Raw genomic sequence first — 144179 nt, 5'->3', positions numbered from 1 at the left:
AAAATACTTTAAGGAGAGTCTACAAGTCACATATTCTTACACTATACACAGACACCTCATCTCTCTTTGAAGGTTCAAAAGAAATTCACCGCCTTGATGAACTGTTACCTACTTTTCCTTGATGAAAGTGCCATCTTCTTCCTTATGGCTTCCTAACTTCATTCTCACCATTTTTATCTCCCTGACCACATTCTGACTTATATTATAGTTAATTATCTCAAAAACACCAATCCACACTCTTTTAATTCAGTTGCTCTGGGGCTACATTGATATGCCAACTGCCCTGATAATACTTTTAATTGAGTATCAAACATGGCAGAAAATGGCCAGCCATTTGTTCTTTCTAGGTAAATATCATAATTAAAATCAAATAGCCAGCCTCTGGTATTTGGGATAAACTGAAAACTGGACAAAATCTTAACTGCTATTCCTATAAAGACCAATAAATTATACTAACACATATATTTGAAATTTAGAAAGATGGTAATGATAACCGTATATGCAAAAGAGGAAAAGAGACACAGATGTACAGAACAGACTTTTAGACTCTGTGGGAAAAGACGAGGGTGGGATGTTTCCAGAGAACAGCATCGAAACATGTATATTATCTAGGGTGAAACAGATAATCGGCCCAGGTTGGATGCAGGAGACAAGTGCTCAGGCCTGGTGCACTGGGAAGACCCAGAGGGATCGGGTGGAGAGGGAGGTGGGAGGGCAGATCAGGATGGAGAACACATGTAACTCCATGGCTGATTCATGTCAGTGTATGACAAAAACCACTACAATATTGTAAAGTAATTAGCCTCCAACTAATAAAAATAAATGGAAAAAAAAAAAAGAAAAACAAAACAAATAGTCAGCCTCTGGTATTTTGGATACATTGACAACTAGACAAATTTTAATTGCTATTCCTATAATTAAAAACAAATACCCAGCCTCTGGTATTTTGGATAAACTGACAACTGGACAAAATCTTAACTGCTATTCCAGATAAAAGTTCCCTTTGTGTTAATGTCTTTCTTTTAGAGAGAACTTCCATTTTACATAGTGTTAAGTTAAATAGAAATGGGACTTATATGTTGGCTTGAAAAAAAAAAATAAACAAAAAAACCACTGTTGCAGGAAACAAAAGTAGACCAATCACTCATCTTCTGTATACTTCAAGACCCATTTTATTAGGAGCTGGCAGCTCAGACCGTGAAGAGTCCGCCTGCAGTACAGGAGACCTGGGCTCCATCCATGGTCAGGAAGATCCCTGGAAAAGGGCATGTCAAACCACTCCAGTGTTCTTACTTAGAGAATCCCCATGGACAGAGGAGCCTGGTGGGCTGCAGTCCAAGGTGTCATCAGTCCATGGGGTTGTAAAGTGTTGGACACCGTGGAGCAACTACACACAGCAAACTTCTCAAGATGACATACTGACATTTAGAAACAGTTTCTCTCACTAGTGTGCTTAACTACAACTCCTGCTTTTCAATGGAAGATCAAAGATAAAAGTAATATTTCATAAAAGTCAAGTAATTATTTCTATCAATAATTTGTTCTTAAAACAAAGCTAGAGAAATACATTGTGAGATAGAACAGATAATGAGAAGTATAAGAGATCCAAACAGGGAAGTTGCTAAACCAATAGATAATTTTCTTTTAGGAAAGAAGAACAAACCTCTGTTTGGAATCATGTTTTATACAAAGATTTGCATGATCTTTGGAAATGTAAAGGATTTTCTACTCTAATTTTCCTTTTCCAGTTGAGAAAACCAAGCCTTAGGGAAGTGAAGATATTTTTTCCAAGTCAAAGAGCAGTTATACTAGGAATCTGATGACAGCCCGGTGACAGGCCTTAGGGTCCAGTTGCTTCATCTTTAGGCTGACAGGCTGGAGATTGGGGTACCAGTAATGATGCCGTCTTCAGGTTGAATTGCTTTTATTTTGAGAAACTTATTTCTCTGCTCTTAAAGCCCTCAACTGATCACATACAATCCACAATCGATAGGTTTAAATGTTAATTACCTCTGAGAAAATATGTTCCCAGGTGAGCATGTCAAAGAACTACAATTTTTATTTGTTTATTTATTTTTTATTTTTTCCATTTATTTTTATTATTCGGAGGCTAATTACTTTGCAATATTGTAGTGGCTTTTGCCATACATTGACATGAATCAGCCAAAAAAGCTACAATTTTAAAGAAATGTGCAATTCTACGGAATATGTTACAATGTGCTACTTTATTTGGAACTGAATATCTATGCTACCTGTTCCACATTCATGACCTTGGGAGGGATAAACAAGATTGACATTTTTTTCCCCATTTAATCATGTCCAGTGTTTTAGTGCATGGAGTCTGCTGTTAAAAAATACCAGAGGCTGGGTGGTTTATAAACCACGTTATTTATCACTGTTCTGGAGGCTAGAACATCAAGATGAGGGTGCCAGCATGACTGAGTGAGTGAGGGCCTCTTTCAGGATATATCCCTAAAGAGACGGGATGACCAAGTATTTCAGGCCTCTTTCACAAGAGCCCTGATCCCATTCATGTGGGCTCTGCCCTCATGACCTAATCATTTCCCAATGTTTCCACCTCCAGAAATCATCACTTTGGGGATTAGGTTTTCAACATATGAATTTTGTAAGAACACAAGCTTTTAGACCATGGCACCCAACGAGGAGACTGGCTTGTCTAAGGTAACCCAATGCCTCATGCCTGCTGAATGCACTGTGGCGCTGATAGGAAGCCAAGGACTAAGGAAGTTGAATGAGGACCAGCAGCCCCAGGTGGAGGGTCTGAGATGGCAAACTCCTTGATGGACTTCACAATGATATGTGAGTGTCTCCAGTGTCTTCCTTGGTTAACAGTCTTTGAGGAATCTCCCCCTCCTATACATGTTCCTATTTGAAATATGAGTTAATTACTGAGTTCCTAGAGAAAGTACCATTTGACCAACATGATAATATGATGACTATGCATATGAAGAAAAAGGCCTTTGACAGATACAAATTTCAGAGTGGAAAGTCCTTAAGACTTTATTCACTTCAGATAGCGATTACAAGTTTGGGGATCTCCCAAGAGCTTTCTTGGGTTCCATAATCAGCTAGGATTCTAAGAGCTCACTGAAAGCTGTTATAGATGTGGTTATGGTTTATTTCAGGTCTTTGATTTATTTTTAATTCATTTTTTATTTTTAGTGAAGTATAATTGATTTACAATGCTATAACTTGTGTATATATATACATATATCACTCTTGTTTAGATTGTTTTCTCATGGAGCGACAGGTTCCAAAAAGGAAAAAGAGTATGTCAAGGTTGTATATTGTCACCCTGCTTATTTAACTTATATACAGAGTACATCATGAGAAACGCTGGGCTGGATGAAGCACAAGATGGAATCAAGATTGTCGGGAGAAATATCAATAACCTCAGATATGCAGGTGACATCACCATTATGGCAGAAAGTGAAGAAGAAATAAAGAGCCTATTGATGAAAGTGAAACAGGAGAGCAAAAAACTTGGCTTAAAGCTCAACACTCAGAAAAGAAAGATCATGGCATACCGTCCCATCACTTCATGGTAAGTAGATGGGGAAACTGGACAATGGCTGACTTTATTTTTTGAGTCAAAATCACTGCAGATGGTGATTGCAGGCATGACATTAAAAGACACTTACTCCTTGGAAGGAAAATTATGAACAACTTAGACAGCATATTAAGAAGCAGAGACATTATTTTGTCAACAAAGATCCATCTAGTCAAGGCAATGTTTTTTACAGTAGTCATGTGTGGATATGACAGTTGGCCTATAAAGAAAGCTGAGCTTGAAGAACTGATGCTTTTGAACTGCGGTGTTGGACTGTTGGACTGCAAGGAGATGCAACCAGTCCATCCTAAAGGAGATCAGTCCTGGGTGTTCATTGAAGGACTGATGTTGAAGCTGAAACTCCAATATTTTGGCCACCTGATGAGAAGAGCTGACTCATTTGAACAGACCCTGATGTTGGGAAAGATTGAAGGCAGGAGAAGAAAGGGATTACAGAGGGTGAAACGGTTAGGTGGCATCACCGACTCAATGGACATGAGTTTGGGCAGACTCTGGGAGTTGGTGATGGACAGGGAGGCCTGGTGTGCTGCAGTTCATGGGGTCGCAAAGAGTCAGACTCTACTGAGCGACTGAACTGAACTGAACACAAGTAGGTGTTTACAGACAGTTGAGTAGAGTTTCCTATTCTATACAGTAGGTTCTTATTAGTTATCTATCTTATATATATTAGTGTGTACATGTCAATCCCAATGTCACAATTCATCCCTCCCTTCTTCCCCTGGAACCATAAGATAATTTTCTACATTGTGAGTCTCTTCCTGTTTGTAAATAAGTTCATTTGTATCATTTTTTAATATTCCACATATAAGTGATATCATATGCATTTGTCTTTGTCTGACTTACTTCACTTGGTATGACAATATCAAGGTCCATCCATATTGCTTCTGATAGCATTATTTTGTTCCTTCTTATGGCTGAGTAACATTACGTTCCATATCTGCACTACATCTTCTTTGCTCATCTCTGTTGATGGACATTTAGGTTGCTTCCATGTTCTGGCTATTGTAAACGGTGATGCAATGAACACCGCTATGCTTAGTAACTTAATCATGCCCGACACTTTGCGACCCCATGGATTATAGCCTGCCAGGCACCTCTGTCCATGGGGGTAGTCCCAGTGGACAATAATAGGCAAGAAGATTGGAGTGGATTGCCATCCCCTCCTCCAGGGGATCTTCCCCACCCAGGGATCGAACCCAGGTCTCCCACCCTGCAGGCAGATTCTTTACCATCTGAGCCACCAGGGAAGCCCTGATGAAGCAAGGAACACTGAGGTGCCTGTATCTTTACAATGTATGATTCTCTCTTGGTATACATCCAGGGGAATGCAGCTTTTTAAAAGATACAGATAAAAAACTGCCCAGGAAATGGCATATAGGACAGAGTCAACGGAAATTTGAAACATGGAACTTTGGTTTCTTCTTCCCAGGGTGTCATGGGCAGCTTTGTGTTCCCATCACCTATATGCCAAGCAGTGAGCACTTGCAGTGACGGGAGCTCACTCCAGGCTCCGTGTCCAGAGTTTTTACTGGGGCTCCATTGCCAAGGAATGACTGAGGCTCCATACAGCTGATCTCAGGCTCAAACCTCTCTAGAGGTGCAGCTGATACTGCATGACTAAAACCCTCATCATGATTCACATCATTCTTGTGGCCCAAAGTTTCTACTCTACATCACACTGTTGACATCTTATCAGGCTGGCCCAAGACCCTCACATAAATAATAGCATTTTTCTCAGTGTCAGCCTTTGACAATTTTAATCACTCTTTATCAGATGAATCAACCTAAGGGTTTAGAGAGGAGCTCCTGGGAAACAAGGGCAAAGCCCAGAGTTCCCTTTGGATGAGGATGAATCCTTCACTATACGGCCCAGTGGCTGGTTTTGCTTGACAAGGCTCCCTTGTTGTAACTTCACAATAAGAAAATGTGAAGTGACAAACATTTGTCAAGCATTTATCTTCTTCTCGTCTTTCTCTGAAAAAAAATTATTTTTTGCATTATCTTCATTAATTCTTATGCAACACCATGAGGTAGACACTAGTTTGAATGGCATTACGGAGAGAAGTGAAATAAGGCTTGCCTAAAGGTTCGGGGCTAGTGACGGTAGAGTGGGAGTATGTAAAAGGGCTGGCTACATGACTCCAAGGTTCATACTTAAGCCACTTGTTTGAAAGATACCAATAATTCTTTTCTAAGCCTTTTAATTTTTTTGGTTGCATTGCTGAGGGGATATTTTTTAGCAATTCATTTTTTTGGTTGCGAGGCTGAGCATCTATTTGTCCAGTGATAACTACTTAATTATAAATCCTTTTGCTTAAGTGATATTTAAGCATCAAAAAAGTCTCCATTTTGCCTTTCTCAGTAGACACTTGAAAGTTTTTTTTTTTTTTTCCTATGTAGACACCAACATATTTAAATCAAATGTCAGGCATAGTGACTAGCAAGCAGTATTGTTTGAGACAGAATTGGCAAATAAAACTGCAAGATATTTAAAGTATATAACATGAGAATTTGATAGATGTATATATTATTTTTTTAATTTACTTTTAATTTCTTTAAAATGCGTTGTGCAGTGCTGTCAATCAGGCTGAAGTGCACATATACCCCTCCCTCTTGAGTCCCCCACTTGCACCCAGTCCCGCTTCTCCGGGTGGTCACGCAGCACGGGGTGAGCTTCCTGTATCATACAGCATCTTTCCACCAGCTGTCTGTTAACATTTTACAGATGGTAATGTACTGTGTTTCAATGCGACTCTCTCAACTCAACTTACCCTGTCCTCCCATGTTGTGTCCACAAACATGTTCTCTGTCTGTGTCTCTCTTCCTGCCCTGAAAATAGGTTAACCAGTGCCACTTTTCTGGATTCCATATATACATTAACATACAATATTTAGTTTTCTCTTTGTGACTTACTTCACTCTACATAACAGGCTGTAGATTCATCCACCTCAGCTCAAGTGACCCAAATTCGCTTCTCTGTGAGGCAAATTAAAATTCCCATGTATAGATGTACCACAACTTTATCCATTCCTCTCTCAATACACATCTAGGTTGCTTCTATGTATGTCCTGGCTATAGTAAACACTTTTGCAATGAATTTTGGGGTACATGTGTCTGTTTGAATTATGATTTTCTCAGGGTATATGCCCAATAGTAGAATTTCTAAATCATATGGTAGTTTTGTTAGGACTTCCCTGATGGCTCAGCAGCTAAGGAATCTGCCTGCAATGCAGGAGACACAGGAGATGGTTCAATCCCTGGGTCGGGAAGTGTCTCTGGAGGAGAAAATGGCAACCCACTACAGTATACTTGCCATTTCCATCTACCCCTCTGCCATAGTGCTGACCCTCATTTACACATATATTAGAAAAGACTTTCCCTTTCTATTAACTTAAGTAACATAGCTATCATCTGACATGTTTACCTTTTATTTTTTGAAGGAACACAGGTAAGTTCCACTCTCTTAGACATCACCAATTATACAACACAATTTTATCAGTTATTGCCATCATGCTACACATTAGATCCTCAGACCTTATAATTTTTGTATGTTAAAATGTATAAACTTTTACAATTTGTTCCTATTTCCTCCACTCTAAAGCCCTGGTAATCACTTTCCTTCGCCATTTTAATTTCCACCTTTTTTTTTTTTTTTTGTTGTTGTTGTTTTTTAAGATTTATTCCTATTGAGATCATACAGTATCTGTCTTTCTCTAACTTATTTCACTTAGCATAAGGCCCTCCAATTTCATCCATGCTACCACATATGGAAGAATTTCTGTCTTTTTTAATGGCTAAATAAAATTCATAGATATATAAATAAACATCACATTGTTTTAATCTCTTCACCTTCTGAGAGATACTTAGATTGTTCCTATAATACATTGTTTCTAGGCTACTGTGATGGAGAAGGAAATGGCAACCCACTCCAGTACTCTTGCCTGGAAAATACATGGACGGAGGAGCCTGGTAGGCTGAAGTTCATGGGGTCATTAAAAGTCGGACATGACATCACTTCACTTTTCACTTTCATGCATCAGAGAAGGAAATGGCAACCCACTCTAGTGTTCTTGCCTGGAGAATCCCAGGGACTGGGGAGCCTGGTGGTCTGCCGTCTATGGGGTTGCACAGAGTCGGACACGACTGAAGCTACTTAGCAGCAGCAGCAGGCTACTGTCAATATTGATGCAGTGAATATGGGAGTACACATTTCTCTTTGAGATAATTATTTCATTTCCTTTGAATATATATTCAGAAATGAATATATATCCAGAAGTGTGAAATTTCATGAGAAACTTCCTGAAGGTATTCCATGGGAGTTGCACCAATATACATTCCTACCAATAACCATTAAGATATCCATTGTCTACACATCCTCATCACACTTATTTCTTACATTTTGGTAAAAGCCATTTAAACAGGAGTGAGATGGCATGTGTTGTACATCTGATTTCCACTTCCCTCATAGTGATGTTGAGCATCTTGTCATATACTTCTTGGGCATTTCGTATGTCTTATTTGGGGGGAAAATTGTCTATTCTCTAAAAAATAGCATGCATTTTGTATACTGTATTTGAATATATAAAACTCAGGTACATACCCATACACCAAAAGAAATTATAGAAATAAGAATAATTCCATTTATAACTGCATCAAAAAATTAAAATACTTAGAAATAAATTTAAGCAAGGTGTTGAAAGATCTATGTATGAAAATATTCAAGACACTCACGAAAGAAATGTAAAACACACAAAAGAAAACATGTTTCATATTTATTGACTGGCACGAAAACAGACACATAGATCAACAGAGTGGAAAGACAAAGCCAGAAAGAACCGCACACCCATATATTGTTGGTTAGCTTATGAAAAAGGATCGAAGAATATCCAGTGGGAAAAGGAGAAGGTTTTCAAAAATGGCACTGGGCAAACTGGATAGTGCTATGAAAAATTGAAGCTGTGCCCCTGCCTTTTAGCATACACAGAAATCAACTGAAAAGGGATTAAAAAGATGATCATAAGACTTGAAGCGATTAAACTGCTAGAAGAAAACATTGAGGTAATCTTCTTGCCATCAACCTTTGCAATGAGTTTTTGGGTTTCACACTAAAAGAAAAGCAACAACTGCAGAAACAAACATGTGGGACCACAACAAACTCCAAAGATAGGAACATCAACAAAATCAAATGGCAATTTACACATTGACAGAAAATATTTCCAAACCATATATTTCATAGGGCTTAATATCCAAAAATACCTGAGACATACAACTCAAGGGCAAAAACACCAAATAATCCAAATTTTTAATGGAGCATAAGAAAAGTAAGAGTTTCAATAAATCTGAAGATTAGACTGTAGATGAGAGACACAAGGTTTTCCTGCTAGAACAACAAAAGCCTGTGCCTTCCTAACATTACTTTCTTCATCTCCACTCACTTGTTTGACAATTATAGTTCACACTGTACTTTCTTCAGTCAATAGAAATCACCCCACAGTGAGTTATAATATGTACTAAGAACAGACTCACAGGGGAAAAAACAACAAAACTAATATTTGCATACTTACTAATGAGGCATATCAAACGGAAGGTAATTTCCAGAGTTTACCCCTCCATTGTTTTCTATATTTCAATCAAAAATGAGCCACCTAGTAAGGATATTGAGTTAAGAGACCTCACTAATTTATTGATAGAATATCGGTTTCCCATGGGAGCATTAATGGATTATAATTTGGGGGTAATTTATTACTAGTGTTGAAACTGGAGTCCTTTTGATTCTCTACTGCATCGGGTTAATAATTTATTATAAATATTAATAGCAACATAGAGACACATACTACTAAAGTTATAGTGAATAGAGAAAGACATAGAATATGGTAGGCAAGAAGTGAAAGTATGGGAAGTCAGCAATGGTGGTAAAGTAAAGGGCAGTATTGCCTTGAGAGGAAGGAAGGTTCTCAAGGTTTCTTGAAATACCAAGAATGAGCCAGATGTGAAGAATTAGCTTAATTTGTAAACCAGAAACTCTACCAGAAGAAATTTAAGTTCCTAAAAATATTATGATGCTAAAACCCACAATTTAGACAGAGAATAGGGTAGGGTAGGGTATATAGACATTCAAAACTCATCATTGTTTTCTGCATCATGCACTCAAGGACCACCCTCACTGAAGTCTTTCTCTATAGTTCAACCTACAGGTACCAGCATGGAGAAAGAGATAGCTCTACCCCACAGGCGGTTGAACCCTACTTTTATGGCCTCATGGCTTTCCTTAAGAAGCATTCAATGCAGCAGATTTCCTCCATTCCATCCCATCCAGCTGACTCCCCACAGTAAACAGGAGTCGTCACCCTGGGATCATTCTGCAGTCCCCATGGCTTCAGCTCCCAGCTTCCGTGGACACCAGTGGATTTACAACCCTGTCCTAGGTATGAAAGGCTGCAGCATGTCTTGTCTATGTGGTTCTCACTCCATTCAGACGGTCACAGGTTAGTTCGTTCACTCCCCAACAGCGTCAAATGACTCCCTCATTCCAGTGGACGGCCATAGAGACGGGGATCTCTTCCCTGCACTTCAGCTCCCTCAGCCCCAGGTGCAGGTTGGTCCCACGTGCTCTCCTCCTTCTTTCCCCTTCCTCCTTGTCCCTTCTTTCCTTTCTCCAACCGAGTTCTGTGTGGATCCGGATATTCCTTCTCAGTAGTCATGGAGTCCTGCCAGTATTCACCTGGTCTTCTGTGAGAACTGCTGTGTCTTTAGACGTTCTTGATGCATCGGTGGAGAGAGGTGTACCCCACTTCCAACTACCCAATCGTCATCTTGTCAACCCCCACTTGTGTATGTATTAGAAATGAGTTTCCCTTTCTATTAAGTAACATTGCAATCACCACACCTGTTTAACTTTTGCTTCTTGAGGAGAACACCGGTAAGTTCCACTCTCTTCACTTGAGTCGGTCATTCTGTCGTGTGCGACTGTTTGTGACACCATGGACTGCGGCACACCAGGTTTCCCTGTCTATTTGAGACACCCAGAGCTTACTCAAACTCATGTCCATTGAGTTGGTATGCCAGTTGATGATGTCCACTCTCTGAGAGATTATTTTTTTGAGATTCCTTATAATTGAGATCATATTGTGTTATTCTTTCTCTGGCTTAGTTCATGTAATGTAATTCCCTCCAGCTTCTTCCATGTTGCAATAATTGGAAGGATTTCTTTCTTTCACTAATGGCTATATAATATTTACCTATATATGTCACATCACATTGTTTTAATCCATTCACCTGGTGAAAGATACCTAGGTTGTTCCTATACCAAGGCTACTGTGAATAATGCTGCAATGAACATGGGAATACAGATCTCTCGAGACAATGATTTAATTTCCTTTGACTATATATCCAGAAGTGGGATAATGTATCACATAACTGTATTTTTCCATGGGAGTTGTACCGGTATACATCCCTACCGACAGTGCATAAGCACTCCTCTTTCTCCACATCCTCAACAAGATTTGTCATTTGTTACATTTTTGGTACTAGCCATTCAAATAGGTATGAGCTGATATCTTTGTACTTTTGATCTGCATTACCTTTGTTTACTAGCGATGCTGAGCATCTTGTCACATACCTCTTGACCATCTATATGTCTTATTTGTGGAAAAATGTCTATTCTTTAAAGATGTAGCATACATTAAGTTTACTATATTCCAATATACAAAACTTTGTTGTCTACCTATATATCCACAAGGAACTATCAGAAATTTGAATAAAGAAAACAAGCCCATTTCTATTGCATCACAAAAAGAAAACACTTAGAAATAAACTTAAGCAAGGTGTTAAAAGATTTTACAGAAAACCTTTAAGACATTGATCTGGTGAAGGAATTGGCAACTCACTCCAGTATTCTTGCCTAGAAAATCCCATGGACGGAGGAGGCTAGTGTCCATGGTCGCATAGAGTCACAAAGATCACAAAGAGTCGGGCATGACTGCGCGACTTCCCTTCCCTAAGACACTGGTAAGAGTAATTTAAAAAGAGCTAAAGATATGTAAAATTAGGTTGTCTATTCAATGTGATTCTTGAAGTAGGATTTGTATTACTATAAACTTCCCTCTTAGAACTGCTCTTGTTGCATAATATAGGTTTTAGATCATCATGTTTTCATTGTTCTCTGTTTCTAGGAATGTTTTGATTTCCCTTATTTCTTTGGTAATCTGTTTATTATTTAGAAATGTGCTGCTGAATCTCCTTGTGTTTTTGTTCTTTAAAGTTGTTTTTTTTTCTGTCATCTATATCTAGTCTCATAGTGTTGTTGTCAGAGAAAATGCTTGATATAATTTCAATTTCCTTAAATTTACTGTGGTTTGATTTGCACCCAAGAAGAGGAAAATGTTGCATGTGCACTTGAGAAGAAAGTGTACTCTGCATTTGGATGGAATGTGGTGAAAATATCAATTAGGTCTGCCTGCTCTAATATTTCCTTTTAGGCTTATTTTCCTTATTAATTTTCTGTTTTATTGATCTGCCCATTGGTACAGGTGCGGTGTTAACATGCCCTACCTTTATTGTGTTATTGGCGAGGGTGGGCTGACTTGGGAGAATGGCATTGAAAGATGTGTATTATCACATGTGACACAAATCGCCAGTCCAGGTTCGATGAATGATCCAGGGTGCTCGGGGCTGGTGCACTGGGATGATCCAGAAGTATGGGATGGGGAGAGAGGTGGGAAGACATTTCAGGATCAGGAACACATGTATACCCATGGCAGATTCCCATCAATATATGGCAAAATCAAAACAATATTGTAAAGTAATTAGCCTCCAATTAAAATTAACAAGATAAAATAAAATAGTAATACCAACAGAAAAACGCATAGCACTCAAGTTACAGTAGATTGAGAAAGAGAAAACTTATGAGGCAGGAAGTGAAACAACAGAAAATTAGCAATAGTATCAAATGAAGGGGCAGTATTGAAAAGAAGCGGCAGAAGGAAAGCATAGTTCTGTAATTTTTTGGAGACAACGCGGAAAAGCCAGATGGGAGCCAACCAGCTTAAGCTGTATTCTAGAAACCTCACCAGAAGGAAAATGAAGTTCATAAAAATATGCTGATGCTCAACGCCAAAATCAAGACAGTAAGCGAATAGGGTAGGGTATATGTAGATGCTGAGAACTACTCAGATTTAGACATGGAAGCAAATACACTAATGAGCATCAGAAAAATGAAAGCTCAAATGGGTCTGAAAAGTACATTGTAAAGAGACTTGGTAGTCTGATCAAAAAAATAAGAGAATCAAATTAGACACCAAAATAGAAAGACTTGTGCACATGATAGAACCAGAGAATGCTCAGGAGAGAAAGTTTCAGACCTAGTGGACCAGCGAACAGAAGCCTCCAGCATCAGGAACAGAAACCCTGGGCAGGACTCATGACTGTGGGCTTCTGGGAACGGCCTCAGTTTCAAAGTTTGGGTGCTATACTGCCTAAAGGCGAACGCAGACAAGGATTATAGCTTGCTGTGACACTGAATCACAGACAATAGTGTTTGTTAGCTTACTTTTCTCATTCAACTATAAAGTTAATGAATCACTAACCAATGATAATTGACACCATCAGTTTGCAGTCAGATCCCCTTTAGTCATAGAATGGACATCTGAACCTGTTATATGATCCCCAATAACAGTTTTAATAATTAGATTTATTGATGTTTAATTGAAGGCTAATTGCTTTACAATACTGTACTGCTTTCAGCCAAACATCAGCATGAATCAGCCATAGTTTTACCTATGTCCCCTCGCTCTTGAACCTCCTTCCCACCTTCCTTCCCATCGCAGCCCTTGAAGCTGTTAGAGAAAAATATGGAAGGCTTGACAAATTTGTGTGTCATCCTTGGGCAGGGGCCATGCTAATCTTCTCAATATTATTCCAATTTTTTAACATATGTGCTACCAAAGCAAACACAGAAATAACACTTTAACAGAAAAAAAATCATATAGTTAGTCATCTATCAACAAATGATCAATTACATTAGGAATTAGGGTATTCTGTTATATTTACTGCCACTTATAAAATTGAACTGTATAAGGTCCAAAGTTCCATGTAGGAATTAAGCATCTATTTATTCATAACATATGTATACATGCACAGAATATATACACACAAATACGTCTATGTTATACAAGCTATTATTCTCCTTGCCTGTCACAATAAGCTCTTTAGTTGATGAGGGAGATAGTCCCAAATTTCTCCAACTTATATGTCTTCTTTTTGAGAACCACTTCTTTGATTTTCATCACCTAATTTTAAATAACCATTTTATTCTTAGATACCATGCCCCTTTAAAGTAAGTAAGAGCAGAGAAAACCTAGTAAATGCTGATATCTTATCCTTCATTAAATTACCACTCTTCTGGTAAACTGGAAAAATAATTATGTTCAGATCTCATTGCTGCTTAGTCACTTCAGTTGTGTCCGACTCTGTGCGACCCCATCCCTGAGATTCCCCAGGCACGAACACTGGAGTGGGTTGCCATTTCCTTCAGATCTCATTAGGAGGATAAAATTCCTGTTTTATCAGTTCTCCTTCAGATCTCATTAGGAGGATAAAATTCCTGTTTTATCAGTTCTCTTGTCAAAACTCAATTCTTGCTAACTTCAGTCTTAAATTCTGCTTACTTACAAAGGACGGACAGGAAAAAAAAAATATTAAAATCACACTTGCAAGAATCTATAATTTTATGCTTCCATTGGCTAAAAGTAGAGCCAGAAATAATTTCTGAAATATTGCAATACATCATGGAAGCCTGAAGGTCTAGTTCTCCTATCAAAGAGGAGATGTTTGGAGATGGTTCAAAAACTAAGCCCCATGGGTTGTCAGGATATGCTCCCAACCAGACAGATGAATTTTCTCGTTAAAACGTCAAAGCCAGGAAAGGCAGACCTTGTTCGCAGAGCCAGTGACGGGGTCCTGGGTGCTGACCAGGTAATATTCTTGGATTACCATGTGGAGATTTACCTGCCATTGTCTCAAAGAAACAAATGCAATGAGAAGATTAAAGGTGCATAAAGGTAGAAGAGCTGTCAAGGTGCCTAGAATCAAGGATAGCCAGGAAAACCACACCCCATACTGATAATTGTCAGACTTTAACGATGAGTGTTTTATAGATAGAGCAGAACAAGTGGATAAAACCAGTGTTCTAGGGTCACACCTGCTTTGCAGTCAAAGACAAAATATTTTTCGCTTTAGGCAGAATCATCACAGCTCCTGATGTGGTCCTGGTTACACACACATAGACCGGGAGCCCACAGGCATGTGTGATGTGACATCAAGAAGTGAACAGATGACTGTATTGGTGCCCAGTCACCTCCATCTGTTAATAATGGGACTTGGGGAAAATTATTTGCCCTCTCCAAGTCATTGCATCTTCATTAACATAACTTGATGATCATAGTGACGATGAAGGCTATCTCACCAGGTTACTGTGAAACACAACTTTTAAGATGTTTTAAAGCTTTGGGGAAAGTATCAAAGACATGCATGGGGTTACAAAGCTGAGTTCGCAGATCTAAGGTACAGTACCTTTTTCTCTTACTATTCTCTCTGTTCTCAATAGTAGCAATCAGTCAGTCATGTGTTTACTCTTACCCCAGCATGATGGTAAACCACACAGATCAACTGGACACTTCTTGTCATTTCAGTGTCTAAAATTCAAGCACTAGTCAGTGTAGAGTGAAAAAATTACAAACTCCTAGATGGCCTCGCTGCTCAGAGTTGCAGAGTCCCAACATTAAACTGTCTTAAAAGAATGGCCTAAACACTCTGGCTCAGAATTAAGTTCCAAATGTTTGCAGAGCGCAGAAGTACTTCAGGGAGCAATACACAAATGTAAGGAGTAACCTACTTCTCCAACTATCTATCTGTGCAAATATCATCATCCATCTAAATTCACACAGAAGGCACTCCTTCTTCCCCACCCCAGCACTACAGCTCCAATTCCTGCTCAGAGCAACAGGGAAAGAAAACGCTTCCCTCCACAGGATGGATTTGATAACCTCAGATGACTAGATCTTCTGCAAATGGCTCAATTTTTTATTTTAGCAGGGTCTTGCCTGCTCCTGCTGCTGGTCATGTCAAATCTGCTCCTGTGCCAAGGCAATGTATGCCCATCCTGCGGTCCTGATGTGTTTGGCGTCCCCCTGAAGTTCCTTAGAAAAACGTTTAGCCGTACCTCCAGGCTGTCCCACGACATGCATAACCTTTCCACAATAATGTTCAATGAGTTTGTAAGTACTGTGGTGGTGGTGGTTTAGTTGCTAAGTCGTGTCCGAGTCTTGCGACCCCATGGACTGTAGCCTGCCAGGCTCCCAGAAGGGACCTTAGTGTAAGTGACTGGGCCATACCATCCTTTAAACAAGAGAGCTGCACCAGCCAAAGTTCAAATAACACACTCTCTAGGTTAAAGATGCTGTCAGCTCATAAGATGTAGAAATAGAAGAAAGGACCAGTGTTGTGAAATCTGAAAGATTCCTAAGAAGTGCAATAACTTTTTCAGTTTCCTTTCATTCATTTTCTTTCTTTAAATTTCCAAAATAAATGATTTTGTATTTGTCAGCTAGGAATGCCATAAAAGAATACAATAGACTCAGTGGAATAAACACGAGAAATTTATTTCATCCCAGTTCTGGGAGCTAGAAGTCCCAGATCAGGGCATCAGAAGGTGAGGCTCTGCTAACTCTTTCTTCCCAGGATGGCTTCTCCATGCGTCCTCACACAGGGTAGGGAGTGGGGTAGACACACAGAGGAAAGGACACACAGACACAGAGACAGAAGAGTGTTTCTCTGGTGTTTCGCTTCATGGAGACACTAAACCTATTGGATGAGTGTTGCACCCTAAGAGCTCATTTAACCTTAACAGGCTTTGCTGGTGGCTCAGGTGGTAAAAAGACATGGGTTCTATCCCTGGCTCTGTAAGATTCCCTGGAGAAGGGAACAGCAAGCCACTCCAGTATTCTTGCCTGAGAAATCCCATGGACAGAGGAGTCTGGTGGGCTATAGACCATGGCGTGCCAAAAAGTCGGAACCCTTTTCAAAACACAGTACTTTAGCAGTTCGGGCTCTAAGACATGAATTTGAAGAACACACATTCAGTCCATAATACTACCTGGCATAAAGTAGTTTTAGATGGGACTGGGGAAAAGGAGCATGTTGACTTTCTGGTCCTTTAGTGTCTCTCTGGGTTTTCTTCTCCAGGCTCAGAGTAAATAGCCAATAAGTGAGAACTGCTCTGCAGTGAACTGGGTGGATGGAAGATGTTAAACAAAGCTGAATCCCGGTCACAAAAACGAATACTGGTAGTTTTTTTAATGCTACATATTATTGTTTTAAGATTTGCAGTGAATAGGTTTCGAGCTACAATAGAAGGGGAGTTTACAATTGGAAACAATTATTCTCTTTCTGGTGAAGGTATTTAAAAGCTGTATGTTAATTCTTTTAGGTCAATCAAGGAGCACACAGTAGAGCAGACAGCTAATAAAAGGCGGTGCTAAAGGTTTCTATTAAATTCATTTAGTTCTTTTTAAACAATAGTTTTGGTTTTATCCTCCATTTTTGACTATCCATTCTTTTCCAACTCTTCCTAGTAATCTCTTTAAATGTTCATAACTTCTGCTAAATATTAGTTTTTCTCTATCAATATGCTAGCTAGATTTCTCTACTCTTATTATTCTCAGTCCATTGTTTAGTATTTCCTATAACTTTATGCTATATTTTTCTGATGTACAACTTTGTCACCATAAACAACATTGTATTCTGTACCTGGGATGAACACTACGCTTTTTGGTGAGCGGGTTCAGAGATAAGTCAGAGTCATTACTGTATTACTCCTTATAAGGGAATATATTGGCTCCTACCCACAGTAAGCTTGAGATTAAATATAGGTGCATGCATGCATTCTAAGTCACATCTAAGAGTTGGACCCGACTCTTTGCAACCGTACTGACTGTAGCCCAACAGGCTCCTCTGTCCATAGGATTTGCCAGGTGAGAGTCCAGGAGTGTGGTGCTGTACCCTCTTGCAAGGGATGCTCCTCACCTAGGAATCAAACCTGAGTCTTCTTATATCTCCTGCATTGGCAGGAATGTTGTTTACCACTACTGTCACCTGGGAAGCACCAAGTATTGGTACAAAAGTACTATATTTGGTTCAATTACTAAAAAATTTTTAAGAAAAGATAGTGATCAAATACAGAAGGGAAAAGTTTGGACTTAGAAAAGTTAGATGTAAAATCATCTTTGTAGAGACAATATATAGAAAACGTAGGAAAAGAATGACTTTCAAATTTTTTGATGCCCCCCGTTAAAAAATTACACAAATAAGAAGCATGTTAATGTTCTGGTAACGGGTCCATCTACTGAATGCCCAACAACCCTAACTAATTGCCTGATCACTTTCAGGATGAAAAGTATTCCCAGAGTAAACCTGAGTATATCAATGCCACCAATGACTGCCACACAAATCCCCTCCATGCGCCTGAAGAAAGAGAAAAAGCCCAACAGATGAACGTGAGTCTTTCACCTGGGTTTTTCACTGATTCAAATGAGACAGTATGTAGCTTAACAGGCTTCAGATTATTAGAGGTAATGGTAACTGTACATGCAGAAAACAGTGGAGGAATTGTAAGCAGTTGAAGAGAAATTATATTATGTAGTTGATGAAACATGAGCGAAATCAAAGGATGACTAAAGAGTTGTAGTAGCAAAACAAATAACAAATTTACAAATTGTCCATGTAGACATGTTTAGTTCAAGCAATGCATTAGACACAGGATTACAGCTGTTATTCTGTACAAAAACAAGAAATGAGTGGGAACTTCCAGGTTTAAAACATAAGATTGCAAGATTCATGAATGTGTAAGAAACACACCCCAGGTTTGAGTACTCCCTGTTACTAGTGACTTGTACCTGGGAGTCCTATACTGCACCCCCAAGCCAGTGCAACTGCCTTTCAATGCTCTCCTGATTCTGCTTCTATTTCTCTGATACCTCCTTCATTCGTCATTCTCAATGACTCCTCTGTCACCTTTTTTTTTTTAGTTTGTAAGTTTCCCCCACAATGGCCTATAAAATATTGCTTTGCTTCTCATGGCCACAACAATTGGCTCTGTTCTGAGGACAACACAGTTTATATATCAAGCCTCAATCATTTCTGGCAGCTCCAAATTGTCACCATTATAATCTCTCCTTTCTGATTTCCTGCATTGTCCTTCATCCTAACATTATTTAAAATATTTTGACATGCATCCCGCCTTAAAATTCTATCTTTTCTCTCTACAACTTTCTTAATGATATCAGCATTCTTTTCCTCTGTTAAGCTCATTAATAATGAGGATGATCAAGTAAAGGAAAAGGCCAAAGAGCAGGAGGAGGAGGGATTTTTCAATAAGCTTGAATTTAAAGTTTATTGAGAGTTACTACATGGCCATATATTTTACTAAGCACTTTATGTGCATTACTATATTTAATCCTACTCAGTTCTCTGTTCTTTTCCACTAAAACAGTTCATGGTTGTAAACAAATCAAGCATATTAACTAGAGATATTCAGACCCCAGGATTTTCATGCTGAATTCTAATACTAGTAGTGAACTTGGGGGGAAAACCCTCCATTTTAAATCCCAATGATGCTGTTACTAAAGACAACGCTGGGCCATTTTCTGCCCGGACACGTGTCAACAAGACAGACTCTTCAGATACCAGCATGGGGGCTGGTGTTGGGATCAACTGAGGAAAGAAAGCCTGTTTAGGAATGCCATGTCTTCTTGTCTCTTTGTTGTAATATCATAAAACAAATTACCAATCGAAAATCAATATGAATGACTCATCTGATTAATTAATACGAAAGAATCACTGGGTGACAATGATGTGGGCACAGGTAGATTGCCTCTTTCCTGGGTCAGGTACTGCAGGCACACACTGACTTGTCATAAAACACTTAGATTTCTCTCACACAAATATAAATCATCAAAGAAGTCACTGAGTGGTTGGTAGAATTTCAGAGGAAAAAGAAAATTCATGTTATAAATTAGAACTCATCAGAAGAATTAATTCCTAAAATAACCCAGATTTTTAATAATTCAGTGAAGTGTGAACTAAGAGCTTACCTTTTATAATTTTGCAACTTTTACTACCTTCAAAAATCTGTGCATACACATAGGAATAACCAAACGTCTTTTCGGTCATCTGCTCTGAGCAAAGATCACATGTTACCCAAACCACTGAATTATGATTATTTTAATGTGACTGTTTCTTATGTTTGCTTAGAATGAAGACCTTACTAAGTGGATACTCATGTTACAGTACCTCTGGATTGCTCCTTTGTTTGATCTAGCCCATGAGCTGCGGATTGAGAAAGACCTCACAGATACTATCATATCAAGTGCCTTAGAGAATACTAAAAAATCATACCAACTTCAAGCAATCTTAGAGAGGCGATTCAGAGAGGTGAGCATCCTGCAGAGGGCTTTCTTGCTTTGTTCATGAATGAAAGAGTTGACCTCTGTAATGCATAAGGAGTTTTGAAATATCTCATTTTGTCAGAAAAAGATTCATGAATTCTATATGCTAGACTGCTACTACATAAAGCGGGAGCCTAGTCATTCATAGTGATAGATTCTATTGTAAAGGATTCAGAATTTCACTGCAATTATTGACATGTGCAGCCTTTCCTGTATTGCACACGATTCCACCAAAAGCTTGCCTCTTCCTGGGCACAGATGGTTGAAATATTTTAAGAGTAAGAGAACTAGAGAACAGAATTTCCAAGCTCAGCATTTTCCTCAAAGTATCCCAGGACATCTGCTATTGAAGTTCCACTTGTCTTCTTTCTCTGTTCTCCTCAAATCAAAGGATGAGAGTGGGAAGGAAGAAAAGAGAAAGTTAAAACTAAACTTGAGTTATGTTTCTACTTTTTAGATTCCTAATTGTATTCTCATAGGCTAGCTCCAAAATGCATATCTAGAGAGTTTTATATTCGTATGTCTTCCCCAAATCTTAATTTGAGAATTACAAGGGACAAAGATAAGGAAATTCTAATAAAACACATAAGAAGTCATTATCTTTTGGGTATTCAGATGATTCTTCCAATCTGGCGGAACTTTTCTGTGGATCACATGTACTGGTCAGGATACCAATCCCTGTTGTCCAGCGATGAAGATGTACGTCATTCTACACTTTATAACCTGTTCATGTGCCGGAGAAGGGATTCACGTAAGGTTGACATGTACAGCAAGATCCTGGCGTGCCGAATCAGCGACGAGTGCTAAATCACATCCATCCCATCCAGCTCTGAGATGGTGCTAATGATCTATACCTTAGCAAGCTTCTTTGAAATTTACAACTTTTTCATGCATGCTCTGTGAAATGGGTCTCCTCTTAAAAAAATAAACACAGACTCTGTAGAGATGTCAAAATCTAAGAGGGTAGTTTGTTAAAGTTTCTATTTTCATTTAATCAAAAATCAAAAGAAAATCCACCCGTACATTTTAGAGAATGAAGCTCCTTTTAAAATTAGTCACAAATAGCAGAAGCTGGCATTACAAAGACCATTAAGAGATAACGTAAGAATCACAGAAAACTATTCTGGGTCAAGTTATTATTATCAAAGTATTAGACAATTGTTCATGGTTCTGGTCATGCTACCAAGAAGACTGAATCCTCAGGATTCTTTATGAAAGCCAGCCATGAACGGTCAGCCCACTGTCACAGTGTTACACCAGACAGGATCACTGCTTCGAACCTTTGTACAAATAGCATGAGGTTTACGGAACTGTCTGAAGATTGTTAGGATGCTGTCTTAGTCCTTCTGCATTGCTATAAAAATATCACAGAATTATAAAACAGTGGAAATGGATTTCTACAGTGTGGTCATGCAGGGTCCTTTCTGGTCACACACTTCTTATTGTATCCTCACACGGGGGAAGGGCTCAGGAGCTCTGTGTGTCTCTTATACATAAAAGAACTCATCTCATTGAAGTGGCTCCATACTTATAACTCCATCACCTCACAAAGGCACCCTCTATGGATACTATAACCATGGGAATCAGGATTTCATCATGTGAAATTTCTGGGGGACACAAAGTTGAGACCATAGGGATACAAACGTGAACTGGTTCCATCCTCCTCCAGTGGCTGTCTTCACCCACACCCCACTGCATCCTCATTTTCTGCATCACCTTGCAAGCATTCCATATATTCTATCACTCTGGGTTTCACAAGGCCAGATCAGTCAAGTGTCAACTCCATCTCATATTCAGCCTATTCAATGTTTCCCTCTCCCCTGCTGAGGCCCAGGAGACCTACCAGGAAGCTTCAATGTGTCCATTTCTGCAAGGTTCCTTCTCTTTCCCTCTCTGGATCTTCATTCCTTGGGCCATGTTGGAACAGGGTAGATGGTAATGAGGTGGGAAAGTTCTGACATCACTGACTTACATGGTGCTCTTGTAGCCTTCTCTTGGTCCAGACGGGCTGATCTGAAATTCCCCCTGACTGACAAGTGTTTCTCTTGTGGGTGATCCTTGTTATTATCCCGGACTTTCACAAGTTGGGGATCCCCAATGCCATAGTTTCCTTTTTAATCAGGGGAAATGTTCTGGTCCCCACGGCTCACCACCCGCAGTCGTCAGCACAGCCTCTCTGTCTCCCTCACTCTGCAAGCACCATCTGGAGAAGATTCAGTAGCCCATAGTCAGCTGCCTACTAGCTGACCCACAGGAAACCCATGTATCATAAACACTCTGAACAACTGAATGCAGAAATACTGGTGTGCATCTGTCCCCACCTGGGGCCTCAGGACAATTGTCCAACTGGTCATATAGATACCGTGTAGGTCAGAAAGCTGGATTTAAAAACACATATCTGAGAAGTGAGATACCATTCTCTCTTCCTTTTAGAGTAACAATCCTAGGCAGTAATTATTTGGCCTTACAAACATGCCCTAGTATGTCCCTGAATTATAAAATCCTCCAAATAAACTGAGTCTCTACTGAGACTGGAGCAGTGTGACTGGATTAGGCTTGCTCAGCTTGTTCCATAGCCTCCAGACAACCTGGGATGAGGGCCAATCTCTTGACCGGCTCTCCTAAGAAGTCAGTGATGTTGCTGGGCTGGTTGTGCAGCATCTTTAGGGCTTTACGAGTAATTTCTATTAAACAGAAAGTGGGAAATCAACAGGTAGATGGGAAAGGGAGATAAATAAGAGAGAAGGAAGAGAAAGACAGAAGGAAGGAAGAGCAGCAAAAGGAAAGTGAGTCAAGGACTTGGATAGTGAAGGATGAAAAGATGTTAGAACACTGCATTTTTAAGGACCCAAATACACACACACACACAGACACACACAGACATATATATATATAATAAGAGCAAATATCTCATATTTCCTTTTATTTCCATTTTCTCTTCTCTCCTCTTTTTCCTGAAATTGTCCTTTATATTAGGAGAATTCCTTTGTTGTTACTAAAGTTCATAGTTCTGTAAATGAACAAAGCCTGGCAAGTCTTCAGGACAGAATCCAGCCAAATTATGTTCTTTCAGGCATAGACACATTTCATTCGCATACAGGAACACTGTCCAGCAAAACCAACCTCTTCCCTCATAGCCAGGGTTATTCTTGCCTGAGTTCTGCTCCTGTGTCTACCTGGGATGAACCAAACCTTCCAGAACATGACAGAATACTCTGCCCCAAAGGAATGTATCAAACCTTCCTTTGGGAGAATATATATGCCAATTTTCATTAGGGAGAATCATATATGCCAATTTGGATAGTTTGTCTTTATTCTACAAACAATAGGAAACCAAGAACATTTAGTCCAAGAGAGCAGAATGTCCAGAATTAGAAAAGAGAAACTTTAATGTGCATTGAGGAGTTGTGGCTGTTAGAACTCGTAGAGAATAAGAAAGAGAGCAGAAAGTGCTGGGAATATTATGACAATAAAAATCAAAGAGGGTTCTGCCAAGTCAAAAGAAACAAAGGATGTCAGAGATAGAGGAAAGGAAATAGACCTTGACTACATGCAAGGAATGAGGCAGACATATGAGTCAGAAAAGGCATCCATCAATATGGGACGAGTTTAGTCAGTCAGTGAAAAGTAAGAGAGAAGGGAGGAGATAAATTAAGGTTTTATCCAAAAGCATCTGAGCTCTATTTTCCTGTTATTTCATCAACTTAGTACCAGAAATCACCAAAAAAGTAAGGTTCTGCAGCAAAAGATAGAAATAAATACTATACGGAGCCTGTGCTAGACCCTCTGGAATACCAGAAGCAAAGCACGACTACCCAGTGATAACAAGCAGTAAGTCTCTAGTCACTTTCAACACTTCAGTAAGACATACATTGTAAAGCATAGAGGATGGATGGAAATAAAATGGAAACAACCCATACCTTTATAGCACCAGCCTAAACAAAACCTAAAACCAAACCAAAATAGAGGTAATGGTCCTGTTAATCATGTGTCCACTTTCTCCAAGAGTTCCTCATTCCTTTTGCCTGAATCCTCCCTTGTTTGCTAACCCTTCCTTGCCTTATTCTCAGCAGACAGTCATGTAATTCCTAATCAAATAAATAATTAAACAGTGTGTACTCATGAAATATATTTGTATGGATGGACTCTTCAAACTGAAAAGGTGTCTAATCCCCTGAAAGTATAACTCTAATACTGGAAGGACTCCTTCCAGCCTCTTTCCAAAATGCCCAGTGGGCAGCAACTGTGAGTGTAGCTACTTAGACATGTTCTGCCATAATTATAACCTGTTTGGATAGTGAAGGCAGGAGATGGATGAAGCACTGAAAGATGTCGAGAAAGAATTGCATGAACAAGTGGAAACAATAGCAGAAGCCTTAAATACCGATCTATGCCTGGACACCATATCATGAGTGATGGGAACCAGGTAGGCCTAATCAGGGATGGATTTTTCAAGAAAGCTCTATATGAGTTGGCACTGAGAAGTTTGATTCAACTCAACTGTTTCAACATGATTCTTTGATTCTAAGACTCAAAGCCACTTGTCTCATTTAACTGCACTAAGTCAAATCTGGAATATACTTATTGCCTATTCGAACACTGCTAAGAGATCTTGGAAGTTCTCATCGCAAGAAGAAAATTATAACTATATCGAGTGACAGATGTTCACCAGACTTATTGCTGCAATATATATCAAATATTTACACTGTACACCTGAAACCAAAATAACATTATATGTCAAAATTATCTATGTATAATGATACCTGAAACTAAAATAGCATTATTTGTCAATGTGACCTATGTATAATGATCATATAATCATTATGTTATATACATAGCACATATGCATACCCTCAGTTAAGTTCAGTCACTCAGTCATATCCAACTCTTTGATAACCCATGACCTACAGCACATCAGGCTCCCCTGTCCTCCATCATCTCCTGAAGCTTGCTCATACTCATGTCCGTTGTGTCAGTGATGCCATTCAACCATCTCATCCTCTGCCATCTCCTTCTCCTCCTGCCATTCATTTTTCCCAGCATCAGGGTCTTTGCCAATGAGTCAGTTCTTTGCTTCAGATGGAAAAATATTTGGAGCCTCAGCTTCAGTATCGGTCCTTTCAATGAATATTCAGGGCTGATTTCCTTTAGTATTGACTGGTTTGAACTCCTTGCAGTCCAGGGGACTCTCAAGAGTCTTCTCCAACACTGCTGTTCAAAAGTATCAATACCCTGATGCTCAGTTTCCTTATGGTCCAGTTCTCACATCCATCCTGACTACTGGAAAAACCAAAGCTTTGACTAGATGGAATTGTATTTATATATATAAACATATATGTACACACACCTATGTAAGGAAAAGTTTTGAAAAGGAATATAATTCTATTTTGGATAAAGAAATCAAATCAACTGGTATATATAGTTTTTTCAAATGTGCATTTTAGCTATCATTGGGTCTAAAGCCTTTTCTTCATATGTAGTTTATGTTCATGATGATAAAAGAAACAGAAACGTGTCTTAACCTTGTAACATAAACTGCAAAACACTTTATTTACAATAGCTAATAGAAACCACAAAATTTTGAAACTTATAGGCTTGCCCAGTACTCTGCTATTGATCATTAACCAACTGATCATTGACTTTATTCCTCCTTGACTCAGAAACTCTTATAGGTGCTTAGTTTACATCAATAAACAAAGCAGGCAGACAGTTACCCTCATGAAACAGATAGTCCAGCTGGGGAAAGACAGATAATCTGCTATAAACATGAATCCAGGTACATTATATGGTATGTTAACAGGTGATCTGTACTGTGGGAAAAGAAATAGTAAAGCAGAGGATGAGGTTTAGGGAATGAATGTGAAAAAAGCGAGGTGATTTAAAGAAAAACAACTTAGATCACATTGAGGGGAGCAAACATGCTTTCTTTCATTCAAGATTCCAGATTTCCACTGTCCAGTCAGGTCTCTTGGTCTTCTACCCAACTTCAAAATGTTTCCATCTCTGAGGCTCAATGCAAGCTCATGCAAACATGGGTGTTCTGAATATTCTGCCTCTCTTCAGTTGAACTGGTTTCATAAACAAATTTTTGGTAAACTGCCCGAAATTAAGTAACATTTTATGTAGCAAATTTTGATAATTTTCTCTTTCCTGAAGAACTAATCACCAATTATTTTCCATTTTACAACACACTCTCAGTGACTTATTATATTATGTAAAAATATTATATATGCAATACTATTCTAATATATTGTGACACTTAAAAAATATGCACAAAATATAACCATTTTTATGGCCACTGGACTAATGGATTCTAATGTACATGCATAATTATACCAGTTGTTTAAATATAATAATAAAGGAATTTCTTTTATGTTTAGCTTCAATCAAAGTTCTCAGAATACCACAAGGGGGTCAAGAATATAATTATATGTGAATAACTCTCTTCATAGTCAAATATAAAATTTTGAGCTCAATTAAGTAATCATCTTTAGTTCTTTTGTTATTCCATCAACTTATCTACTGGTTAGTAATCCAATCTCTACAATAGATATCTTTTTTTCAGGGATTAACTCTCAAATCATAATAAAAGCAGAGCCACGGGCTTGAAAAAAATGGCCTAGTGATAAAGTTGGGTTAAAGCTTAACATTCAGAAAACTAAAATCACATCATCCAGTCGTATTACCTCATGGCAAATAGATGGGGAAACAGTGGAAACAGTGGCTGAGTTTATTTTTCTGATCTCCAAATTCCTGCAGATGGTGATTGAAGCCAAAAATTAAAAGACGCTTACTCCTTGGAAGGAAAGTTATGACTAACCTAGACAGCATGTTAAAAAGCAGAGACATTACTTTGTGAAAAAAAGGTCTCTGTAGTCAAGGCTATGGTTTTTTCCAGTGGTTATGTATGGATATGAGAGTTGGACTATAAAGAAAACTAAGCCCAAAAAATTGATCGTTTTGAACTCTGGGGTTGGAGCAGATTCTTGAGAGTCCCTTGGACTGCAAGGAGATCCAACCAATCCATCCTAAAGGAGATCAGTCCTGGGAACTCTTGTTGAAGCTGAAACTCCAATATTTTGGCAACGTGATGCAAAGAACTGACTCATTTGAAAAGACTCTGATGCTGGAAAAGTTTGAAGGAAGGAGGAGAGGTGGACAACAGAGGATAGATGGTTGGATGACATCACCGACTCAATGGACATGGGTCTTGGTGGCCTCCGAGAGTTGGTGATGGACAGGGAGGCCTGGTGTGCTGCAGTCATGGGGTCGCAAAGAGTCAGACATGACTGAGCAACTGAGCCAAACTGAACTGAAATGGCCTAGAAGAATAAATTAAATATCCTATGGAGATATATATGTATATATACACACACACATATATATATATAAATGTATATATGTATATATACATTTGTAACGAAAATTAATGAAAAAATACAGAAGACTTACAGTTCACTGAAACAGAAAGTGTACTCACGCAGAGCTGAATATACATATAATCTAGAAAAAATACTTCCTCAGCTACTGATGACTTCTGAAGAAAGGGATTACATGACATTCATCTCTAGCCTACTGTGGACTCCTTTCCACTTCCCTCCTCAACTTCCCTCCATGAAATCTCCTCCCTAGATTGTAAAACACACTTTGGGCTTCTGGTTCAGACACGATGACCTTGATCTCTTTGTGCCCACTCCTCTCTTTATTTTGAAAATAAGAAGAGACCACCAAAGGGACCTTTTATAATTGACAAGAAGAAGGTGAACAGTTTAGGGCCTGACGAATGGAAGAGAAACAGAGCAACGCGTAATAGAAGACAACCCAGGCCCAGCATTCCTGACCTCCAACCTAGCATCAGAAGGCAGCCTGAGTGGGGCTGTTCCTCCCAAGGAATAAATGTGAAGGAACACCAGGTGGTGGTTTAGTTGCTAAGTTGTGTCTGATTCATTGTGACCCCATGGACTGTAGCCCACCAGGTTCCTCTGTCCATGGAATTCTCCAGGCAAGAATACAGATTCCCATGTCTTTCTCCAGGGGATCTTCCCATCCCAGGGACTGAAGCCAGGTCTTCACAAGGCAAGTGGATTCCTTACTGTCTGAGACACCAGGAAAGCACCAGAAATTTAATAATGGCATGGATATTTGGAAATTAAAAGGATAAAAACATATGTGAATATTAGATAAAGTAAACTTTAGAGTGAAAAAATATCTAAGGACAATGGAATACAAGACATTACATATGGAAGAAAAAGATTCAATCCAGCAGGAACACATATTAGTCCTCAATATATATACATCAAACAATATAATCTCAAACTATTGAAGCAAAATTAGATACATCATATGAATATTCCTATACCCTTTACTGAGATTGAAACTGTGACATGAAACTTTTGAAAAAGAAATCATCAGTCCAAGATAATTTACTAGAGATTTCTAACAAATATTTTAAAAGGTAAGATCAATTTGACATAATCTCTTCAAGAAAAAGAAAGAGTAAGAACCATTTTCAACTAATTAGATGCGGCCAGTATTGCTCTATATCAAACTCACACAAAGGCAGTACAAAAAGGAAATTTCAGACTAACGTCTCTGACAAATTTGGAGTTAAAAGTTTTCACTCTCACACATATGAATCAGCCAAATGAATTCAACAATGGATAAAAACATCTCTTGATAGTTTCTGGTCCCTGCCTAAATCTGGTCACATTACCTATCTCTTCAAAGGGTTTAAGTGAATCAAGTGTACAGACCCTTCAGTTCAGTTCAGTTCAGTAAATCAGTCGTGTCCGACTCTTTGCGACCCCATGAATCGCAGCGCGCCAGGCCTCCCTGTCCTTCACAAAGTCCCAGAGTTTATTCAAACTCATGTTCATCTAGTTGGTGATGCCATCCAGCCATCTCATCCTCTGTCGTCCCCTTGTCCTCCTGCCCCCAATCCCACCCAGCATCACAGTTAGAGTCCCAGTAAGAATATTATCATACCAGAAATACAGTGACAAATCCTTGAGTCTAGGTCAAATCAGAAACTGACTTCTCCCATTCAAGTTAATCCTACCCAGTCATTTTCAGTGTCTAGCAAAAATCACTGCAACTAGATTCATAAGATAAAGAAAACATATCTACTACATAGATATGGTGGGTGTGTTTGATATTCTTTATTTGCCCCTGAGGAGCCCTCTTGATCATTTTCTATTATGTTATGAACCTTTGGAGGCTGAGAAGACCAGACTTTATCCCTCTAGCTCTCCTGGCCTCTGACTTCTACTTGAGTTTGGCCAGTGGTGGACAAAAGAAATTGTTGAGTCAGTGGAGAAAGAGATTCGTGGACTGATTCTTTCCTCTGACTCCTTTCTTGCTGGGAAGGTGCCAGATCTCTCCACTGAAGCCCAGAGGTCTGTTCAGAGGCGCTTGCTTTTAGCTGCAGCTATGTACAAGACTCTTTAGAGACTGCAATATCCATTCTCCTCTTTGCCCCGTGGCCCTAAAATTGTTCATGCACCCCTGTTCTTGCATGTCTCAAAGAGGTTTGCTTTTCCTTTTAAGCTATCCATAGCTCTGCTACAGCTTCCAAATTCTTAAATCCATCCTGTGTTAGTCGCTCAGACATGTCTGATATTTTGTGATCCCAATGGAATGTAGCCTACAAGGCTTCTCTGTCCAAAAGATTCTTCAGACAAGAATAGTGGAGTTGGTAACCGTTCCCTTCTGAATAGATCTTCCCTCACCCCTGGGAGCAACCCAGGTCTCCCACATTGCAGGCAGATTCTCTATCATCTGCGCCACCAGGGAAGCCAGTGTTCTTTGTTTTCTTATCTGTGTAAACCATCTTGATTTCTGACAATGTAGAGGTGGCTATGGAGCTGATAGATAAAGATGGTCCCTAAAGATCTAATGCTAAGCTGTTACAACGGGAGGGGGACATCTTTTTTCCTGACTCCAAAATCATAAATACAAGAACGTGTCTCAAGTCATATAAAAATAAGTGCTGAGAAATCAATGATTTAAGAATGAATTTGGTAAAAGTGCACAAACTTTAAGCTGTAAGATGATGAATAAGATCTGAAGTTCTAATGTGTAACATGGTGACTATGGTTTGTAATGTGTCATTGACATTTGTGGGGTTTCCCAGGTGATGTTAGTGGTAAAGAACCTTCCTGAGAGTACAGGATGCATAAGAGACGTGGGGTGAATCTCTGGGTCAGGAAGGTCCCCTTGAGGAGGGCATGGCAACCCACTCTAGTATTCTTTCTTGGGGAATCCCCATGGACATAGGACCATGGTAGGCTATAATGTCCATGGGGTGACAAAGAGTTGGACATGACTGAAGTCACTTAGCACACATGTAAGAGAGGAAAACTTAAAAGTTCTCAGCAAAAAGATCTTTAAGGTAAATATGTGAGGTGATATCAATAGATGTGTTAATTAAATCAATGAAGGAATCCATTAATCATGTATACCTATTTAAATTGTCATGTATATTTTAAATATCTTGCCATTTTATCTGGAAATTATATTTTAAAATACTGAAAAAAAAAAAAAAACAAGAAAGTCGATGCTTTTAAAATATTATTGTAGATATTTCAGCCATTACTCTTGGTATGTAAAAGGATTTTCCTTATTCCAGATAATAACCTGTGGATTTCTGGATATTCAGAAATGGAAGAAATGTTGGAAATTGTCTAGATAATCCTCTTATATTAAGGATTTATAAGTGAATCCAAGAATGATTAAGTCACTTATCTAAACTTATAAACCTCGATGCAAAGGTAGCAATAGGAACCATGTTTCCTAGGTTTAGGGGAAGATTTACTGAATTACCCGGCAAAGGGAAATATCTCCTATGCTCTGCAAAATTTGATTCTTATCTCTTTCACAGAAGTGATCATAATCTGCCTTGTATTCATTGTCCAGTTAGCATAAGTTTTACCAAGTAAATTAAATTCCTTGAAGGTTCAATCCTGGCATGTCTGGTCATCTCACTCTATATTCTCACTCATGGCTAAAGCTGTTTATTAATATCATTTCTTCTCCCTGGAAGACCCTTGCTTTTTTACCTCATGACTTCCCTGACATCTTTCAGATCTCAGTAAAAACCACTCCATAAAGCAGCCTTTCGTAATTCTGAGACAGCTCAGGTCTCCTTGTTATGTGGACATATGGCATTCTGTGCTTTTCCCTGGTGACATGTGTCCCAATTATGGTGCAACATTTAACTTTGAAATTCACCTCATTTCCATTTTTCTATTAAAACTTAAATCCTAAAAAAAAAAAAAAATTAAATCCTAATTTACAAAGTCCACATGTGTGATATTCACTACTGTCCATTCTTTGCATCTAGCAGGCCTCCATTAGGTATTTGTTTAATGAAACACTTTTATTCGTGCAGAATTAAATTCCAAAGAATTTTTGATGCTGCTCTTACAGCATACAGTGAACTAAAATCATTGAGTTCTTTTCTTCCCACCTAAACCCTCATACCCTAAATATTTGGACATAACTACAGAACTAGAACTGTGGGGGCTTCCCTTGTGGCTCAGCTGGAAAATATCTGCCTGCCATGTGGGAGGTCTGGGTTTGATCCCTGGTTTGGGAAGATTCCCTGGAGAAGGGAAAGGCTACCCATTCCAGTATCCTGGCCTGGAGAATTCCATGAACTGTATAGTCCATGGGTCACAAGTCGGACACGACTGAGTGACTTTCTTTCAAAGAACTGTGGATGCATTTGCATTTAGTTGTTGCCCTACTAGATGGAAAGCACTGGATGTTTGGTCTTTCAATCCACATACACTAGCCCTCACAGCTTCCTGTTCTACGATAATGTGATAATTGAGTCACTGACTAAAAGGCTGAATAGGACAGAACTAGACAGAGTGCTCTGAACCTGCTCTTGAGTCTTCTTTTTACCATGGGATTTTTCACTTCACTAGAGGAGTTCACTTTCTTAGTTGTACTCTCTGATCATGACAGATAAAAATACTTTAAAGGGAACCTACAAATAAAATATTCTTACATTGTACAAAAACACCTAATCATTCTTCGAAGGTACAAAAGAAATTCTCCTCCTTGATGAATTGTTATCTACTTTTCCTAGATGAAAGTACCATCATCCTCCTTATGGCTTCTTAATTTCATTCTCACCATTTTTATCTCCCTGACCACATTCTGACTTATAGTTAATTATCTGAACAACACCAATCCCCACTTCTTTATTTCAGTTCCCCTTAGGCTACATGGGTACACCAACTGCTCTGAAGTTACTTTTTATTGAGTATCAAATATGGCAGAAACTGTCCAGCCATTTGTTCTTTCTGAGGTAAATATTAAAATTAAAAACAAATAGCCAGCCTCTTGTATTTTGAATAAAATGACAACTGGACAAAATCATAACTGCTATTCCAGATAAAAGTTCCCTTTGTGTTAATGTCTTTCTTTTAGAGAGAACTTGCATTCTAGATAGCGTTCAGGTAAATAGAGACAGGACTTATATGTTAGCTGGAAAAAAATCCACTGTTGCAGGAAACAAAAGTAGACAAGTCACTTATCTTCTGTATACTTCAAGACCCATTTTATTAAGAGCTGGCAGGTCAGACAGTAAAGTGTTGGCGTACAGTACAGAAGATCTGGGCTCCATCCATGGTCAGGAAGATCCCTGGAAGAGGGCATGTCAAACCACTCCAGTAATCTTGCTTAGAGAATCCCCATGGACAGAGGAGCCTGGCTGGCTGTAGTCCAACGGGTCGTCAGTCCATGGGGTCGTAAAGTGTTGGACACAACGGAGCAACTACACACAGCAAACTTCTCAAGTTGACATACTGACATTTAGAAACAGTTCCTCTCACTAGTGTGCTTTACTACAACTCCTGATTTTCAATGGAATATCAAAGATAAAAGTAATATTCCATAATAGTCAAGTAATTATTTCTATCAATGATTTGTTCTTAAAGCTAAGCTAGAGATATACATTGTGACATAGAGCAGATAATGAGAAGTATAAGAGATCCAAACAGGGAAGCTAGTCCACCAATCGATAAATTTCCTTTTTGGGAAAAAAGAATAAACCCATTTGGAATCATGTTTTATACAGAGATTTGCATAATCTTTGGAAAGTTAAAGGACTTTCTACTCTAATTTTCCTTTTCCAGTTGAGAAAACCAAGCCCTAGGGAAGTGAAGATAAGTTTTCCAAGTCAAAGAGTAGTTATGTTAGGATTCTGATGAGAGCCCAGTGACAGGCCTTAGGGTCCAATTGCTTCATCTTTAGGCTGACAGGCTGGAGACTGGGGTACCAGTAATGGTGCCGTCTTCAGGCCAAATTGCTTTTATTTTGAGAAAATTCTTTCTTTGCTCTTAGGCCCTCAACTGATCACATAAAATCCACAATATATAGGTTTAAATGTTAATTACCTCTAAGAAAATATGTTCCCAGGTGAGCATGTCAAAAAACTACAATTTGAAAGAAATTTGCAATTCTATGGCGTATGTTACCATGTGCCACATTATTTGGAATTGAACAGCTATGCTGCCTGTTCCACATTCATGACCTTGGAAGGGAAATCAAGATTGACAACTTTTTTTTTTTCCCCCATTTAATCATGTCCAGTATTTTAGTGCATGCAGGCTGCTGTTACAAAATGCCAGGGGCTGGGTGGCTTATAAACCATGTTATTTATCACTGTTCTGGAGGCTAGGACTCCAAGATTAGGGTGCCAGCATGGTTGAGTGAGTGAGGGCCTCTTCCAGGATATATCCCTAAATAGAAGGGATGAGCAAGTATTTCAGGCCTCTTTCACAAGAGCCCTAATACCGTTCATGTGGGCTTTGTCCTCATGGCCTCACCATTTTCCAATGGTCCCACCTCCTAAAATCATCACTTTGGGGATTAGGTTTTTAACATATGAATTATGGAAGAACACAAGCATTTAGACCATGGCACCCAACGAGGAGACTGACTTGTCTAAGGTAACCCAATGCCTCATGCCTACTGAAAGCTCTGTGGTGCTGATAGGAAGCCAAGGACTAAGGAAGTTGAATAAGGACCAGCAGCCCCAGGTGGAAGGTCTGAGATGGCAAACTCCTTGATGGACTTCACAATGATATGTGAGTGTCTCCAGTGTTTTCCTTGATTATCAGTCATTGAGCAATCCCCCCGTCCTATACATGTTCCTATGTAAAATATGAGTTAGTTACTTAGTTAGTATACAAAGTACCATTTGACCCACATGATAATATCATGGCTATGCATATGAAGAAAAGGGCCTTTGACAGATACAAATTTCAGAGTGGAAAGTCCTGAAGACTTTATCCACTTTAGATAGCAATTACAAGTTTGGGGATCTCCCAAGAACATTCTTGGGTTCCATAATAAGCTAGGACTCTAAAAGCCCCCTGAAAGCTGTTATAGAATTGGTTATGTTTTATTCCAGATCTTTGATTTATTTTTAATTCTTTTTTTTAATTTTTAGGGACATATAATTGATTTACAGTGTTACAAATATCACTTTTTGTTGAACAGTGAATAACTTGTATATATATATGTATATCCACTCTTGTTTACTTGTTTAGATTGTTTTCTCCTGGAGCAATACACAGGTTCCAAAAAGGAAAAGGAGTATGTCAAGGTTGTATATGGTTGCCCTGCTTATTTAGCTTATATACAGAGTACATCATGAGAAACGCTGGGCTGGATGAAGCACAATCTGGATCAAAATTGCTGGGAGAAATATTAAAACCTCAGATATGCAGACAACACTACCCTTATGGCAGAAAGTGAAGAAGAACTAAAGAGCCTGTTGATGAAAGTGAAAGAAGAGAGCGAAAAACTTGGCTTAAAGCTCAACACTCAGAAAACTAAGGTCATGGCATCCCATCCCATCACTTCATGGCAAGTAGATGGGGAAAATGGACAGTGGCTGACTTTATTGGTTTGGGCTCCAAAATCACTGCAGATGGTGATTGCAGCCATGAAATTAAAGACACTTACTCCTTGGAAGGAAAGTTATGACCAAACTAGACAGCATAGTAAGAAGCAGAGACATTACTTTGTCAACAAAGATCCGTCTAGTCAAGGTTATGTTTTTTCCAGTAGTCATGTGTGGTGTGACAGTTGGACTATAAAGAAAGCTGAGCGCCAAAGAATTGATGCTTTTGAACTGTGGTGTTGAGCAGACTCTTGACTCCCTTGGACTGCAAGGAGATGCAACCAGTCCATCCTAAAGGAGATCAGTTTGGGTGTTCATTGGAAGGACTGATGTTGAAGCTGAAATTCCAATATTTTGGCCACCGTATTCGAAGAGCTGACTTATTTGAAAAGACCCTGATGTTGCGAAAGATTGAAGGCAGGAGAAGGGGATGACAGAGGGTGAAATGGTTAGGTGGCATCACCAACTCAATGGACATGAATTTGGGTAGACTACGGGATTTGGTGATGTACAGGGAGGCCTGGCGAGCTGCGGTTCATGGGGTCGAAAATAGTCAGACACGGCTGAGTGACTGCATTGAACTGAACTCAAATAGGTCATCAGAGAGTTGAGTAGAATTTCCTCTTCTATACAATAGGTCCTTAGTAGTTATCTATCTTATATATATTAGTGTGTACACGTCAATCCCAGTGTCACAATTCATCCGTCCCTTCTACCCCCTGGAACCATAAGATAATTTTCTACATTGTGACTCTTGTCCTGTTTGTAAATAAGTTCATGTGTACTATTTTTTGATATTCCATATATCCGTGATATCATATGATTTTGTCTTTCTCTGTCTGATGTACTTCACTTGGTATGACAATATCCAGGTCCATCCATATTGCTTCTGATAGCATTATTTTGTTTCTTCTTATGGCTGAGTAAGATTACATTCTGTATCTGCACTACATCTTCTTTGCCCATTTCTCTGTTGATGGACATTTAGGTTACTTCCACGTTGTAAACGGCTATTGTAAATGGTGCTGCAATGAACACTGCTCTGCTTAGTTGCTTAATTCTGCCTGACTCTGCGACCACATGGATTATAGCCTGCCAGGCACCTCTGTCCATGGGGGTAGACCCCGTGGACAATAATAAGCAAGAAGATTGAAGTGGATTGCCATTCCCTCCTCCAGGGGATCTTCCCAATGCAGGGATCAAACCCAGGTCTCCCGCACTGCAGGCGGATTCTTTATCATCTGAGCCACCAGGGAAGCCCTGATGAAGCAAGGAACACTGAGGTGCATGTATCTTTACAAAGTATGATTTTCTCTTGTATATATCCAGGGGATTGCAGCTTTTTTAAAGATACAGATAAAAAACTGCCCAGGAAAAGGCATATAGGGCAGAGTCAAAGGAAATGTGAGACATGGAACTTTGGTTTCATCTTCCCAGGGTGTCATGGGCAGCTCTGTGTTCCCAGCACCTATATGTCAAGCAGTGAGCACTTGCACAGGGGAGCTCACTCCAGGCTCCGTGTCCAGAGTTTTACTGGGGCTCCATCGCCAAGGAATGACTGAGGGTCCATACAGCGGAACTCAGGCTCAAACATCTCTAGAGGTGCAGCTGATACTGCATGACCAAAACCCCCATCCTGAATCACATCATTTTTGTGGCTCAAACTTTTTACTATAAATCATGCTGTTGACATCCCTGTCAGGCTGGCCCAAGACCCTCACAAAAACAAAAGCACTTTTCTCAGTATTAACCTTTGACACCATTAATCACGCTTTCTCAGAGGAAACAGCCTATGTGTTTAGAGAGGAGCTCCCAGGAAACAAGGGCAAAGTCCAGACTTCCCTTTGAATGAGGCAGAGCCCTTCACTACACAGCCGGGTGGCTGGTTTTCCTTGACCAGGCTCCCTCGTTGTAACTTCACAATAAGAAAATGTGAAGTGAGAAACATTTGTAAAGTATTTATCTTCTTCTGTCTCTCTCTGAATTTTTTTTTTTTCTTTTTTGCATTATCTCCATTAATTCTAATGCAACTCCATGAGGTAGACACAAGTTTGAATGGCATTATGGAAAGAAGTGAAATAAGGATTGCCTAAAGATTACTACCTCACGATTGCACTCATCTCACAGGGTAGTAAAGTAATTCTCAAAATTCTCCAAGCAAGGCTTCAGCAATATGTGAACTGTGAAATTCCAGATGTTCAAGCTTGTTTTGAAAATGCAGAGGGACCAGAGATCAAATTCCCAAAATCCACTGGATCTTTGAATAAACAAGAGAGTTCCAAGAAAATATATTTCTGCTTCATTGACTATGCCAAAGCCTTCGACTGTGTGGATCACAATAAACTGAGGAAAATTCTGAAAGAGATGGGAATAACAGTCCACCTGACCTGCCTCTTGAGAAACCTGTATGCAGGTAAGGAAGCAACAGTTAGAACTGGACAGGGAACAACAGACTGGTTCCAAATAAGAAAAGGAGTACGTCAAGGCTGTATATTGTCACCCTGCTTATTTATCTTAGATGCAGAGTACATCATGAGAAATGCTGGGCTAAAAGAAACACAAGTTGGAATCAAGATTGCCGGGAGAAAGATCAATAATCATAGATTTGCAGATGACACCACTCTTACGGCAGAAAGTGAAGAGAAACTAAAAAGTCTCTTGATGAAAGTGAAAGAGGAGAGTGAAAAAGTTGGCTTGAAGCTCAAGATTCAGAAAACTAAGATCATGGCATGTGGTGCCATCACCTCATGGAAAAGAGATGGGGAAACAGTGGAAACAGTGTCAGATTTTATTTTCTAGGGCTCCAGAATCACTGTGGATGGTGACTGCAGCCATGAAATTAAAAGACGCTTACTGCTTGGAAGGAAAGTTATGACCACCATAGATAGCATATTAAAAAGCAGAGACATTATTTTGCCAACAAAAGTCCATCTGGTCAAGGCAATGGTTTTTCCAGTGGTCATGTATGGATGTGAGAGCTGGACTGTGAAGAAAGCTGAGCAGTGAAAAATTGATGCTTTTGAACTGTGGTGTTGGAGATGACTCTTGAGAGTTCCTTGGACTACAAGGAGATCCAACCAGTCCATCCTAAAGGAGATCAGTGCTGGATGTTCATTGGAAGGACTGATGCTGAAGCTGAGACTCCAGTCCTTTGGCCACCTCATGTGAAGAGTTGACTCACTGAAAATGACCCTGATGCTGGGAGGGATTGGGGGCAGGAGGAGAAGGGGACAACAAGAGGATGAGATGGCTGGATGGCATCACCAACTTGATGTGCATGAATTTGAGTAAACTCCGGGAGTTGGTGATGGACAAGGAGGCCTGGCGTGCTGCGATTCATGGGATCGCAAAGGTTGGACATTACTGAGTGACTGAACTGAACTGAACTGACTGATAAATATTAATAGCAACATAGGGACACATACTACTAAAGTTATAGTGAATAGAGAAAGATATAGAATATAGTAGGAAGAAGGGAAAGTATGGGAAATCAGCAATGCTAGTAAAGTAAAGGGCAGTATTGCCTTGTGAGGAAGCAAGGTTCTCAAAGTTTCTTGTAATACCAAGAAGGAGCCAGATGTGAGGAATTAGCTTAATTTGTATACCAGAGACTACCAGAAAATTTAAGTTCCTAAAAATATTATGATGCTAAAACCCACAATTTAGACAGAGAATAGGGTAGGGTAGGGTATATAGACATTCAAAACTCATCATTGTTTAGTGCATCAGGCACTCAAGGAACACCCTCACTGAAGTCTTCCCTATTGCTCAACCTACAGGTACCCTCATGGAGAAAGAGATAGCTCTACCCCACAGGCAGTTGAACCCTACTTTTATGGCCTCCTGGCTTTCCTTAAGAAGCATTCGATGCAGCAGATTTCCTCCATCCCATCCCATCCGGCTGACTCCCCATGGTCAACAGGAGTCCTCACCCTGGGATCATTCTGCAATCCCCATGGCTCCAGCTCTCAGCTTCCGTGGACACCAGTGGACTTACAACCCTGTCCGAGGTATGAAAGGCAGCAGCATGGCTTGTCTCTGTGGTTCTCACTCCGTTCAGACGGTCACAGGTTAGTTCGTTCACTCCCCAAGCGCTTCAAATGACTCCCCAATTCCAGTGGACGGCCATGGACGTGGGGATCTCTCCCCTGCGCATCAGCTCCCTCACCCCCAGGTGCAGGCTGGTCCCACCTGCTCACTCCTTCTTTCCCCTTCCTCCTTGTCCCTTCTTTCCTTTCTCCTACTGAGTTTTGTGTGGATCCGGATATTCCACCTCAGTAGTCAGGGCATCCTGCCAGTATTCACCTGGTCTTCTGTGAGAACTGCTGTGTCTTTAGAAGTTCTGATGAAAAAAAAAAAAAGAAAGAAAGACGTTCTTGATGCATTGGTGGAGAGAGGTGTACCCACTTCCACCTACCCCTCTGTCATCTTGTCCACCCCCTTTTGTGGATGTATTAGAAACCAGTTTCCCTTTCTATTAAGTAACATTGTCATCAACACACATGTTTAACTTTTGCTTCTTGAGGAGAACACAGGTAAGTTCCATTCACTTCAGTGGAGTCAGTCATTCAGTCGTGTCCGAATCTTTGTGACCCCATGGAGTGCGCCACGCTAGGCTTCCCTGTACATCGCCGACACCCAGAGCTTACTCAAACTCATGTCCGTGAGTCGGTATGCCACTCGAAGATGTCCAGTCTCTCAGAGATTTTTTTTTTTTTTGAGATTTCTTATAATTGAGATCGTATTGTATTTTTCTTTGTCTGACTTAGTTTATGTAGTTTAATGCCCTCTAGTTTCATCCATGTTGCAATAATTGGAAGGATTTCTTTCTTTATCTAATGGCTAAATCATATTTACCTATATATGTCATATCACATTGTTTTAATCCATTCACCTGTTGAAAGATACTCAGGTTGTTCCTATACCAAGGCTACTGTGAATGATGCTGCAATGAACATGGGAATACAGATCTCTCTTTGAGACAATGATTTCATTTCCTTTGACTATATATCCAGAAGTGGGATAATGGATCACATAACAGTTCTCTTTAAATTTCTTGAGGAACCTCCACAGTATTTTACCCTGGGAGTTGCACCAATGTGCGTCCCTACCAACAGTTCATAAGCACTCCTTTTTCTCCACATCCTCAACAAGATTTGTCATTTCTTACATTTTTGGTACTAGCCATTCAAACATGGAAGAGGTGATATCTCTTGTGCTTTTGATCTGCATTCCGTTTGATTATTAGCAATGCTGAGCATCTTGTCATATACCTCTTGACCATCTATATGTCTTATTAATGGGAAAATGTCTATTCTTTAAAGTTGTAACATACAAATGTTTAGTATATTCCAATATACAAAACTCTGTTGCCTACTTATATATCAACAATGAACTATCAGAAAGTTGAAGAAAGAAAACAAGCCCAATTACTATTGCATCACAAAAAGATAAAACACTTCAAAATAAACTTAAGAAATGTGTTGAAAGATTTTATACAAAACTTTAAGATATTGATCTGGAGAAGGAAATGGCAACCCTCCCCAGTATTCTTGCCTAGAAAATCCCATGGACAGAGGAGCTTGGTGCAGGCTACTGTCCATGGGGTCGCAAAGAGTTGCGCATGACTGAGCAACTTCTGTTCCCTGATACATTGATAAGAGAAATTTAAAAAGAGCTAAAGATATGTAAAGTTAGGTTGTCTCTTCAATGTGTTTCTTGAGGTAGGATTTGTATTACTATAACCTTCCCTCTTAGAACTGCTCTTGTTGCATCCTATAGGTTTTAGATCATCATGTTTCCATTGTAATCTGTTTCTAGGAATGTTTAGATTTCCCTTATTTCTTCGGTAACCTGTTTACTATGTAGAAATGTGTTGCTGAACCTCCATGTGTTTGTGTTTTTTAAAGTTTTTTTTTTTTTTTCCTATAATCTATATCTAGTCCCCTAGTGTTGTGGTCAGAGAAAATGCTTGATATAACTTCAATTTCCTTAAATTTACTGAGGTTTGATTTATGACCCAAAATGAGGAAAATGTTTTATGTGCACTTGAGAAGAAAGTGTATTCTGCATTTGATGGAATGTACTGAAGATATCAGTTATGTCTATTTGCTCTAATATTTCCTTATAGGCTTATTTTCCTTATTAATTTTCTGTTTTGTTGATCTGCCCATTGGCATAGGTGCAGTGTTGACATGCCCTAATATTTGTGTGTTACTCTCAATTTCACCTTTTGTGTCAGTTAGTGTTTTCCTCATGTACTGAGGTGCTCCTATGTTGGCTACATAAATATTTAAAATTGTTTTGCCTTTTTCTTGGACTGATCCTTGATCAGTTGGTAGTGTCCTTCTTTCTCTCTTATAATAGTTCTTATTTTAAGATCTATTTTTTCTAATACGAGAATTGCCAATCCAGCTTTCTTTTGATTTCCATTTGCATGGAATATCTTTTTCCATCCTCTCACTTTCAGTCTGTATATGTCTCCAGGACTGAAGTCGGTCTCTTGTAGACAGCATATATATGAGTCTTGTTTTTGTATCCATTCATCCAGTCTGTGTCTTTTGGTAAGAATGGGAGAAGATAATAGCAAGTAAAACAGCTGATAAAGGATCACTTTCCAAAATACAAGCAGCTCAACAAGTCAGTCATCAAAAGCAAAGGCAAGAGCTGCAAAAATAAACTAGTGAGACCACATCAAACTCAGAACCTTCTGCATAGTAAAAGAAGCCATTAGTAAAATTAAATGGCAACCTATAGAATGAAAAAAAAATATTTGCAAATCAGATATTTGGTAAGGACTTCATATCAAGTTTATATAAGAGACTCATGCAACTCAATAGGAAAAAAATCAAACAACTCAAATTATTAAATGAGCAAAGGAAGAGTAAGTGTTTTGAAAAATCTGAAAATTAGATAGTAGATGGGAGACACTAAGTTTTTCCTTCCAGAACAAAAATCTACGTCTTCCTGGCAGTGCTTTCTTTATTTCCAATCACCTGTTTGGTGATTGAAGTTCACAGTATACATCCTTCACTCAATACCAATCACTGTACACTGAGCTATGTGTGCTAAGAATAGCCCTACTAACTATAAAAAACTAATCATTGCTTACTTAATCTGAGGCATCTAAAATCTAAGGTGATTTTCAGAATTTTCCACTCCATTGTTTTCTACATTCTATTTCAAAATTGAAACACCTAGTAAGGAGTGAGTGGGGGTAGGGGACCTCAATAATACATGGGTAGAAAGTCATTTAAAACTGGGAACATTACTGGATTACAATTTGGGGAACTGTATTTTTACTAATACTATTGTAATTTTGTTCCCTTTAATTCTCTGATATACTAGGTTGATATTTATTTAAAATAGTAATACAGCCACTATGGAGAATAGGGTAAAGATTCCTTAAAAAACTAGAAATATAACTGCCATATGACCGAGCAATCCCACTGCTGGGCATACACACCGAGGAAACCTGAATTGAAAGAGACACGTGTACTCCTAGTGGACCAGCGAACAGAAGCCTCCAGCATCAGGAACAGAAACCCTGAACAGAACTCATGAGTATGGGCTTCTGGGAACGGCCTCAGTTTCAAAGTTTGGGCGCTATACCGCCTAAAAGTGAACGCAGACAAGGATTATAGCTTGCTGTGACACTGAGTCACAGACAAAAGTGTTTGTTAGCTTACTTTTCTCATTCAACTATAAAGTTAATGAATAACTAACCAAGGATAATTGACACCATCAGTTTGCAGTCAGATCCTCTTTAGTCATAGAATGGACATCTGAACCTGTTATATGATCCCCAGTAACAGTTTTAATCATTAAATTTTTTGATGTTTAATTGAAGGCTAATTGCTTTACAATACTATACTGCTTTCGGCCAAACATCACCATGAGTCAGCCATGGGTTTACCTATGTGCCTCAGTCTTGAACCTCTTTCCCACCTTGCTTCCCATCCGACCCTTTGAAGCTGTTACAAAAAAATATGGATGGCTTGACAAATTTGTGTGTCATCCTTGGGCAGGGGCCATGATAGTCTTCTCAGTATTATTCCAATTTTTTAATATATATGCTGCCAAATAAACACACAAATAACACTTTAACAGAAAAAATAATCGTATGGTTAGTCATCTACCAACAAATAATCAATTACATTAAGAATTAGGGTATTCTGTTATATTTACTGCCATTTATAAGGTCCAAAGTTCCATGTAGGAATTAAGCATATATTTATTCATTACACATGTATATATGCACAGAAATATATGCACACAAATATACCTATGTTATACAAGCTATTATTCTCCTTGCCTATCACAATAAGATCTTTAGCTGATGAGAGAGACAGTCCCAAATTTCTCCAACTTGTATGTCTTCTTTTTGAGAACAACTGCTTTGATTTTCATCACCTAATTTTAAATAACCATTTTATTCTTAGATAATATGCCCATTTAAAGTAACTAAGAGCAGAGAAAACCTAGTAAATGCTGATATCTTATCCTTCATTAAATTACCACTCTTCTAATAAATTGGAAAAAGAATCATCTTCAGATCTCATTCACCAGGATAAAATCTATATTTTATCACTTCTCTTGTCCAGACTCAATTTTTGTTTACTTCAGTCTTAAATTCTGCTTACTTACAAAGGACGGACAGGAAAATTAACATTAAAATCACGCTTGCAAGAGTCTATGATTTTATGCTTCCATTGGCCAAAGGTAGGGCCAGGAATCATTTCTGAAATATTACAACACATCAAGGAAGCATGAAGGTCTAGTTCTCCTATCAAAGAGGAGATGTTTGGAGATGGTTCGAAAACTCAGCCACATGGTTGTCAGGATGTGCTCCCAACTGGAGAGATGGATTTTCTCCCTGAAACGTCACAGTCAGGAAAGGCCAGGTGTGTCCGCAGAGCCAGTGATGGGGACCTGGGTGCTGAGAGGTAAGATTCTTCGATGACCATCTGGAGATTTACCTGCCATTGTCTCGAAGAAACAAACGTAATGAGAAGATTAAGGATGCATAAAAGTAGAAGAGCTGTCAAGTTCCCTAGAAGAACGTCTAGCCCGGAGAACCAGGCCCCCACACTGATAATTGTCAAAGATGTTAATAGTAAGTGTTTTATAGACAGAGCAGAACAAGTGGATAAAACCAGTGTTCTAGGGTCACTGCTGTTTTGCAGTCAAAGACAAAATTTTTTTTGCATTAAGCTGAGTCATCACAGCTCCTGATGTGGTCCTGGATACACACATGCAGACTGAGAGCCCACAGGCTTGTGTGATGTGACATCAGGAAGTGAACAGATGACTGCATTGGTGCCCAGTCACCTCCATCTGCTAATAATGGGACCAGGGAAAATTATTCATCCTCTCCAAGGCATTGCATCTTCATTAACATAACTTGATGATCATAGTGAAGATGAAGGCTATCTCACAGGGTTACTGTGAAAGGCAAATTTTAAGATGTGTTAAAGTGTTTGGGAAAGTATCAAAGACATGCATGGGGTTACGAAGGTGAGTTAGCAGATCCAAGGTACAGTATCCTTTTTCTCTTAGTATTCTCTCTGTACTCAATAGTAGCGATCAGTCAGTCATGTGTTTACTCTTACCCCAGCGTGATGGTAAACCACACAGATCAACTGTACACTTCTTGCCATTTTCAGTGTCTAAATTCAAGCATTAGTCATTGTAGAGTGAAAAAATTAGAAACCCCTAGAGGGCCTCTCTGGTCAGAGTCTACAGAGTCCCAACATTAAACTGTCTTTTTTTTTTTTTAATGTTTATCAATATTTATTGACATCTTGAGTAGCAAACAAAGCAGTCATGCAAAATTTTGACACTTAATTACAAATGGTTACACAAACAGTGATACTTCCTGATGTGTCACAGTAAGAAGTACAGGTCATCATCTGAATAGTATTCTCTCTATTAATGTTGGAATGATGCTTCCCTGGGGTCTCAGAGAGTAAAGACTGCCCACAATGCAGCAAACCTGGGTTCGTTTAAACTGTCTTAAAATAATGGCCTAAATACTCTGGCTCAGATTAAGTTCCAAACGTTTGCAGACCACAGAAGTACTTCTGGGACAATACAAAAATGCAGGGAGTAACCTACTTCTCCAACTATCTATCTGTGCAGATATCATCATCCATCTAAATTCACACAGAAGACGCTCCTTCTTCCCCAGGCCAGCTACTACAGCACCAACTCCTGCTCAGAGCAACAGGGAAAGAGAAGGCTTCCCTCCACAGGATGGATTTGATAACCTCAGGTGACTAGATCATCTCAGAATGGCTCATGTTTTTATTTAAGGAGGGTCCTGCCTGCTCCTGCTGCTGGTCATGTCAAATCTGCTCCTGTGCCAAGGCAATGTATGCCTGCCTGGGGTCCTGACGTGTTTGGCATCCCCTTGAAATTCCTTAGAAAAGTGTTTAGCCGTGCCTCCAGGCTGTCCCATGACATGCATAACCTTTCCACAATAATGTTCAATGAGTTTGAACTACTGTGGTGGTGGTGGTTTAGTTGCTAAGTCGGTTCCGACTCCTGGGACCCCATGGACTGTAGCCCGCCAGGCTCCCAAAAGTTACCTTCGTGTAAGTGACTGGGCCATGCTATCCTTTAAACAAGAGGGCTGCATCAGCCAAAGTTCAAATAACACACTCTCTAGGTTAAAGACGCCGTCAGCTCATAAGATGTGGAAATCGAAGAAAGGACCAGTTCTGTGAAATCTGAAAGATTCCTAAGAAGTGCAATAACTTTTTCAATTTCCTTTCATTCATTTTCTTTTTTAAATTTCCAAAATAAATGATTTTGTGTTTTTCAGCTAGGAATGCCTAAAAGAATACAATAGACTCAGTGGAATAAACACCAGAAATTTATTTCCTCACAGCTCTGGGGGCTAGAAGTCCCAGATCAGGCACCAGCAAGGTGAGGTTCTGGTAAGAACTCTTTCTTCCCAGGATGGCTTCTCCGTGCGTCCTTACACAGGGTGGGGGGTGGGGAAGACAGACAGAGGAAAGGACACACAGACACAGAGACAGAAGAGAAAATTCTCTGGTGTTTCGCTTCATGGAGACACTAAACCTATTGGATGAGTGTTGCACCCTAAGAGCTCATTTAACCTTAATGGGCTTTGCTGGTGGCTCAGATGGTAAAGAATCTGCCTGCAATGGGAGAGACCTGGGTTCTATCCCTGGGTCTGGAAGATTCCCTGGAGAAGGGAACGGCAAGCCCCTCCAGTATTCTTGCCTGAGAAATCCCATGGACAGAGGAGTCTGGAGGGCTATAGACCATGGCGTGCCAAAAAGTCGGAACCCTTTTCAAAACACAGTACTTTGGCAGTTCGGGCTCTAACACATGAATTTAAAGAACACACATTCAGTCTATAATACTACCTGACTAAAGCACTTTTAGGTGGGACTGGGGAAAAGGAAGCATGTTGATTTTCTGGTCCTTCAGTGTGTCTCTGGGTTTTTTCTCCAGGCTCAGAGTAAATAGCCAATAAATGAGAACTGCTCTGCAGTGAACTGGGTGGATGGAACATGTTAAACAAAGCTGAATCCCGGTCACAAAAACGAATACTGGTAGTTTTTTTAATGCTACAAATTATTGTTTTAAGATTTGCAGTGAATAGGTTTAGAGTTATAGTCGAAGGGGAGTTTACAATTGGAAACAACTATTCTCTTTCTGATGAAGGTATTTGAAAGTTGTATGTTAATTCTTTTAGGCTCATCAAGGAGCACACAGTAAAGCAGATAGATAATAAAAGGCAGTGCTAAAGGTTTCTATTAAATTCTCGAAGTTCTTTTTACTCACTAGTTTTTGTTTCATCCTCCTTTTTTTTTTCTCATTAAACTTTTTTTAATGGGTCTCAAATTCTGTGACAGATTTTTGGTCAAGTTGTTTTCATTAAAAAGTACTGATTTTAAAAACTAATAACTTAAACTCCCACACACAAAACATATGGTCCACAAAAACATTCTCCTTTCCTTCTGAAGGTTTTACAATGCATTGTTATCATTAACCAGTCTTTTACTATCAAACTTAAATGTCCAATTGAGACAAACAGTTCTGAGACCGTTCTTCCACCACTGATTAAGACTGGGGTGGCAGGTGTTGGGGATAATATTCATTTAGCCTTCTGAGCTTTCTGGGCAGACTTGGTGACCTTGCCAGCTCCAGCTGCCTTCTTTTCCACTGCCTTGATGACACCCACAGCGACTGTCTGTCTCATGTCACGCACAGCAAAATGGCCCAGGGGAGGATAATCAGAGAAGCTCTTGACGCACATGGGCTTGCCAGGAACCATATCAACAATGGCAGCGTCACCAGATTTCAAGAATTTAGGGCCATCTTCCAGCTTTTTCCCAGAACTACGATCAATCTTCTCCTTCAGCTCAGCAAACTTGCAAGCGATGTGAGCTGTGTGACAATCCAGCACAGGTGCATATCCAGCACTGATGTGGCCTGGATGGTTCAAAATAATCACCTGAGCTGTGAAGCCAGCAGCTTCCATGGGTGGATCATTTTTGCTGTCACCAGCCACATTGCCACGACGGACATCTTTGACAGACACGTTCTTGACATTGAAGCCCACATTGTCCCCAGGAAGGGCTTCACTCAATGCTTCATGGTGCATTTCTACAGACTTCACTTCAGTTGTTACATTGACTGGAGCAAAGGTGACCACCATGCCAGGTTTGAGAACACCAGTCTCCACACGACCCACAGGGACAGTACCAATACCACCAATTTTGTAGACATCCTGGAGAGGCAAACGCAAGGGTTTGTCAGTTGGGCGAGTTGGTGGCAGGATGCAACCCAGAGCTTTAAGCAGGGTGGTTCCACTGGCGTTGCCGTCCTTACGGGTGACTTTCCATCCCTTGAACCATGGCATGTTAGCACTTGGCTCCAGCATGTTGTCACCATTCCAGCCAGAAATTGGCACAAATGCTACTGTGTCGGGGTTGTAGCCAATTTTCTTAATGTAGGTGCTGACTTCCTTAACAATTTCCTCGTATCTCTTCTGGCTGTAGGGTGGCTCAGTGGAATCCATTTTGTTAACTCCAACAATTAGTTGTTTCACACCCAGAGTGTAAGCCAGAAGGGCATGCTCACGGGTCTGCGCATTCTTGGAGATACCGGCTTCAAAGTCACCAACACCAGCAGCAACAATCAGTACAGCATAGTCAGCCTGGGATGTGCCTGTAATCATGTTTTTGATGAAGTCTCTGTGTCCTGGGGCATCAATGATGGTAACATAGTACTTGCTGGTCTCAAATTTCCACAGGGAGATATCAATGGTGATACCACGCTCACGTTCAGCTTTCAGTTTGTCCAAACCCAGGCATATTTGAAGGAGCCCTTTCCCATCTCGGCAGCCTCCTTCTCGAACTTCTCAATTGTTCTCTTGTCGATCCCGCCACATTTGTAGATCAGATGGCCAGTCGTGGTAGACTTCCCTGAATCTACGTGCCCAATGACAACGATGTTGATGTGGGTCTTCTCTTTTCCCATTTTGGCTTAGGTTTAACGGTGTTTTTCACGACACCTGTGTCCTGGCGGCAAACCCGTTGCGAAAAAGCTCATCCTCCTTTTTTGACTGTCCATTTTTTTCCATCTCTTCCAAGTCATCTCTTCAAATGTTCATAATTTCCGCTAGACTAGTTTTTGTCTATCAAAATGTTAGGTAGATTTTTCTATTCATTATTCTCAGTTCATTCCTTAGTATTTCCTATAACTTTATGCCATGTTTTTCTGCAGTCCCATTTTGTCACTATAAACAACATTGTATTCTGTACCTGGGATGAACACTAAGCTTTTTGGTGAGCGGGTTCAGAGATAAGTCAGAGTCATTACTATATTACTCCTTATAAGGGAATATATTGGTTCTAACCCACAGTAAACAAGAGATTAAATGGTTAAATATAGGTGCATGCATGCATTCTAAGTCACATCAGTTGTGTCCAACGCTTTGCAACCGTACTGACTGTAGCCCAACAGACTCCTCTGTCCATAGGATTCGCCAGGCGAGAGTCCAGGAGTGTGCTGCTGTACCCTCTTGCAAGGGATGCTCCTCACCAAGGGATCAAACCTGAGTCTTCTTATATCTCCTGCATTGGCAGGAATGTTCTTTACCACTACCGTCATGTGGGAAGCACCAACTATTGGTAAAAAGTACTATATTTGGTTCAAATATTTAAAAAAAAAAAGATAATGATAAAATAGAGATGGGAAAAGTTGGAACTTAGAAAAGTTAGATGTAAAATAATTTTTATAGAGAGAATATATAGAAAAAGTAGGAAAAGAATGACTTTCAAATTTTGTGATGCTCCCCTGTTAAAAAAATTACATATCTATCAAACATGTTAATGTTCTGGTAATGGGTTCATCTACTGAATGCCCAACAATCTTAACTAATTGCCTAATCATTTTCAGAATGAAAAGTATTCCCAGAGTAAACTGGAGTATATCAATGCCACCAATATCTGCCATACCAATTCCCTCCAAGCTCCTGAAGAAAGTGAAAAAGCCCAACAAATGAACGTGAGTCTTTCACCTGGGTTTTTCACTGGATCAGATGAGACAGTATGTAGCTTACCAAGCTCCAGATTTTTAGACATAATTAATGGTAACTGTACATGCAAATATGGTGGAAGAACTGTTAGCAGTTGAAGACAAATTATATTATGCAGTTGATGAAGAATGAATGAATATTGGGATGATCTGTAGTAGCAAAATAAACAACAGATCTATAAATTGTCCATGCAGACAAGTTTAGTTCAACCAATGCATTAGACACAGGATTGCAGCCTTTATACTGTACGAAAACAGGAAATGAATGGGAACGTCCATGTGTAAAATATAAGATTATGAATTTCATGAATATGTAAGAAACACACCACAGTTTTGAGTACCCCTGTTACTAGTGACTCGTACGTGGGAGTCCTATACTGCACCACTCGAGCCAGCGCGTCTGCCTTTCAAGGCTCTCCCGATTCTGCTTCTACTCTCTGACACCTCCTTCATTCATCATTCTCAATGACTCCTCTGTCACCTTATATTTTTAATTTGTAAGTCTCGCCCACAATGGCCTATATAACATTGCTTTGCTTCTCATGGCCACAACAATTGTCTCTGTTCTGAGCATAGCACAGTTTACATATCCAGCCTCAATCATTTATGGCAGCTCCAATATTTCAACATTATAATCTCCCTTTGTGAGTTCCTGCATTATCCTTTGTCCTAATATTATTTAAAATATTTTCACATCAACCCCCCCTTAAATACTATCTTCTCTCTCTACAATTTTCTTAATGATACCAGCAATCTTTTCCTCTGTTAAGCTCATTAATAATGAGGATGATCAAGTAAAGAAAAAGTTCAAAAAGGAGGAGGAGGAGGGATTTTTCAATAAGCTTGAATTTAAATGTTTTTGAGAGTTACTACATGTCCATACATTTTACTAAGCACTTTATGTGCATTACTATATTTCATCCTATTCCGTTCTCTATTCTTTACCACTAAAACAGTTCATGGCTGCAAAGAAATCAAGCATATTAGCTAGAGATCTTCAGCCCCCTGGCATTTTCATGCTCAATTCTGCTAGTATTAGTGAACTAGGGGGAAAACCCTCCATTGTGAATCCCACCGATGCTGTTACTAAAGACAACACTGTGCCATTTTCTGCCTGGACACATGTCAACAAGACAGACTCTTCTGATACCAGCATGGGGGCTGGTGTTGGGATCAACTGAGGAAAGAAAGCCTGTTTAGGAATGTCATGTCTTCTTCATTGTCTATTTGTTGTAATATCATAAAACAAATTACCAATCAAATATCAATACGAATGACTTATCTGATTCATTAATATGAAAGAATCACTGGATGACAATGATATGGGCACAGGCAGAATGCCTCTTTCCTGGGTCAGGTACTGCAGACACATACTGACTTGTCATAAAATACTTAAATTTCTCTCATGAAAATATACAAACATCAAAGAACTCACTGAGTGGGTGGTAGAATTTCAGAGGAAGAAAGAACATTCTTCATGTTATAAATTAGAACTCATCAGAAGAATTAGTTCCTAAAATAATCCAGAATTTTATTAATTCAGCAAAGTGTGAGCTAATAGCTTACATTTTATAATTTTGCAACTTTTACTACCTTCAAAATTCTACATACACATAGGAATAAGCAAAAGTCTTTTAGGTCAGCTGCTCTGAGCAAAGATCACATGTTACCAAAAACCACTGAATTATGATTATTTCAATGAGACTGTTTCTTACGTTTGCTTAGAATGAAGACCTTACTAGGTGGATACTCATGTTTCAGTACTTCTGGAATAGTCCTCTGTATTATCTAATCGTGGACCAGCAGATTAAGAATTTCATCTCAGATGCTATTCTATCAAATGCAAAAGAGTATATTAAAAAGTCAAACAAAGTTCAAACAATATTAGAGAAGCGATTCACTCAGGTGAGCATCCTGCCGAGGGCTTTCTTGCTTTGTACATGAATGAAAGAGGTGACCTCTGTAATGCATAAGGAGTTTTGAAGTCTTTCATTTTGTAAGAAAAAGATTCATGAATTCTATATGCTAGACTGCCACTACATATAGCAGGAGCCTAGTCATTCAGAGTGATAGATTCTACTGTAAGGAATCAGAATTTCACTGCAATTTTTGACATGTGCAGCCTTCCCTGCATTGCACACAATTCCACCAAAAGTTTGCCTCTTCCTGAGCACAGGTGGTTGAAATATTTTCAAGAGTAAGAGAACTAGAGAACAGAATTTCCAAGCTCAGCATTTTTCTCAAAGTATCCCAGGACATCTGCTATCGAAGTCCACTTGTCTTCTTTCTCTATTCTCCTCAAATCAAAGGATGAAAGTGGGAAGGAAGAAAAGAGAAAGTTAAAACTAAACTTGAGTTATGTTTCTACTTTTTAGATTCCTAATTGTTTTCTCATAGGCTGGCTCCAAAATCCATATGTAGAGAGTTTTATATTCGTATGTCTTCCCCAAATCTTAATTTGATAATTATAAGAGACAAAGATAAGCAAATACTAATAAAGTGCATAAGAAGTCATTATTTTTTGGGTATTCAGATGGTTCTTCCAGTCAGGCGGAAATTGTCTGAGGATCGCATGTACTGGTCAGGATTCCCAGCAATGGTGTCCAGCAAGGAAGATGTGCATCATTCTACATTTTATAAAGTGTTCAAGTGCTGGAGCAGGGATTCCTGTACAGTTGACATGTACATCAAGATCCTGGCGTGCTGAATCAGTGACAAGTGCTAAATCCACATCCATTCCATCCAGCTCTGAGATGGTCCTAAAGATCTATCCCATAGCAAGCTTCTTTGAAATTTACAGCTTTTTCATGCATGCTCTGTGAAATGGGTCTCCTCTTAAAAAAAATAAACACAGACTCAGCAGAGATGTCAAATCTAAGAGGGTAGTTTGTTAACATTTCTTATTTTCATTTAATTGAAAATCAAAAGAAATTCTACCCCTACAATTGAGAGAATGAAGTTCCTATTAAAATTTGTCACAAATAGCAGAAACTGGCATTACAAGAAGACCATTAAGAGATTACATAGAATCACAGAAAATTATTTTGAGTCAAGTTATTAGAATAAAAGTATTAGACAATTTTTCATGGTTCTGGTCATGCTACCAAGAAGATTGAATTCTCAGGATTCTTTATGAAAGCCAGCCACGAACTGTCAGCTAACTATCACAGTGTTACACCGGACAGGATCAGTGCTTCTAACCTTTGTACAAATAGCATCAGGTTTACTGAACTGTCTAAAGATTGTTAGGATGCTGTCTTAGCTCTTCTGGGTTGCTATAACAAAATATCACAGACTTATAACAATGGAAATGGATTTCCACAGTGTGGTCATGCAGGGTCCTTTCTGGTCACACACTTCTTCTTGTATCTTCAAACGGGGGGAAGGGCTTGGTAGCTCTGTGTGTCTCTTATACATAAAAGAACTCATCTCATTGAAGAGGCTCAATCCTTAAAACTCCATCACCTGACAAAGGGACCACCTATGGATACCATAACCATGGGAATCAGGATTTCATCATATAAAAATTCTGGGGGACACAAAGGTTGAGACCATAGCAAATAGAAATGTGAACTGGCTCCATCCTCCTCCACTGGCTGTCTTCACCCACACTCCACTGCATCCTCATTTTCTGCATCACCTTGCAATCATACCATACATTCTATCACTCTGTGTTTCACAAGGCCAGGTCAGTCAAGTGTCAACTCCATCTCATATTCAGCCTATTCAATGTTTCCCTCTCCCCTGCTGAGGCCCAGAGGACCTTCCAGGAAGCATTGATATGTCCATTTCTGCAAGGTTCCTTGTCTCTCCTTCTCTGGATCTTCATTCCTTGGGCCATGTTGGAACACGGTAGATGGTAACGAGATGGTAAAGTTCTGACATCACTGACTTACATGGTGCTCTTGTAGCCTTCTCTTGGGCCACACAGACTGGTCAAAATACCCCCTGACTGACAAACGCTTCTCTTGTGTGGGATCCTTGTGATTATCCCGGACATTCAGAAGTTGGGGATCCCCAACATCATAGTTTCCTTTTTAATCAGGGGAAATATTCTGGTACCCACAGCTCACCACCTGCAGTAGTCACCATAGCCTCTCTGTTTCCCTTGCAAGCACCATCTGGAGAAGATTCAGTAGCCCACAGTCAGCTGCCTACTAGCTGACCCACAGGAAACCCATGTATCATAAACACTCTGAACAATTGAATGGTAGAAATATTGGTGTGCATCTGTCCCCCGCCTCGGGATTCTGGACAATTGTCCAACTTGTCACATAGACACCAAGCATATCTGAAAGCTGGATTCAAATCACATTTATCTGAGAAATGAGACCATTCTCTCTTCCTTTTAGAGTAACTATCCTTGTCATTAATTATTTGGCCTTACAAACATGCCCTGGTAGGTCTCTGAATTATAAAATCCTCCAAATAGACTGAGTCTCAACTGACACTGGAGCAATGAGACTGGATTAGGGTTGTTCAGCTTGTTCCACAGCCTCCAGACAACCTGGAATGAGGGCCTTCTCTTGACTGTCTCTCTTAAGAAGTCAGTGATGTTGTTGGGCTGGTTGTGCAGCATCTTTAGGGCTCTGCCAGTAATTCCTAGAAAACAAAAATTGGGAAATCAAAAGATAGAAGGGAAATGGGGATAAATAAGAGAGAAGGAAGAGAAAGAAGGAAGGAAAAGCAGCAAAAGGAATTTGAGTCAAAGACTTGGGTAGTGAAGGAGAATAGATGTTAGAACACTTTATTTTTAAGGACCAAAATATATATGTTCTCTTTTTGATATTGTAAGAGCAAATGTCTCATATTCCCTTTATTTCCATTTTCTCTTCCCTCCTCTTTTTTCTGAAAATGTTCTTTATATTAAGAGTATTCTTTTGTTGTCACTAAAGGCTATAGTTCTAGAGATGAACAAAGCCTGGCAAGTCCTCAGGGCAGAATCCAGCCAAATTATCTTCTTTTAGGCAAAGACACCTTTCACCCACATACAGGAACACTGTCCAGCAAAACCAACCTCTTCCCTCATAGCCAGGGTTATTCTTGACTGAGTCCTGCTCCTCCCTTTACCTGGGATAACCCAATCCTTTCAGAACATGACAGAATACTCTACCACAAAGCAATCTATCGACTCTCCTTTGGCTCCTTCATGCATATAAAGTGTCAGCTTTCTTCTATTTTCGCTTTCTTCTTCCAAAATGTAAAACACCCTGAAAAAACCCTGCAAGCACTTTCTAAGTCATTTACTGCCCAAAACATCTAATTCTATTGTGTTACTTGCTTACTTTCTTTCCTTCAATATCTAGATATTTCCAGCAGGGAGGATGGTATCTCTTAGAGGGAAAATTTGTCAATAAAGGGTGAATGCAATTGGAGGAATCATATACTCATTAATAGACCACACACATCTTCATGTATTTGTCTATTATAAAATTTAGGAATTTACATCAAGAACAGAGGTGATGACATTTGGAATGCTCTACTTGCTTGACAGTGACATATAACGTGAATACTGTAGATTTCAGACAATATTGAACAGAGCCATAGATATTCTATAGAGTCAGTCAGGAATATCCAAAGAGGGGATATTTGGACAGGATTTAACAATCACTACCTTGCCATTCAGAAAGCATCGATTTTCCCCTCTTTTACAGATTTTCATGTAAGATTACATTTGAAGAAATGGCCCTGCTATATCAAGAATAGCAGCAGTGGTTACTGAAGGGAAACAAACAAATGAAGACCCTTTGAAGTTCACTGACCTTATAGATTAGTAAGTCACATATCATGGGTACACTGAGGACTTCAACCGAGGTTTGAAAAAGTCTCTATTTTCCAGAAGCAGGTCCTCAAGTTGTGGCGAAGGAGAGGGTGATATAAACAAATAAACTACTATATTACATGGTAAAGTGAAGAACATTAAGACATGATGCCAACACGGTGCTACAGTAGATTGAGGTAAAGCTAGGAGCCATCTGAGTATGTCATAGGAGCGACGCAAATGGGATGGCTTTATGATGGACTTTTGAAAGGTTGTTGGGATATTGATGTGGAAAAATAGGAAAACAGTATATCTGTCAATTCATTTAGGATCATCTTATGAAGTAAGGATCTCCGACATCCTAGTTCAAGGCAACTGAGATATTAATACATATAGCATTATAAGGTATCAGTGAATAATCAAGTCTGATGAAAACACAAGAAATGTTCATTTTTTACCATTCATGTTGTATCACTCCTGATTATGCTCCCATGATATACTGTATATATTATTGTAGGGTTAGAATAGAGAAATACTTATATGGATTTTTATGCATTTGGGAGAATCATATATGCCAATTTGGAGAGTTTGTCTTTATTCTACAAAACAACAGGAAACCAAGAACATTAGGTTCAAGAGAGAAGAATGTCCAGAATTAGAAAAGAGAAACTTTAATGTGGATTGAGTTGTTGTGGCTGTTGGTGCTGGTGGAGAATAAGAGAGAGACCAGAAAGAGCTGGGAATATTATCACACTAAAAATCAAAGAGGGCTCTGCCAAGTGAAAAGACACAAATGATGTGAGAGAAACAGGAAATGAAAAGGACCTTGACCACATGCAAGGAATGAGGCAGACATAAGAGCCAAGAAAGGCATCCAACTATATGAGACTAGTTGAGTCAATCAATGAAACGTCAGAGAGAAGGGTGGAGATAAATAAAGGTTTTATCCAAAAGCATCTGAGCTCTATTTTCCTGTATTTCATCAACTTAGTACCAGAAATCACCAAAAAACATTAAGGTTCTGCAGCAAATGATAGAAATAAGTACTCTACAGAGCCTCTGCTAGACCCTCTGGAATACCAGAAGCAAAGCACGACTACTGTGATAACAAGCAGTAAGTCTCTAGTCACTTTCAACACCTAAGTAAGACATATATTGTAAAGAATAGAGGATGAATGGAAATAAAATGGAATCATCCCTTACAAATTTAAGAGCCAGCCTAAAGAAAACCTAAAACCTAAAAAAAATAGAAGTAATGGTCTCCTTAGTCATGTGTCTACTTTCTCCAAGAGTTCCTCATTCCTTTTGCTGAATCCTCCCTTGTTTACTAACCCTTCATTGCCTTACTCTCAGCAGACGGTCAGCTAATCACTAAAACAATAAATAGTTAAACAGTGTTCACTCCTGAAATATATTTGTATTGATGGACTCTTCAAACTGAAAAGCTTTCTAATCGTCTGAAAGTAAAACTCTAATACTGGAAGGATTCCTCCCCAGCCTCTTTCCAAAATGCCCAGTGGGCAGGAACTGTGAGTGTAGCTACTTAGACATCTTCTGCCATAATTATAACCTGTTTGGATTGAATACAGGAAATGGATGAAGCACTGAAAGATGTCAAGAAAAAAATGCATGGACAAGTGGAAAAGAGAGCAGAAGCCTTAAACAATGATCAATGCCTGCACACCACACCTTGTGTGATGGGAGCCAGGTGGGCCTAATCAGGGATGGATTTTTCAAGAAAGCTCTATATGAGTTGGCACTGAAAAGTTTGTTTCAACTCAACTGTTTCAACCTGATTCTTTGATTCTAAGACTCAAACCCACTTGTGTCATTTAACTGCACTAAGTCAAAACGGGAATATACTTATTGGCTATTTGAAACTGCCAAGGTAGGAGAAACCCAAGTAAGACGGTAGGTGTTGCGGGAAGGATTCAAAGGGCAGACACACCGAATAATCACAGAAATCACATAATCACAGAAAACTAGCCAATCTGACCACATGGACCACAGTCTTGTCCAACTCAATGAAACCTAGCCCTGCCGTGTGGGGCCACCCAAGACAGATGCATCATGGTGGAGAGGTCTGACAGAATGTGGTCCACTGGAGAAGGGAGTGGAAGACTACTTCATTTTTCTTGCCTTGAGAACCCCATGAACCGTATGAGAAGGCAAAATGATAGGATACTGAAAGAGGAACTCCCCAGGTTGGCAGGTGCCGAATATGCTACTTTAGATCAGTGGAGAAATAACTCCAGAAAGAATGAAGGGATGGAGCCAAAGCAAAACAATACCCAGTTGTGGATTTGACTGGTGATAGAAGCAAGGTCCGATGCTGTAAAGACCAATATTGTGTAAGAATCTGGAATGTAAGGTCCCTGAATCAAGGCAAATTGGAAGTGGTCAAATAGGAAATGGTAAAGATGAATGTTGACATTCTAGGAATCAGTGAACTAAAATGGACTGGAATGGGTGAATTGAACTGAGATGACCATTATATCTACTACTGTGTGCAGGAATCCCTTAGAAGAAATGGAGTAGCCATCATGGTCAACAAAAGAATCCGTTCAGTAATTGGATGCAATCCCAAAAATGACAGTATGATCTTGGTTTGTTTCCAAGGCAGCCATTCATTATCACAGTAATCCAAGCCTATGCCCCAACCAGTAATGCTGAAGAAGCTGAAGTTGAAATGTGGAATGTTCTGAGAGAATAGCATTGAAACAAGTATACAATCAAGGGTGAAACAGATCACCAGCCCAGGTTGGATGCATGAGGCAAGTGCTCAGGGCTGGTGCATGGGGTAGACGCAGAGGGATGGCATGGAGAGGGAGGCGGGAGGGGGGATCGGGATGGGGAACACATGCAAATCCATGGCTAATTCATGTCAATGTATGGCAAAAGCCACTACAATATTGTAAAGTAATTAGCCTCCAACTAATAAAAATAAATTAGAAATAAGAAGAAAGGTTCTATGAAGACCTGCAAGACCTTCTAGAACTAACACCCAAAAAAGATGTCCTTTTCATTCTAGGGGACTGGAATGCAAAAGTAGGAAGTCAAGAAACACCTGGAATAACAGACAAATATGGCCTTGGAGTATGGAATGAAGCATGGCAAAGGTTAATAGAGTTTTGCCCAGAAAACTCACTCGTCATAGCAAACACACTCTTCCAACAACACAAGGGAGGACTCTACACATGGACATCACCAGATGGTCAACACCGAAAACAGATTGATTGCATTCTTTGCAGCCAAAGATGGAGAAGCTCTATACAATCAGCAAAACCAAGACCAGGAGCTGACTGTGGCTCAGATCATGAAGTCCTTATGGCAAAATTCAGACTTAAATTGAAGAAAGTAGGGAAAACCACTAGACCATTCAGGTATGACCTAAATCAAATCCCTTATGACTATATAGTGGAAGTGAGAAATAGATTTCAGGGACTAGATCTGATAGACAGAGTGCCTGATGAACTATGGAAGGAGGTTTGTGACATTGTATAGGAGACAGAGATCAAGACCATCCCCATGTAAATCCATGGCTGATTCATGTCAATGTATGGCAAAAGCCACTACAATATTGTAAAGTAATTAGCCTCCAACTAACAAAAATAAATGAAAAAGAAAAAAAAAAGCAATGCAAAAAAGCAAAATGGCTTTCTGAGGAGGCCTTACAAATAGCTGTGAAAAGAAGAGAAGGGAAAAGCAAAGGAGAAAAAGCAAAGATATTCCCATTTGAATGCAGAGTTCCAAAGAATAGCCAGGAGAGATAAGAAAGCTTTCCTCAGCGATCAATGCAAGGAAATAGAGGAAAACAACAGAATGGGAAATACTAGAGATCTCTTCAAGAAAATTAGAGATACCAAGGGAACATTTCATGCAAAGACATTTTCAATGAAGGACAGAAATTTTATGGACCTAACAGAAGTAAAAGATATTTAGAAGTGGTGGGAAGAATATACAGGAGAACTGTACAAAAAATATCTTCATGACCCAGATAATCATGACGGTGTGATCACTCACCTAGAGCCAGACATCCTGGAATATGAAGTCAAGTGGGTCTTAGAAAGCATCACTAGGAACAAAGTTAGTGGAGCTGATGGAATTGCAGTTGGGCTATTTCAAATCCTGAAAGATGATGCTGTGAAAGTGCTGCACTCAGTATGCCAGCAAATTTGGAAAACTCAACAGTGGCCACAGGACTGGAAGAGGTCAGTTTTCACTCCAATCCCAAAGAAAGACAATGCCAAAGTATGCTCAAACTATCACACATTTGCACTCATCTCACAGGCTAGTAAAGTAATCCTCAAAATTTTCCAAGCCAGGCTTTAGCAATATGTGAATCCTGAACTTCCAGATGTTCAAGCTGGTTTTAGAAAAGGCAGAGGAACCAGAGATCAATTTGCCAACATCTGTAGGATCATCGAAAAAGCACGAGAATTCCAGAAACATCTATTTCTGCTTTATTGACTATGCCAAAGCCTTTGTGTGGATCACAATAAACTGTGGAAAATTCTGAGAGAGATGGCCATACCAGACCACCTGACCTGTCTCTTGAGAAACCTATATGCAGGTCAGGAAGCAACAGTTAGAACTGGACATGGACCAACAGACTGATTCCAAATAGGAAAAGGAATACATCAAGGCTGTATATTGTAACCCTGCTTATTTAACTTTTATGCAGAGTACATCATGAGAAACGCTGGGCTGGAAGAAGCACAAACCATAGCATTGACCCGATGGAATTGTATTTATATATATAAACATATATGTACACACACCTATGTAAGGAAAAGTTTTGAAAAGGAATATAATTCTAATTTGGATGAAGAAAACAAATCAACTATTTTTTTTAATGTGCATTTTAGCTCTCATGTTGGATCTAAAACATTACTTTCAAATGTAGTTTATGTTTATGCTGATAAAAGAAACAAACATGTCTTAATCTTGTAATATCAACTGCAGAAGAGCTTATTTACAATAGCTAATCGAAACCACAAAATTTTGAAACCTATAGGCCTGCCCAATATCTGGTATTGGTCATTTAACCAATTGATCATTGACTCAATTCCTCCTTGACTCAGAAACTCTTATAGGTGCTTAGTTTACATCAGTAAACAAAGCCAGCAGACACTTGTCCTCATGGAACTGAAATTCGAGCTAGGGTAAGACAGATAAACTGTAATAATCATGAATCCAAGTATATAACATGGTATGTTAACAGGTGATCTGTACTCTGGGAAAAGAAATGGTAAATCAGAGGATGGGGTTTAGGGATTGTATGTGAAGAAAGGGAGGTGATTTAAAGAAAAACAACTTAGACCACACGGATGGGAGCAAACATGCTTGCTTTCATTCAAGATTCAAGTTTTCCCTGTCCAGTCAGGTCTCTTGGTCCTCTACCCAACTTCAAAATGTTTCTGTCTCTGAGGCTCTATGCAAACTCATGCAAACATGGATGTTCTGAACATTCTGCCTCTCTTTAGTTGAACTGGTTTCAGAAAAATATTTTTGATAAACTCCCCTTAACATAAAATGTTAAGTAACATTTTATGAAGCAAAATTTGATAATTTTCTGTTTCCTGAAGAACTAATCTCCAAATTATTTCTCATTTTAAAACACACTGTCAGTGACCTAATAATATGTAAAAATATTATATATGCATTGCTATTCTAATATATTATGACATTTAAAAATACGCCAGGGTCCAGCCTCAGCAGGATCCAGGGGATACCCTCAGGATGAACAGCGTAGGTGAGAGAGGGAGAGAAGATACATGAAACCAGCCTTGATAGGGCCAAGTCTGCGAGAGAGAGAGAGAGAGAGAGAGAGAGAGAGAGAGAGAGAATGACCAGACGGGGGTGTTTTCAGGGTCTGGCAGAGTCTGGCAATGCTTTATTTTTTACCGTGGCTTTTATACCCTAAATTAGTACATTTCTAAGGGGAAGATAGTTTAGCATTACATCAGCTTGTTCTTCACGAAACCAGGGTGTTTTCTGCATACTTCTTTGTTTATGAGGGTCTTGTACATTATCTTCTGGCCTTGGGGCCTATTGACATTTTATGACTGAGGTGAATGCAAAGCTGTTTTCTGTAATCTATTCTTTAATGAACACAAAGGTCAGTCCTTTCGCAGAAGTTATCAGTTAAATTTATCTAAAAGGTTTGCCACACGAAGACTCTGCAGCTCCAGTGATGCAGCCCCTGTTTAGCATTCCTGGTTAAAATTAACAATTTTAAACTCTTATTTTTCTAACTCTTTAACTATAACCCTTTTAGAATAACATTTCTGTGTTCTCTAACAGGGCTTCCTCACCCCCGAAGGGCTCTGTGCCTATTAGGGCCTTTATGTGATCAGGTTCTTTATGCTGTTTTATGATTAGGGTATTAGAAGCAATCATGTGTATTAGTACCAAGGGCATAAACACATTTGCCAAACAAACTAAAATACCAGCAAAGGAGTTTAAATTAAAACACTCCTTTCACCCTGGATGATCTCATAAGATATCACCACCCGGGAAACTTATTGATTAAAGTTCTAAATTGGTTTTTATTTGGAAAGAGATTGGGGAAGGCCTTCTGCCTGTGTCACAGAAATTAGGGAGTAGTCTATTGAAGGAAGACAGATATCATCTTTAAGGTGAGCGCCGGGGGCAGCTTTTCGGAATTCCTGAAAACCTGATCCGCCTTCCCTTCAGGTTTTCTCCTCATGACCTTGTCATGGGTGGGATCTCGTGTGCCAGCTCCCGGCATCTCCCCGTTTTTTATTTTTTAAGACAGCCAGATGGATCTCAGTCGCGAGCTTTTGAGTGCTCTGCTGGAGAGTTCTGACAATGCAAGGAAGGATTATAATGAGAAGTAAAATTAGGGCTGCTATAGCAGCATATTGAAGATAGTTGATAGGATATTTTTTCCAGTAATAAAGTTAGAAAAGGTATGAAAAAATTCATTAGCAGCTCCTGCAGCAGTAAAGTCCAGGCAGGAATCTTCTAAGGTTTTTATCTGACCATGAAGCTTTCCAAGATCTAAACTAATGCTGGAGCTATTCCATACACCTGAAATATGATTTTTAATCCTTTCCCAATTGTAATCTGTATCATTTACTTTCAGGGGCGTTACACAGATCCATCAATAGTCAGCGTGACAGGATAGTGCTAACTTTACACTTAAAGCCTGCAACTCGGTTCCAATATGCATGACTGCTTCTTTTAGGGCATCTATTTTTACTTCTAATTTTCTATCTATAAATTCTTGCGTAGCTAGAGCTAAAGAAACATTTTTTGACATATCATTGACATATTGAACAGTATGTACCTGTTGAGTCAATGATATCGCTGCCACAGTGACAGAGGTAATTGCTGTTATCAAAACTGAAATCCCTAAGATAAGTAATCCAACAAACCGTCGGAACGCATTAAATCTTGCAGTTGTTGCAGAACGGCTAAACTGTAATTGTCATGCCAATAGGCATTCACTGTGATGGGCACCATAAGGTAAGGTGGACATTGCAACACCACAAAAGAACAAATGTTATATTGAGGGGTTAAACAGGATGAAAGCATGAATTGTTCACAGTAGACTATATTTGGTTCACCTGAATAATTCATTTGTATATGAAGCCTTTTTGAATCATTAGTAAACAAAAAAACGTAAGGGGAGGGTAAACAAGCCAGCACAGAATAGGTGGAATTGTTTTCTGGCCAAGTTAAAGTAACAATGGAGGTGGCAGCAAGGGCTCTCCAAATTTCTGGTTGCCAAAAGGTTTTGCCCTTAGTAGTATAGGACAGTATGGGGGGAACAAATTGATTATAATGCCATCTGCTGGGCACCAATGGCCAAGGGAGGGAATCATTTTTCCAATCGCTAAACCTACTGACATGGTCAGAAACAGCTCCTGGATTCTGACTTGGGTTTGGATTGCTCCAGTCTTGTACCAAATAGTTTCTGCCTCCCGGTATTCTATAATCTATTTTTGAATTATAAGTACAAGATTTCCATACCGGATATCCAAGGCGGTTGTCTATAGTTTTCTATATGACATCTGACGGAGCAACATCAATACAATTTGGATATTTTGGTGGAGCATTAAGGAACAAGGATTTATAGGGGTCAAGGACCCCGGGCATATGGGCCTGTAATATCCAAACCAGCCGATCTCCTGTATTGTCTGAAAATTTTGATGCTGGAGAATCTGTCAGAATTGCTTTCTTGGAGGCTCCAACACACCCCTCCTTAGAGGGAGTGATAAGATCACTTGTATGACTATGGGGGAAATTAAAGCAAAGCAGAAGGTCATCCGTTAATCCCCTAAAAGTATAGTTAAAATTGATGGGGTAGTGAACTTTATCATAAGAAGTATAGGATCCTCCCAAGAGATGAGGCTGGTCTGTGTTGACCCGTATAGGGTCATTGTTCCAAGTAACTACTTGGAAGGTCAGGGGATCAGGGAAATATGCCCAGTATTTTTCTGATGTAGAAGAGGTAGCACTTGCCTGGCAAGACAGTAAAGCAAGCATAGCAATAAAATCTTTTTCAGGAGAGGCTGAGGATCCCTGTAGAGAAGCTATTCCCTGTGCTAGGTGGCAAAGTGACTTAATTTGCCCCCATGTGGGTATGGAGGCTTGTTGAGTTGCCGGCACAGGACGTCCTGGTGGTTTCCATTTGTTCTTCCGAGATCTCCACTGCCGGTTGTTTCAGAGTCTGCTGGACCTTCTAGGTGGGCGGCGGAGGCAGGGGCAGAGGAGTGTCCTTCTTCTTTTGTGGTCGAAGCAATGGGGGAACCGGATGTCTGGGGGACTGCGACATGGCGAATCAGTTTGTCCGGGATCCAAATTGGCTACTCAGCACCCTGGGGGAAAACACAAGCACACCTTCAGCCGCTGGTTAGTAATGGGTCAGGACCCCTCCATTGTTCTGAAAGAAGGTTTTTCTACTTAACCAGAGGTTTTGTACTCTACTGCTCTGGACTCCAATGTCGGAGCATTGCAGTAACCCCAAATGAATCAGTGTTTAGATTGTATATCACAAAAAGAGCGTGTTGTAGAATCTGGTGAGGGGAACTATACTTAAATTCACCATTATGTAGTTTTAAAATTTGAGTTTTTAGGATCTGATGTGCTCTTTTTACGATGGCTTGTCCCTGTGGGTTATAAGGGATACCTGTGATATGTTTTATATGAAACCTTGTACAAAAGTCTTGAAAAGATTTAGAAGTGTAAGCAGGGGCATTGTCAGTTTTAAGACATTAAGATAGCACAAGTCTAACAGTGAGGGGTTATTTTTGGTAGAAGCAGAATGAGTTTTTATATGTACCATAATCTTAAATAACACTTATTTACTTTACCAAAGTATCAAAAGATTTTAAAAACAAATATAAATCACTTAAAGGCAAAGAAATTCATAATTTGTTATTGAAAGATTCATTCTAAGAAAACTTTGTTCTCTTAACATAGAGAGTAGACTAAATTCCAGTCTGTTACCAATTTACCAGATAGCAAACAAACAAAATTTTTCAGTTAATCTTAGAAAAGTCTTTTTATAAATCTTGAAGAACTAGCAGTATTTTTTTTAAAGGCATGAGAGTGAAACCATACAAGGCATGTTTACAATCTAATTAAATTGTAATTGACAAAGTAGCCTGGTCATTGTTGTGACTTGTAACACTTTAACGTGATAACTAAAATTACAACTGACATTTCACCAGGACATATCAGATTTTCATGAATTTCACATAATTTCTAGGATATCGATATAAGTAACATCAACCATACAATATAACCTGAGAAGATTTATCACTCCTCCAACAATAATTCCCATGCAATTTAACATGTCAAATGAACTCAGGTAGTTTAATAGCTCTTTGGGATGTCTCAGGGGCCCTCTGAAGCATCAGGTCAATGAAGTCTCTTGTTCCTTACCGGTCGGGGCACTCTGGCCAGTTGTCCGCGTCAGGAGGAGACCAGGGACAAAAGGGTCCCAGGTGTGGCCGCTGGGTCTGGTCCATTGGCAGGCAAGCTGGCCTCTGAGTACCCCGAGTGGTCAGGATGTCAGTCTCAGCAAAGAAGAGTCCGCACCAGAGTCGCCATTTGTTGCAGGAAGGGGGACCCCTTCCAGGGCCCGAAACTGAGCTCTTATAAATGAATTGTTGGAGAAGACACATGTGCTGACAAAGCAAGAGATCTCATTGGAAAGAGCACCGGGGTGGAGGGCAGGAGGCTAAGGGAACCCAGGAGAACTGCTCTCTTCTGGAAAACAAGGACATTGCTCTTGGACAAAGGTAGAAAAGGACTGAACACTGGTCGTTTTAACTTTAATTCCTCTGCGGTTAAGGAGTTGTATTATGATTCCAATAAAAAGCTGTCTTTCTTTTGACTCACTGTTACCCATTTTTGTTACTAATTAGAAGAAGTAAAAAAGAGAAAAAAGGAAGAGGCTTAATTTGGAGAAGAAGGAAAGAACCTGAAACGTACCCACCTTTCTTACCCTACCTTTCTTATGTAGGGGGGCCTGTAGCGCCCTAGTGGGGTTCTAAAACCTGAAGCCTACCCACTTTCCTCACCCTACCTATCTTATGCAGGGGGGCCCGCGGCGCCCTAGTGGGGTCCTAGCCGTCCTGAAGACAACAATGCGGGGGATGACCTTCGGGTTCCCTGTTCGTGGCGCCACTTGCCAAACAAACTAAAATACCAGCAAAGGAGTTTAAATTAAAACACTCCTTTCACCCTGGATAATCTCATAAAATACCACCACCCGGGAAACTTATTGATTAAAGTTCTAAATTGATTCTTTGGAAAGAGATCGGGGAAGGCCTCTGCCTGTGTCACAGAAATTAGGGAGTAGTCTATTGAAGCAAGCATCAGAAAGACAGATATCATCTTTAAGGTGAGCGCCAGGGGCAGCTTTTCGGAATCCCTGAAAACCTGATCCGCCTTGCCCGTCAGGTTTTCTCCCTCATGACCTTGTCATGGGTGACATCTCGTGTGCTGGCTCCCAGCACTAATCTCCAAATTATTTTTCATTTTAAAACACACTGTCAGTGACCTAATAATATGTAAAAATATTATATATGCATTGCTATTCTAATATATTATGACATTTAAAAATATATACAAAATGTAAATTAAATGACAGTGAAATAAAAATAAATAGAAACGGAAATGCTAACATTTTCTTCCCCAGTGGATGAGGTACTCATTTTTTGGCCACTGGACTAATGGATTCTGACTGTACACACATAATTATACCAGTTGTTTAACTATAATAATAAACTGATTTCTCTTATGTATAGCTTCAATCAAAGTTCACAGAATACCAAAAGGGGGCAAGAATAAAATTGTATATGAATAACTTTCTTCATATACATATATAAAAGTTTGAGCTCAATTAAGTAATCATCTTTAGTTCTTTTGTTATTCCGTCAATTCACCTACTGGTAAATAATACAAACTTTACAATTGATTTTTTTTTTTTTTTCCATAAAAAAAGTAGAGCAATGGCCTTGAAAAAAAAATGGCCTAGTGAAAAAGTTGGGTTAAAGTTCAACATTCAGAAAACTAAAATCGTGGCATCTGGTCCTATTATATCACGACAAGCAGATGGGGATAGAGTAGAAACAGTGCTGACTTTAATTTTCTAGTCTCCAAAATCACTGCAGATGGTGATTGAAGCCAAAAATTAAAAGATGCTTACTCTTTGGAAGGAAAGTTATGACCAACATAGATAGCATATTAAAAAGCAGAGACGTCACTTTGGCAAAAATTTCCGTCTAGTCTAGGCTATGGTTTTTCCAGTGGTCATGTATGGATGTGAGTGTTGGGCTATAAAGAAGCAGAGCACTGAAGAATTGATGCTTTTGAACTGTGATGTTGGAGCAGACTCTTGAGAGTCCCTTGGACTGCAAGGAGATCCAAACAGTCCATCTTAAAGAAGATCAGTGCTGTGTGTTCATTGGAAGGACTGATGTTGAAGCTGAAACTCCAATACTTTGGCCACGTGATGTGAAGCGCTGACTCATTTGAAAAGACCCTAATGCTGGGAAAGATTAAGGGCAGGAAAAGTGGACAACAGAGGATGAGATGGTTGGATGGCATCACCGGCTCAATGGACATGGGTTTTGGTGCCCTCCAGGGTTGGTGATGGACAGGGAGGCCTGGCATGCTGCAGTTCATGGGGTCACAAAGAGTCAGACACGACTGAGCAACTGAACCAAATTAAACTTAAAAAAAATGTTGTATGGGTATCATTATATATATATATATATAATATACATATATGTATATATATATGCATTTGTAAAGAAAATTAATGAAAAAATACAGAAGACTTACAGTTTGCTGAAACAGAAAGTGTACTCACTCAGAGCTGAATATACATATAATCTAGAAAAAATACTTTCTCAGCTTCTGATGACTTCTCAAGAAAGGCACTCCATGACATTCATCTCCAGCCTACTGTGGACTCCTTTCCACTTCCCTCCTCAACTTCCCTCCAGAAAATCTCTTCCCTAGGTTATAAAACACACTTTGGGCTTCTGGTTCAGACACGATGACCTTGATCTCTTTGTGCCCACTCCTCTGTAATTCTGGAAATAAGAAGAGACCACTAAGGAACTTATTATAGTTGGCAAGAAGAAGGGGAACTAGTTTGGGGCCTGAAGAAAGGAAGAGAAACACAGCAGCACATAACAGAAGACAACCCAGGCCCAGCATTCCTGACCTCCAACCTAGCATCAGAAGGCAGCCTGAGTGGGGCTGTTCCTCCCAAGGAATAAATGTGAAGGAATACCAGGTGGTGGTTTAGTTGCTAAGTTGTGTCTGATTCATTGGGACCCCGTGGACTGTAGCCCATTAGGTTCCTCTGTGCATGGAATTCTCCAGGCAAGAATACAGATTCCCATGTCCTTCTCCAGGGGATCTTCCCAACCCAGGGACTGAAGCCAGGTCTTCACAAGGCAAGTGGATTCCTTACAGTCTGAGCCACCAGGAAAGCCTGAGAAATTTAATAATGCCATGGATATTTGGAAATTAAAAGGATTAAAACACATGTGAATATTAGATAAAGTAGACTTTAGAGCAAAGAAAATATCTAAGGACAAAGGAATACAAGAATATTACATAAGGAAAAAAGAGTCAATCGAGCAGGAACACATACTAATCCTAAATATGTATACATGAAACTACATAATCTCAAAATACTTGAAGCAAAATTCGATACATCATACAAATACTCCTATATACTTTACCGATATTGAAACTGTGACATAAAACTTTTGAAAAAGAAATCATCAATCCAAGATAGACTGACCAGAGAATCCTAACAAATATGTTTAAAATTAAGATCAACTTGATATAATCTCTTCAAGAAAATGAAAGAGTAGGAAAACATTCCCAACTAATTAAATGGGGACAGTATTACTCTATATCAACTCACACAAAGGCAGTACAAAAAGGAAATTTCAGACTATCATCTCTCACAAATTTGGAATTAAAAGTTTTCACTCTCACACATACAAATCAACCAAATGAATTCAACTATGTATAAAAACATCTCTTGATAGTTTCTGGTCCCTTCCTAAGTCTGGTCACATTACCTATCTCTTCAAAGTGTTTAAGTGAATCAAGTGTACAGACAGCTCAGTTCAGTTCAGTTCAGTCGCTCAGTCGTGTCCCACTCTTAGTGACCCCATGAATCTCAGCACACCAGGCCTCCCTGTCCTTCACAAACTCCCGGAGTTTACACAAACTCATGCCCATCGAGCTGGTGATGCCATCCAGCCAGATTATCCTCTGTTGTCCCCTTCTCCTCCTGCCCCCAATCGTTCCCAGCATCACAGTTAGGGTCCCAGTAAGAATATTATCATACCAGAAATACAGTGACAAATCCTTGAGTCTAGGTCAAATCAGAAACTGACATCTCCCATTTAAGTTAATCCTACCCAGTCATTTTAAATGTCTAGATAAAATCACTGCAACTAGATTCATAAGATAAAGAAAACATATCTATTAAATAGAAATGGTGGGTGTGTTTGTTATTCTTTGTTAGCCTCTCTGGAACTGTGTTGATCATTTTCTATTATGTTATGAACCTTTGGAGGATGAGAAGACCAGACTTTATCCCTCTAGCTCTCCTGGCCTCTGGGTTCTACTTGAGTTTGGCCAGTGGTTGACAAAAGAAATTGTTGAGTCAGTGGAGAAAGAGATTCGTGGATTGATTCTTTCCTCTGACTCCTTTCTTACTGGGCAGTGGCCAAATCTCTCTACTGAAGCCCAGAGCTCTGGTCAGAGGCCCTCGCTTTCAGCTGCAGCCATGTACAAGACTCTTTAGAGACTGCAATATCCATTCTCTTCTTTGCCTGTGGCCCCAGATGTGTTCCTGCACCCCTGTTCTTGCATGTCTCAAAGAGTTTTGCTTTTCCTTTTAAGGTTTCCTTAGCTCTGCTACAGCTTCCAAATCCTTAAAGCCCATTGTGTGTTAGTCGCTCAGGCATGTCTGACATTTTGTGATCCCCATGGACTGTAGCCTACAAGGCTTCTCTGTCCAAAAGATTCTTCAGACAAAAATAGTGGAGTGGATAACCATTCCCTTCTGGATGGATCTTCCCTGACCCAGGGGAGTAACCCAGGTCTTCCACATTGCAAGGAGATTCTCTGTCATCTGCACCACCAAGGAAGCCAGTTTCCTTTATTTTCCTTATCTGTGTAAATCATCTTGATTTCTGACAATGATAGGGGTGGCTATGGAGCTGATAGATAAAGATGGTTCCTAAAGATCTAATGCTAAACTGCTCACAACAGGAGGGGGACATCTTTTTTCCTGACTCCAAAATCATATATACAAAAACACGTCACAGGTCGTGTAAAAATAAGTGCTGAGAAATCAATGATTTAAGAATGAATTTGGTAAACGTGCACAAACTTTAAGCTGTAAGATGATGAATGAGATCTCAGGATCTAATGTGTAACATTGTGACTGTGGTTTATAATGTCTCACTGATATTTGTGGGGTTTCCCAGGTGATGTTAGTGGTAAAGAACCCTCCTGCGAGTGCAGGATGCATAGGAGATGTGGGGTGAATCCCTGGGTCAGGAAGGGTGATCCCCTGGAGGAGGGCATGGCAACCCACTCCAGTATTCTTTCCTGGAGAGTCCCCATGAACAGAGGACCCTTGCAGGCTATAAAGTCCATGGGGTCACAAAGAGTTGGACATGACTGAAGTCACTTAGCACACATGTAAGAGAGGAAAACTTAAAAGTTCTCACCAAAAAATCTTTAAAGGTAAATATGTGAGGTGATATTAATAGATATGTTAATTAAATCAATGAGGGAATCCATTAATCATGTATACCTATTTAAATTGTCATGTATACTTTAAACATCTTGCCATTTTATCTGGAAATTATATTTTAAAAAACTGAGCAAAGGAAAAAAAAACAAGAATTTCAATGCTTTTTATATAATATTGTAGATATTTCACCCATTACTCTTGGTATGTAAAAGGGTTTTCTTTATTCCAGACAATAACCTGTGGGATACACTGGATATTCAGAAATGGAAGAAACGTTGGAAATTATCTAGACATTCCTCCCATATTAAGGATCTATAAGTGAATCCAAGAATGATTAAGTTACTTATCTAAACTTATAAAATTCGATGCAAAAGTAGCAATAGCAACCAGGTTTCCCCGGTTTAGGGGACTCTTTATCGAACTACCCGGCAACGGGAAATATCTCCTATGCTCTGCAAAACTTGATTCTTATCTCTTTCACAGAAGTAATCATATTCTGCTTTGTATTCATTGTCCAGTTAGCATAAGTTTTACCAAGTAAATTAAATTATTTGAAGGTTCAATCCTGGCATGTCTGTTCTTCTCACTCTAAATTCTCACTTATGGCTAAAGCTCTTTATCAATGCCATTTCTTCTCCCTGAAGACCCTCGCTCTTTCACCTCATGCTTCCCCAACATCTTTCAGGTCTCAGTAAAAACTGCTTCCACAAAGCAGCCTTTTGTGATTCTGAGACAGCTCAGGTCTCCTTGTTATGTGGACATATGGCATTCTGTGCTTTTCCCTCTTGACACGTGTCCCAATTATGGTTCAATATTTAACTTTGAATTTTCCTCATTTCTCTTTTTCTATTAAATTTTAAGTCCTACTTTACAAAGTCCACAAATGTGCTCTTGACTATTGTCCATTCTTTGCATCCACCCGGGCTTCATTAGTTGTTTGGTTAATGAAACACTTTTATTCATGCAGAGTTAAATTCCACTGAATTTTCATGCTGCTCTCACAGCATACAGTGAGAGCCATACAATCACTGAGGTCTTTTCCTCCACCCAAAACCTCATACCCTGATTATATGGACATAAATACAGAAGCAGAAGTGCGGGGGCTTCGCTTGCAGCTCAGCTGGTAAAATATCTGCCTGCAATGTGGGAGATCTGGGTTTGATCCCTGGGTTGGAAAGATTTCCTGGAGAAAGGAAAGGCTACCCACTCCAGTATTCTGGCCTGGAGAATTCCATGGACTGCATAGTCCATGGGTCACAAGTCGGACACAACTGAGTGACTTTCTTTCAAAGAACTGTGGATGCACTTGTTTTAGTCTTTGCCCTATTAGATGGAAAGCACTAGATGTTCGGTCTTTTATTGAACGTACACTAGACCTCACAGTTTCCTGTCCTACGATAATATGATAATTGAGTCACTGACTAAAAGGCTGAATAGGACAGAACTATAGACAATGCTCTGAACCTGCCACTTGAGTCTACTTTTTACCATAGGATTCTTAACTTCACTAGAAGAGTTCAGTTTCTTAGCTGTACTCTCTGATCATGACAGATAAAAATACTTTAAGGAGAGCCTTCAAATCAAATATTCTTACATTGTACACAAACACCTAATCTGTGTTTGAAGTTACAAATGAAATTCACCTCCTTGATGAATTGTCACCTACTTTTCCTAGATGAATGTACCGTCTTCCTCCTTATGGCTTCCTAATTTCATTCTCACCATTTTTATCTCCCTGACCACATTCTGACTTATATTATAGTTACTTATCTGAACAACACCAATCCCTACTCCTTTAATTCAGTTCCCCTGGGTCTACATGTGTACACTAACTGCCCGGCACCCCACTCCAGTACTCCCGCCTGGAAAATCCCATGGACGGAGGAGCCTGGTGGGCTGCCGTCTATGGGGTCACATAGAGTCAGACATGACTGAAAGGACTTAGCAGCAGTAGCAGCAGCAGCAGCAGCAGCAGCAAACATGGCAGAAACTGGCCAGCCATGTGTTCTTTCTGAGGTAAATATAATTAAAAACGAATAGCCAGCCTCTGATATTTTGGATAAACTGACAACTGGACAAAATCTTAACTGCTATTCCAGATAAAAGTTCCCTTTGTGTTAATGTCTTTCTTTTAGAGAGAACTCCCATTCTACATAGAGTTCAGGTAAATAGAAATGGGACTTATATGTTAGCTGGAAAATAAACCCACTGTTGCAGGAAACAAAAGTAGACAAATCACTCATCTTCTGTATACTTCAAGATCCATTTTATTAGGAGCTGGCAGCTCAGACAGTAAAGAGTCCGCCTGCAGTACAGGAGACCTGGGCTCCATCCATGGTCGGGAAGATCCCTGGAAGAGGGCATGTCAAACCACTCCAGTGTTCTTGCTTAGGGAATCCCCATGGACAGAGGAGCCTGGCGGGCTGCAGTCCAAGGGGTCGTCAGTCCATGGGGTCGTAAAGTGTTGGACACGATGGAGCAACTACACACAGCAAATTTCTCAAGTTTTCATACTGACATTTAGAAACAGTTTCTCTCACTAGTGTGCTTAACTACAACTCCTGCTTGTCAATGGAAGATCAAAGATAAAAGTAATATTCCATAACAGTCAAGTAATTTTTTCTATCAAATATTTTTCTTAAAGCTAAACTAGAGAAATACATTGTGAGATAGAGCATATAATGAGAAGTATAAGAGATCCAACAGGGAAGTTGCTCAGCCAATCAATAATTTTCTTTTCAGAAAAAAGAACAAACGTCAGTTTGGAATCATGTTTTATACAGAGATTTGCATAATCTTTGGAAAGGTAAAGGATTTTCTACTCTAATTTTTCTTTTCCAGTGGAGAAAACCAAGCCCTAGAGAAGTGAAGATAGGTTTTCCAAGTGAAAGAGTAATTATGTTATGATTCTGATGAGAGCCTGGTGACAGGCCTTAAGGTTCAGTTGCTTCATCTTTAAGCTGACAGGCTGGAGTTGGGCTACCAGTATTGGTCCTGTCTTCAGACTGAATTTCTCTAATTTTTAGAAACTTCTTTCTTTGCTCTTAATGCCCTCAACTGATCACATGAAATCAACAATCTATAGGTTTAAATGTTAACTACCTCTAAGAAAATATGCTCCCAGGTGAGCATGTCAAAGAACTACAATTTGAAAGAAATGTACAATTCTATGGAATATGTTACTTTGTGCCACTTTATTTGGAATTGAATATCTATGCTACATGTTCCACATTCATGACCTTGGAAGGGAAAACAAGATTGACAAGTTTTTTTTTTTCCATTTGATCATGCCCAGTGTTTTAGTGCATGCAGGCTGCTGTTACAAAATGCCAGATTCTGGGTTGTTTATAAACCACGTTATTTATCATTGTTCTGGAGGCTAGAAGTCCAAGATCAGGGTGCTAGCATGGTTCAGTGAGTGCGGGCCTCTTCCAGGATGTAACCCTGAATAGAAGGGAGGAGCAAGTATTTCAGGCCTCTTTCACAAGAGCCCTAATCCCATTCATGTGGGCTCTGCCCTCATGACCTAATCATTTTCCAATGGTCCCACCTCCTATAATCATCACTTTGGGGATTAGGTTTTTGAACATATGAATTTTGGAAGAACACAAGCATTTAGACCATGGCACCCAACGAGGAGACTGACTTGTCTGAGGTAACCCAATGCCTCATGCCTACTGAAAGCTCTGTGGTGCTGATAGGAAGCCGAGGACAATGGAAGCTGAATAAGGACCAGCACCCGCAGGTGGAGGGTCTGAGATGGCAAACTCCTTGATGGACTTCACAACAATATATGAGTGTCTCCAGTGTCTACCTTGGTTATCAGTCATTGAGGAATTTCCCTCTCCTATACATGTTCCTATATGACATATTGGTTAATTACTGAGTTCCTAGAGAAAGTACCATTTGATCAACATGATAACATCACGACTATACATATGAAAAAAAGGGCCTTTGACAGATACAAATTTCAGTGTGGAAAGTCCTCAAGACTTTGTTCACTTCAGGTAGCAATTACAAGTTTGGGGACCTCCTAAGACCATTCTTGGGTTCCATAATCAGCCTGGGTTCAAGAGCTCACTGAAAGCTCTTATACATGTGGTTATGGTTTATTTCAGATCTTTGATTTATTTTTAATTCATTTTTTATTTTCAATGCTATAAATGTCAGTTTTTGTTGAACAGTGAAGAACTTGTATGTATATACGTGGATATCCACTTTTGTTTAGATTCTTTTCTCATGGAGCAACAGACAGGTTTCAAAAAGGAATAGGAGTATGTCAAAATTGTATATTCTCACCCTGCTTATTTATCTCATATACAGAATACATCATGAGAAATGCTGGGCAGGATGAAGTACAAGCTGCAGTCAAGATTGCCAGGAGAAATTTCAATAACCTCAAATATACAGACGCCACCACCCTTATGGCAGAAAGTGAAGAAGAACTAAAGAGCTTCTTGATGAAAGTGAAAGAGGAGAGTGAAAAACTTGGCTTAAGTTCAACTTTCAGAAAACTAAGGTCACGGCATCCCGTCCATCACTTCATGACAGGAACATGGGGAAACTGGATAGTGGCTGACTTTATTGTTTGGGGCTCCAAAACCACTGCAGATGGTGATTACAGCCATGAAATTAAAAAATGCTTACTCCTTGGAAGGAAAGTTATGACCAACCTAGATAGCATATTAAGTATCAGAGACATTATTTTGTCAACAAAGGTCTGTCTAGTCAAGGCTATATTTTTTTCCAGTAGTCATGTCTGGATGTAACACTTGAACTATAAAGAAAGCTGAGCACCGAAGAATGATGCTTTTGAACTGTGGTGTTGGAGCCAACTCTTTAGTCTGTTGGACTGCAAGGAGATGCAACCAGTCCATCCTAAAGGAGAACAGTCCTGGGTGTTCATTGAAGGACTGATGTTGAAGCTGAAACTCCAATATTTTGGCCACCTGATGAGAAGAGCTGACTTATTTGAAAAGACCCTGATGTTGCGAAAGATTGAAGGCAGGAGAAGATGGGGATGACAGAGGGTGAAATGGTTAGTGGCATCACCAATCAGTGGACATGAGTTTGGGCAGACTCCGGGAGTTGGTGATGGACAGGGAGGCCTGGCGTGCTGCGGTTCATGGGGTCGCAAGGAGTCGGACACAACTGAGTTACTGAACTGAACTGAACTCAAGTAGGTCATTTCAGAGAGTTGAGTAGAGTTTTCTGTTCCATACACTAGTTCCTTATTAGTTATCTATCTTATATATATTAGTGTGTACACATCAATCCCAGTGTCACAATTCATCCCTCCCTTCTCCCCTGGAACCATAAAATAAGTTTCTACATTGTGACTCTCTTCCTATTGGTAAATAAGTTCATTTGTACCATTTTTTAACATCCCAGATATCAGTGATATCATATGCTTTTGTCTTTCTCTGTCTGACTTACTTCACTTGGTATGACAATATCCAGGTTCATCAATATTGCTACTGTTAGCATTACTTTATTCCTTCTTATGGCTGAGTAACATTACATTCTGTATCTGCAGTACATCTTCTTTGCCCATTTCTCTGTTGATGGACATTTAGGTTGCTTCCATGTTCTGGCTATTATAAACGGTGCTGCAATGAACACTGCTATGCTTAGTCACTTAATTGTGGCTGACCCTTTGCGACCCCATGGATTGTAGTCTGCCAGGCACCTCTGTCCCTGGGGGTAGTCCCTGTGGAGAATAATAAGCAAGAAGAATGTGGTGGATTGCCATTCCCTCCTCCAGGGGATCTTCCCAATGCAGGGGTTGAACCCAGGTCTCCCACCCTGCAGGCAGAATTTTTACCATCTGAGCCCCAGGGAAGCCCTGATGAAGCAAGGAACACTGAGGTGCATGTATCTTTACAAAGTATGATTTTCTCTTGATATACATCCAGGGGATTGCAGCTTTTTAAAAGATACAGATAAAAAACTGCCCAGGAAAAGGCATATAGGGCAGAGTCAAAGGAAAAGTGAAACATGGAACTTTGGTTTCTTCTTCCCAGGGTGTCATGGGCATCTCAGTGTTCCCAGCACCAATGTGCCGGCATTGTGCGCTTGCAGACATGGGAGCTCACTCCAGCCTCGTGTCCAGAGTTTTTACTGGGGCTCCATCGCCAAGGAATGACTGAGGGTCCGTACAGCTGATCTCAGGCTCAAACCTCACTAGAGGTGCAGCTGATACTGCATGACCAAAACCCCCGTCCTGAATCACATCATTCTTGTGGCTCAAACTTTTTACTCTAAGTCTCAGTGTTGACATCCCTGTCAGGCTGGCCCAAGACCCTCACAAAAACAAAGGCACTTTTCTCAGTGTTAACCTTTGACACCTTTAATCACCCTTTCTCAGAGGAAACAGCCTAAGGGTTTAGAGAGGAGCTCCCAGGAAACAAGGGCAAAGTCCAGACTTCCCTTTGGATGAGACTGAGCCCTTCACTACACAGCCCTGTGGATGGGTGGTTTTGCTTGAGAAGGCTACCTTGTTGTAGCTTCACAATAAGAAAATGTGAAGTTACAAACATCAGTCAAGTATTCATCTTCTTCTGATCTTTGTCTGAAATGTTTTTTTTTTTTTTTTTTGCATTATCTTCATTAATTCTAATGCAACTCCTTGAGGTAGACACTTGTTTGAATGGCATTATGGAGAGAAGTGAAATAAGGCTTGCCTAAAGATTCAGGGCTAGTGACTGGTGGACTGGGAGTATGTACAAGGTCTAGAGGACTCCAAGGTTCATACTTAAAGCCACTAAGTTGAAAAATAGCAACAATTCTTTTTTTAGCCTTTTTTTTTTTTTGGTTGTGTTGCTGAGGGGCTATTTTGTTTAGCAGTTTATTTTTTTGAGTGCGAGGCAGAGGGGCTATTCGTCCACTGATAAGTACTTAATTATTAACCCTTTTGATTAAGTGATATTTAAGCATCAAAAAAGTCTCCATTTTGCCTTTCTCTGTAGATACTGCAAAGTTTTTCTTTTTCCTATGTAGACAACAACATATATAAATCAAATGTCATGAATAGTGACCAGCAAGCAGAGTATTGTTTGAAGTAGAATTGGCATAAAACTGTCAAATACTTAAAGTATATAAAATGAGAATTTGATAAATATATATCTTATTTTTTTAATTTATTTCTTAATTGGAATATAATTTCTTTAAAATGTGTTGTACATGATGTGAGTCAGCCATAAGTGTGCATATACCCCCTCCCTCTTGAGTCCCCCACTCGCACCCCGTCCCGCTTCTCCAGGCGGTCACACAGACGGGGTGAGCTTCCTGTGTCATACAGCATCTTCCCACCAGCTATCTGTTAACATTTTACACATGGTAATGTACTGTGTTTCAATGCTATTCCCTCAGTTCAACTTGCCCTCTCCTCCCCTGTTATGTCCACAAACATGTTCTCCATCTGTGCCTCTGCTCCTGCCGTAAAAATAGGTTAACCAGTGCCATTTTATTGGATTCCATCAATACATTAACATACAATATTTGGTTTTCTCTTTGTGACTTACTTCATTCTACATAACAGGCTGTAGGTTCATCCACCTCAGCTTAAGTGACCCAAATTCGCTTCTTTTTAGGGTTAGTTAAAATTCCCTTGTATAGATTTACCACAACTTCTTTATCCATTCCTCTCTCAGTGCACATCTAGATTGCTTCCATGTCCTGGCTATTGTAAACACTGTTGCAATGAATTTTGGGGTACACTTGTGCCGGGCTCCAGCCCCGACAAGAACCAGGGGTTCCCTCAGGATGAATGGCGTCGGCGAGGGAGAGAGAGAAAGAAAGAGAGAGAGAAAGAAAGAGAGAAAGAGAGACAGACCAGACTGGGCATGTGCAACAGAGTCTGGCAATGCTTTATTTTTTACCATAGCGTTTATACCCTAAGTTAGTACATTTCTAAGGGGAAGATAGTTTAACATTACATCAGCTTGTCCTTCACGAAACCAGGGTGTTTTCTGCATACTTCTTTGTCTATGAGGGTCTTGTACATTATCTTCTGGCCTTCGGGCCTATTGACATTTTATGCAAGTCAGGTGAATGTAAACCTATTTTTCGTTTTTGCGGTGATCTTAACAGAAAAGTTTCAGTCTCTTAGGGCAACAGTACAGCGTGTCACAACATAGTAGAAGCATAACCTTGTTAACACAAAGGTCAGTTCTTCTGCAGAAGTTGTCAGTTGAATTTATCTAAGAGGATTACCCCATACAGCCTCTGTGGCTTCAGTGAGGCAGCCTCTGCCTAGCACTCCTGGCTGACAATTAACAACCATCTCATTGTTACCACACTAGGTCTAAGCTCTTATTTTTCTAGATCTTTTAACTATATTAACAATGGTTTCCATAACACAACCTTAGCACATTAAGAGCAAAAACACAGCAAGCAAATGTTAACCCAATAGCCACTTTTAGAATAATTTTTCTTGTGTTTTCTAATAGGGCTTCCTCACTCCCCGAAGGGCTCTATGTCTATTAGGGCTTTTATATGATCAGGTTCTTTATGCTGTTTTATGATTAGGGTATTGTAAGCAGTCATGCTTATTAATACCAAGGGCATAGATGCATTTGCTAATCAAACTAGAATGCCAGCAAAGGAGTTTAAATTGAAACACTCCTTTCACCCTGGATAATCTCATAAGATACCACCACCCAGGAAATTTATTGACTAAAGTTCTAAATTGATTCTTATTTGGAAAGAGATCGGGGAAGGCCATCTGCCTGTGTCACAGAAATTAAGGAGTAGTCTATTGAAGCAAGCATCAGAAAGGCAGATATCATCTTTAAGGTGAGCGCCGGGGGCAGCTTTTTGGAATCCCTGAAAACCTGAACCGCCTTGCCTGTCAGGTTTTCTCCTCATGACCTTGTCATGGGTGGGATCTCGTGAGTTGGCTCCCGGCACATGTGTGTGTTTGAATTATGGTTTTCTCATGGGTATATGCCCAATAGTAGAATTTCTAGGTAATAATGTAGAGTTGTTAGGACTTCCCTGATGGCTCAGCAGCTCAAGAATCTGCCTGCAATGTAGGAGACACAGGAGATGGTTCAATCCCTGGTTCAGGAAGCTTCTCTGGAGGAGGAAATGGCAAGCCACTCCAAATGCCATTTTCCCCTACCCCTCTGCCATAGTGCTGACCCTCATTTACATATGTATTAGAAAAGAGTTTCCCTTTCTACTAACTTAAGTAACATAGCTATCATCTGACATGTTTCCCTTTTATTTTTTGAAGAGAACACAGATAAGTTCCATTCTCTTAGACATCTCCAATTATACAACACAATTTTATCAGTTATAGTTATCATGCTACACATTAGATCCTCAGACCTTATAATTTTCATATGTTAAAATATATATCCTTTTACAAACCCGTTCCTACTTCCTCTAGTCTCCAAGCCCTGGCAATCACTTTCCTATGCCATTTCTGAATTCCACTATTTTTTTTTTTCCTTTTAGATTTCTTACAAATAGATCATACAGTGTCTGTCTTTCTCTAATTTATTTCACTTAGCATAAGGCCCTCCAATTTCATCCATGCTGCCACAAATGGAAGATATTCTTTCTTTTTTAATGACTATATAACACACTACATTGCTTTAATCTCTTCACATGCTGACAGATACTTAGGTTTTTTTTTTTTACAATAGGTTGTTTCTAGGCTATTGTGATGGAGAAGGAAATGGCAACCACTCGAGTATTCTTGCCTGGAAAATCCCATGAATGGAGGAGCCTGGTAGGCTGCAGTCCATGGGATCTCTAAAAGTCGGACACAACTTCACTTGTACTTCTCACTTTCATGCATCAGAGAAGGAAATGGCAACCTACTCTAGTGTTCTTGCCTGGACAATCCCAGGGATGGGGGAGCCAGGTGGATTGCCGTCTATGGGGTCACACAGAGTCGGACATGAGTGAAGCGACTTAGCAGCAGCAGCAGCAGCAGCAGCAGCAGGCTACTGTCAATATTGATGCAGTGAATATGGGAGTATAGATTTCTCTTTGAGATAATTACTTCATTTCCTTTGAATATATATTCAGGAATGAATATATATCCAAAAGTGTGAAATTTCATGAGAAACTTCCCGAAGGTATTCCATGGGAGTTGTACCAATATACATTCCTACCAAGAATCCATTAAGACCTCCGTTTTCTACACATCTTCAATCACACTTATTTCTACTTTTTGATAAAAGCCATTTGAACAGGAGTGAGGTGGTATGTGTTATACTTTTGATTTGCACTTCCCTGATATGATGTTGAGCATATATGATGTTGTCATATACTTCTTGGGATTCCGTATGTCTTTTTTGGGGGAAAATTGTCTATTCTGTAAAAAATAGCATGCATTTGTTTATTGCATTTGAATACATAAAACTTAGGTACCTTTCCATACACCAAAAAACTTACAGAAATACAAATAATTCCATTTATAATTGCATCAAAAAAATAAAGTACTCAGAAATAAATTTAAGCAAGGTGTTGAAAGATCTATGTATGAAAATATTCAAGACACTCATGAAAGAAATGTTTAAAAGACACAAAAGGAAACATGTTTCATATTTATTGACTGGCATGGAAACAGACACATAGATCAACAGAGCAGAACAAAAAATCCAGAAAGGACTGCATACCCATATATTGTCGGTTAGCTTATGAGAAAGGAGCCAAGAATATCCAGTGGGAAAAGGAGAAGGTTTTCAAAAACGGCACTGGAAAAACTAGATAGTGCTATGAAAAAGTGAAACAGTGCCCCTGTCTTTTAGCATACACAAAAGTCAACTAAAAATGGATTAAAAAGTTGAACATAAGACTTTAAGTGATTAAACAGCTAGAAGAAATCATTGAGGTAATCTTCTTGCCATCGGTCTTTGCAATGAATTTTTGGGTCTCACACTAAAAGCAAAGGCAACAACTGCAAAAATAAACAAGTGGGACCACATCAAACTCCAAAGAAAGGAACATCAACAAAATCAAATGGCAGTTTACAGATTGAAAGGAGATATTTCCAAATCATATATTTCATAAGGGCTTAATATCCAAAAATACATGAGACATACTAGTCAAGGGCAAAAAACCCCAAATAATTCCAATTTTTAATGGAGCATAAGAAAAGTAAGAGTTTCAATAAATCTGAAGATTAGACTGTAGATGAGAGACACTGCAAGGTTTTCCAGCTAGAGCAACAAAAGCCTGTGCCTTCCTGACATTACTTTCTTCATCTCCACTCACTTGTTTGACAATTACAGTTCACAGTGTACATTCTTCAGTCAACAGAAATCACCACACAGTCAGCTATAATATGTACTAAGAACAGACTCACAGGGGAAAAAAAAGCAAAACTAATATTTACATACTAACTAATGAGGTACATCAAAAGGAAGGTAATTTCTAGAGTTTACCCTTCCATTTTTTTCTATATTTCATTTTAAAATTGAGCCACCTAGTAAGGAAAATGAGTTCAGAGACCTCACTAATATATAGATATAAAATCAGTTTCAAATGGGAGCATTAGTGGATTATAATTTGGGGGTAATTTATTACCAGTGTTGAAACTGGAGTCCTTTTGATTCTCTACTGAATCGGGTTAATAATTTATTATAAATATTAATACCAACATAGGGACACATACTACTAAAGTTATAGTGAACAGAGAAAGACATAGAATGTAGTAGGAAGAAGTGAAAATATGGGAAGCCAGCAATGGTAGTAAAGGGCAGTATTGCCTTGAGAGGAAGGAAGGTTCTCAAAGTTTCTTGAAACACCAAGAATGAGTCAGATGTGAGGAATTAGCTTAATTTGTAGACCAGAAACTCTACCAGAAGAAATTTAAGTTGATAAAAATATTACAATGTTAATATGCACAATTTAGACAGAGAACAGGGTAGGGTATATAGACATTCAAAACTCTTCATTGCTTAGTACATCAGGCACTCAAGGACCACCCTCACTGAAGTCTCTCTATAGCTCAACCTACAGGTACCCTCATGGAAAAAGAGATAGCTCTACTCCACAGGCAATTGAGCCCTACTTTTATGGCCTCGTGGGTTTCCTTAAGAAGCATTCGATTCAGCAGATTTCCTCCATCCCATCCCATCTGGCTGACTCCCCACGGTCAACAGGACTTCTCACCCTGGGATCATTCTGCAGTCCCCATGGCTCCAGCTCTCAGCTTCCATGGACACCAGTGGACTTACAACCCTGTCCGAGGTATGAAAGGCTGCAGCATGGCTTGTCTATGTGGTTCTCACTCCATTCAGACGGTCACAGGTTAGTTAGTTCACTCCCAAACAGCTTCAAATGACTCCCCTCTTCCAGACGACGGTCATGGAGGCGGGGATGTCTCCCCTGCGCTTCAGCTCCCTCAGCCCCAGGTGCAGGCTGGTCCCACCTGCTCACTCCTTCTTTCCCGTTCCTCCTTGTCCCTTCTTTCCTTTCTCATACCAAGTTCTGTGTGGATCCAGATATTCCTTCTCAGTAGTCAGGGAGTCCTGCCAGTATTCACCTGGTCTTCTGTGAGAACTGCTGTGTCTTCAGATGTTCTTGATGCATAGGTGGAGAGAGGTGTACCCACTTCCACCTAACCCTCCATCATCCTGTCCACCCCCATTTGTGCATGTATTAGAAATGAGTTTCCCTTTCTATTAAGTAACATTGCCATCACCACACATGTTTAACTTTTGCTTTTTGAGGAGAACACAGGTAAGTTCCACTCTCTTCAGTTGAGTCATTCAGTCATGTCTGAATCTTTGTGACCCCATGGATTGCAGCACACCAGGCTTTCCTGTCCATCCCCGACACCCAGAGCTTACTCAAACTCATGTCCATTGAGTCGGTATGCCAGTCAATGATGTCCAGTCTCTCAGAGACTGTTTTTTTAGAGATTCCTTATAATTGAGATCATAATGTATTTTTCTTTGTCTGACTTAGTTTACATAGTGTAATGCCCTCCAGTTTCATCCATGTTGCAATAATTGGAAGGATTTCTTTCTTTTTCTAATGGCTAAATAATATTTACCTATATATGTTACATCACATTATTTTAATGCATTCACCTGTTGAAAGATACTAAGGTTGTTCCATACCAAGGCTATTGTGAATAATGCTGCAATGAACGTGGGAATACAGATCTCTCTTTGAGAAAATTATCTAATTTCCTTTGACTATATATCCAGAAGGGGCATAATGGATCACATAACAGTTCTCTTTTAAATTTCTTGAGGAACCTCCACAGTATTTTTCTGTGGGATTTGCACTGGTATACATCCCTACCAACAGAGCATGAGCACTCCTTTTTCTCCACATCCTCAACAAGATTTGTCATTTCTTACATTTTTGGTACTAGCCATTCAAACAAGCATGAAGTGATATCTCTTTTGCTTTATATCTGCATTCCCTTTGATATTAGTGATGCTGAGCATCTTTTCATATACCTCTTGACCATCTATATGTCTTATTTGTGGGAAAATGTCTATTCTTTAAAGATGTAGCATACATTATGTTTACTATATTCCAATATATGAAACTCTGTTGTGTACCTATATATATTAACAATGAACTATGAGAAAGTTGAAGAAAGAAAAGAAGCCAATTTACTATTACATCACAAAAAGATAAAACACTTCGGAATAAACTTAAGAAAAGTGTTGCAAGTTTTTATGGAAAACATTTAAGACATTGATCTGGAGAAGGAAACAGCAACCCACTTCAGTGTTCTTGCCTAGAAAATCCCATGGACGGAGGAGCTTGTGCAGGCTACTGTCCATGGGGTCGCAAAGAGTCGGGCATGACTGAGTGACTCCCCTTGCCTAAGACAGTGATAAGTGAAACCTAGATGCCCATCAGCAGATGAATGGATGAGAAAGCTACTGTACATATACACAATGGAATATTACTCAGCCATTAAAAAGAATAGATTTGAATCTGTTCTAATGAGGTGGATGAAACTGGAGCTTATTATACAGAGTGAAATAAGCCAGAAAGAAAAACACCAATACAGCACACTAATATATATATATGTGGACTTTAGAAATATGGTAACGATAACCCTGTATGCAAGACAGCAAAAGACACAAAGATGTATAGAAGTCTTTTGGACTCTGTGGGAGAGGGCGAGGGTGGGCTGACTTGGGAGAATGGCATTGAACCATGTATGTTATCACATGTGACATGAATCTCCAGTCCAGGTTTGATGCATGATCAAGGGTGCTTGGGGCTGGTGCACTGGGATGATCCAGAAGGATGGGATGGGGAGAGAGGTGGGAAGACGGTTCAGGATCGGGAACACATGTATACCCATGGCGGATTCCTCTCAATGTATGGCAAAACCAATACAATATTATAAAGTAATTAATCTCCAATTAAAATTAACAATATAAAATAAAACAGTAACACCAACATAGAGACACATAGCACTCAAGTTACAGTAGATTGAGAAAGACACAGTTTATGAGGCAGGAGGTGAAATCACAGAAAATTAGCAATGGTATCAAATGAAGGGGCAGTATTGCCTAGAAAGAAAGCAGAGTTCTCTAATTTTTTGGAGAAAACACGAAAAAGCCAGATGGGAGCCCACCAGCTTAAACTGTATACCAGAAACTTCACCAGAAGGAAAATGAAGTTCATAAAATATGGTGATGCTGAACGCCAAAATCCAGACAGTAAGCGAATAGGGTAGGGTATATGTAGATACTGAGAACTACTCAGAGAGGTAGACATGGAAGCAAATACACTAATGAGCATCAGAAAAATCAAAGCACAAAAGGGTCTGAAAAGTAAATCGTAAATAGACTTGGTAGTCTGATCAAAAGAATAAGAGAATCAAATTAGACAACCAAAATAGAAAGACTTGTGCACATGATAGAACCAGAGAATGCTCAGGAAAGAAAGTTTCAGACCTAGTGGACCAGTGAACAGAAGCCTCCAGCATCAGGAACAGAAACCCTGGGCAGGACTCATGAGTGTTCAGTTCTGGAACAGCCTCAGTTTCAAAGTTTGGGCGCTATACCACCTAAAAGCGAATGCAGACAAGGCTTATAGCTTGCTATGACACTGAATCACTGACAATATTGTTGGTTAGTTTACTTTTCTCATTCAACTATAAAGTTAATGAATCACGAACCAATGATAATTGACACCATCATTTTCCAGTCACATCCACTTTAGTCATAGAATGGACATTTGAACCTGTTATATGATCCCAAGTAACAGTTTTAATATTAGATTTATTGATGTTTAATTGAAAGCTAATTGCTTTACAATACTGTACTGCTTTTGGCCAAACATCAACATAAATTGCCATATTTTAACCTATGTCCAATCGTTCTTGAACCTTCTTCCCACCGTCCTTCCCATCGCAGCCCTCGAAACTGTTAGAGAAAAATATGGAAGGCTTCATAAATTTGTGTGTTGTCCTTGGGCTGGGGCCATGCTAGTCTTCTCAGTATTATTCCAATTTTTTAATATATATGCTACCAAAGCAAACACACAAATAACAATTTAACAGAAAAAAAAATCATATAGTTAGTCATCTACCAACAAATGATCAATTACATTAAGAATTAGGGTATTCTGTTATATTTACTGCCACTTATAAAATTGAATTTTATAAGGTCCAAAGTTCCATGTAGGAATTAAGCATATATTTATTCATAACACATGTATACATGCACAGATATATACACAGAAATACATCTATGTTATACAAGCCATTATTCTCCTTGCCTGTCACAATAAGCTCTTTAATTGATGAGAGAGATTGTCCCAGATCTCTTCAACTTATGTCTTCTTTTGCAAAACACTTCTTTGATTATCATCATCTAATTTTAAATAACCATTTTATTCTTCGACATGCCCCTTTAAAGTAACTAAGAGCAGAGAAAACCTAGTAAATGCTGATATCTTATATTTAAATAAATTACCACTCTTCTGGTAAATTGGAAAAAGAATCATGTTCAGATCTCATTCAGGAGGATAGAATTCCTGTTTAATCAGTTTCTTGTCCAAACTCTATTCTTCCTCACTTCAGTCTTAAATTCTACTTACTTACAAAGGATGGACAGGGAAGGTAATATTAAAATCAAGCTTGCAAGAGGCTATGATTTTATGGTTCTGTTGGCCAAGAGTAGGGCCAGAAGTAATTTGTGAAATATTAAAATACATAATGGAAACATGAAGGTCTAGTTCTCCTATCAAGCGGTGATATTTGGAGATGGTTCAAAAACTAAGCCCCATGGGTTGTCAGGATATACTCCCGACCAGACAGATGAATTTACTCCCTAAAACATCAAAGTCAGGCCTTTGTTCACAGAGCCAATGACGTTGTCTTAGGTGCTGACCAGGTAATATTCTTGTTACCATCTGGAGATTTACCTGCCATTTTCTCGAAGAAACAAATGTAATGAGAAGATTAAGGATGCTTAAAAGTAGAAGAGTTGTCAAGTTTCCTAGAAGCAAGGCTGACCAGGAGAATCAGGCCCCCACACTGATAATTGTCAAAGACTTTAACTGTGAGTGTTTTATAGACAGAGCAGACCAAGTGGATAAAACCAGTGATGTATGGTCACTGCTGTTTTGCAGTCAAAGACAAAATATTTTTCACGTTAACAGAGTCATCACAGCTCCTGATGTGGTCCTGGTTACACACATGCAGACCGAGAGTCCACAGGCATGCGTGATGTGACATCAGGAAGTGAACAGATGACTGCATTGGTGCCCAGTCACCTCCATCTGCTAATAATGGGACCAGGGTAAATTATTTGCCCTCTCCAAGGCATTGCATCTTCATTAGCATAACTTAATGATCATAGTGAAGATGAAGGCTAACTCACAGAGCTACTGTGAAAAACAAATTTTAAGATGTTTTAGAGCTTTTGGGAAAGTATCAAAGACATGCATGGGGTTATGAAGGTGAGTTAGCAGATCCAAGGTTCAGTATCCTTTTTCTCTTAGTATTCTCTCTGTACTCAATAGTAGCGATCAGTTAGTCATGTGTTTACTCTTACCCCAGCGTGATGTAAACCACACAGATCAACTGTACACTTCTTGTTATTTCCGTGTCTAAAATTCAAGCATTAGTCAATGTAGAGTGAAAAAATAACACACTCCTAGAGGACCTGGCTGCTCAGAGTCTGCAGAGTCCCAATATTAAACTATCTTAAAGAAAGGCCTAAATACTCTGGCTCAGAATTAAGTTCCAAATGTTTGCAGACCACAGAAGTACTTCTGGGAGCAATACAAAAATGCAGGGAGTATCCTACTTCTCCAACTATCTATCTGTGTGAATGTCATCATCCATCTAAATTCACACAGAAGGCGCTCTTTCTTCTCTACCCCAGCTATTACAGCACCAACTCCTGCTCAGAGGAACATGGAAAGAGAAGGCTTCCCTCCACAGGATGGATTTGATAACCTCAGTTGATTAGATCATCTCAGAATGACTCATGTTTTTATTTTAACAGGGCCCTGCCTGGTCCTGCTGCTGGTCATGTCAAATCTGCTCCTGTGCCAAGGCAATTTATGCCCATCCTGCGGTCCTGACGTGTTTGGCGTCCCCCTGAAGTTCCTTAGAAAAACGTTTAGCCGTGTCTCCAGCCTGTCCCATGACATGCGTAACCTTACCACAATAATGTTAAATGAGTTTGTAAGTACTCAGTGGTGTTGGTTTATTTGCTTAGTTGTGTCCGACTCTTGCGACCCCATGGACTGTAGCCCGCGAGACTCCCAGAAGGTACCTTCACATAAGTGACTGGGCCATACTGTCCTTTAAACAAGAGGGCTGCTTCAGCCAAACTTCAGCTAACACACTTTCTAGGTTAAAGACGCCGTCAGCTCATAAGATGTGGAAATTGAAGAAAGGACCAGTTTTGAGAAATCTGAAAGATTCCTAAGAAGTGCAATAACTTTTTCAATTTCCTTTCACTCACTTTCTTTTTTAAATTTCCAAAATAAATGATTTTGTATCTGTCAGCTAGGAATGCCATAAAAGAATACAACAGACTCAGGGAATAAACACCAGAAATTTATTTCCTCACAGCTCTGGGGGCTAGAAGTCCCAGATCAGGGCACCAGCAAGGTGAGGCTCTGCTGAGAACTCTTTCTTCCCAGGATCGTTTCTCCGTGCGTCCTCACACAGGGTGTGGGGTGGGGAAGAGAGACAGAGAAAAGGACACACAGACACAGAGACAGAAGAGAAAATTCTCTGGTGTTTCGCTTCATGGAGACAGTAAACCTATTGGATGAGTGTTGCACCCTAAGAGCTCATTTAAACTTAATGGGCTTTACTGGTGGCTCAGTCGGTAAAGAATCTGCCTTCAATGGGAGAGACCTGGGTTCTATCCCTGGGTCTGTAAGATTCCCTGGAGAAGGGAATGGCAAGCCACTCCAGTATTCTTGCCTGAGAAATCCCATGGACAGAGGATTCTGGTGGGCTATAGACCATGGCATGCCAAAAAGTCAGAACCCTTTTCAAAACAGTGTACTTTGGCAATTCGGGCTCTAAGACATGAATTTAAAGAACACATATTCAGTCCACAATACTACCTGACAGAAAGCACTTTTAGGTGGAAATGCGGAAAAGGAAGCATGGTGATTTTCTGGTCCTTCAGTGTCTCTGTGGGCTTTCTTCTCCAGGCTCAGTGTAAATAACCAATAACTGAGAACTGCTCTGCAGTGAACTGGATGGATGGAACATGTTAAACAAAGCTGGTCACAAAAACGAATACTGGTAGTTTTTTTAATGCTACAAATTATTGTTTTAAGATTTGCAGTGAATAGGTTTCGAGCCACAATAGAAGGGGAGTTTACAATTGGAAACAATTATTCTCTTTCTGATGAAGGTATTTGAAAGTTGTGTGTTAATTCTTTTAGGTCATTCAAGGAGCACACAATAGAGCAGACAGCTAATAAAAGGGGGTGCTACAGGTTTCTATTAAATTTACATACTTCTGTGTACTCACTAGTTTTTGTTTCATCCTCCATTTTTGACTCTCCATTTTTTTCCGACTCCTCCAAGTAATCTCTTCAAATGTTCATAACTTCCGTTAAAGATTAGTTTTTCTCTATCAAAGTGTTAGTTAGATTTTTCTACTCTTATTATTCTCAGTCCATTGCTTAGTATTTCCTATAACTTTATGTCATGTTTTTCTGATGTACCATTTTGTCACCATAAACAATATTGTATTCTGCACCTGGGATGAACACTAAGCTTTTTGGTGAGCAGGTTCAGAGATAAGTCAGAGTCATTACTGTATTACTCCTAATAAGGGAATATATTGGCTCTAACCCACAGTAAACTTGAGATTAAATGGTTAAATATAGGCGCATGCATGCATTCTAAGTCACATCAGTTGTGTCCAACTCTTTGCAACCCTACTGACTGTAGCCCAACAGGCTCCTCTATCTATAGATTTGCCAGGCAAGAGTACAGAAGTGTGCCGCTGTACCCTCATGCAAGGGATGCTCCTCGCCAAGTGATCAAACCTGAGTCTTCTTATATCTCCTGCATTGGCAGGAATGTTCTTTACCACTACCGTCACCTGGGAGGCACTAAGTATCGGTACAAAAGTACTATATTTGGTTCAAATACTAAAAAATAAAAAAAAAGAAGAAGATAATGATAAAATAGAGAAGGGAAAAGTTTGAACATAAGAAAGTTAGATGTAAAATCATTTTTATAGAGTTAATATATAGAAAAAGTAGGAAAATAATGACTTTCAAATTTTGTGATGCCTCCCCATTAAAAAATTACACGTCTATCAAACATGTTAATGTTCTGGTTATGGGCTCATCTACTGAATACCCAACAACCCTAACTAATTGCCTGATCCCTTTAGGAAGAAAAGTATCCCCAGAGTAAATCAGAGTATAACAATACCGTCAATGACTGCCACACCAATTCCCTCCATGCTCCTCAAGAAAGAGAAATGGCCGAAGAGTTGAATGTGAGTATTTCACCTGGGTTTTTCACCAGATCAAGTGAGACAGTGTGTAGCTTAACAGGCTTCAGATTTTTAGAGGTAATGGAAAGTGTACATGAAGAAAACGGTGAAGGAATTGTAAGCAGTTGAAGAGGCATTATATTATGCAGTTGATGAAACATGAGCAAAATCAAGGGATAACTAAAGATTTGTAGTATCAAAATAAACAACAGATCTATAAATTGTCCATGCAGACAAGTTTAGTTCAAGCAATGCATTAGACACAGGATCGCAGCTATTATTCTGTACAAAAACAAGAAATGAATGGGAACTTCCATGTGTAAAATATAAGATTGCAAAATTCATGAATATGTAAGAAACACACCCTACTTTTGAGTACTCGCTGTTACTAGTGACTCCTACGTGGGAGTCCTATTCTGCACCATTCGAGCCAGTGCATCTGCCTCTCAAGGCTCTCCTGATTCTGCTTCTACTTCTCTGACACCTCCTTCATTTGTCACTCTCAATGACTCCTCCGTCACCTTTTATTTTTAATTTGTAAGTTTCCCCCACAAAGGCCTATGTAACATTGCTTTGCTTCTCATGGCCGCAACAATTGGCTCTGTTATGAAGACAACACAGTTTACATATCAAGCCTCAATGATTAATGACAACTCCATATTTTCACCATTATAATCTCTCCTTTCTGATTTCCTGCATTATCCTTAATGCTAACATTATTTAAAATGCTTTCACATGCATCCTGCCTTAAAATTCTATCTTTTCTCTCCACAACTTTCTTAATGATATCAGCATTCTTTCCTATGTTAAGCTCATTAATAATTAGGATGATCAAGTAAAGGAAACATTCAAAAAGGAGGAGGATGAGGGATTTTTCAATAAGCTTGAATTTAAAGTTTATTGAGAGTTACTACATGGTCATATATTTTACTAAGCACTTTATGTGCATTACTATATTTCATCCTACTCAGTTCTCTGTTCTTTACCACTAAAAGAGTTCTTGGCTGTAAAGAAATCAAGATTATTAACTAGAGGTCTTCAGCCCCCAGGATTTTCATGCTCAATTCTGTTAGTAGTAGTGAAGCTGGGGGAAAACCCTCCACTGTGAATCTGACGGATGCTGTTACCAAAGACAACGCTGTGCCGTTTTCTGCCCGGACACATGTCAACAAGACAGACTCTTCTGATACCAGCATGGCGGCTGGTGCTGGGATCAACTGAGGAAAGAAAGCCTGTTTAGGAATGTCATGTCTTCTTCATTGTCTCTTTGTTGTAACATTACAAAACAAATTACTAATCGAAAATCAATACGAATGACTTATCTGATTCATTAATACGAAAGAATCACTGGGTGATAATGATGTGGGCACAGGTAAAATGCCTCTTTCCTGGGTCAGGTACTGAAGGCACATACCGACTTGTCATAAAATACTTAGATTTCTATAATGCAAATAGACAAACATCAAAGAACTCACTGAGTGGGTGGTAGAATTTCAGAGGAAAAAGAAAATTCATGTTATAAATTAGAACTCATCAGAAGAATTAATTCCTAAAATAACCCAGATTTTTAATAAGTCAGTGAAGTGTGAACTAATAGCTTACATTTTATAGTTTTGCAACTTTTACTACCTTCAAAAATCTGTGCATACACATAGGAATAACCAAAAGTCTTTCAGGTCAGCTGCTCTGAGCAAACATCACATGTAACCAAAACCACTGAATTATGATTATTTCAATGAGACTGTTTCTTATATTTGCTTAGAATGAAGACCTTACTAAGTGGATACTCATGTTACAGTACGTCTGGACTACTCCTATGTATGATCTAGGCACTGACCATTGGATTAAGAAAGACCTCTCAGATACTATCATATCAAGTGTCTTAGAGAATACCAAAAAATCCTACCAACTTCAAGCAATCTTAGAGAGGCGATTCAGACAGGTGAGCATCCTGCAGAGGGCTTTCTTGCTTTGTTCATGAATGAAAGAGTTGACCTCTGTAATGCATAAGGAGTTTTGAAATATTTCATTTTGTAAGAAAAAGATTCATGAATTCTATATGCTAGACTGCTACTACATAAAGCAGGAGCCTAGTCGTTTAAAGTGATAGATTCCACTGTAAGCAAATCAGAATTTCACTGCAATTTTTGACATGTGCAGCCTTCCCTCTATTGCACACGATTCCACCAAAAGCTTGCCTCTTCCTGGGTACAGGTGGTTGAAATATTTTCAAGAGTAAGAGAACTAGAGAACAGAATTTCCAAGCTCAGCATTTTCCTCAAAGTATCCCAGGACATCTGCTTGAAGTTCCACTTGTCTTCTTTCTCTGTTCTCCTCAAATCAAAGGATAAGAGTGGGAAGGAAGAAAAGAGAAAGTTAAAACTAAACTTGAGTTATGTTTCTACTTTTTAGATTCCTAATTGTTTTCTCATAGGCTAGCTCAAAAATGCATATCTAGAGAGTTTTACATTTGTATGTGTTCCCCAAATCATAATTTGAGAATTACAAGGGACAAACAAAAGGAAATACTAATAAAACACGTAAGAAATCATTATCTTTTGGGTATTCAGATGATTCGACCAATCAGGCAGAAGACCGAGGATCGCATGTACTGGTCAGGATACCGATTCCTGGTGTCCAGGGATGAATATGTACGTCATTCTGCACTTTATAATCTGTTCAAGTGCCTGCGCAGCGATTCACGTAAAGTTGACATGTACAGCAAGATCCTGGCGTGCCGAATCAGTGACGAGTGCTAAATCCACATCTATGGTATTCAGCTGTGAGATGGTCCTAATGATCTATCCCATAGCAAGCATCTATGAAATTACAGATTTTTCATGCATGCTCTGTGAAATGGGTCTCCTCTTAGAAAAATAAACACAGACTCTGTAGAGATTTGGAATCTAAGAGGACAATTTGTTAACATTTCTATTTTCATTGAATTCAAAATAAAAAGAATATCCACCCCTACAATTGAGAGAATGAAGCTCCTATTAAAATTAGTCCAAAGAGCAGAAACTGGCATTACAAAGACCGTTAAGAGATTACGTAAGAATCACAGAAAATTACTCTGGTTCAAGTTATGAGAATCGAAGAATTAGACATTTGTTCATGGTTCTGGTCATGCTACCAAGAAGACTGAATACTCAGGATTATATGAAAGCCAGCAGCAAACTGTCAGCCCACTGTCACAGTGTTACACCAGACAGGATCAGTGCTTCGCCCCTTTGTACAAATAGCATGAGGTTTACAGAACTGTGTGATGATTGTTAGGATGCTGTCTTAGACCTTCTGGGTTTTTATAAAAAATATCACAGACTTATAAACAATGGAAATGGATTTCCACAGCGTGGTCATGCAGGGTCCTTTCTGGCTACACATTTCTTATTGTGTCCTCAAACGGGGGGAAGGGCTTGGGACCTCTGTGTATCTCTATGCATAAAAGCACTCATCTCATTGAGGAAGATCCATCCTTATAATTCTGTCACCTCAGAAAGGCACCACCTATGGATACCATAATGATGGGAATCAGGATTTCATCATATGAAATTCTGGGGGACACAAAGGTTGAGACCATAACAGATACAAACCTGAACTGGCTCCATCCTCCTCCAGTGGCTGTCTTCACCCACACTCCACTGCATCCTCATTTTCTGCATCACCTTGCAACCATTCCATACATTCTATCACTCTGGGTTTCACAAGGCCAGATCAGTCAAGTGTCAACTCCACCTCATATTCAGCCTATTCAGTGTTTCCCTGTCCCCTGCTGAGGCCCAGGGGACGTACCAGGAAGCACTGATGTGTCCATTTCTGCAAGGTTCCTTGTCTCTCCTTCTCTGGATCTTCATTCCTTGGGCCATGTTGGAAGAGGGTAGATGGAAACGAGATGGTAAAGTTCTGACATCACTGACTTACATGGTGCTCTTGTAGCCTTCTCTTGGTCCAGACAGACTGATCTGAAATTCCCCCGGACTGACAAGTGTTTCTCTTGTGGGGGATCCTTGTGATTATCCCAAGCTTTCACTAGTTGTGTATCCCCAACGCCATAGTTTCCTTTTTAATCAGGGAATTATTCTGTTACCCATGGCTCACCACCTCCAGAATATATATGCCAATTTTCATTAGGGAGAATCATATATGCCAATTTGGGTAGTTTGTCTTTATTCTACAAACAATAGGAAACCAAGAACATTTAGTCCAAGAGAGCAGAATGTCCAGAATTAGAAAAGAAAAACTTCAATGTGCATTGAGGAGTTGTGGCTGTTGGGACTCGTAGAGAATAAGAAAGAGAGCAGAAAGCGCTGGGAATATTATGACAATAAAAATCAAAGAGAGCTCTGCCAAGTGAAAAGACACAGAGGATGTCAGAGATACAGGAAATGAAATAGACCTTGACCACATGCAAGGAATGAGGCAGACATAAGAGCCAAAAAGGCATCCAACAATATGGGACTAGTTGAGTCAGTCAGTGAAAAGTCAGAGAGAAGGGAGGAGATAAATTAAGGTTTTATCCAAAAGCATCTGAGCTCTATTTTCCTGTTATTTCATCAACTAATTGCCAGAAATCAACAAAAAAATGTTAAGGTTCTGCAGCAATTGATAGAAATAAGTGCTCTATGGAGCCTCTGCTAGACCCTCTGGAATACCAGAACCAAAGCACACTACCCAGTGATAACGAGAAGTAAGTCTCTAGTCAATTTCAACACTTAAATAAGACATACATTGTAAAGCATTGAGGATGAATGGAAATAAAATGGAAACAACCCATATCTTTACAGAGCCAGCCTAAACAAAACCTAAAACCTAACCAAAATAGAGGTAATGGTCTCCTTAATCATGTGTCCCCTTTCTCCAAGAGTTCCTCATTCCTTTTGCCTGAATCCTCCCTTGTTTACTAACCCTTCATTGCCTTACTCTCAGCAGACGGTCAGATAGTCACTAATCAAATAAATAATTACACAGTGTTCACTCCTGAAATATATTTGTATTGATGGACTCTTCAAACTGAAAAGGTGTCTAATCCCCTGAAAGTAAAACTCTAATACTGGAAGGACTCCTTCCAGCCTCTTTCCAAAATGCCCAGTGGGCAGCAACTGTGAGTGTAGCTACTTAGACATGTTCTGCCGTTAATTATAACCTGTTTGGATAGTGAAGACAGGAGATGGATGAAGCACTGAAAGATGTTGAGAAAGAATTGCATGGACAAGTGGAAAAAATAGCAGAAGCCTTAAACACTGATCTATGCCTGCACACCATACCATGTGTGATGGGGCCTAATCAGGGATGGATTTTTCAAGAAAGCTCTATATGAGTTGGCACTGAGAAGTTTGATTCAACTCAACTGTTTCAACCTGATTCTTTGATTCTAAGACTCAAAGCCACTTGTCTCATTCAACTGAACTAAGTCAAAACTGGAATATACTCATTGCTGATTTGAACACTGCTAAGAGTTCTTAGAAGTTCTCATCGCAAGAAGAAAATTGTAACAATTTCTAGTGACAGATGTTCACCAGACTTATTGTGGTGATCATTTTGCAATATATATCAAATATTTACACTGTACCCCTGAAACCAAAATAACATTATATGTCAATATGATTTATATATACTGATACCTGAAACTAAAATAGCTTTATTTGTCAATGTGACCTATGTATAATGATCATATAATCATTATGTTATATACATAACACATATGCATACCTTCAGTTAAGTTCTGTCACTCAGTGATATCCAACTCTTCGATACCCCGTGAACTGTAGCACATCAGGCTCCCCTGTCCTCCGCCTTCTTCTGGAGCTTACTCGAACTCATTTCCATCGTGTTGGTGATGCCATCCAACCATCTCATCCTCTGCCATCTCCTTCTCCTCCTGACATTCATCTTTCCCAGCATCAGGGTCTTTTCCAATGAGTCAGTTCTTTGCATCAAATGGAAAAATTATTGGAGCCTCAGCTTCTGGGTCAGTCCTTTCAATGAATATTCAGGGCTGATCTCCTTTAGTATTGACCAGTTTGATCTCCTTTCAGTCCAGCGGACTCTCAAGAGTCTTCTCCAACACCACAGTTCAAAAGCGTCAATTCCTCGGTGCTCAGTTTGCTCATGGTCCAGCTCTCGCATCCATCCTGACTACTGGAAAAACCATAGCTTTGACTAGATGGAATTGTATTTATATATATAAACATATATGGACACACACCTATGTAAGGAAAAGTTTTGAAAAGGAATATAATTCTATTTTGGATAAAGCAATCAAATCAACTAGTATATATATATTTTTCAAATGTGCATTTTAGCTATCATGTTGGGTCTAAAACTTTATCTTCGTATGTAGTTTATGTTTATGATGATAAAAGAAACAGAAACGTGTCTTAAGCTTGTAACATTAACTGCAGAACAGCTTATTTACAATAGCTAATCGAAACCACAAAATTTCGAAACCTATATGCCTGCCCAGTACTCTGCTATTGGTCGTTTAACCAATGATCATTGACCTAATTCTTCCTTGACTCGAAAACTCTTATAGGTGCTTAGTTTACATCAATAAACAAAGCAGGCAGACATTTACCCTCATGGAACAGATATTCCAGCTGGGGGAAGACAGATAATCTGCCATAAACATGAATCCAAGTACATTATATGGTATGTTAACAGGTGACCTGTACTGTGGGAAAAGAAATAGTAAAGCAGAGGATGGGGTTTAGGGAATGAATGTGAAGAAAGGGAGGCGATTTAAAGGAAAACAATGTAGACCACACTGAGGGGAGCAAACACCCTTTCTTGCATTCAAGATTTCACTTTTCTCTTGTCCAGTCAGGTCTCTTGGTCTTCTACCCGACTTCAAAATATTTCCATCTCTGAGGCTCTACACAATCTCATGCAAACATGGATATTCTGAATATTCTGCCTCTCTTCAGTTGAACTGGTGTCATAAACAAATTTTTGGTAAACTGCCCCAAATTAAGTAACATTTTATGCAGCAAATTTTGATAATTTTTTGTTCCCTGAAGAACTAATCACCAAATTATTTTCTAGTTTACAACACACTGTCAGTGTCCTAATTATATTATGTAGAAATGTTTTGTATGCATTTCTAGTCTAATATATTATGAAATTTTAAAAATATACACAAAATATAACCTAAATGACAGTGAGATAAAAACAACTAGAAATGGAAATACTAACATTTTCTTCCCCAAGGGTTGAGGACACTCATTTTTTTGGCCATTGGACTAATGGATTCTGAATGTGCATGCATAATTATGCCAGTTGTTTAACTATAATAGTAAAGGAATTTCTTTTATATATAACTTCAGTCAAAGTCTTCAGAATACCATAAGGGCCAAGAATAAAATTATTTGTGAATAACTCTCTTCATATTCATATCAATATGAATATTCATATATAAAATTTTGAGCTCAATTAAGTAATCATCTTTAGTTCTTTTGTTATTCCGTCAACTTCTTTACTGGTTAGTAATCCAAACTCTACAATAGATTTCTTTTTTTCAGGGTTTAAATCTCAAACCATAATAAAAGCAGAGCCATGGGCTTTACAAAAACGGCCTAGTGGTAAAGTTGGGTTAAAGCTCAACATTCAGAAAACTAAAATCACAACATCCGGTCCTATTACCTCATGGCAAATAGGTGGGGAAATGGTGGAAACAGTGGCTGACTTTATTTTTCTGGTCTCCAAAATCACTGCAGATGGTTATTGAAGGCAATATTTAAAAGACACTTACTCCTTGGGAGGAAAGTTATAACCAACCTAGACAGCAAATTAAAAAGTATGGACATTACTTTGTGAAAAAAGGTCTGTCTAGTCAAGGCTATGGTTTTTCCAGTGGTTATGTATGGATGTGAGAGTTGGACTATAAAGAAAGCTGAGCACTGAAGAATTGATTCTTTTGAACTTTGGTGTTGGAGCAGACTCTTGAGAGTCCCTTGGACTTCAAGGAGATGGCAACCAGTTCATCCTAAAGGAGATTAGTCCTGGGTGTTCATTGGAAGGACTGATGTTGAAGCTGAAACTACAATACTTTGGCCACAGGATGTGAAGAGCTGACTCATTTGAAAAGACTGTGATGCTGGGAAAGATTGAGGGCAGGAAGAGTAGGGGACGACAGACAATGAGATGGTTGGATGGCATCACTGACTCAATGGACATGGGTTTTGGTGGCCTCTGAGATTTGGTGATGGACAGGGAGGCCTGGCGTGCTACAATTCATGGGGTCTCAAAGAATCAGACATGACTGAGTGACTGCACTGAACCTAACTGAAATGGCCTAGAAGAATAAGTAAAATGTCGTATAGAGATCATTATATCTATATGCTTGTGTAAAGAAAATTAATGAAAAAAATACAGAAGACTTACAATTTGCTGAAACAGAAAGTGTACTCACTTAGAGCTGAATATACATGTAATCTAGAAAAAATACTTTCTCAGCTTCTGATGACTTCTAAAGAAAGGGACTCCATGACTTTCATCCCTAGCCCACTGTGGACTCCTTTCCACTTCCTTCCTTAACTTCCCTCCATGAAATCTCTTCCCCAGGTTATAAAACACACTTTGGGCTTCTGGTTCAGACAAGATGACCTTGATCTCTTTGTGCTCATTCCACTGTTTATTCTGGAAATAAGAAGAGACCACTAAAGGAGACCTTTTATAGTTGGCAAGAAGAAGGGGAACTAGTTTAGGGCCTGAAGAATGGAAGAGAAACGGAGCAGCACATAACAGAAGATAGCCCAGGCCCAGCATTCCTGACCTCCAACCTAGCATCAGAAGGCAGCCTGAGTGGGGCTGTTCCTCCCAAGGAATAAATGTGAAGGAACACCAGGTGGTGGTTTAGTTGCTAAGTTGTGTCTGATTCATTGTGACCCCATGGACTGTAGCCCACCAAGTTCCTCTGTCCATGGAATTCTCCAGGCAAGAATACAGATTCCCATGTCCTCCTCCAGGGGATCTTCCCAACCCAGGGATTGAGCCCAGGTCTCCACAAGGCAAGTGGATTCCTTACTGTCCGTGCCACCAGGAAATACTGAATAATTTAATAATGGCATGGATATTTGGAAATTAAAAGGATAAAAACATATTGAATATTAGATAAAGTAGACTTTAGAGCAAAGAAAATATCTAAGGACGAAGGACTACAAGGACATTACATAAGGAAAAAAGAGTCAATCGTACAGAAACACATAATAATCCTAAATATGTATACATCAAACAACATAATCTTAAAATACTTGAAGCAAAATTAGATACATCATATGAATACTCCTATACACTTTACTGAAATTAAAACTGTGACATAAAATTTTTGAAAAAGAAATCATCAATCCAAAATAGTTTGACCAGAGAATAGCCTTGGGAGTGTTAACTCAAAAGTTGGGATCTGAATCCCAGCCTGTAGCTTACTTATCCAAGAGACTCGATCCAACTGCCCAAAGTTGGCCCCCCTGCCTTCAAAATCTTGCAGGTATTGTAATCATAATAGAAGATGCTTTAAAACTCTCCTTTGGAGGCAAAATAACTATTTTTACCAGTCACCAAGTGAAACAACACCTAAATGGGAGAGGCCATTTATGGATGTCGATCAAAGAATCTTCAGATATCAAGTAAAGCTGATGGAAAATCTAGGCCTCACTATTTCCTCTTGTGAGGTTCTTAACCCATCCACCCTCCTGCCTACCCCCAAGGGCTCTCTCCCCTTTCACTCCTGTCTAGAAACCTTGGACCATTATATACAACCCCAAGAGGGATTGTCAGAAGATCCTCTGACCTATCCTGAGGAAATCGGGTACACTGACAGAAGCAGCTTTGTCTTAAATGGAAAAATAAGAGCCGGATATGCCGTAGTCTCCAAGTTTGAGATCATAGAGGCTAAGCCACTGCCACCAGGTACTTCAGCCCAATTAGCTGAGCTCATAGCCCTGACTCGAGCTTTAGAGCTGGGAAAAGGAAAAGGAATAGCCATTTACACTGACTCCAAGTATGCCTTTCTGGTGCTACATGCACATGCAGCTATTTGGAAAGAAAGGGGCCACTTGACCACCCAAGGTTCCCCAATCAAATATGGTGATTAAATTCTTAGACTCTTGGAGGCAGTCCATCTGCCCACTGAGGTCTCAGTCTCCCACTGTAAAGGACACCAAAAAGGGAGCACAGATGTGGCACAAGGGAACCAAGCAGCTGATCAGGCAGCTAAGAGAGCAGCATTGCACAACCATGACCTCATAGGGATTGCCACTTTAGTTCCACAATTTGCCAGAAACTCCTTCATATACTGAAGGCGAGACTCTTAAAGCTAAGAGAGGGCTTTCAAGAAGATTATATGGGATGGTTCCAAAAGGAGGGGCTCCTTTTTTGCCTGGGAACCTCCAATGGAAGTTGGTTAACTCCTTACATGCCACCACTCATGTAAGAGAAAAGGCCCTCCAAAGATTACTAGAAAGGTCCTTCAGAGGAATAGGCTTCCAAACAACTATAAGACAAGTGGTCTCCTCTTGTCCCACTTGCCCATTAAACAACCCCCAAGGAGCTCGAAGACCCCAGCTGGCCCAGCCCATCCAAAGACATGGGGCCTACCCAGGAGAAGACTGGCAGATGGACTTCACCCAGATGCCAGTTTCTCAAAGGTATAAATACCTATTAGTCATGATAGATACATTGACAGGATGGATTGAAGGCTTTCCCACCCGGGCTGAGAAGGCTGAGGAGGTGGTAAAAATAAAACAAAACAAAACAAAACAAAACAAAACAAAAAAAACTGCTCCATGAAATCATTCCAAGGTTTGGTCTGCCCAAGTCATTACAAAGTGACAATGGGCCATCATTTACTTCTAAGATCACCCAAGGAGTCACTAAAGCACTGGGCATTACTTATTATCTCCATAATGGTGCCTGGAAGCCTCAGTCTTCAGAAAAAGTAGAAAGAGCCAACCAATTCTGAAAATCAGCGATAAAAATGATAACCCAGGAGACCTCCCTGGGATGGAAGGAGGCTTTACCAATAGCTCTCCTCCGTACCCATATTGCCCCTAAGGAACAGGTTGGTTTTAGTCCTTATGAGATGCTATATGGGAGACCTGTCGTTTATGTCAATGACCTCTTCCTAGATCCAGAGGTTCAGACCCTCCAGTCTTATGCCATGGCCCTTGGGCTATTCCAACAGGATACACGCTTGTGGGGTATGAACCAGGACCCAAAAGAGTCTCAGGAGTCACCACTATATGCTCCAGGGATTCAAGTCCGAATTAAAGTCTTGAAAGTTGGGTCCCCAAAGGCTCAACTCCAGCCCACATGGAAGGGCCCCTACCCTGTAATACTTTCTACTCCCACAGTGGTCAAGGTGCCGGGACATGACTCCTGGATTCACTACTCATGAGTCAAGCCGTGGAAGAAAACAGAAGAGGACACTCAATACACCTGTGAGCCCCTGGGAAATCTCAGATACCTATTCAGAACTACAAATGAGTACCATTCTAATAAACAACCCCAAAATTTGGTCTCTGGGGGTAAGATTTCTCAAGACAGCTCTAAAGAGCCAACACAGCTTGGCAGGGATAATACTCCAAAACAGACAGGAGATAGATCTTCTGATCCCTGAACAAGGAGAGACTTGAGCCATGCTGGCGATGTGAATTTGAAATTGGCTAACCCCCCCTCTAGTCCTTGTCAAGCCACACTGATGCTGCTTATGATTGCCCCATGTACTGTCAACTGTCTAACCTGTCTTGTCTCTGCCCAGGCCAAGCTGCAACATGCAGCGCCAGTTCAACAGAGATATAAAACTACAGCTGACCATGGGAAATATCACTTACCCTTAGATGGACACCACTATGAGGACTCTGAGGCTGGAGACTAACAAGAGGGGGAGGCCCCATACGCCTCACCATCCCATTTCAGCAGGAAGTAGCCAGAAAGACCTCAACACCCCTATTCCCAAAGAATCAGGCCTCCCATCTCTTGAGGGGGGAATGTTAGGTAGTTAAAATAGGGAAAAGGAGTCCAGAATGACGGTGGCTAAAAGACCTGGAAGGGAAAAGCCTGCAAAAATAGAACCAAGGAAGGTCCGAGGACCAGAGTGAGAACCTCAGGTAAAACAAACAACACTCCTGGCTGGCCCAATTTACATAGGACAGGCCCAGGGACAGAGAAGCATATAATAAGAGGAGACAAAGCTCTCTCTTCTCTCTCTCTCTCTCTCTCCTGCGTGATGGGGCACTCTTCTCTTCGCATCTTTGGATCAACGTGCCCTCACACTTCGAAGATGGATTTTCCTGCTATTATCTAAATAAAATAGAGCTGTAACACTGAGCTGTAACACTGATTTATTTAAGAGCTATAACATGGTCCATTCGAGACCTGAGAGCTATAACACAGTCTGTTCAAGGCCCGAGAGCTGTGACCCGCCGAGGGGGCTTTAATGTCCGTCACTCCAAATCTTTGTTGTGACGAGACAAAAACTGAGGAGCATACACTTGCCTGACATCTATGAGAATTCTAACTAAAATGTTAAAAATTAAGATCAATTTGACATAATCTATTCAAGAAAATGAAAGAGTAAGAAACCATTCCCAACTAATTAGATGGGGCCAGTATTGCTCTATATCGAACTCACACAAAGGCAGTACAAAAAGGAAATTTCAGACTAATGTCTCTCACAAATTTGGAATTAAAAGTTTTCACTCTCACACATACAAATCAGCCAAATGAATTCAACTGTATATAAAAACATCTCTTGATAGTTTCTGGTCCCTTCCTAAGTCTGGTCACATTACCTATCTCTTCAAAGGGTTTAAGTGAATCAAGTGTACAGACAGTTCAGTTCAGTTCAGTTCAGTCAATCAGTCGTGTCCCACTCTTTGCGACCCCATGAATCGCAGCACGCCAGGCCTCCGTGTCCATCACAAACTCCCAGAGTTTACTCAAACTCACGTCCATCGAGCTGGTGATGCCATTCACCAATCTCATCCTCTGTCGTCCCCTTCTCCTCCTGCCCCAATCCCTCCCAGCATCACAGTTAGGGTCCCAGTAAGAATATTATCATACCAGAAATACAGTGACAAATCCTCGAGTCTAGGTCAAATCAGAAACTGACTTGTCCCATTCAAGTTAATCCTACCCAGTCATTTTCAGTGTCTAGGAAAAATCACTGCAACTAGATTCATAAGATAAAGAAAACATATCTACTACATAGATATGGTGGATGTGTTTGATATTCTTTATTTGCCCCTGAGGAGCCCTCTTGATCATTTTCTATTATGTTATGAACCTTTGGAGGCTGAAAAGACCAGACTTTATCCCTCTAGTTCTCCTGGCCTCTGACTTCTACTTGAGTTTGGCCAGTGGTGGACAAAAGAAATTGTTGAGTCAGTGGAGAAAGAGATTCGTGGGTTTATTATTTCCTCTGACTCCTTTCTTGCGGGGAGCTGCCAAATTTCTCCACTGAAGCCCAGAGCTCTGGTCAGAGGCCCTCACTTCTAGTTGCAGCTATGTACAAGACTCTTTAGAAACTGCAATATCCATTCTCTTCTTTGCCCTGTAGCCTTAAAGTGTTCATGCACTCCTGTTCTTGCATGTTTCAACGAGGTTTGCTTTTCCTTTTAAGGTTCCCTTAGCCCTGCTACAGCTTCCAAATCCTTAAAGCCCATTGTGTGTTAGTCGCTCAGGCATGTCTGACATTTTGTGATCCCCATGGACTGTAGCCTACAAGGCTTCTCTGTCCAAAGGATTCTTCGGGCAAGAATAGTGGAGTGGGTAACAATTCCCTACTGAATGGATCTTCCCTGACCCAGGGGAGCAACTCAGGTCTCCCGGATTGCAGGGAGATTCTCTATCATCTGCACCACAAGGGAAGCCAGTTTCCTTTATTTTCCTTATCTGTGTAAATCATCTTGATTTCTGACAATGATAGGGGTGGCTATGGAGTTGCTAGATAAAGATGGTCCCTCAAAGAATTAATTCTAAACTGCTTACAACAGGAGGGCGACATCTTTTTTCCTGACTCCAAAATCATAAATACAAGAACACGTCACAGGTCGTGTAAAAATAAGTGCTGAGAAATCAATGATTTAAGAATGAATTTGGTAAAAGTGCACAAACTTAAGCTGTAAGATGATGAATAAAATCTGAGGATCTAATGTGTAACATGGTGACTATGGTTTGTAATGTGTCGTTGACATTTGTGGGGTTTCCCAGGTGATGTTAGTGGTAAAGAACCCTCCTGCGAGTACAGGATGCATAGGAGACGTGGGGTGAATCCCTGGGTCAGGAAGATCCCCTGGAGGAGGGCATGGCGACCCAGTCTAGTATTCTTTCCTGGAGAGTCCCCATGGACAGAGGACCCTTGCAGGCTTTAAAGTCCATGGGGTCACAAGGAGTTGGACATGACTGAAGTCACTTAGCACACATGTAAGAGAGGAAAACTTAAAAGTTCTCACCTAAAAGATCTTTAAAGGTAAATATGTGAGGTGATATTAATAGATATGTTAATTAAATCAATGAGGGAATCCATTAATCATGTATACCTATTTAAATTGTCATGTATACTTTAAATATCTTGCCATTTTATCTGGAAATTATATCTTAAAAAACTGAACAAAGAAGAAAAACAAGAATTTCAATGCTTTTTATATAATATTATAGATAGTTCAGGCATTACTTTTGGTATGTAAAAGGGTTTTCTTTATTCCAGATAATAACCTGTGGGATTCACCGGATATTCAGAAATGCAAGAAACGTAGGAAATTATCTAGACATTCCTCCCACATTAGGATATATTAGGAAATCAAAAAATTATTAAGTCACTTATCTAGACTTATAAAACTTGATGCAAAAATAGCAATAGAAACCAGGTTTCCTAGGTTTAGGGGATCTTTACTGAATTACCCGGCAAATGGAACTATCTCCTATGCTCTGCAAAACTTGATTCTTATCTCTTTCACAGAAGTGATCATATTCTGCCTTGTATTCTTTGTCCAGTTAGCATAAGTTTTACCAAGTTAATTAAATTCCTTGAAGGTTCAATCCTGGCATGTCTGATCATCTCACTCTATATTCTCACTTATGGCTAAAGCTCTTTATAAATTCTGTTTCTTCTCCCTGGAAGACCCTTGCTCTCTTACCTCATGATTTCCATGACATCTTTCAGTTCTCAGTAATAACCACCTCCATAAAGCAGCCTTTCGTGATTCTGAGACAGCTCAGGTCTCCTTGTTATGAGGACATATGGCATTCAGTGCTTTTCCCTCTTGACACGTGTCCCAATTATGGTGCAACATTTAACTTTGAAATTTACCTCATTTCTGTTTTTCTATTAAAATTTAAGTCCTAGTTTACAAAGTCCACATGTGTGCTCTTGACTACTGTCCATTCTTTGCATCCAGCAGGCCTTCGTTAGGTGTTTGGTCAATGAAACACTTTTATTCGTGCAGAGTTAAATTCGAAAGAAATTTTGATGCTACTCTCACAGCATACAGTGAACTAAAACCATTGAGGTTTTCTTTCCACCCAAACCCTCATACCCTGATTATTTGGACATAATTTCAGAACTAGAACTGTGGGGTTTTCCCTCATGTGTCAGCTGGTAAAATATCTGCCTGCAATGTGGGAGGTCTGGGTTTGATCCCTGGTTTGGGAAGATTCCCTGGAGAAGGGAAAGCCTACCCACTCCAGTATTCTGGCCTGGAGAATTCCATGGACTCTAGAGTCCATGGGTCACAGGTCGGACACGACTGAGTGACTTTCTTTCACAGAACTGTGGATGCATTTGCTTTTAATTGTTACCCTATTAGATGGAAAGCACTGGATGTTCGGTCTTTTATTCAACAGACACTAGCCCTCACAGTTTCCTGTCCTAAGATAATGTGATAATTGAGTCACTGACTGAAAGGCTGAATAGGACAGAACTAGAGACAGTGCTCTGAACCTGCCACTTGAGTCTACTTTTTACCTTAGGATTCTTAACGTCACTAGAGGAGTTCAGTTTCTTAGCTGTACTGTCTGATAATGTCAGATAAAAATACTTTAAGGAGAGTCTACAAGTCAAATATTCTTACACTATACACAGACACCTCATCTCTCTTTGAAGGTTCAAAAGAAATTCACCGCCTTGATGAATTGTTACCTACTTTTCCTTGATGAAAGTGCCATCTTCTTCCTTATGGCTTCTTAACTTCATTCTCACCATTTTTATCTCCCTGACCACATTCTGACTTATATTATAGTTAATTATCTCAAAAACACCAATCCACACTCTTTTAATTCAGTTGCTCTGGGGCTACATTGATATGCCAACTGCCCTGATAATACTTTTAATTGAGTATCAAACATGGCAGAAAATGGCCAGCCATTTGTTCTTTCTAGGTAAATATCATAATTAAAATCAAATAGCCAGCCTCTGGTATTTGGGATAAACTGAAAACTGGACAAAATCTTAACTGCTATTCCTATAAAGACCAATAAATTATACTAACACATATATTTGGAATTTAGAAAGATGGTAATGATAACCGTATATGCAAAAGAGGAAAAGAGACACAGATGTACAGAACAGACTTTTAGACTCTGTGGGAAAAGACGAGGGTGGGATGTTTCCAGAGAACAGCATCAAAACATGTATATTATCTAGGGTGAAACAGATAATCGGCCCAGGTTGGATGCAGGAGACAAGTGCTCAGGCCTGGTGCACTGGGAAGACCCAGAGGGATCGGGTGGAGAGGGAGGTGGGAGGGCAGATCAGGATGGAGAACACATGTAACTCCATGGCTGATTCATGTCAGTGTATGACAAAAACCACTACAATATTGTAAAGTAATTAGCCTCCAACTAATAAAAATAAATGGAAAAAAAAAAAGAAAAACAAAACATATAGTCAGCCTCTGGTATTTTGGATACATTGACAACTAGACAAATTTTAATTGCTATTCCTATAATTAAAAACAAATACCCGGCCTCTGGTATTTTGGATAAACTGACAACTGGACAAAATCTTGACTGCTATTCCAGATAAAAGTTCCCTTTGTGTTAATGTGTTTCTTTTAGAGAGAACTTCCATTCTACATAGAGTTCAGTTAAATAGAAACAGGACTTATATGTTGACTTAAAAAAAAAAAAAAAAAAAAAAAACACTGTTGCAGGAAACAAAAGTAGACAAATCACTCATCTTCTGTTTACTTCAAGACCCATTTTATTAGGAGCTGGCAGCTCAGACAGTAAAGAGTCTGCCTGTAGTACAGGAGACCTGGGCTCCATCCATGGTCAGGAGGATCCCTGGAAGAGGGCATGTCAAACAACTCTAGTATTCTGACTTAGAGAATCCCCATGGACAGAGGAGCCTGGTGGGCTGCAGTCCAAGGGGTCATCAGTCCATGGGGTTGTAAAGTGTTGGACACGATGGAGCAACTACACACAGCAAACTTCTCAAGTTGACATACTGACATTTAGAAACAGTTTCTCTCACTAGTGTGCTTAACTCCAACTCCTGCTTTTCAATGGAAGATCAAAGATAAAAGTAATATTTCATAACAGTTAAGTAATTATTTCTATCAATGATTTGTTCTTAAAACTAAGCTAGAGAAATACATTGTGAGATAGAACAGATAATGAGAAGTATAAGAGATCCAAACAGGGAAGTTGCTAAACCAATAGATAATTTTCTTTTAGGAAAGAAGAACAAACCTCAGTTTGGAATCATGTTTTATACAAAGATTTGCATGATCTTTGGAAATGTAAAGGATTTTCTACTCTAATTTTCCTTTTCCAGTTGAGAAAACCAAGCCATAGGGAAGTGAAGATATTTTTTCCAAGTCAAAGAGCAGTTATACTAGGAATCTGATGACAGCCCGGTGACAGGCCTTAGGGTCCAGTTGCTTCATCTTTAGGCTGACAGGCTGGAGATTGGGGTACCAGTAATGATGCAGTCTTCAGGTTGAATTGCTTTCATTTTGAGAAACTTATTTATCTGCTCTTAAAGCCCTCAACTGATCACATACAATCCACAGTCGATAGGTTTAAATGTTAATTACCTCTGAGAAAATATGTTCCCAGGTGAGCATGCCAAAGAACTACAATTTTTATTTGTTTATTTATTTTTTATTTTTTCCATTTATTTTTATTATTCGGAGGCTAATTACTTTGCAATATTGTAGTGGTTTTTGCCATACACTGACATGAATCAGCCAAAAGAGCTACAATTTTAAAGAAATGTGCAATTCTATGGAATATGTTACAATGTGCCACTTTATTTGGAACTGAATATCTATGCTACCTGTTCCACATTCATGACCTTGGGAGGGATAAACAAGATTGACATTTTTTTCCCCATTTAATCATGTCCAGTGTTTTAGTGCATGGAGTCTGCTGTTAAAAAATACCAGAGGCTGGGTGGTTTATAAACCACGTTATTTATCACTGTTCTGGAGGCTAGAACATCAAGATGAGGGTGCCAGCATGACTGAGTGAGTGAGGGCCTCTTCCAGGACATATCCCTAAAGAGACAGGATGAGCAAGTATTTCAGGCCTCTTTCACAAGAGCCCTGATCCCATTCATGTGGGCTCTGCCCTCATGACCTAATCATTTCCCAATGTTTCCACCTCCAGAAATCATCACTTTGGGGATTAGGTTTTCAACATATGAATTTTGGAAGAACACAAGCTTTTAGACCATGGCACCCAACGAGGAGACTGGCTTGTCTAAGGTAACCCAATGCCTCATGCCTGCTGAATGCACTGTGGTGCCGATAGGAAGCCAAGGACTAAGGAAGTTGAATGAGGACCAGCAGCCCCAGGTGGAGGGTCTGAGATGGCAAACTCCTTGATGGACTTCACAATGATATGTGAGTGTCTCCAGTGTCTTCCTTGGTTAACAGTCTTTGAGGAATCTCCCCCTCCTATACATGTTCCTATTTGAAATATGAGTTAATTACTGAGTTCCTAGAGAAAGTACCATTTGACCAACATGATAATATGATGACTATGCATATGAAGAAAAAGGCCTTTGACAGATACAAATTTCAGAGTGGAAAGTCCTTAAGATTTTATTCACTTCAGATAGCGATTACAAGTTTGGGGATCTCCCAAGACCTTTCTTGGGTTCCATAATCAGCTAGGATTCTAAGAGCTCAGTGAAAGCTGTTATAGATATGGTTATGGTTTATTTCAGGTCTTTGATTTATTTTTAGTTCAATTTTTTATTTTTAGTGAAGTATAATTGATTTACAATGCTATAACTTGTGTATATATATACATATATCACTCTTGTTTAGATTGTTTTCTCCTGGAGCGACAGATTCCAAAAAGGAAAAAGAGTATGTCAAGGTTGTATATTGTCACCCTGCTTATTTAACTTATATACAGAGTACATCATGAGAAACGCTGGGCTGGATGAAGCACAAGATGGAATCAAGATTGTCGGGAGAAATATCAATAACCTCAGATATGCAGGTGACATCACCATTATGGCAGAAAGTGAAGAAGAACTAAAGAGCCTATTGATGAAAGTGAAACAGGAGAGCGAAAAACTTGGCTTAAAGCTCAACATTCAGAAAAGAAAGATCATGGCATCCCGTCCCATCACTTCATGGTAAGTAGATGGGGAAACTGGACAACGGCTGACTTTATTTTTTGAGTCAAAATCACTGCAGATGGTGATTGCAGGCATGACATTAAAAGACACTTACTCTTTGGAAGGAAAGTTATGAACAACTTAGACAGCATATTAAGAAGCAGAGACATTATTTGTCAACAAAGATCCATCTAGTCAAGGCTATGTTTTTTACAGTAGTCATGTGTGGATATGACAGTTAGGCTATAAAGAAAGCTGAGCTCGAAGAACTGATGCTTTTGAACTGTGGTGTTGGACTGTTGGACTGCAAGGAGATGCAACCAGTCCATCCTAAAGGAGATCAGTCCTGGGTGTTCATTGAAGGACTGATGTTGAAGCTGAAACTCCAATATTTTGGCCACCTGATGAGAAGAGCTGACTCATTTGAACAGACCCTGATGTTAGGAAAGATTGAAGGCAGGAGAAGAAAGGGATTACAGAGGGTGAAACGGTTAGGTGGCATCACCGACTCAATGGACATGAGTTTGGGCAGACTCTGGGAGTTGGTGATGGACAGGGAGGCCTGGTGTGCTGCAGTTCATGGGGTCGCAAAGAGTCAGACTCGACTGAGCGACTGAACTGAACTGAACACAAGTAGGTGTTTACAGACAGTTGAGTAGAGTTTCCTATTCTATACAGTAGGTTCTTATTAGTTATCTATCTTATATATATTAGTGTGTACATGTCAATCCCAATGTCACAATTCATCCCTCCCTTCTTCCCCTGGAACCATAAGATAATTTTCTACATTGTGAGTCTCTTCCTGTTTGTAAATAAGTTCATTTGTATCATTTTTTAATATTCCACATATCAGTGATATCATATACATTTGTCTTTCTCTGTCTGACTTACTTCACTTGGTATGACAATATCAAGGTCCATCCATATTGCTTCTGATAGCATTATTTTGTTCCTTCTTATGGCTGAGTAACATTACGTTCCATATCTGCACTACATCTTCTTTGCTCATCTCTGTTGATGGACATTTAGGTTGCTTCCATGTTCTGGCTATTGTAAACGGTGATGCAATGAACACCACTATGCTTAGTAACTTAATCGTGCCTGACACTTTGCGACCCCATGGATTATAGCCTGCCAGGCACCTCTGTCCATGGGGGTAGTCCCAGTGGACAATAATAGGCAAGAAGATTGGAGTGGGTTGCCATCCCCTCCTCCAGGGCATCTTCCCCACCCAGGGATCGAACCCAGGTCTCCCGCACTGCAGGCAGATTCTTTACCATCTGAGCCACCAGGGAAGCCCTGATGAAGCAAGGAACACTGAGGTGCATGTATCTTTACAACATATGATTCTCTCTTGGTATACATCCAGGGGAATGCAGCTTTTTAAAAGATACAGATAAAAAACTTCCCAGGAAATGGCATATAGGACAGAGTCAACGAAAATTTGAAACATGGAACTTTGGTTTCTTCTTCCCAGGGTGTCATGGGCAGCTTTGTGTTCCCATCACCTATATGCCAGCAGTGAGCACTTGCAGTGACGGGAGCTCACTCCAGGCTCCGTGTCCAGAGGTTTTACTGGGGCTCCATTGCCAAGGAATGACTGAGGCTCCATACAGCTGATCTCAGGCTCAAACCTCTCTAGAGGTGCAGCTGATACTGCATGACTAAAACCCTCATCATGATTCACATCATTCTTGTGGCCCAAAGTTTCTACTCTACATCACACTGTTGACATCTTATCAGGCTGGCCCAAGACCCTCACATAAACAATAGCATTTTTCTCAGTGTCAGCCTTTGACACTTTTAATCACTCTTTATCAGATGAATCAACCTAAGGGTTTAGAGAGGAGCTCCCAGGAAACAAGGGCAAAGCCCAGAGTTCCCTTTGGATGAGGATGAATCCTTCACTATATGGCCCAGTGGCTGGTTTTGCTTGACAAGGCTCCCTTGTTGTAACTTTACAATAAGAAAATGTGAAGTGACAAACATTTGTCAAGCATTTATCTTCTTCCCGTCTTTCTCTGAAAAAAATTTTTTTTTTGCATTATCTTCATTAATTCTTATGCAACACCATGAGGTAGACACTAGTTTGAATGGCATTACGGAGAGAAGTGAAATAAGGCTTGCCTAAAGGTTCAGGGCTAGTGACGGTAGAGTGGGAGTATGTAAAAGGCCTACATGACTCCAAGGTTCATACTTAAGCCACTTGTTTGAAAGATACCAATAATTCTTTTCTAAGCCTTTTTATTTTTTTGGTTGCATTGCTGAGGGGATATTTTTTAGCAACTGATTTTTTTGGTTGCGAGGCTGAGCGTCTATTTGTCCACTGATAACTACTTAATTATAAATCCTTTTGCTTAAGTGATATTTAAGCATCAAAAAAGTCTCCATTTTGCCTTTCTCAGTAGACACTTCAAAGTTTTTTTTTTCTTTTCCTATGTAGACACCAACATATATAAATCAAATGTCATGCATAGTGACTAGCAAGCAGTATTGTTTGAGACAGAATTGGCAAATAAAACTGCAAGATATTTAAAGTATATAACATGAGAATTTGATAGATGTATATATTATTTTTTAAATTTACTTTTAATTTCTTTAAAATGTGTTGTACAATGATGTGAGTCAGCCATAAGTGTACATATATCCCCTCCCTCTTGAGTCCCCCACTCGCACCCCGTCCCGATTCTCCAGGTGGTCACACAGACGGGGTGAGCTTCCTTTGTCATACAGCATCTTTCCACCAGCTATCTGTTAACATTTTACAGATGGTAATGTACTGTGTTTCAATGTGACATTCTCAACTCAACTTACCCTCTCCTCCCATGTTGTGTCCACAAACGTGTTCTCTGTCTGTGTCTCTCTTCCTGCCCTGAAATAGGTTAACCAGTGCCATTTTCCTGGATTCCATATATACATTAACATACAATATTTAGTTTTCTCTTTGTGACTTACTTCACTCTACATAACAGGCTGTAGATTCATCCACCTCAGCTCAAGTGACCCAAATTCGCTTCTTTTTAAGGTTAATTAAAATTCCCATGTATAGATGTACCACAACTTTATCCATTCCTCTCTCAATGCACATCTAGGTTGCTTCCATGTCCTGGCTATAGTAAACACTATTGCAATGAATTTTGGGGTACACATGTCTGTTTGAATTATGATTTTCTCAGGGTATATGCCCAATAGTAGAATTTCTAAATCATATGGTAGTTTTGTTAGGACTTCCCTGATGGCTCAGCAGCTAAAAATCTGCCTGCAATGCAGGAGACAGAGGAGATGGTTCAATCCCTGGGTCAGGAAGTGTCTCTGGAGGAGAAAATGGCAACCCACTACAGTATACTTGCCATTTCCATCTACCCCTCTGCCATAGTGCTGACCCTCATTTACACATGTATTAGAAAAGACTTTCCCTTTCTATTAACTTAAGTAACATAGCTATCATCTGACATGTTTACCTTTTATTTTTTGAAGGAACACAGGTAAGTTCCACTCTCTTAGACATCACCAATTATACAACACAATTTTATCAGTTATTGCCATCATGCTACACATTAGATCCTCAGACCTTATAATTTTTGCATGTTAAAATGTATAAACTTTTACAATTCGTTCCTATTTCCTCCACTCTAAAGCCCTGGTAATCACTTTCCTTCGCCATTTTAATTTCCACCTTTTTTTTGTTGTTGTTGTTGTTGTTGTTTTTTAAGATTTATTCCTATTGAGATCATACAGTATCTGTCTTTCTCTAACTTATTTCACTTAGCATAAGGCCCTCCAATTTCATCCATGCTACCACATATGGAAGAATTTCTGTCTTTTTTAATGGCTAAATAAAATTCATAGATATATAAATAAACATCACATTGTTTTAATCTCTTCACCTTCTGAGAGATACTTAGATTGTTCCTATAATACATTGTTTCTAGGCTACTGTGATGGAGAAGGAAATGGCAACCCACTCCAGTACTCTTGCCTGGAAAATACATGGACGGAGGAGCCTGGTAGGCTGAAGTTCATGGGGTCATTAAAAGTCGGACATGACATCACTTCACTTTTCACTTAAATGCATCAGAGAAGGAAATGGCAACCCACTCTAGTGTTCTTGCCTGGAGAATCCCAGGGACTGGGGAGCTTCGTGGTCTGCCGTCTATGGGGTTGCACAGAGTCGGACACGACTGAAGCTACTTAGCAGCAGCAGCAGGCTACTGTCAATATTGATGCAGTGAATATGGGAGTACACATTTCTCTTTGAGATAATTATTTCATTTCCTTTGAATATATATTCAGAAATGAATATATATCCAGAAGTGTGAAATTTCATGAGAAACTTCCTGAAGGTATTCCATGGGAGTTGCACCAATATACATTCCTACCAATAAGCATTAAGATATCCATTGTCTACACATCCTCATCACACTTATTTCTTACATTTTGGTAAAAGCCATTTAAACAGGAGTGAGATGGTATGTGTTGTACTTTTGATTTGCACTTCCCTGATAGTGATGTTGAGCATCTTGTCATATACTTCTTGGGCATTTCGTATGTCTTATTTGGGGGGAAAATTGTCTATTCTCTAAAAAATAGCATGCATTTTGTATACTGTATTTGAATATATAAAACTCAGGTACATACCCATACACCAACAGAAATTATAGAAATAAGAATAATTCCATTTATAACTGCATCAAAAAATTAAAATACTTAGAAATAAATTTAAGCAAGGTGTTGAAAGATCTATGTATGAAAATATTCAAGACACTCACGAAAGAAATGTTTAAAAGACACAAAAGAAAACATGTTTCATATTTATTGACTGGCACGAAAACAGACACATGGATCAACAGAGCGGAACGACAAAGCCAGAAAGAAAAGCACATCCATATATTGTTGGTTAGCTTATGACAAAGGAGCGAAGAATATCCAGTGGGGAAAGGAAAAGCTTTTCAAAAATGGCAATGGGCAAACTGGATAGCGCTATGAAAAATTGAAGCTGTGCCCCTGTCTTTTAGCATACACAGAAATCAACTGAAAAGGGATTAAAAAGATGATAATAAGACTTGAAGCAATTAAACAGCTAGAAGGAAACATTGAGGTAATCTTCTTGCCATCAACCTTTGCAATGAGTTTTTGGGTTTCATACTAAAAGAAAAGCAACAACTGCAGAAACAAACATGTGGGACCACAACAAACTCCAAAGATAGGAACATCAACAAAATCAAATGGCAATTTACACATTGACAGAAAATATTTCCAAACCATATATTTCATAGGGCTTAATATCCAAAAATACCTGAGACATACAACTCAAGGGCAAAAACACCAAATAATCCAAATTTTTAATGGAGCATAAGAAAAGTAAGAGTTTCAATAAATCTGAAGATTAGACTGTAGATGAGAGACACAGCAAGGTTTTCCTGCTAGAACCAGAAAAACCTGTGCATTGCTGGCATTACTTCCTTCATTCCCACTCACTTGTTTGACAGTTACAGTTCACAGTGTACATTGTTCAGTCAATAGAAATCACCCCACAGTGAGCTATAATATGTGCCAAGAACAGCCTCACAGATGGGGAAAAAACAACTAATATTTGCATAATTACTAATGAGGCATATCAGAAGGAAGGGAATTTCCAGAGTTGACCACTCCATTGTTTTCTGTATTTCATTTCAAAAATGTGCCACCTAGTAAGGAAAATGAGTTAAGAGACCTCACTAATATATTGACAGAAAATCAGTTACACACTGAGGAAACCAGATCTGAAAGAGACACGTGCACCCCAGTGTTCATCGCAGCATTGTTTATAATAGCCAGGACATGGAAGCAACCTAGATGCCCATCAGCAGATGAATGGATAAGGAAGCTGTGGTACATATACACCATGTAATATTACTCAGCCGTTAAAAAGAATTCATTTGAATCAGTTCTAATGAGATGGATGAAACTGGAGCCCATTACACAGAGTGAAGTAAGCCAAAAAGATAAAGAACATTACAGCATACTAACACATATATATGGAATTTAGAAAGATGGTAACGATAACCCTATATGCAAAACAGAAAAAGAGACACAGAAGTACAGAACAGACTTTTGAACTCTGTGGGAGAAGGTGAGGGTGAGATGTTTCAAAAGAACAGCATGTATACTATCTATGGTGAAACAGATCACCAGCCCAAGTGGGATGCATGAGACAAGTGCTCCGGCCTGGTGCACTGGGAAGACCCAGAGGAATCGGGTGGAGAGGGAGGTGGGAGGGGGGATCGGGATGGGGAATATGTGTAACTCTATGGCTGATTCATATCAATGTATGACAAAACCCACTGAAATGTTGTGAAGTAATTAGCCTCCAACTAATAAAAAAAAAAAAAAAAGAAAAACAGTTTCAAATGGAAGCATTAGTGGATTGTAATTGGGGGTAATTTATTACTAGTGTTCAAACTCTAGTCCTTTTGATTCTCTACTGCATCAGGTAATAATTTATTATAAATATTAATAGCAACATAGAGACACATACTACTAAAGTTATAGTGAATAGAGAAAGACATAGAATATATTAGGCAAGAAGTGAAAGTATGGGAAGTCAGCAATGGTAGTAAAGTAAAGGGCAGTATTGCATTGAGAGGAAGGAAGGTTCTCAAAGCTTCTTCAAACATCAAAAATGAGCCAGATGTGAGGAATTAGCTTTATTTGTAAACCAGAAACTCTACCAGAAGAAATTTAAGTTCCTAAAAATATTATGATGCTAAAACCCACAATTTAGACAGAGAAGAGGGTAGGGTAGGGTATATACACATTCAAAACTCTCCATTGCTTAGTGCATCAGGCACTCAAGGACCACCCTCACTGAAGTCTTTCTCTATAACTCAACCTACAGGTACCCTCATAGAGAAAGAGATAGCTCTACTCCACAGGGAGTTGAGCCCTACTTTTATGGCCTCCTGGCTTTCCTTAAGAGGCATTCGATGCAGCAGATTTCCTCCATCCCATTCCATCCAGCTGACTCCCCACAGTAAACAGGAGTCGTCACCCTGGGATCATTCTGCAGTCCCCATGGCTTCAGCTCCCAGCTTCCGTGGACACCAGTGGATTTACAACCCTGTCCTAGGTATGAAAGGCTGCAGCATGGCTTGTCTCTGTGGTTCTCACTCCATTCAGACGGTCGCTGATTAGTTAGTTCACTCCCCAACAGCTTCAAATGACTCCCCCATTCCAGTGGACGGCCATAGAGACGGGGATCTCTTCCCTGCACTTCAGCTCCCTCAGCCCCAGGTGCAGGTTGGTCCCACGTGCTCTCCTCCTTCTTTCCCCTTCCTCCTTCTTTCCCCTTCCTCCTTGTCCCTTCTTTCCTTTCTCCAACCGAGTTCTGTGTGGATCCGGATATTCCTTCTCAGTAGTCATGGAGTCCTGCCAGTATTCACCTGGTCTTCTGTGAGAACTGCTGTGTCTTTAGACGTTCTTGATGCATCGGTGGAGAGAGGTGTACCCCACTTCCAACTACCCAATCGTCATCTTGTCAACCCCCACTTGTGTATGTATTAGAAATGAGTTTCCCTTTCTATTAAGTAACATTGCAATCACCACACCTGTTTAACTTTTGCTTCTTGAGGAGAACACCGGTAAGTTCCACTCTCTTCACTTGAGTCGGTCATTCTGTCGTGTGCAACTGTTTGTGACACCATGGACTGTGGCACACCAGGTTTCCTTGTCCATTTGAGACACCCAGAGCTTACTCAAACTCATGTCCTTTGAGTTGGTATGCCAGTCGATGATGTCCACTCTCTAAGAGATTATTTTTTTGAGATTCCTTATAATTGAGATCATATTGTGTTATTCTTTCTCTGACTTAGTTCATATAATGTAATTCCCTCCAGCTTCTTCCATGTTGCAATAATTGGAAGGATTTCTTTCTTTCACTAATGGCTATATAATATTTACCTATATATGTCACATCACATTGTTTTAATCCATTCACCTGGTGAAAGATACCTAGGTTGTTCCTATACCAAGGCTACTGTGAATAATGCTGCAATGAACATGGGAATACAGATCTCTTGAGACAATGATTTAATTTCCTTTGACTATATATCCAGAAGTGGGATAATGTATCACATAACAGGTCTCTTTTAAATTTCTTGAGGAACCTCCACTGTATTTTTCCATGGAAGTTGTACCGGTATACAGCCCTACCGACAGTGCATAAGCACTCCTTTTTCTCCATATCCTCAACAAGATTTGTCATTTGTTACATTTTTGGTACTAGCCATTCAAATAGGTATGAGCTGATATCTTTGTACTTTTGATCTGCATTACCTTTGATTATTAGCGATGCTGAGCATCTTGTCACATACCTCTTGACCATCTATATGTCTTATTTGTGGAAAAATGTCTATTCTTTAAAGATGTAGCATACATTAAGTTTACTATATTCCAATATACAAAACTTTGTTGTCTACCTATATATCCACAAGGAACTATCAGAAATTTGAATAAAGAAAACAAGCCCATTTCTATTGCATCACAAAAAGAAAACACTTAGAAATAAACTTAAGCAAGGTGTTAAAAGATTTTACAGAAAACCTTTAAGACATTGATCTGGTGAAGGAATTGGCAACTCACTCCAGTATTCTTGCCTAGAAAATCCCATGGACGGAGGAGGCTAGTGTCCATGGTCACAAAAAGTCACAAAGATCACAGAGTTGGGCATGACTGCGCGACTTCCCTTCCCTAAGACACTGGTAAGAGTAATTTAAAAAGAGCTAAAGATACGTAAAATTAGGTTGTCTATTCAATGTGATTCTTGAAGTAGGATTTGTATTACTACAAACTTCCCTCTTAGAACTGCTCTTGTTGCATAATATAGGTTTTAGATCATCATGTTTTCATTGTTCTCTGTTTCTAGGAATGTTTTGATTTCCCTTATTTCTTTGGTAATCTGTTTATTATTTAGAAATGTGCTGCTGAATCTCCTTGTGTTTTTGTTCTTTAAAGTTGTTTTTTTTCCTGTAATCTACATCTAGTCTCATAGTGTTGATGTCAGAGAAAATGCTTGATATAATTTCAATTTCCTTAAATTTACTGTGGTTTGATTTGCACCCAAGAAGAGGAAAATGTTGCATGTGCACTTGAGAAGAAAGTGTACTCTGCATTTGGATGGAATGTGGTGAAAATATCAATTAGGTCTGCTTGCTCTAATATTTCCTTTTAGGCTTATTTTCCTTATTAATTTTCTGTTTTATTGATCTGCCCATTGGTACAGGTGCAGTGTTAACATGCCCTACCTTTATTGTGTTATTGGCGAGGGTGGGCTGACTTGGGAGAATGGCATTGAAAGATGTATATTATCACATGTGACACAAATCGCCAGTCCAGGTTCGATGAATGATCCAGGGTGCTCGGGGCTGGTGCACTGGGATGATCCAGAAGTATGGGATGGGGAGAGAGGTGGGAAGACATTTCAGGATCAGGAACACATGTATACCCATGGCAGATTCCCATCAATATATGGCAAAATCAAAACAATATTGTAAAGTAATTAGCCTCCAATTAAAATTAACAAGATAAAATAAAATAGTAATACCAACATAGAAACGCATAGCACTCAAGTTACAGTAGATTGAGAAAGAGAAAACTTATGAGGCAGGAAGTGAAACAACAGAAAATTAGCAATAGTATCAAATGAAGGGGCAGTATTGAAAAGAAGCGGCAGAAGGAAAGCATAGTTCTGTAATTTTTTGGAGACAACGCGGAAAAGCCAGATGGGAGCCAACCAGCTTAAGCTGTATTCTAGAAACCTCACCAGAAGGAAAATGAAGTTCATAAAAATATGCTGATGCTCAACGCCAAAATCAAGACAGTAAGCGAATAGGGTAGGGTATATGTAGATGCTGAGAACTACTCAGATTTAGACATGGAAGCAAATACACTAATGAGCATCAGAAAAATGAAAGCTCAAAAGGGTCTAAAAAGTACATCGTAAAGAGACTTGGTAGTCTGATCAAAAGAATAAGAGAATCAAATTAAACAACCAAAATAGAAAGACTAGTGCACATGATAGAACCAGAGAATGCTCAGGAGAGAAAGTTTCGGACCTAGTGGACCAGCGAACAGAAGCCTCCAGCATCAGGAACAGAAACCCTGAACAGGACTCATGACTGTGGGCTTCTGGGAACGGCCTCAGTTTCAAAGTTTGGGCGCTATACCGCCTAAAGGCGAACGCAGACAAGGACTGTAGCTTGCTATGACACTGAGTCACAGACAATATTGTTGGTTAGTTTACTTTTCTCATTCAACTATAAAGTTAATGAATCACTAACCAATGATAATTGACACCATCAGTTTGCAGTCAGATCCCCTTTAGTCATAGAATGGACATCTGAACCTGTTATATGATCCCCAATAACAGTTTTAATAATTAGATTTATTGATGTTTAATTGAAGGCTAATTGCTTTACAATACTGTACTGCTTTCGGCCAAACATCAGCATGAATCAGCCATAGTTTTACCTATGTCCCCTCGCTCTTGAACCTCCTTCCCACCTTCCTTCCCATCGCAGCCCTTGAAGCTGTTAGAGAAAAATATGGAAGGCTTGACAAATTTGTGTGTCATCCTTGGGCAGGGGCCATGCTAATCTTCTCAATATTATTCCAATTTTTTAACATATGTGCTACCAAAGCAAACACATAAATAACAGTTTAACAGAAAAAAAAATCATATAGTTAGTCATCTATCAACAAATGATCAATTACATTAGGAATTAGGGTATTCTGTTATATTTACTGCCACTTATAAAATTGAACTGTATAAGGTCCAAAGTTCCATGTAGGAATTAAGCATATATTTATTCATAACATATATATACATGCACAGAATATATACACACAAATACGTCTATGTTATACAAGCTATTATTCTCCTTGCCTGTCACAATAAGCTCTTTAGTTGATGAGGGAGATAGTCCCAAATTTCTCCAACTTATATGTCTTCTTTTTGAGAACCACTTCTTTGATTTTCATCACCTAATTTTAAATAACCATTTTATTCTTAGATACCATGCCCCTTTAAAGTAAGTAAGAGCAGAGAAAACCTAGTAAATGCTGATATCTTATCCTTCATTAAATTACCACTCTTCTGGTAAACTGGAAAAGTAATTATGTTCAGATCTCATTGCTGCTTAGTCACTTCAGTTGTGTCCGACTCTGTGTGACCCCATTCCTGAGATTCTCCAGGCACGAACAATGGAGTGGGTTGCCATTTCCTTCAGATCTCATTAGGAGGATAAAATTCCTGTTTTATCAATTCTCTTGTCAAAACTCAATTCTTGCTAACTTCAGTCTTAAATTCTGCTTACTTACAAAGGACGGACAGGAAAAAAAAATATTAAAATCACACTTGCAAGAGTCTATAATTTTATGCTTCCATTGGCTAAAAGTAGGGCCAGGAATAATTTCTGAAATATTGCAATACATCATGGAAGCCTGAAGGTCTAGTTCTCCTATCAAAGAGGAGATGTTTGGAGATGGTTCAAAAACTAAGCCCCATGGGCTGTCAGATGTGCTCCCAACCAGACAGATGAAATTTTCTCGTTAAAACATCAAAGCCAGGAAAGGCAGACCTTGTTCGCAGAGCCAGTGACGGGGTCCTGGGTGCTGACCAGGTAATATTCTTGGATTACCATTTGGAGATTTACCTGCCATTGTCTCAAAGAAACAAATGCAATGAGAAGATTAAAGATGCATAAAGGTAGAAGAGCTGTCAAGGTGCCTAGAATCAAGAATAGCCAGGAAAACCACACCCCATACTGATAATTGTCAGACTTTAACGATGAGTGTTTTATAGATAGAGCAGAACAAGTGGATAAAACCAGTGTTCTAGGGTCACACCTGCTTTGCAGTCAAAGACAAAATATTTTTCGCTTTAGGCAGAATCATCACAGCTCCTGATGTGGTCCTGGTTCCACACACACAGACCGGGAGCCCACAGGCATGTGTGATGTGACATCAGGAAGTGAACAGATGACTGCATTGGTGCCCAGTCAGCTCCATCTGCTAATAATGGGACCTGGGGGAAATTATTTGCCCTCTCCAAGGCATCGCATCTTCATTAACATAACTTGATGATCATAGTGAAGATGAAGGCTATCTCACCAGGTTACTGTGAAACACAACTTTTAAGATGTTTTAAAGCTTTGGGGAAAGTATCAAAGACATGCATGGGGTTACAAAGCTGAGTTAGCAAATCTAAGGTACAGTACCTTTTTCTCTTAGTATTCTCTCTGTACTCAATAGTAGCAATCAGTCAATCATGTGTTTACTCTTACCCCAGCATGATGGTAAACCACACAGATCAACTGGACACTTCTTGTCATTTCAGTGTCTAAAATTCAAGCACTAGTCAGTGTAGAGTGAAAAAATTACAAACTCCTAGATGGCCTCGCTGCTCAGAGTTGCAGAGTCCCAACATTACTGTTTTAAAAGAATGGCCTAAACTCTCTGGCTCAGAATTAAGTTCCAAATGTTTGCAGAGCACAGAAGTACTTCAGGGAGCAATACACAAATGTAGGGAGTAACCTACTTCTCCAACTATCTATCTGTGCAAATATCATCATCCATCTAAATTCACACAGAAGGCACTACTTCTTCCCCACCCCAGCTACTACAGCTCCAATTCCTGCTCAGAGCAACAGGGAAAGAAAAGGCTTCCCTCCACAGGATGGATTTGATAACCTCAGGTGACTAGATCATCTCAAAACGGCTCATGTTTTTATTTTAGCAGGGTCTTGCCTGCTCCTGCTGCTGGTCATGTCAAATCTGCTCCTGTGCCAAGGCAATGTATGCCCATCCTGCAGTCCTGATGTGTTTGGCGTCCCCCTGAAGTTCCTTAGAAAAAGGTTTAGCCGTACCTCCAGGCTGTCCCACGACATGCATAACCTTTCCACAATAATGTTCAATGAGTTTGTAAGTACTGTGGTGGTGGTGGTTTAGTTCCTAAGTCGTGTCCGACTCTTGCTACCCCATGGACTGTAGCCTGCCAGGCTCTCAGAAGGGACCTTAGTGTAAGTGACTGGGCCATACCGTCCTTTAAACAAGAGAGCTGCACCAGCCAAAGTTCAAATAACACACTCTCTAGGTTAAAGATGCTGTCAGCTCATAAGATGTAGAAATTGAAGAAAGGACCAGTGTTGTGAAATCTGAAAGATTCCTAAGAAGTGCAATAACTTTTTCAATTTCCTTTCATTCATTTTCTTTCTTTAAATTTCCAAAATAAATGATTTTGTATTTGTCAGCTAGGAATGCCATAAAAGAATACAATAGACTCAGTGGAATAAACACGAGAAATTTATTTCATCCCAGTTCTGGGAGCTAGAAGTCCCAGTTCAGGGCACCAGAAGGTGAGGCTCTGCTGAGAACTCTTTCTTCCCAGGATGGCTTCTCCATGCGTCCTCACACAGGGTGGGGAGTGGGGTAGACACACAGAGGAAAGGACACAGACACAGAGACAGAAGAGAAAATTCTCTGGTGTTTTGCTTCATGGAGACACTCAACCTATTGGATGAGTGTTGCACCCTAAGAGCTCATTTAACCTTAACAGGCTTTGCTGGTGGCTCAGGTGGTAAAAAGACATGGGTTCTATCCCTGGGTCTGTAAGATTCCCTGGAGAAGGGAACAGCAAGCCACTCCAGTATTCTTGCCTGAGAAATCCCATGGACAGAGGAGTCTGGTGGGCTATAGACCATGGCGTGACAAAAAATCGGAACCCTTTTCAAAACACAGTTCTTTAGCAGTTCGGGCTCTAAGACATGAATTTGAAGAACACACATTCAGTCCATAATACTACCTGGCATAAAGTAGTTTTAGATGGGACTGGGGAAAAGGAGCATGTTGACTTTCTGGTCCTTTAGTGTCTCTCTGGGTTTTCTTCTCCAGGCTCAGAGTAAATAGCCAATAAGTGAGAACTGCTCTGCAGTGAACTGGGTGGATGGAAGATGTTAAACAAAGCTGAATCCCGGTCACAAAAACGAATACTGGTAGTTTTTTTAATGCTACATATTATTGTTTTAAGATTTGCAGTGACTAGATTTCAGCTACAATAGAAGGGGAGTTTACAATTGGAAACAATTATTCTCTTTCTGGTGAAGGTATTTAAAAGCTGTATGTTAATTCTTTTAGGTCAATCAAGGAGCACACAGTAGAGCAGACAGCTAATAAAAGGCGGTGCTAAAGGTTTCTATTAAATTCATTTAGTTCTTTTTAAACAATAGTTTTGGTTTTATCCTTCATTTTTGACTATCCATTCTTTTCCAACTCTTCCTAGTAATCTCTTTAAATGTTCATAACTTCTGCTAAATATTAGTTTTTTTCTATCAATATGCTAGCTAGATTTCTCTACTCTTATTATTCTCAGTCCATTGTTTAGTATTTCCTATAACTTTATGCTATATTTTTCTGATGTACAACTTTGTCACCATAAACAACATTGTATTCTGTACCTGGGATGAACACTACGCTTTTTGGTGAGCGGGTTCAGAGATAAGTCAGAGTCATTACTGTATTATTCCTTATAAGGGAATATATTGGCTCCTACCCACAGTAAACTTGAGATTAAATATAGGTGCATGCATGCATTCTAAGTCACATCTAAGAGTTGGACCCAGCTCTTTGCAACCGTACTGACTGTAGCCCAACAGGCTCCTCTTTCCATAGGATTTGCCAGGTGAGAGTCCAGGAGTGTGGTGCTGTACCCTCTTGCAAGGGATGCTCCTCACCTAGGAATCAAACCTGAGTCTTCTTATATCTCCTGCATTGGCAGGAATGTTCTTTACCACTACTGTCACCTGGGAAGCACCAAGTACTGGTACAAAAGTACTATATTTGGTTCAATTACTAAAAAATTTTTAAAAAAAGATAGTGATCAAATACAGAAGGGAAAAGTTTGGACTTAGAAAAGTTAGATGTAAAATCATCTTTGTAGAGACAATATATAGAAAACGTAGGAAAAGAATGACTTTCAAATTTTTTGATGCCCCCCATTAAAAAATTACACAAATAAGAAGCATGTTAATGTTCTGGTAACGGGTCCATCTACTGAATGCCCAACAACCCTAACTAATTGCCTGATCACTTTCAGGATGAAAAGTATTCCCAGAGTAAACCTGAGTATATCAATGCCACCAATGACTGCCACACAAATCCCCTCCATGCGCCTGAAGAAAGAGAAAAAGCCCAACAGATGAACGTGAGTCTTTCACCTGGGTTTTTCACTGATTCAAATGAGACAGTATGTAGCTTAACAGGCTTCAGATTATTAGAGGTAATGGTAACTGTACATGCAGAAAACGGTGGAGGAATTGTAAGCAGTTGAAGAGAATTATATTATGTAGTTGATGAAACATGAGCGAAATCAAAGGATGACTAAAGAGCTGTAGTAGCAAAACAAATAACAAATTTACAAATTGTCCATGTAGACATGTTTAGTTCAAGCAATGCATTAGACACAGGATTACAGCTGTTATTCTGTACAGAAACAAGAAATGAGTGGGAACTTCCAGGTTTAAAACATAAGATTGCAAGATTCATGAATGTGTAAGAAACACACCCCAGGTTTGAGTACTCCCTGTTACTAGTGACTTGTACCTGGGAGTCCTATACTGCACCCCCAAGCCAGTGCAACTGCCTTTCAATGCTCTCCTGATTCTGCTTCTATTTCTCTGATACCTCCTTCATTCGTCATTCTCAATGACTCCTCTGTCACCTTTTTTTTTTTTTAGTTTGTAAGTTTCCCCCACAATGGCCTATATAACATTGCTTTGCTTCTCATGGCCACAACAACTGGCTCTGTTCTGAGGACAACACAGTTTATATATCAAGCCTCAATCATTTCTGGCAGCTCCAAATTGTCACCATTATAATCTCTCCTTTCTGATTTCCTGCATTGTCCTTCATCCTAACATTATTTAAAATATTTTGACATGCATCCCGCCTTAAAATTCTATCTTTTCTCTCTACAACTTTCTTAATGATATCAGCATTCTTTTCCTCTGTTAAGCTCATTAATAATGAGGATGATCAAGTAAAGGAAAAGGCCAAAGAGCAGGAGGAGGAGGGATTTTTCAATAAGCTTGAATTTAAAGTTTATTGAGAGTTACTACATGGCCATACATTTTACTAAGCACTTTATGTGCATTACTATATTTCATCCTACTCAGTTCTCTGTTCTTTTCCACTAAAACAGTTCATGGTTGTAAACAAATCAAGCATATTAACTAGAGATATTCAGACCCCAGGATTTTCATGCTGAATTCTAATACTAGTAGTGAACCTGAGGGGAAAACCCTCCATTGTGAATCCCACTGATGCTGTTACTAAAGACAACGCTGTGCCATTTTCTGCCTGGACACGTGTCAACAAGACAGACTCTTCTGATACCAGCATGGGGGCTGGTGTTGGGATCAACTGAGGAAAGAAAGCCTGTTTAGGAATGTCATGTCTTCTTCGTTGTCTCTTTGTTGTAATATCATAAAACAAATTACCAATCCAAAATCAATATGAATGACTCATCTGATTCATTAATATGAAAGAATCACTGGGTGACAATGATGTGGGCACAGGTAGAATGCCTCTTTCCTGGGTCAGGTACTGCAGGCACATACTGACTTGTCATAAAACATTTAGATTTCTCTCACACAAATATAAATCATCAAAGAAGTCACTGAGTGGTTGGTAGAATTTCAGAGGAAAAAGAAAATTCATGTTATAAATTAGAACTCATCAGAAGAATTAATTCCTAAAATAACCCAGATTTTTAATAATTCAGTGAAGTGTGAACTAAGAGCTTACCTTTTATAATTTTGCAACTTTTACTACCTTCAAAAATCTGTGCATACACATAGGAATAACCAAACGTCTTTTCGGTCATCTGCTCTGAGCAAAGATCACATGTTACCCAAACCACTGAATTATGATTATTTTAATGTGACTGTTTCTTATGTTTGCTTAGAATGAAGACCTTACTAAGTGGATACTCATGTTACAGTACCTCTGGATTGCTCCTTTGTTTGATCTAGCCCATGAGCTGCGGATTGAGAAAGACCTCACAGATACTATCATATCAAGTGCCTTAGAGAATACTAAAAAATCATACCAACTTCAAGCAATCTTAGAGAGGCGATTCAGAGAGGTGAGCATCCTGCAGAGGGCTTTCTTGCTTTGTTCATGAATGAAAGAGTTGACCTCTGTAATGCATAAGGAGTTTTGAAATATCTCATTTTGTCAGAAAAAGATTCATGAATTCTATATGCTAGACTGCTACTACATAAAGCGGGAGCCTAGTCATTCATAGTGATAGATTCTATTGTAAAGGATTCAGAATTTCACTGCAATTATTGACATGTGCAGCCTTTCCTGTATTGCACACGATTCCACCAAAAGCTTGCCTCTTCCTGGGCACAGATGGTTGAAATATTTTAAGAGTAAGAGAACTAGAGAACAGAATTTCCAAGCTCAGCATTTTCCTCAAAGTATCCCAGGACATCTACTATTGAAGTTCCACTTGTCTTCTTTCTCTGTTCTTCTCAAATCAAAGGATGAAAGTGGGAAGGAAGAAAAGAGAAAGTTAAAACTAAACTTGAGTTATGTTTCTACTTTTTAGATTCCTAATTGTTTTCTCATAGGCTGGCTCCAAAATGCATATCTAGAGAGTTTTATATTCGTATGTCTTCCCCAAATCTTAATTTGAGAATTACAAGGGACAAAGATAAGGAAATACTAATAAAACACATAAGAAGTCATTATCTTTTGGGTATTCAGATGATTCTTCCAATCTGGCGGAACTTTTCTGTGGATCGCATGTACTGGTCAGGATACCAATCCCTGTTGTCCAGCGATGAAGATGTACGTCATTCTACACTTTATAACCTGTTCATGTGCCGGAGAAGGGATTCACGTAAGGTTGACATGTACAGCAAGATCCTGGCGTGCCGAATCAGCGACGAGTGCTAAATCACATCCATCCCATCCAGCTCTGAGATGGTGCTAATGATCTATATCTTAGCAAGCTTCTTTGAAATTTACAGCTTTTCCATGCATGCTCTGTGAAATGGGTCTCCTCTTAAAAAAATAAACACATTCTCTGTAGAGATGTCAAAATCTAAGAGGGTAGTTTGTTAAAGTTTCTATTTTCATTTAATCAAAAATCAAAAGAAAATCCACCCGTACATTTTAGAGAATGAAGCTCCTTTTAAAATTAGTCACAAATAGCAGAAGCTGGCATTACAAAGACCATTAAGAGATAACGTAAGAATCACAGAAAACTATTCTGGGTCAAGTTATTATTATCAAAGTATTAGACAATTGTTCATGGTTCTGGTCATGCTACCAAGAAGACTGATTCCTCAGGATTCTTTATGAAAGCCAGCCATGAACGGTCAGCCCACTGTCACAGTGTTACACCAGACAGGATCACTGCTTCGAACCTTTGTACAAATAGCATGAGGTTTACGGAACTGTCTGAAGATTGTTAGGATGCTGTCTTAGTCCTTCTGCATTGCTATAAAAATATAGCAATTATATTTTATAATATAATTATAAATTATAATTAATAATAATTATAATATATAATATATTATAATTATAATATTCATTATATTATATTAATATTTATTATTATACTTATAATAATTATAACATATAATATATTATATAAATATAATATATAATAAATTATATATAATATATAGTGATTCTGCTATATATAAAAATATAGCAGAATTATAAAACAGTGGAAATGGATTTCTACAGTGTGGTCATGCAGGGTCCTTTCTGGTCACACACTTCTTATTGTATCCTCACACGGGGGAAGGACTCAGGAGCTCTGTGTGTCTCTTATACATAAAAGAACTCATCTCATTGAAGTGGCTCCATCCTTATAACTCCATCACCTCACAAATGCACCCTCTATGGATACTATAACCATGGGAATCAGGATTTCATCATGTGAAATTTCGGAGGGACACAAAGTTGAGACCATAGGGATACAAACGTGAACCGGTTCCATCCTCCTCCAGTGGCTGTCTTCACCCACACCCCACTGCATCCTCATTTTCTGCATCACCTTGCAACCAATCCATATATTCTATCACTCTAGGTTTCACAAGGCCAGGTCAGTCAAGTGTCAACTCCATCTCATATTCAGCCTATTCAGTGTTTCCCTCTCCCCTGCTGAGGCCCAGGAGACCTACCAGGAAGCTTCAATGTGTCCATTTCTGCAAGGTTCCTTCTCTCTCCCTCTCTGGATCTTCATTCCTTGGGCCATGTTGGAACACGGTAGATGGTAACGAGGTGGGAAAGTTCTGACATCACTGGCTTACATGGTGCTCTTGTAGCCTTCTCTTGGTCCAGACGGACTGATCTGAAATGCCCCCTGACTGACAAGTGTTTCTCTTGTGGGGGATCCTTGTTATTATCCCGGACTTTCACAAGTTGGGGATCCCCAATGCCATAGTTTCCTTTTTAATCAGGGGAAATGTTCTGGTCCCCACAGCTCACCACCTGCAGTTGTCAGCACAGCCTCTCTGTTTCCCTCACTCTGCAAGCACCATCTGGAGAAAATTAAGTAGCCCACAGTCAGCTGCCTACTAGCTGACCCACAGGAAACCCATGTATTATAAACACTCTGAACCATTGAATGGCAGAAATACTGGTGTGCATCTGTCCCCACCTGGGGCCTCAGGACAAATGTCCAACTGGTCATATAGATACCGAGTAGGTCAGAAAGCTGGATTTAAAAACACATATCTGAGAAGTGAGATACCATTCTCTCTTCCTTTTAGAGTAACAATCCTAGGCAGTAATTATTTGGCCTTACAAACATGCTCTAGTAGGTCCCTGAATTATAAAATCCTCCAAATAAACTGAGTCTCTACTGGGACTGGAGCAGTGTGACTGGATTAGGCTTGCTCAGCTTGTTCCATAGCCTCCAGACAACCTGGGATGAGGGCCAATCTCTTGACTGGCTCTCCTAAGAAGTCAGTGATGTTGCTGGGCTGGTTGTGCAGCATCTTTAGGGCTTTACGAGTAATTTCTACTAAACAGAAAGTGGGAAATCAACAGGTAGATGGGAAAAGGAGATAAATAAGAGAGAAGGAAGAGAAAGACAGAAGGAAGGAAGAGCAGCAAAAGGAAAGTGAGTCAAGGACTTGGATAGTGAAGGATGAAAAGATGTTAGAACACTGCATTTTTAAGGACCCAAATATATACATACACACACACACACACACACACACACACACACAGAGACACACACAGACATATATATATATATATATATATATAGTAAGAGCAAATATCTCATATTTCCTTTTATTTCCATTTTCTCTTCTCTCCTCTTTTTCCTGAAATTGTCCTTTATATTAGGAGAATTCTTTTGTTGTTACTAAAGGTCATAGTTCTATAAATGAACAAAGCCTGGCAAGTCTTCAGGACAGAATCCAGCCAAATTATGTTCTTTCAGGCAAAGACACATTTCACTCGCATACAGAACACTGTCCAGCAAAACCAACCTCTTCCCTCATAGCCAGGGTTATTCTTGCCTGAGTTCTGCCCCTGTGTCTACCTGAAATGAACCAAACCTTCCAGAACATGACAGAATACTCTGCCCCAAAGGAATGTATCAAACCTTCCTTTCGGAGAATATATATGCCAATTTTCATTAGGGAGAATCATATATGCCAATTTGGATAGTTTGTCTTTATTCTACAAACAATAGGAAACCAAGAACATTTAGTCCAAGAGAGCAGAATGTCCAGAATTAGAAAAGAGAAACTTTAATGTGCATTGAGGAGTTGTGGCTGTTAGGACTTGTAGAGAATAAGAAAGAGACCAGAAAGACCTGGGAATATTATGACATTAAAAATCAAAGAGGGTTCTGCCAAGTCAAAAGAAACAAAGGATGTCAGAGATAGAGGAAAGGAAATAGACCTTGACTACATGCAAGGAATGAGGCAGACATATGAGTCAGAAAAGGCATCCATCAATATGGGTCGAGTTTAGTCAGTCAGTGAAAAGTAAGAGAGAAGGGAGGAGATAAATTAAGGTTTTATCCAAAAGCATCTGAGCTCTATTTTCCTGTTATTTCATCAACTTAGTACCAGAAATCACCAAAAAAGTAAGGTTCTGCAGCAAAAGATAGAAATAAATACTATACGGAGCCTGTGCTAGACCCTCTGGAATACCAGAAGCAAAGCACGACTACCCAGTGATAACAAGCAGTAAGTCTCTAGTCACTTTCAACACTTCAGTAAGACATACATTGTAAAGCATAGAGGATGGATGGAAATAAAATGGAAACAACCCATACCTTTATAGCGCCAGCCTAAACAAAACCTAAAACCAAACCAAAATAGAGGTAATGGTCCTGTTAATCATGTGTCCACTTTCTCCAAGCGTTCCTCATTCCTTTTGCCTGAATCCTCCCTTCTTTGCTAACCCTTCATTGCCTTATTCTCAGCAGACAGTCATGTAATTCCTAATCAAATAAATAATTAAACAGTGTGTACTCATGAAATATATTTGTATGGATGGACTCTTCAAACTGAAAAGGTGTCTAATCCCCTGAAAGTAAAACTCTAATACTGGAAGGAATCCTTCCAGCCTCTTTCCAAAATGCCCAGCGGGCAGCAACTGTGAGTGTAGCTACTTAGACATGTTCTGCCATAATTATAACCTGTTTGGATAGTGAAGGCAGGAGATGGATGAAGCACTGAAAGATGTTGAGAAAGAATTGCATGAACAAGTGGAAAAAATAGCAGAAGCCTTAAATACCGATCTATGCCTGGACACCATATCATGAGTGATGGGAGCCAGGTAGGCCTAATCAGGGATGGATTTTTCAAGAAAGCTCTATGTGAGTTGGCACTGAGAAGTTTGATTCAGCTCAACTGTTTCAACATGATTCTTTGATTCTAAGACTCAAAGCCACTTGTCTTATTTAACTGCACTAAGTCAAATCTGCAATATACTTATTGCCTATTCGAACACTGCTAAGAGATCTTAGAAGTTCTCATCTCAAGAAGAAAATTATAACTATATCAAGTGACAGATGTTCACCAGACTTATTGCTGCAATATGTATCAAATATTTACACTGTATACCTGAAACCAAAATAACATTATATGTCAAAATTATCTATGTATAATGATACCTGAAACTAAAATAGCATTATTTGTCAATGTGACCTATGTATAATGATCATATAATCATTATGTTATATACATAACACATATGCATACCTTCAGTTAAGTTCAGTCACTCAGTCATATCCAACTCTTTGATAACCCATGACCTACAGCACATCAGGCTCCCCTGTCCTCCACCATCTCCTGAAGCTTGCTCATACTCATGTCCATTGTGTCAGTGATGCCATTCAACCATCTCATCCTCTGCCATCTCCTTCTCCTCCTGCCATTCATTTTTCCCAGCATCAGGGTCTTTTCCAATGAGTCAGTTCTTTGCTTCAGATGGAAAAATATTTGGAGCCTCAGCTTCAGTATCGGTCCTTTCAATGAATATTCAGGGCTGATTTCCTTTAGTATTGACTGGTTTGAACTCCTTGCAGTCCAGGGGACTCTCAAGAGTCTTCTCCAACACTGCTGTTCAAAAGTATCAATACCCTGATGCTCAGTTTCCTTATGGTCCAGTTCTCACATCCATCCTGACTACTGGAAAAACCAAAGCTTTGACTAGATGGAATTGTATTTATATATATAAACATATATGTACACACATCTATGTAAGGAAAAGTTTTGAAAAGGAATATAATTCTATTTTGGATAGAGAAATCAAATCAACTGGTATATATAGTTTTTTCAAATGTGCATTTTAGCTATCATTGGGTCTAAAGCCTTTTCTTCATATGTAGTTTATGTTCATGATGATAAAAGAAACAGAAACGTGTCTTAACCTTGTAACATAAACTGCAAAACACTTTATTTACAATAGCTAATAGAAACCACAAAATTTTGAAACACATAGGCTTGCCCAGTACTCTATTGGTCATTAACCAACTGATCATTGACTTTATTCCTCCTTGACTCAGAAACTCTTATAGGTGCTTAGTTTACATCAATAAACAAAGCAGGCAGACAGTTACCCTCATGAAACAGATAGTCCAGCTGGGGGAAGACAGATAATCTGCCATAAACATGAATCCAGGTACATTATATGGTATGTTAACAGGTGATCTGTACTGTGGGAAAAGAAATAGTAAAGCAGAGGATGAGGTTTAGGGAATGAATGTGAAAAAAGCGAGGTGATTTAAAGAAAAACAACTTAGATCACATTGAGGGGAGCAAACATGCTTTCTTTCTTTCAAGATTCCAGATTTCCACTGTCCAGTCAGGTCTCTTGGTCTTCTACCCACCTTCAAAATATTTCCGTCTCTGAGGCTCTATGCAAGCTCATGCAAACATGGGTGTTCTGAATATTCTGCCTCTCTTCATTTGAACTGGTTTCATAAACAAATTTTTGGTAAACTGCCCCAAATTAAGTAACATTTTATGCTGCGAATTTTGATAATTTTCTCTTTCCTGAAGAACTAATCACCAATTATTTTCCATTTTACAACACACTCTCAGTGACTTATTATATTATGTAAAAATATTATATATGAAATACTATTCTAATATATTGTGACATTTAAAAAATATGCACAAAATATAACCATTTTTATGGCCACTGGACTAATGGATTCTAATGTACATGCATAATTATACCAGTTGTTTAAATATAATAATAAAGGAATTTCTTTTATGTTTAGCTTCAATCAAAGTTCTCAGAATACCACAAGGGGGTCAAGAATATAATTATATGTGAATAACTCTCTTCGTAGTCAAATATAAAATTTTGAGCTCAATTAAGTAATCATCTTTAGTTCTTTTGTTATTCCATCAACTTATCTAATGGTTAGTAATCCAAACTCTACAATAGATATCTTTTTTTCAGGGTTTAACTCTCAAATCATAATAAAAGCAGAGCCACGGGCTTGAAAAAAATGGCCTAGTGATAAAGTTGGGTTAAAGCTCAACATTCAGAAAACTAAAATCACATCATCCAGTCGTATTACCTCATGGCAAATAGATGGGGAAACAATGGAAACAGTGGCTGAGTTTATTTTTCTGGTCTCCAAATTACTGCAGATGGTGATTGAAGCCAAAAATTAAAAGACGCTTACTCCTTGGAAGGAAAGTTATGACTAACCTAGACAGCATGTTAAAAAGCAGAGACATTACTTTGTGAAAAAAAGGTCTCTGTAGTCAAGGCTATGGTTTTTTCCAGTGGTTATGTATGGATATGAGAGTTGGACTATAAAGAAAACTAAGCCCAAAGAATTGATCGTTTTGAACTCTGGGGTTGGAGCAGATTCTTGAGAGTCCCTTGGACTGCAAGGAGATCCAACCAATCCATCCTAAAGGAGATCAGTCCTGGGAACTCTTGTTGAAGCTGAAACTCCAATATTTTGGCAACGTGATGCAAAGAACTGACTCATTTGAAAAGACTCTGATGCTGGAAAAGTTTGAAGGAAGGAGGAGAGGTGGACAACAGAGGATGAGATGGTTGGATGACATCACCGACTCAATGGACATGGGTCTTGGCCTCCGAGAGTTGGTGATGGACAGGGAGGCCTGGTGTGCTGCAGTCATGGGGTCGCAAAGAGTCAGACACGACTGAGCAACTGAACCAAACTGAACTGAAATGGCCTAGAAGAATAAATTAAATATCCTATGGAGATATATATGTATATATACACACACACACACATATATATATATAAATATATATATATATATATATACATTTGTAACGAAAATTAATGAAAAAATACAGAAGACTTACAGTTCACTGAAACAGAAAGTGTACTCACTCAGAGCTGAATATACATATAATCTAGAAAAAATACTTCCTCAGCTACTGATGACTTCTGAAGAAAGGGATTACATGACATTCATCTCTAGCCTACTGTGGACTCCTTTCCACTTCCCTCCTCAACTTCTCTCCATGAAATCTCCTCCCTAGATTATAAAACACACTTTGGGCTTCTGGTTCAGACACGATGACCTTGATCTCTTTGTGCCCACTCCTCTGTAATTCTGGAAATAAGAAGAGACCACCAAAGGGACCTTTTATAGTTGACAAGAAGACGGGGAACAGTTTAGGGCCTGAAGAATGGAAGAGAAACAGAGCAACATGTAACAGAAGACAACCCAGGCCCAGCATTCCTGACCTCCAACCTAGCATCAGAAGGCAGCCTGAGTGGGGCTGTTCCTCCCAAGGAATAAATGTGAAGGAACACCAGGTGGTGGTTTAGTTGCTAAGTTGTGTCTGATTCATTGTGACCCCATGGACTGTAGCCTAACAGGTTCCTCTGTCCATGGAGTTCTCCAGGCAAGAATACAGATTCCCATGTCCTTCTCCAGGGGATCTTCCCATCCCAGGGACTGAAGCCAGGTCTTCACAAGGCAAGTGGATTCCTTACTGTCTGAGACACCAGGAAAGCACCAGAAATTTAATAATGGCATGGATATTTGGAAATTAAAAGGATAAAAACATATGTGAATATTAGATAAAGTAAACTTTAGAGTGAAAAAATATCTAAGGACAATGGAATACAAGACATTACATATGGAAGAAAAAGATTCAATCCAGCAGGAACACATATTAGTCCTAAATATATATACATCAAACAATATAATCTCAAACTATTGAAGCAAAATTAGATACATCATATGAATATTCCTATACCCTTTACTGAGATTGAAACTATGACATGAAACTTTTGAAAAAGAAATCATCAGTCCAAGATAATTTGACTAGAGATTTCTAACAAATATTTTAAAAGGTAAGATCAATTTGACATAATCTCTTCAAGAAAAAGAAAGAGTAAAAACCATTTTCAACTAATTAGATGCGGCCAGTATTGCTCTATATCAAACTCACACAAAGGCAGTACAAAAAGGAAATTTCAGACTAACGTCTCTGACAAATTTGGAGTTAAAAGTTTTCACTCTCACACATATGAATCAACCAAATTAATTCAACAATGGATAAAAACATCTCTTGATAGTTTCTGGTCCCTGCCTAAATCTGGTCACATCACCTATCTCTTCAAAGGGTTTAAGTAAATCAACTGACAGACACTTCAGTTCAGTTCAGTTCAGTAAATCAGTCATGTCCGACACTTTGCGACTCCATGAATTGCAGCGCGCCAGGCCTCCCTGTCCTTCACAAAGTCCCAGAGTTTACTCAAACTCATGTTCATCTAGTGGGTGATGCCATCCAGCCATCTCATCCTCTGTCATCCCCTTCTCCTCCTGCCCCCAATCCCTCCCAGCATCACAGTTAGGGTCCCAGTAAGAATATTATCATACCAGAAATACAGTGACAAATCCTTGAGTCTAGGTCAAATCAGAAACTGACTTGTCCCATTCAAGTTAATCCTACCCAGTCATTTTCAGTGTCTAGCAAAAATCACTGCAACTAGATTCATAAGATAAAGAAAACATATCTACTACATAGATATGGTGGGTGTGTTTGATATTCTTTATTTGCCCCTGAGGAGCCCTCTTGATCATTTTCTATTATGTTATGAACCTTTGGAGGCTGAGAAGACCAGACTTTATCCCTCTAGCTCTCCTGGCCTCTGACTTCTACTTGAGTTTGGCCAGTGGTGGACAAAAGAAATTGTTGTCAGTGGAGAAAGGATTGGTGGATTGATTCTTTCTTTTGACTCCCTTCTTGCTGGGAAGGTGCCAGATCTCTCCACTGAAGCCCGGAGTTCTGATCAGAGGCACTTGCTTTTAGCTGCAGCTATGTACAAGACTCTTTAGAGACTGCAATATCCATTCTCATCTTTGCCCTGTGGCCATAAATGTGTTCATGCACCCCTGTTCTTGCATGCCTCAAAGAGTTTTTCTTTTCGTTTTAAGCTTTCCTTAGCTCTGTTACAGCTTCCAAATCCTTAGAGTGCATTGTATGTTAGTCTCTCAGGCATATCTGACATTTTATGATCCCCATGGACTGTAGCCTACAAGGCTTCTCTGTCCAAAGGATTCTTCAGACAAGAATAGTGGAGTGGGTAACTGTTCCCTACTGAATGGGTCTTCCCTGACCCTGGGGAGCAACCCAGGTCTCCCAGATTGCAGGGAGATTCTCTATCATCTGCGCCACAAGGGAAGCCAGTTTTCTTTATTTTCCTTATCTGTGTAAACTTTCTTGATTTCTGACAATGATAGGGGTGGCTATGGAGCTGCTAGATAAAGATGGTCCCTCAAAGAGCTAATGCTAAACTGCTTACAACAGGAGGGGGACATCTTTCTTCCTGACTCCAAAATCATAAATACAAGAACATGTCTCAGGTCGTGTAAAAATAAGTGCTGAGAAATCAATGACTTAAGAATGAATTTGGTAAACGTGCACAAACTTTAAACTATAAGATGATGAATAAGATCTGAGGATCTAATGTGTAACATGGTGACTATGGTTTGTAATGTGTCATTGACTTTTGTGGGGTTGCCCAGGTGATGTTAGTGGTAAAGAACCCTCCTTCTAGTGCAGGATGCATAAGAGACATGGGGTGAATCCCTGGGTCGGGAAGATGCCCTGGAGGAAGGCATGGCGACCCAGTCTAGTATTCTTTCCTGGAGAATCCCCATGGACAGAGGACCCTGGAAGGCTATAAAGTCCATGAGGTCACAAAGAGTTGGACATGACTGAAGTCACTTAGCACACATGTAAGAGAGGAAAACTTAAAAGTTCTCACCTCAAAGATCTTTAAAGGTAAATATGTGTGGTGATATTAATAGTTATGTTAATTAAATCATGAGGGAATCCATTTTCATGTATACCCATTTACATTGTCATTGTGCTTTAAATATCTTGCCATTTTATCTGGAAATTATTTTTTAAAAGACTGAACAAAGGAAAAAAAAAACAAGAATTTAAATGCTTTTTATATAATATTGTAGATATTTCAGCCATTATTCTTGGTATGTAAAAGGGTTTTATTTTTTTTTTTTTTTTAATTCCAGATAATAACCTGTGGGATTCACTGGATATACAGAAATGGAAGAAACCTTGGAAATTATGTAGATAATCCTCCCATATTAAGGATATATAGGTAAATCCAAGAATGATTAAGTCACTTATCTAAACTTATAAAAGTCAATGCAAAAGTAGCAATAGAAACCAAGTTTCCTAGGTTTAGGGGAAATTTTACCGAATTACCCGGCAAATGGAAATATCTCCTATGCTCTGCAAAACTTGATTCTTATCTCTTTCACAGAAGTGATCATATTCCACTTTGTATTCATTGTCCAGTTAGCATAAGTTTTACCAAGTAAGTTAAATTCCTTAAAGGTTCAATCCTGGCAAATCGGTTCTTCTCACTCTATATTCTCACTTATGGCTGAAGCTCTTTATCAATGCCATTTCTTCTCCCTGGAACACCCTTGCTGTCTTACCTCATGTCTTCCCCGACATCTTTCAGATCTCAGTGAAAACCACTTCCAAAAAGCAGCCTTTTGTGATTCTGAGACAGCTCAGGTCTCCTTGTTATGAGGACATATGGCATTCTGTGCTTTTCCCTGGTGACATGTGTCCCAATTATGGTGCAACATTTAACTTTGAAATTTACCTCATTTCTGTTTTTCTATTAAAGTTTAAGTCCTACTTACAAAGTCCACATGTGTGCTCTTCACTATTGTCCATTCTTTGCATCCAGCAGGCCTTCGTTAGGTGTTTGTTCAATGAAACACATTTATTTGTGCAGAGTTAAATTCCAATGAATTTTTGATGCTACTCTCACAGCATACAGTGAACTAAAACCACTAAGGTCTTTTCTTCCACCCAAAAACTCATACCCTGAATATCTGAACATCATTTCAGAACTAGAACTGTGGGGGCTTCCCTTGTGACTCAGCTGGTAAAATATCTGCCTGCAATGTGGGAGATCTGGGTTTGATCCCTGGGTTGGGAAGATTCCCTGGAGAAGGGAAAGGCTACCCACTCCAGTATTCTAGCCTGGAGAATTCCATGGACTCTAGAGTCCATCGGTTCTCAAGTCAGACATGACTGAATGAGTTTCTTTCACAGAACTGTGGATACATTTGGTTTTAATACTTACCATATTAGATGGAGAGCACTGGATGTTCGGTCTTTTATTCCACATACACTAGCCCTCACAGTTTCCTGTCCTAAGATAATGTGATAATTGAGTCATTGACTAAAAAGCTGAATAAGACAAAACTAGAGACAGTGCTCTGAACCTGCCACTTGAGTCTACTTATTACCGTAGGATTCTTAACGTCACTAGAGGAGTTCACTTTCTCAGCTGTACTCTCTGATCATGACAGTTAAAATACTTTAAGGAGAGCCTACAAATCAAATATTCTTACATTGTACACAAACACCTAATCTCTCTTCTAAGGTACAAAAGAAATTCACTGCCTTGATGAATTGTTACCTACTTTTCCTAGATGAAAGTACCATCTTCCTCCTTATGGCTTCCTAATTTCATTCTCATCATTTTTATCTCCCTGATCACATTCTGATTTATATTATGGTTAATTATCTGAACACCAATCCCCACTCCTTTAATTCTGTTCCCATGGGGCTACATGGGTACTTACCAACTGCCTGAAGTTACTTTTTATTGATTAAGAAACATAGCAGAAACTTCCCAGCCATTTGTTCTTTCTGAGGTAAATATTATAATTAAAAACAAGTAGCCAGCCTCTGGTAGTTTGTATAAACTGACAAATGGACAAAATCTTACTGCTATTCCAGATGAAAGTTCCTTTGTGTTAATATCTTTCTTTTAGAGAGAACTTCCATTCCACATAGCATTCAGGTAAATAAAAATGGGACTTATATGTTATCTGGAAAATAAACCCACTGTTGCAGGAAACAAAAGTAGACAAATCACTCATCCTCTCTATACTTCAAGACCCATTTTATTAGGAGCTGGCAGCTCAGACAGTGAAGAGTCCGCCTGCAGTATAGGAGACCTGGGCTCCATCCATGGTCAGGAAGATCCCTGGAAGAGGGCATGTCAAACCACTCCAGTGTTCTTACTTAGAGAATCCCCATGGACAGAGGAACCTGGCTGGCTGTAGTACAAGGGGTCATCAGTCCGTGGGGTCGTAATGTGTTGGACACGACAGAGAAACTACACACGGTAACTTCTCAAGTTGACATAGTGACAATTAGAAACAGTTTCTCTCACTAGTGTGCTTAACTACAACTCTTGCTTTTCAATGGAAGATCAAAGATAAGAGTAATATTCCATAACAGTCAAGCGATTTTTTTTTTCAATGATTTCTTCTTAAAGCTAAGCTAGAGAAATATATTGTGATATAGAGCAGATAATGAGAAGGATAAGAGATCCAAACAGGGAAGCTGCTTGACCAATGGATAATTTTCTTTTAGGAAGGAAGAACAAACCTGAGTTTGGAATCATGATTTATACAGAGATTTGCACAATCTTTGGAAATGTAAAGGATTTTCTACTTTAATTTTCCTTTTTCAGTTGAGAAAACTAACCTTTAGAGAAGTGAAGATAGGTTTTCCAAGTCAAAGAGTAGTTATGTTAGGATTCTGATGAGAGACCGGTGACAGGCCTTAGAGTCAGTTGCTTCACCTTTAGGCTGACAGGCTGGAGATTGAGGTGCCCAATAAAGGTGCCATCTTCAGACTGAACTGCTTTTATTTTGAGACGTTTCTTTCTTCGCTCTTAAGGCCTTCAATTGATTGCATAAAGTCCACAACCTATAGGTTTAAATGTTAATTACCTCTAAGAAAATATGCTCCCAGGTGAGCATGTCAAAGAACTACAATTTGAAAGAAATGTGTAATTCTGTGGAATATGTTACCATGTGCCACATTACTTGGAATTGAATATCTATGCTACCTGTTCCACATTCTTGACCTTAGAAGGGATAAACAAGATTGACGGTTTTTTCTTTTTCCCCATTAATCATGTCCAGTGTTTTAGTGCATGCAGGCTGCTGTTAGAAAATGCCAGGGGCTGAGTGGTTTATAAACCACGTTATTTGTCACTGTTCTGGAGGCTAGAATCCAAGATCAGGGTGCCAGCATGGTTGAGTGAGTGCAGGCCTCTTCCTGGACATATCCCAGAATAGAAGGGATGAGCAAGTATTTCAGGCCTCTTTCACAAGAGCCCTAATCCCATTCATGTGGGCTCTGCCCTGATGGCCTCACCATTTTCCAATGGTCCCACCTCCTATAATCATCACTTTGGGGATTAGGTTTTCAACATACGAATTTTGGAAGAACACAAATATTTAGACCATGGCACCCAACGAGGAGACTGACTTGTCTAAGGTAACCCAATGCCTCATGCATACTGAATGCTCTGTGGTGCTGATAGGATGCCAAGGACTAAGGAAGTTGAATAAGGACCAGCAGCCCTGGGTGGAGGGTCTGAGATGGCAAACTCCTTGATGGATTTGACAATAGTATGTGTGTATCTCCAGGGTCTTCCTTGGTTATCAGTCACTGAGGAATCTCCCCCCGCTGCAAACATGTTCCTATTTGAAATATGAGTTAATTACTGAGTTCTTAGACAAAGTACCATTTGACCCACATGATAATATCACGACTATGCATATGAAGAAAAGGGCCTTTGGCAGATACAAATTTCAGAGTGGATAGTCCTTAAGACTTTATTAACTTCAGATAGCAATTACAAGTTTGGGGATCTCCCAAGATGATTCTTGGGTTCCATAATCAGCTAGGACTCCAAGAGCTCACTGAAAGCTGTTATAGATGTGGTTATGGTTTATCCCAGATATTTGATTTACTTTTAGTCATTTTTTTATTTTTAGTGAAGTATAATTATTTTACAATGCTATAAATGTCAGTTTTGTTGAACAGTGAATAACTTGTATATATATATATACGTATATCCACTCTTGTTTAGATTCTTTTCTCATGGAGCAACAGACAGGTTCCAAAAACGAAAAGGAGCATGTCAAGGTTGTATATTGTCACACTGCTTATTTAACTTATATACAGAGTACATCATGAGAAACACTGGGTTGGATGAAGCACAAGATGGAATCAAGATTCCCGGGAGAAATATCAATAACCTCAGATAAGCAGACGACACCATCCTTACGGCAGAACATGAAGAAGAACTAAAAAGCCTCTTGATGAAAGTGAAAGAGGAGAGAGAAAAACTTGGCTTAAAGCTCAACATTCAGAAAAGGAAGGTCATAGCATCCCGTCCCATCACTTCATAGCAAGTAGATGAGGAAACTGGACAGTGGCTGACTTTATTGTTTTGGGCTCCAAAATCACTAGATGGTGATTGAAAGCATGAAATTAGCTGACTACATTTTTATTTTTATTTATTTATTTATTTTTTATGCGGGATCTAGTTCCCCAACAAGGGATTGGACCCAGGGCATGAAATTAAAAGACACTTACTCCTTGGTAGGAAAGTTACGATGAACCTAGACAGCATATTAAGAAGCAGAGACATTACTTTGTCAACAAAGATCCGTCTAGTCAAGGTTATGTTTTTTCCGGCAGTCATGTGTGGATGTGACAGTTGCACTATAAAGAAAGCTGAGCACCGAAGAATTGATGCTTTTGAACTGTGGTGTTGGAGCAGACTCTTGAGTCTGTTGGACTGCAAGGAGATGCAACCAGTCCATCCTACAGGAGATCAGTCCTGGGTGTTTCTTGGAAGGACTGATGTTGAAGCTGAAACTCCAATATTTTGGCCACCTGATGAGAAGAGCTGACTCATTTGAAGAGACCCTGATGTTTGGAAAGATTCAAGGCAGGAGAAGAAAGGGATGACAGAGGGTGAAATGGTTAGGTGGCATAACCGACTCAATGTACATGAGTTTGGGCAGACTCCGGGAGTTGGTGATTGACAGGGTGCCTGGCGTGCTATGGTTCATGGGGTCGCAAAGTGTCGGGCTCGACTGGCGACTGAACTGAATTGAACTCAAGTAGGTCATTACAGAGAGTTGAGTAGACTTTCCTGTTTTATACAGTAGGTTCTTATTACTTATCTATCTTATATATATTAGTATGTACACATCAATCCCAATGTCACAATTCATCCCTCCCTTCTTCCCCCTGGAACCATAAGATAATTTTCTACATTGTGAGTCTCTTCCTGTTTGTAAATAAGCTCATTTGTATCATTTTTTAATATTCCACATATAAATGATATCATATGCATTTGTCTTTCTCTGTCTGACTTACTTCACCAGGTCCATCCATATTGCTTCTGATAGCATTATTTTGTTCCTTCTTATGGCTGAGTAACATTACATTCTATATCTGCACTACATCTTCTTTGCCCGTTTCTCTGTTGATGGACATTTAGGTTGCTTCATGTTTTGGCTATTGTAAATGGTTCTGCAATCAACACCGGTATGCTTAGTCACTTAATCACGCCCGAATCTTTGCAACCCGATGGATTGTAGCCTGCTGGCACCTCTGTCTATGGGGATAGTCCCCGTGGACATTAATAGGCAAGAAGATTGGAGTCGGTTGCTATCCCCTCCTCCAGGGGATCTTCCCCACCCAGGGATCGAACCCAGGTCTCCCGCACTGCAGGCGGATTCTTTACCATCTAAGCCACCAGGGAAGCCCTGATGAAGCAAGGAACACTGAGGTGCATGTATCTTTACAAAGTATGATTTTCTCTTGGTATATATCCAGGGGATTGCAGCTTTTTAAAAGATATAGATAAAAAACTGCCCAGAAAAAGGCATATAGGGCAGAGTCAAAGGAAATGTGAAACATGGAACTTTGGTTTCTTCTTCCCAGGATGTCATGGGCAGCTCTGTGTTCCCAGCACCTATGTGCCAGCAGTGAGCACTTGCAGACAGGGAAGCTCACTCCAGGCTCCGTATCCAGAGTTTTTACTGGGGCTCCATCACCAAGGAATGATTGATGGTCCATACAGCTGATCTCAGGCTCAAACTTCTCTAGAGGTGCAGCTGATACTT

At 39.5% G+C, this 144179-nt stretch overlaps 3 protein-coding genes, 4 non-coding genes and 2 pseudogenes across 7 annotated transcripts; 4 read left to right on the top strand and 5 right to left on the bottom strand.

Moving 5' to 3' along the window:
- Positions 1-9842: 9842 nt before the first annotated feature.
- Positions 9843-20898, top strand: LOC133059178 (placental prolactin-related protein 3-like). Its single transcript, XM_061146204.1, has 5 exons — positions 9843-10017; positions 15683-15864; positions 18034-18141; positions 19898-20077; positions 20707-20898. The coding sequence occupies exons 1-5, from the start codon at positions 9843-9845 to the stop codon at positions 20896-20898; spliced, it is 837 nt and encodes a 278-aa protein (XP_061002187.1).
- On the bottom strand, positions 13435-13543 carry LOC133060008 (U6 spliceosomal RNA). The gene has a single exon (XR_009693678.1). It is a non-coding gene; the product is annotated as a U6 spliceosomal RNA (small nuclear RNA).
- Positions 20899-38966: 18068 nt separating the features above from the next.
- On the top strand, positions 38967-52295 carry LOC133059177 (chorionic somatomammotropin hormone 2-like; annotated as a pseudogene).
- LOC133060020 (U6 spliceosomal RNA) lies at positions 42994-43095 on the bottom strand. The gene has a single exon (XR_009693689.1). It is a non-coding gene; the product is annotated as a U6 spliceosomal RNA (small nuclear RNA).
- On the bottom strand, positions 47041-48578 carry LOC133059873 (elongation factor 1-alpha 1-like; annotated as a pseudogene).
- Positions 52296-82667: 30372 nt separating the features above from the next.
- Positions 82668-93328, top strand: LOC133059176 (placental prolactin-related protein 3-like). The gene is made up of 5 exons (XM_061146203.1): positions 82668-82842; positions 88092-88273; positions 90465-90572; positions 92332-92511; positions 93140-93328. The coding sequence occupies exons 1-5, from the start codon at positions 82668-82670 to the stop codon at positions 93326-93328; spliced, it is 834 nt and encodes a 277-aa protein (XP_061002186.1).
- Positions 86010-86116, bottom strand: LOC133060022 (U6 spliceosomal RNA). Its single transcript, XR_009693691.1, has one exon. It is a non-coding gene; the product is annotated as a U6 spliceosomal RNA (small nuclear RNA).
- A 23744-nt stretch (positions 93329-117072) lies between the features above and the next one.
- LOC133059175 (placental prolactin-related protein 3-like) lies at positions 117073-128136 on the top strand. Its single transcript, XM_061146201.1, has 5 exons — positions 117073-117247; positions 122915-123096; positions 125267-125374; positions 127136-127315; positions 127945-128136. The coding sequence occupies exons 1-5, from the start codon at positions 117073-117075 to the stop codon at positions 128134-128136; spliced, it is 837 nt and encodes a 278-aa protein (XP_061002184.1).
- Positions 120714-120822, bottom strand: LOC133060009 (U6 spliceosomal RNA). Its single transcript, XR_009693679.1, has one exon. It is a non-coding gene; the product is annotated as a U6 spliceosomal RNA (small nuclear RNA).
- Positions 128137-144179: the final 16043 nt, after the last annotated feature.

Source organism: Dama dama, chromosome 7 (genome assembly GCF_033118175.1).
Source record: "Dama dama isolate Ldn47 chromosome 7, ASM3311817v1, whole genome shotgun sequence".
NCBI lineage: Eukaryota > Metazoa > Chordata > Mammalia > Artiodactyla > Cervidae > Dama > Dama dama.
Note: the sequence above shows the minus strand (reverse complement) of the source record. Positions and strands in the feature narration are given on the sequence as shown.

Bases quoted from the DNA above. Each gene is read 5' to 3' on its own strand.
- LOC133059178 (XM_061146204.1), top strand. From the start codon at position 9,843: ATGGCCTCATGGCTTTCCTTAAGAAGCATTCAATGCAGCAGATTTCCT. The intron at 10,018-15,682 runs GTATGAAAGGCT...TTATTTTAGCAG, and splicing joins GATTTACAACCCTGTCCTAG to GGTCTTGCCTGCTCCTGCTG. The intron at 20,078-20,706 runs GTGAGCATCCTG...TTGGGTATTCAG, and splicing joins TAGAGAGGCGATTCAGAGAG to ATGATTCTTCCAATCTGGCG.
- LOC133059176 (XM_061146203.1), top strand. From the start codon at position 82,668: ATGGCCTCGTGGGTTTCCTTAAGAAGCATTCGATTCAGCAGATTTCCT. The intron at 88,274-90,464 runs GTAAGTACTCAG...TGATCCCTTTAG, and splicing joins CAATAATGTTAAATGAGTTT to GAAGAAAAGTATCCCCAGAG. The intron at 90,573-92,331 runs GTGAGTATTTCA...ATATTTGCTTAG, and splicing joins AAATGGCCGAAGAGTTGAAT to AATGAAGACCTTACTAAGTG.
- LOC133059175 (XM_061146201.1), top strand. From the start codon at position 117,073: ATGGCCTCCTGGCTTTCCTTAAGAGGCATTCGATGCAGCAGATTTCCT. The intron at 117,248-122,914 runs GTATGAAAGGCT...TTATTTTAGCAG, and splicing joins GATTTACAACCCTGTCCTAG to GGTCTTGCCTGCTCCTGCTG. The intron at 125,375-127,135 runs GTGAGTCTTTCA...ATGTTTGCTTAG, and splicing joins AAAAAGCCCAACAGATGAAC to AATGAAGACCTTACTAAGTG.